We start from the raw sequence: 103,548 nt of genomic DNA on the forward strand, positions 1-103,548 counted from the left end.
TGTGCTTCTGCCTGGGCTGGGGATATTTATAGCAGGGTTTGCAATCAGGAAATTGGGCTCAGGTGTGTCCAGGCCCATGTGCCAATTGGCTGCAGCACAGACTGGAGAGTCACTTAAAGCAATATTCTACTTAGTTTTAACATGGAGGTTATTTGGCACCACCATGACCACCATGAAAACCAGAATATAAACTACTCACCAAGAGTGGATGCATCTTTGAAGTTTGATGAGTTTATAGCATTTGGATTTTTACTTCCTATTCCCATTCCCATTCATTTTTGTGAAATGAATGTGCGAATGAAGTTGGAGTTTTGTGTAGACGTGAATTGGGAATATCTGGTAAGCATTTGTTTGTTGCACAACACTGTATTGTCTGCTAGAAGTGCTGGTTAGCTAGCCAGCTACTCCGCTAACATCAGATGACGTTGTCGCGATCCGCTTTTTATTTCTCCTCACAAGAAGCGCTTCAGGCAGCGCTTTTTCCACACAAAAAAACGCTATGTGTGAACGCAGCCTAATCAAGGTTACATTAGAACACCTGTGAAGCGGAGTGATACGTATAGTAAAAAGTCCCAGTGCTGTTATACTGTATATCAGCACTCATGGAATGCCTCTTGTTCAATCAAATTACTCGACCGGAACTGTTGTTACAAATTACATAAGTGTTGCAGTTTCTGTCACCCTCTAGTGGTCAGAAAATCGCTTAGTACAGCTTTAACTGCAGTATAACTGTCAAGTGAAAAAAAATTCAGCCATCTGGATTACAACAAGCTTATATAAAGAAAAACAGCCTCCAAAAAAAAGGTCTCATGCCATATATTACAACACAAACATGAATTCCCACAGCACTCACAGACTTCATGCACCTAGTGAATACAATTTATCTATATACAAATAAGCCTATCTTAGCCAAATGATCTCTTTTTTTAAAAATCCTAAGGCATTGCCATTTTGTCAAAGTATTCAGCACTGCTTGTCTCTGAGCACTGGGAATGTTTTTACATCCTCCCACTGTTTTTTTTTTTTGTTGTGGTTGTTGTTTTTTTCATTTTTAGCCGGCCATGGACCAGGCAATTATGTGAAATTGATGAAATGGAAAAACACTTTCAACAACCATCTGATTACAGGCTATTAGCTAATTGGTGCTGAAGACTATTCTGGGTGACATTACGGGGTAGATCAACGGATGAGCATTAAAAACATGACTGCATGTATGTTGACTCTTGGTTCCATATTACCCTTAATTGGATGACTTGGATGAGTCATACAGTACGGCTACTCAACCATAAATGGCAGAAAGTGGAGCGTTCAGTGAAAGGCCATTAAAGAAGCAGGGGGTCGTGACAGGGCATTCAATGTGAAAATCAAGGCATAAAAATATAGAAACACTCAAGATGTATGTCATGGAGTGATTCATATGACGTTATAGCAAAGCAAAATCAACATGGGATTTTGCCGTTCAGCTTATGCACTAAATCAATTCCTCTTTACCCAAGTGTTTTAATGACAGAACATTTAGATAGTGGTCTTCACAAGGAGCATCAACATTTGGTCAGCTTTATGAACAGTTACAGGACAAATTTGATGAGGGGTGAAGTGCACAGCAGTGGCAAAAGCAGTTCTCTGAATAGTGAAGCAAAAAAAAGGATATAAGTATGATTTTCAGCAAAAAGACAGGGAGTGGATAGGGGAGGATGGAAAGTGTAACAATTGGGGAACTATCTGTGATCTGTCTATCTGTCTGATAAAGACAAGAACAGAGCACAAAGATCTGGTAAATACATAAACACTGCTGGGGCCTCAGTGTTAGGGACAACAGAATATGCATTATATTCAATTATTGAATTCTTATTCAATTTCTGAGTGATCATTTGGTTTGTACTGTTAAGATGACAGACAGAAGTTCTTGGAATGTTGTCATGGAAATAAACATTGACAAGGAACAAAAGAAAAAAGTTGTGTTGAGTATTTCTCTTCCGGGTCAGCCGTAACGGCAGCCACCATGGGACTACAGGGGTCAGTAGGGGGCAAGGAATCAATTAATATAAAAATTAAGGTTTGTTTGTTTTTTTTATCTCCCAATAAATTACTTACAACTAGGAGATGATTACCAAATCCCAAGGTATCAACAAGGGTTAATCAAGTACTAATATTTAAGAAAGTTTAGGAGGACTTAAGGGGAAGTTTCATTTTTTTTACAAAACAATAGCAGTGAACTAGCAAGTACATAAGTAAATCTTTATTTAAATAGTGCATTTCAAAACCAAGGTAACAAATAGTTTATCTTGCAAACATAGCAGTCAGAGTCAAAAGAAACAAGAAACAAACACGAAACCTACAGACAATATTCCAAGGTTTGACCTGCCGTTAGAGAACTGTATTGTATTAAACTGAATCAATCAACTAAATTGTGACTCCAAGAATGAAAACACAGTCCAAATCTTCACCATACAGGTTACCAAAAGTATCAGGGTCACTCAAAGTTTTGACTATGCATGATAAAGTATTCATTTCCAACATTAATCAAAATTGCATAGCATGCATGTTATGGGTGACAAAGGAGAATACCTTCAGATACACCAGGATTTACCCTTTCTAGCCATTCCAATTCTATAGTTAGGACCTTTTTTTACCATTTCTTTTTTATATGTACAACAGAAAGTGCAATAGTTGGCTATTTGCAGTAATATTGTGGAGTTAAAATAAAAAAGTCTTCATTTCATACCCCTTGGATGATCGGTACTTAGAATCACTAAGTGCACTAAATGTACAGGAATTTGTCTTGGTCGGTGCACCTGCGGTGCTTTAACATGTTTGTGTTACACCGCTTTTGTTGGCTGCAGGCGGACGCACATGAAACCAAATGAAACTGACATCATCTTATTCCCTGCTCTCCCAGCCAAGCACCACCACAAAAAAACAATGAATTGAAAAGATGAGTTTTCAGCGTAGATGGGGAGTGACTCAAGTGGTCTACTCCAGTCAGTACAGCAGTTTTACTCCTCATCTCCCTTCATAGGCTGAAAACTCATCTGTTCAAGGGCTACCTCATGTCACCCTCTCCTCGCCGAATCACATCCCCTCTCCTATATTTTTTTTTTCTTGGGCAGGCTTTATAAGATGCCTTTGTATAAAATGCAAATGTTTATAAAAACATACATACACGTGTATTTGGTTATAGCTCAGTAACACATCCTTCTTTCATTGTAAGAAAGAAGATGACCTCCTAAACTCTAATCTTAAAAACACACCAAACATGTTTCCTTGCATAAAGTTCATTTAGAAGTTATTCACAGACATAGGAAAAATAAAACACAGAGAACACAGAAAAAAAACATTACACAAAAACAGAACACCAATAAGCAGATAAAACTTGTTCTATAGCCAAACTAAACTCTCCATTATGTCACATGGTCCCCATCCCATACTGTTAACATGAATAGTGGCCACATATGCATATTATTATGAAGCTAACTAGCAAAATAAAGGAATCACTTGAGTAAATGAGGGATACAAAGTATATTGAAGAGGTGTGGTCCCTAGGATAATTCAGCAATTAACATCCCATCATGGTTAGGGTCACAGAGTAGACCCACCAGCCTAATATTTTGGCTACCATGAGTCTAAGAAGAGACCAGTGACTTTGAGAGAGAGCTGATAGTTGGGTCAACTTGCTGATGTGGCCAAGATAACGTGGGCCTGGAAGTCTGAGGGAAAGACATCGACAACTAGGAGCAGCTGTGGACCGAAGCAACTCTGGACACTACAACTCTATGGTTTCATTCTTGCATGACTCCAGTGATTCCAATTTGACTGAGCGCTTTGCCACAAATAATGCAGCTGAAATCTGAATTTCTTGTTATGCACACTGCAACTGTATGGTTTGTCTCCTGTATGAACTCTCATGTGATTAATAAGAACTGCTGAAACTCTTTCCACAATCCGTGCAAACTCCTTCCCGCAAACACTGCAACAGCAGGATTTCACTCCAGTATGAGAATTCATGTGACTCTTTAAATGCGATCGCTGAATAAATCCTTTACCGCAAACACTGCAACTGAATCGTTTTTTGCCCGCGTGAATCATCTCCTGGGCTGTCAGGTTGCGTTTAAGGCTGAATTTCCTGTTGCAGACACTGCAGCTGTATGGTTTTTCCCCCCGTGTGAATTCTTGAATGCTTAACGAGATCCGACCTTGTCGTGAAGCTCTGTCCACACTCTACAGCTGTGTCCTCTCTCCACTGTGTGTGTTTTCATGTGGGCCCTCATATTTCCAACCTGACTGAATCCCCTGCCACAAACTCTGCAGCTGTATGGCCTTCCTCCTGTGTGGATTCTCAGGTGGGCATCTTTATTCCAGCTAGAGCTGAACTCTTTACTGCAGAAACTGCATTTGTACAGTTTGCCGTTTGCTTTTTTGTGGGACTTCAGGTGATGCACCAGACTCTCCGTGAGTTCAACGTGCTTTGCACACACTCCACAGACACATGGCTTATCTTTGGCATGTGTTTTCACATGCCAAAGATAAGCCATGAACTTGGCATAGTAGCCCACAACATAGCCTAAGTAGCCTAACTGCAAATGTTACATTTTGTGTCCAGAAATAGACCAACAATATCTGCTGGACACTCAGTGCAGTAGCCAAAGGTTTAACATATTGCTTTGGTGTTTTTTCCTTTCAAACCGCCTGCTCATTATTGTAATTGTGACAAATTACTGTATCTTGGAAATGTTTTTGCATTTAGGCTAGATGCAAATGTGATTGGTCAAAATTGTTATTAATGGCACTTATCATGATGCTGTAATGATATATTGTTGTCACTGAGCTCCTGGAATATTGCCAATGTGGTATAAAACCTGTGTGATAAATTATCTAAGGCTGCCATCAGTAATAATCAGTGTAATTTTTGACATTTTTGTTACTGTTGTGTTGGAGTTGGCTATCACAGGGAAATCCTTTATGAAAAGCTACAGGTGGTTTAAATGCAAACAGTATTTTATTTGACTCAGAAAATGATTTGAGCAAGGAGTGTGTGCAAGGAGGGAGGTGGGCTTCAAGTTATTTGCGTCCAGGAGGTTAATTTCCTAGTTTTTTTTTGCCAAAGACTTTTGGGACTGTGGCAGGACTGAGGCCAGGAGCACCAGCCAGGATGGGCTGCCAGGATGGGCTGCCAGGATGGCCTTTGTGCCAAACACACAAATAACAGAAATGAGTCAAAACTTTTTAATGCCAGTCATAGAATCTAAAGGTGTCTGTATTTAAGCAAAACTAAATGCTTGGTGGCTGGAGTGTTTGTAGTGGGGCGGGAGCCGGGAGGAAAGACTTCAATAAACTACTCTCAAACAAACACACAAACAAACGAAAGCATAAACAAGTAGCCTCACATAAACAAGGCCAGTGTGTGCACACAGAATTTGTTTCACAAAACAAAAAGGTACGTACAATCTGTGTACAACACAAGCTTTATGTTTAGCTGTAAGACATGTGTCAAAGTTTCTAAACTGCGTCGATCACAGGTGAGGGGTAGCTATAAAGCCAACCTTTACCTACATGTTAGCTTGTTAGTTAGCTAGTTAACATTAGCTAGTATATCGGACAGTATTGGGCCAAATGATGGAGTTTGGTCTAACTAGTCAGTTTCCGCAGACAGGTGTATTGCTTTCTCACTGTTTTGGAGGGCCTAACTTTAGCCAACAGTAGACGCTAACGTTTTAGCAACATTGTTCTGAATGATATTTTCACTTATTGTTGGACAAACAGAAGCCATTTAGGTGATCATAATAATTTCACCTGGAATTGTTAACAGTATCGAGCACAGACCTCTTCTGTGTAACTTTATCTCTAGTGATGGGCAGACTCGAAACATATTCGAAACGCTTCGAAACCTTCAAATCAGACCGCAGATTTTCAATAGGGTTCTGGAGACAAGATGGCCATTGCAAAACATCAGAATCAGAATCAGAATTATTAGATTTATTTTCGCCAGGTACATTTTCACATACTAGGAATTTGACTTGGTGAGGTTGGTGCAGTGCAATATACAGACATTTAGACAGACAAACAAGCAGCAATCAAGCTTTACACGTTGAATTTAAATATAAGAAGTAAAGAAAGAAGAGATTCCTGAAAATATATACAGTATATACAATACAATAAGTGGGGCTTTTTACAAGGGCTCAGTAGTAAGTTGCATTTAGTGTTTGACTAGAGTACGAAATATGAATAGTGTCACTATACAGGGAATACAAATATGATAGAAATGGCTATGTATTTACAGATGTACAACTTGTATGGAATGTGCACAGAGATTCAGTCCAGAGTCAGTGAAAAACGAGGATTGTTTGTAAGCCCCACTGCCATGGGGAAGAACCTGTTGGGGTGTTGTGAGGTTCTGGTCTTGATAGACCGCAGTCTCTTGCCAGAGGGAAGTCTCTCAAAGATGAGATGACCGGGGTGAGAAGGGTCAGCCATGATCTTCTCTGCCCGCTTCCTGGTCCTGGAGGCGTACAGTTCTAGGAGAGAAGGTAGGTTGCAGCCGATCACCTTCTCTGCAGAGTGGATGATCCGCTGCAGCCTGTACTTGTCCTTGGCAGTAGAAGCAGCAAACCAGATGGTGATGGAGGATGTGAGGATTGACTCGATGATGGCTGTGTAGAACTGCACCATCATTTTCTGCGGCAGGTTGAATTTCTTCAGTTGCCGTAGAAAGTACATCCTCTGCTGGGCTTTCCGCATAATGGAACTGATGTTCTGCTCCCACCTGAGGTCCTGGGAAATGATGGTGCCCAGGAATCTGAGTGACTCCACTGTGTTGACTGGGGAGTCAACCAGGATGAGGGGGGTGATTGAGCTGGGCTCTTCCTAAAGTCCACCACCATCTCTACTGTCTTTAAAGCATTGAGCTTCAGGTTGTTTTGGCTGCACCATGATGCCAACTGATCAACCTCCCATCTGTAAGCAGACTGATCACCATTAGAGATTAAGCCAATGAGGATCGTGTCGTCTGCAAATTTCAGGAGTTTGACACAGTCATGCGCAGAGGTGCAGCTGTTGGTGTAGAGGGAGAAGAGCAGAGGAGAGAGTACACAGCCTTGTGGGGCGCCAGTGCTGCTGATCTGGGCATCTGAGATGTGCTTCCCCATCCTCACGTGCTGCTTCCTGTTTGTCAGGAAGTCAGTGATCCACCTGCAGGTGGAGTTGGGCACGCTGAGCTGAGAGAGTTTGATTTTGTGTTCCCACAACCATTTCTGTGATGATTTTGATGTATGTTTGGGGTCGTTGTCTGGTTGAAAGGTCCTTCCACGGCCAAGTCTCAACCTCCTGGCAGAGGCAACCAGGTTTTGGGCTAAAATATCTTGATACTTAGTGGAATTCATTATGCCATCGATTAGGGCTGCACGATATATCGTTTCAGCATCGTCATCGCAATGTGCGCATGCGCAATAGTCACATCGCAGGATGTGCGATGTCAAGTAAGGCAAATTAACTCAAACACGTCATGCTACAACTTTTTTGCTGCTTGATACAAAAGGAAACCTCGCACCGTTCTCATTTTCCATGACTAATCTACAAGAGAAGTCTGTCTGATATAACATAATTTACTCCGATTTAAGGGTTTGTTATAAGAGTAGCGTATGTTACCTTTCCAGCTTTCGCGGCTCCGAACCGTGGTTGGGAAGCCTCTGGTGTTGTGCTAGCCTATTTTAGCTTAGCCTGGCTCGTAGCTGGTAACAAGCTTTTTACTAAGAGTCCGGACCGACTCTGCAGTGGAGAACTGGCACTTTATTTCGGTACAGCAGGGAACATAATGCACGGCCTCTCGGTGACGTTCTAAGCTCTTTTCCCGCTAACTATGGTAACTTTACTCACTTAGCATCCTGCAACTCACTCTGGCTGCGGCTAAAAACACACTCACTTCCTACTACGTCACCCGCGCAGGTTACCCACAAGGCCACCTTCTTAAAGGGGCAAGGCTTGATAGAGCTATTCACGTCATTTGGTGAAAATTCCTGTATTTTTTCATATCGCAATATATATCGCAGAAAAAAAAATATTGCAATGTCAGTTTTTTCCAATATCGTGCAGCCCTACCATCGATCTTAACAAGATCTGGACCACTAGCAGTAAAACAGCCCCAAAGCATCAAAGATCCTCCACCATATTTCACCGTGGGCATCTGGTGCTTTTCCTTGTATGCAGTCGTCTTTTGTCGCCAAACATGCCGATGGTGTGCATGGCCAAAAAGTTCAATTTTGGTCTCATCTGACCACAACACACAATTTCAATTGTAGTTCCAGTGATGCTTGGCAAAGTTCAGGCGCTTCAGTTTATGGGTTGCACTCAGTAAGGGCTTCTTTCCTGCAACCCTTCCAAAGAGCTTGTTGACATGGAGGAGGCGTCTAACTGTTGATTTTGACACTTGATAACCTCAGCATTCCACTCAACTGTGCAGTTGTGAAACTGTGATCCTTGGGTTCCTCTTTGCCTCCCTCACCATCTTCCTCCCTGTTCATGGGGACAATATGCACATGCGTCCTCTTCCTGGTGAATTTGCAACTGGACCAGATTTCTAAAACTTTTTGGTTATTACCCTGTGCTTAGTGGTATTTTACTATCTGTCTCCTCTGAGTTTAAATCGCTTACATTTTCCACAAAGTGATGGATGACAAATGGATTTTACATGTGTGCAACCTCATATTTTGACCCCAGTGAAACAGGAAATGATGAAAGCTTGTTCTGGATAGAAAGGACCTTCTCATCCCGGATGGAGCGGGAGAAGGCAGCCTGACAGTCCGTGGAGGTCAGAGAGGCGGAGAGCTTATCCTCAACGGCCTTCGTGAGAGAGATGAGAGTCGCTCAAAATGAGTTGAAATACATATTTTCTGAAAAGACACAATTTCCCCACGGAAATCATTCAAGTTTCATCTTATCTCATAAATGTTACTTACTGAAAACAGGGACTGTTGGCTTCAGGTGAGTTGAGCATGATTCGGGCTAAAAACTCAATAACCATCAGTTTCATGCTGATGTTCACCTCCCACATCTGAAACAAGAAATGGGATGCACCATTAAGATTTGAGATATTTACAGGATCAATCTAGTGTCATGTGATAATTTACTCCAAACTGAGTCTTTTCATGATCTTGGTCTTACCAGCGTGAGGAGAGGCTGGACACTTTTATCAAAACTCTCCAGATCAAACCTCCACAATCTTCAAATGGAAAGAAAACAGAAGGTTCATCTTAACTGTTGCTCTATTTTATTCTCATTAGTAACAGACTAGCTTAAAGGAATAGTTCACCCAAAATGAAAATTCAGTCATTATCTACTCACCCCCATGCCAGTAGAAAATCGGGTAAAGTTTGTTAGTCCATACAACAGATGGACAGACAGACAGAGTTAAAAAAAAATAATGTAAAATAACCATAAAATGGCTCCATGCAGCTCTTACAGCAGAATCCAAGTCTCTTGAAGCCAAAAGATCCCAAAGTGACTTGAAAAGACCGACATTTGCACCATTATTTAGCTGAAATCACCACTCTAGCTGTTGATTTAAAAAAACGTCACGTTTGCGTGCACCCCGGCCTCGGTAGGTAAGACTAGCTCAAATTACCAGAAACAAGACTTCCGGTTTGGCCATTTAGCCTTCGAAATAAAAGCGCGAGATTTTAAAATAGAAATACTGTTTTAAAGCAATTATTTTGTATTTAATTGCCAAATTCAATAAGTGAGCACCCATATTAATATTTGATGTTGTAGAAGTGGCAGGAAAGTTGAGACGGACAACTTCTCTCGTTGACTACACCAACTCGTGTGTCATTTATTTTTAACCACAGAGCAAGACAATTTACTTCGCACTCCAAAACACAACATACGTTGCTAGCTGATAGCTGACGTCAAACTCAGAAAACCAGAGAAAAAAGTGGTTCTTACTTGTACTTCATAGTATTTCCACTCCCAGCAGTCTCTCTGTACACCGGTACATTGAACAATACCTTTGAAGGAAATGAGATAATGTCACTCAAAAGCCTCTTATGCTTCATATATACATCAGCTCAAAATCTTTACAATTTAACTGCAATAAATAATGCTCACATACCTTGATGGGTCTATAGATGACCCTTTCTCCTTCAATCCAGTCCATGGATGTTTTGTTACTGGATGACAAATCAACAGTGGAGAAACAACAATCAAACGTACAACCAAACTCACAACTACAGAACAGATGTAAAAGCACTTAAACACAGTTGATACTGGTGGCTGAAATGAACTGAGGGTGTTCAGGGAGAAAGTTTCTGTGGGGGACGGAATGGACTTATTGTTGAGTCATTGGGAATTCAGCTCTATGACAGACAGATTCTGTTTTGGTTCAGCTGTTCAGGCAGAGATGACCAAGGAAAATAATATCAATCATAATAATAATAAATAAGTTGCCTTTACATTTTTTATTTAATCACACAGGAATGTTTTTTTTTTTTTTACAATAAATATGCCGTCATCTACCCGGTCGTCGTAGCGTCTTCATTCAAAATACACAACGCAGAGTGAACCCCGCTACACCTACATTGCCCTAAAACACTGCCAGGTGTATCAGCACTTTTATATCCTTGATACGCACACTGTGTAACATTTTGGTCAACATTGCAGGATTACACAGCCCAAGTAGATGGATAAACACTCTCACATTGTCTACATGGCAACGTCTAATGCTATGGTATTATGCTGCAAGTCTGACTTCAATTCCTGTTGACCGACACGTTGCTTTGTCATCTTCTCCAAAATGTTGCTTGTTGTATCACAAGCTTTAGGTCCAAGATGCACAAGCAACATTTTGAAGCTGTGGAGAAGGGAAGTATTGCTTACAACAGGGACAGGATTGGCAAGCAGGACAAAATCAGTGTAACCACACTGGCTATAGGAGAATAATGAAAAAATACTTACATACTTTACATTTCTTCACAAGTGTTGAGTTGATATATCCATTTTGGATATATATCTGAATTAATCAGGCACTATTTGAAATACATATGTGATTCTGTCTTCAAAAAGTTGACTACTTTATGGAAGCAAATGTCTTAAGATGACTTCATTAATAATCCATGTGAGAATGTGTGTCGTGTGAGAATGTGTCTTTTTTTTTTTTAAATGGTGGATATCTTATTTTGTAATGAAACTCTTCAAATATAGGATATAGGATTACTACTAATAGTATACTACTGCTATTATTATTATGATGATGATTAATATTATTATTAGTAGTAGGCCTAGTAGTAGTAGCAGCAGCAGCAGTAGTAGTAGTTGTAATAAGAAGAATAAGAATAGTAATCCCTACAAACACACAAAAAAGGTGTATGCGACGTTTAAAATGACGTGCTGGTGACGACACTCTGGAATTTCACTCAGTAGGTTGCTACAATGTTGCATGTGACGTCCCAGCAACGTATAACAACTCTGTGTTAGTATGGATAGCACTATTGGTGTGTACAGAACAACAGAAAACATAAGAGAATATTAAGAGGACCCTCTAGATTCAAAATGGAGTGAAGTAACATAGATAACATTACAACATTAAAATCTCATGTGTATGTCGTTTTGGATAAAAGCGTCTGCCAAATGGAAAATTGGAAATTAGGAAAAAGAGCTTGGCATGGGTGGTATCGTGGCAAACAGCATTTCCTTTGTCCTTGTTAAAAGGCAACTTGGCTCAATCAACTAATATTTGATGACCCAAAAACTAATTAATTATTTATTTATTATAAATATTGTCTTTAAAGGTCATTTTACGCCTATTGCTGTGACACAATTATTTCTACTGGCTGTATAATGCAGCCAATAGCCAGAGTCAAGGCCAGCATGGTTGCTGTATATTGAGGACAGCAAAAAATGCACAAAGAATGATTCAAAAACCAACCACATACCAGGAAATTTGGATTGATGTCTGCTGTGCAAGTTTTCCAACTTGCTATATAATGGGGCCTCCAGTAGTCTGTCAAAGCCAGCAGGACTCAATGATATACAAGACATACTGAATATGTATATTTCTTTCTCACAACCCCTAGAGAGTGACCTGATGGTGACACCACTAAAGGTAGGACAGCCTTCAGAGTTGTCTGGTGTAAGTTTTGTGATTGAGTCCTTGCGGATTTACCTTTTAATTCTTCCATAAATATATTTTTTGTTTTCACATTGTATTTTGTATTAATACACGTTGCAACATATAGCCTACAGTATGCTCGTCAATATGGTTTTTATTTTGAAGGTTTTGACCGGAAGTATGTTTTATTGTGGGCGGTTTTATTTTTTTATTTTTTTTTACAGTCATTGGGTTTGACGCAAAAAATACATGTCAATTCTAAATTTAAGTTAATTACACAAGTAAATAAATAAAAACCTAATGAGGGAGAAGAAAATAAAACTAACTTTACAGTGGCCTCAAGAGGATAGGAGGTTTGGTCTTAAAAACGGCTTTGTGCATGAAGGATTTGACCAGCAGTAAATTACACTGACAAATAACAAATAACACTGACAAATAACATCTTTATTAATATAGAGCCAAAATAATGTAATCTCTCGGTGTGATTCCAACCTCCCTTGACGCCGGTAGTTTTTTTTATTTTGTATTTTATTTTATTTTATTTTTTACTATTTTATTACAACAAGTATACATACAACAACAATATCAACAAGTTCTCAACACTTTGTGTATACAACTTGATCACAATCACACAATTACAAACACGCCACTAAAGGTTAATAACTGACGCCGGTAGGTGAAACAGAAAGCAGTGGGTCAGCATGTCACCATGACGTCATGTGCCAATACAGGAAGTAGCCAAGCAGCTGCTATCCCGCTAGCTAAACAACAATAATGAAGATATGAGTAACGTAGTTAATCAACGAGGCGATTTAAACGAGTTTGCGTGCCATATATACGTGAATTAATGTTGATGCTGCGCGAATCGGTTAAAAAACGAATGTTACCAATATGGCAAAAGCTGTCATGATCATCATTTTATCAGTCATTTTCTTGGCATCGAAGGTAAGTTGAAAGAGGAAATAAGTAAAACTCGGTCGACGTTTGCAAACGGCAGGCCTAATAGCTAGACTTTAAATCGACAAACATGTTATGGCTGCTGTGATTTTTTTTTTTATGTTGTACCCACGGCTTTGAGTACGGGTAGTCAGTTGAAACGTTAGGGTAAAGTAGTTTTACATAACATGCCATATTATATGGGGAAGACGGTAGATACAAGCTGCCAAACTGAAAACACCATTGACGTCAGCGTTCAACTGTTCTGTTTCAAATCTAACTAGTTTATATGGTAACCGACAATGAAATGTCTGCGGTGTAGGAGTGATACAAGTTTATTAATTTCAAGTGAAACAAACGAAAAGAATGATCGATTTTTATCACATAATTTTCACAAGTCTTACATTTCTATGACAGGATACAACTGCTTGCTAGATTTTTCGTTTATGGATGACATTGTTTTGCTGTAAAACATGAAATCAAGTATATTATTCACTTAGTACATGTGTGTAGCTAAAAAATAAAAAACAGCTAATCAGGGACAACGAAAGTCTACTGGAAACTTCAATTATGTCATCTTCGTGGCTTCAAACGACTTGAAATGTGTGACAAGTAATTTCTTATCTGCCATACCAGCTTCCCAGCATCAGCTCTTGTTCACGCACTTAGCACTCATGTAGTCTGATACTTCCACTTTGATCCCACTAGGTTGGGTTAGGTTCAAGTGTTTACTCAAACACTCCATTTTATGTTGACCTTTACAAAATGATATTTGTCTTCCAACAGATAAACTGCCAAGAGGCAATCTTGCACATTTCAAATGGAAGTACAAGTATGGAGTACTGCATTGTTCACAATCGCTCCTGGACCCCCCTGTCAGAGACTCTCGACGCTGCTGTAAGTTGTTCCATTAAGCCTTTGGATAAGCTTTCACAGTCGCCATACTACATCAGCTAATCAATATCAGGGCAGGAAACTAACCCTAAACTAATGGATCCCCATATTCTTCAGCCACTTGCACTGTTTTACCGGCCCATATATGATTTTTAGGATAGAAAAGAACCTCCAGACGTCAGAAAGTGGCAGATGGAGTAGACAAACTTTAGATGAACTTTAATAATCCCTATGGGGAAGTGTGGATCATTGCCACCCACAGCCAAAATGTACAGCCTGTTGGTTGAAGATGTGCCACCCTGATTAATATGTAAACCAAAAGAATTGATGAATGAAGGTGGAACTTATAGGGGGGGTAATGAGGTGACACTAAGGAAGAAAACTAAGGAAAACCCCTAATTGTTACATTTTTAAATCGCCCACTTTTGTCTCTTTACTTTTCCAGGCGCAGTATCCGCTGGTGAATCTGACATCCACTGTGCTGTGTGACACCTCTGGGGTGAGCCCTGAGGTGGTCAGGGGCAAAGCGCTGGTGGTGATGAGAGGGGACTGTGACTTCAGCCAGAAAGCTCTGGTTGCTCAGGGACTTGGGGCTACAGCTTTGCTCATTGCCAGCAACAAAACTTTGGTAGGACATCTACATTTATCTTTACTGTGTTTATGGATTCAGCATGCAGGAATGTGATTTTACAGTTTTTTTTCCTTCAGGATCTCAGGTTTTTGGATACACAACTCGGATTCATTACAGTTTACCACTTTCCTATACCCATTATGTCCTGCTTTTTTGTGTTGCCCTGATCGCAACCCTAATTATAGAGTATTGATCAATTTGCACTGATCTAACATGATAGAGACACAGAGAGAAGTGAGGCGGCTGGGGTGGAGGAAATGCCTCTCCAGCAGAGTAGATTTGGAAATTCCCTTCCAAATATAGATTTTGCAAGGAAACGAAATCTAACTAGATGTCACTCAGTAGAGCGTATACTTCCGCCAACGCTATACAGTTGTCAAGATATGCCAGTTCCACATGTCGGATTTTCACCAAAAGTTAATAATTTCTTCCATGCCCCATTACCAACTTGTTTCACATCAGGAGAGGCACACATTTTCTTGACTGGACCTGAAATGGGACATGAGATCATATACCTATTCAATTTCTATCCACTTTTAAGCATTTTATTTTCACTGATTATCACAACACCACATGGTCAATCAGCTCTATATCTGTTCAGTGGCCATTAGGGCCTCCCTTCTACCACTGGACCAAGTTTTGGAAAATTGTACAGATGGAACAGGGTAAAAACATAAACCCCGTCCAACTCCGTTGGTGGAGGTAATTATCTATTTCTATCAGGATGTTCGCAGTGTCAGCTTTCACTTATTTGTTTGCCTTTGCTGCCCATAGGCTGTAAAATGGTAAGAATTTATGACTTTGTAAAGCTAACAGGTATTAAGAGAAACTGGTAGCATGGCAAGCAAGTTAGCTATACCAATATTAGTACCCAAATGGTGCCCATGGAAAGTGCCATGCATGTAAATGACAGCAGCTACACCACAGGCTAAATATGTAGTTTTTCAGGTCTAACCTAGGTTTTCTTCACCTGGTTCCTCAGATCACTCCAACAGCCAATGAGTCAGAGTATGCCAAGGTCCACATTCCCCTGGCTCTCATGAGGTACAGGGACTTCCTGGATGCACAGCAGGTCAGTCAGCTGTTTCTTTACCTCCTTTGGTGCGGATGATACTACTGAATGTGTTCCAGTGTAGTTCAGCAGAGCATGGTCATGCCACTGCCACTGCTTTGGATAAATACATCCACCAGATGGCATATGTTTGAAGAGTGGCTTCTACATGTTGCATCTACAGTGCTCATGTGTCTTTTTAACAAGGCACTGAACAAGATAAATTCTTAATCTCAAGTCATGGTTGTAACGCTCTCTGTTGCTTTCTGTGTCACAACATGTTGATTGTTTGTTTTAAATGTTTATAATGTATGTTTGTGTCCGCAGGTGTTTGGTGAAGGAATGCAAGGGAAGCTGTATGCTCCGCCTCACTCCAAGATTGATCCAAGCATCATAGTCATGCTACTGATTTCCATTTGCACGGTTGCCTTGGGAGGCTACTGGAGCGGGGCGTGTGAGAGGTGAAATATTGCAGTTGCACATATGTTAGAGGACTCAGCTTAACTCCCTGTTTACAATGACTTCTCCAAACTAACACTATAACAACACTGCTTCTTGTATCACCCACAAATAATCCCAAGAATATGTGCGGATACACTAGACATATGTCAGCATAGTGGATGAGTGTGGGCTTTCCATCAGTTTCACAAACACTGGGCATGAAACGCATAAAAAAAAGCAAATAGATTTCATGTTTTTCTCTTTCTGGCAGAGACCAGTTGAGCAGTGGTGCGGCGGGCGGAGGAAAGGGTGAAAGCAAAGCAGACAGCGGAGACATTTCCCTTTACTCTCCTCTCAAAGTGGTTATCTTTGTAGCCCTGATGTGTGGGATGCTAGTCCTCATGTACTTCTTCTACAATGTCCTTGGTGAGTGGGACCAAAAACTGCTCTCAGATATTCTAAAGGAGTAATCATTTCCGGTGTTTTTCTTGATGTGTTTGTGTCCCTTTTTCCCCCAGTGTACATCATTATCGCCATATTCTGCCTAGCCTCCGCCACAGCGCTGTTTAGCTGTCTGGACGCAGTGATGGACAAGTTGGGGTGTGGCACTGTGAGGTGTGAGCACAACTCTTTAAAAACATAGTTCTACCCACATATATCTTTGTCATAAGTGCAGGGCCAATATAAAATAGCAGATGGTCATATTAGACCCACTCACGGTGTTATCGTTCTACAAAAATTCATTAGAGCATTAATGAACATTAACATTTCAACCTGAATAGATCTTTGTCAGTGCCACCTGATGAACAGCTGCATTAGTAAACATCTTTCTGTAACACATTTTATTCTGAACCCTTTTTCCTGTGTGCTTGGTTACTTTGAAAATGGATATGGCTAAACTTTTGTTGTCTTCTCTCCCTGACCCGAAGTTGCTCTGTAAATAGCTGTGTCTGTTTCCCAGCCAAACAAGACAGCCATTATGGTTACATTGAGAATTGTGGAAGATGTGACTCAAGTTTGTGAACTGCTGTCTTCTAACTCCCAACTTACCATGTCTATCTCTGAATCACACTGTGGTAGGCAAACCTAAACTCTTTTTGTGTGTGTGTTTGTGTCTGTGTCTGTGTCTTTCTCTAGTTTCTCTATCCGAAATTGTACCTTCTCTGTGAGGTCTCTCATACTGGCTGCAGTGTGCATTGCCGTAGCTGTGGTCTGGGGAGTCTACAGGAATGAAGACAGGTACTGTCTGGGCAAACACACACACACACACACACACACACACACACACACACACACACACACACACAAGCATCATCTTTCTGTTTGGCACTCACATGCCAGCACCCCCCCACACAGGGGAATGGCGTGGGTGGCAGAACAGGAAGTGTTGCTTGGTGAAAACTGTCTGGAGTGTTTTAAACACCCAGACCACAGCGGTGCTTTTGCTGTTGCAACACCCAGTTCAGCACTGCCAACCGACTGCTTGGGTGTCTATTTGTGAAAATGAAAAATGTAGGTAGCCAGCTGAGAACCCAACTTACCAAGAAAAGTATTTGTGTGGTATTTTCATGTCCTGCCACCATGGTACATGCTATTTGGGACAGTATGTCCTGATGGTGCCGTCTGTCTGTCTGTGTGTGTTTAGGCACATTCTTGTGAACACAATAACTCAAGAACAATACATGATAGAAACTTCATTCTTACACCACAGGTTCCCCTTATAGAGTCAATGACCTGATTAGATTTTGGAGTACCCTGCTGCATAAATTTGCATATTAATGAGGAAAAACAGATTTTCTTGAAGCTACTATAACTCCTCAATGCTGTAAGATATGGAGTTGATATTAATACCACTTGTTATGTGAAGTATGTATGTTGACATAGAGATATTTGCTAATTAATGCATTCATTAGCTTAATTAATGACCTCATGTGCATTGCTGGTTATGTTTAATATATCATGGTGATTATGGCGGCCATTGGACTTTAGGCAGCTCAGTTTCCTCTTGTTATTCATAGAGGTCGGTCAGTGCAGCGTAGACAGAACTTGTTTATCCTCTTATGAACCTATTCAGACAATTTAGTCTGTGTTTGTGAATATGAAGTCTTTCCCAAAGCTACAAACATGGGAGGCAAGAGTCTCCTGCTGATGACATTAAGAGGCAAATCCTCAAGCTGCTCTACAGACAGTGAATAGGAGGTGGATTTTGTGGACTTTGTGGATGTAAAACCTCAAATAAATATTCACTGAGCATGCAGAGTTCGTTTCATATTGATTCTCAGTGATTCAGCTCTAGGCTTTGTCTCATGTTTATCAGCAGAAGGTTTCCTTTAGCAAAACATTATTACTGATCATGTGGGAGACTTGTTGCACCTCCTTCCTATATCCTCCTTACTGTATATAGTACAAATACATTCTTATTACACATTTATATAATTAATTAATACTAAAATACTAGCTTGAATTTATTTGATAATGGCAGGATGATCAGATCAGATGATGCTCCAGTTTAAAAACAATCTCAAGTACTGATCTAAAAATTATCGAGCCTACACAATGAGGTTTGTTCGTTTTTTTTTTTCGATTGTGGTCCTGATATACTGAGATTGTTTTTGTTTTGTACTTGTAGATGGATCTGGATCTTGCAGGACCTCCTCGGCATTGCCTTCTGCCTCAACTTCATGAAGACCATCTCACTGTCCAATTTCAAGGTACCTTTAAACTGACACCTGATGCTTCACAATTCCTCTCCCCCTCTCCCCCCATGTCTTCCTCCCATCTTCTCCCTCTTGCTCCAACATGCTTTATTGCTGAAGTGAAAGAAAAATATCCTCAGCTCTTATATCCTATCACAGAACTTGATCCATTGTCATTCACAAGATCACAGGAATATTTTGTTACTTGTACATCTATTGTCAGGGTACTTTGGCTCTGACCCTTCTACTTTGTACTGGTTACAATGTTGGTGATCTAGGGATTAGATTAGATTTTACTATTGCGGAATCTCATTCTAAGTTGCTCTGGATAAGAGTGTCAGCTTAATGCTAAAACCCCACTCTAATGCACTAGACTTTGACTAAAGAGTGTCTGAATATGTAAAACATGAGGAATGCTTGTAGTGTGTTACATTTATTTTAGTGTAAATTATTTTCATATAATTTCTATATTTATTTTCTACTGCCCATATTATGTCTTGCACTGTCCCCATCCTTAGTCCGGTTGTCCTTGCATCACCAAGACAAATCCCTGTACATTTACTGTCATGGCAGTTAAAGCGATTCTGATAAAACCCTTGTCAATTAAAATATTTGAAGCCATATACATTTTTTTTCTTAGGTCTGTAATCTACTACTGCTGATATAACTCACTCGTATAACCTGTGCCTTTCTCCATTGCCTCACAGATTTGTGTGATTCTGCTGAGCCTCCTGCTTGTGTACGACGTCTTCTTTGTTTTCATCACTCCTTTCTTCACCAAGGTATGAAATGCTCTAATCCATAACAGAATCAGCGATATTCTGTATTGTCTTTACCCCCTAAGATTACCGGGGCAGAAGGTTGGGGGTTTCACACACTCGACTCTCAATGTTAAAAAGAAGATTACTGTTTTCCTGCCTTTTCCCAACAATATTTCCTCCTTTTCAATTCCTTTGTATCCCAAATTTTAAAGTCATTTTGCAGCCAGGTGACATACAGAGATAAACAAAAGCATGTAATGGAAATGTAATGACGTTGTATATAATATTAAAAACATTGGTGCAAAAAGTATGATATACAAATGGCAATGTACACAACAACTACAGATTAAAACCTATATGCATTGTATATGCTACATGCAACAGTGTTATCTTCATGTATTTCACAGTTCAATTTCTCTATTCTGGTGCTGCAGAAGGATGTATGGTGGTTTTATAGACTGTAGGATATATGATATGAATGCACTGCATGCTCTCACTTTCTCTTTCTCTCTCTCGCTTTCTCTCTCTCTCTCTCTCTCCTCTCTCTCTCTCTCTCTCTCTCTCTCTCTCACAGAATGGAGTGAGCATCATGGTGCAGGTTGCCTTGGGCCCTGATGCATCTGGAGAGAAGGTAAGTCGTCACTCCCCTGCATTGCTTCCTGTGTTAAAGGGGAACTCCACCAACATTGTCTCTTACATTGATATTCTGTAAAAGTGGGTGTTTTCCCAAGTTCATTTTTAAACTGTCTCCATGACCTTTCAGTTGGGATTGTTTAATAAACTCAACAGTCACTTTCCTGTACCTACATTTAACGTTTAGAATTATGAAGAAGTGAAACTAGACGTTTTATATTTGTTGGGTAATATGATTCCCAAGTTTTCTTTGAACCACCACAGGTCTTGTAATTTGATACTATTTTAGGATTGCATTTTCCTTTATCTTTAGTCATCAAAAAACAACCTTGGTTTCTTGGAAAGTACTGGAAAATTGTCTGTTTTTGCAGAATAACAACCTAAAAGCTGATTTTGGTGTAATTCCCCGTCAAGTTTGCACTGGCTTTATTAACAACCTGGCTGATCTGGACTGCTGTGTAGTATTTGCTGTTGATTCCCTGAGCTGACTGATAGACCGATTGACTAACTGTGCGTTGGGGTTGGGTGGGCTCTGTCGTAGACGCAAGGTAACATGGTGGAGGTCCCCGCCGAACCCCAGGCTCCCTCTGAGAAAGTAAGGCCTACCTTGTTACCCATCCACTCCATTTTGTACATCCTCGGGCGGGTGGGGAGGGCTGGGGGGCTGAAGAGGCGTTGGGGTTAGAAAGATTCTCAGGAGGAGGAACTACCTCCAACTTGAAAAATGACGAGGGAAAGTTTTGTGATGTACTTTTCTTTTGTCTTTTATCCTATATAGATACACACAGATCTAGACACTTGCAGCGCTGCCAGTTTGTCTTAATAATTGGTTCATTCTGAACATGTTATAGTCGGTTGACAGCAGACATAATAAAACTCCTAAAAATTGACACAAAATACAGTTGACAGACTAATAAAAATGCCAAATAGGTGTTTAGATTAGACTGACTGAGCATTAAAAAATGCATGCTTTGAATGGGAAACAAACTAATCTACGAGTAGGGGACAGGTGTGTACCCCACTAGCGTTTTTTTCTTGTTTTTGTTGTTGTTTGTTGTCGTGTGTGTATCTATAGTGTTTACTGTAGTTTTCTTTTTCTCTGATATGGGTATCAACCTCCCCTGATAGCCATGTGACAACAGGCACTGAAGCAAGGGAAAGAAACAGTCCAAGTACTTAGACTCTCACATGATTATCAGGAGGGAGCTCATAACCTTTCTCCTGTTTCTTACATGTGTTTGAGAGCTTGTGGGATGTAGTGTTTTGATTGTGTTTCATTTTATTTAGAAGGACCATTTCTACTTTGGCAACTTGATAACTGTTTGTCTTTTCTGTCTTCAGGCCTGTTGTATCTCACACACATTACATGTTGCCTGTAACAAACTGCATATACATACAGTATACTCCTGAGTGTATGTCATTTGTCAGAGGTAACATGTGCTTTGTATGAGGCTAGCGTTTTTAGGGCTTTTCATGGGCATGGATTTCATGGGCATTATCTCCAGTCAAGCTGAATGAGTTTGGGAGTGTGTGTTAGTGTTGTTGCATCATTGTAAAAAAGGATTTGTCCTTCAAGGGATTGTCTGTCTTTTTTCCATCACCAGCACTTGTTACATTGTTGGGGGGAAAAGTTTCTGTATTCACATTCCAATTAACTGAAAAACACGGCATTGGCATTGTTACCATTTCTTCTTGAATCTTATTCTTCTTGAGTGGATACTGCTAGCTGTATGTTTTTCACCATGCAGGTAGAGATACACATAGGTTTCAGTAGGGAATGTTAACAGTTTTAGGATAGCTGAAGCACTTTTTCACCTGAACAGCACTGCGGTTTTCAGCGTCTCTGCTGTCAGATTATCCCTGATTGAGTGAATTTAACACAAAGCACAGTGCGCCATATCGTCGTTTGATGTCATTTTAAGCAAGTGAAAAGGTTTCATTTTTATCAGCGAGAGTTGCCGTTCAAAGCGAAAGTAAATTGAAACCCAGGCAGCATAAACCCAGCTGTCATTCAGTTTCATGTGCTGATATAAACAGTAGCTTTCAAAAGAACAATTTTCTGCTGATTCTAAGGTAGAGATATTGTTTAATTGGGCCCACAAATGAATGTGGCTTAGTTATGCACGTTTCAAACAAACCTCTGTGAACTAATGGTCCATTTGCTTAATAGCAAAACGTGTTATAGCAGCAGCCCAAGAGATTCAGCAGATTCAAATGCTCCATATTGAGGAAACACTGGCTGAAGGAGAAATTTGGATGTGGCAGGTGAAGAAAAGTGACAGACTGAGACTCAAAATGTCACGTTATACAAATGTCAGGGTTTAACTCACCTGCCTGGTTAAATAAGTGTTAAGAAATGGATCTCGGTTGACTCTTCCTGTCCTTCCTCCTCCTCAGCTGCCGGTCGTGATGCGTGTCCCACGGTTCTCAGCCTGGGCTCAGAACCTGTGTGGGATGCAGTTCTCCATTCTGGGCTACGGAGACATCATTGTTCCAGGTGAGCTAAATACTACACCGTCAATGCTAACTTCCACAGTTCAAATACACAGGCGGACTAGGATAGCAAGCAAGACCTCGCTGACAGCAAGGTCAAGATTTGATTTATTTCCTCTGGTTGTTTTCCTCTCAGAGTTTGAGCTTTATGACTAATTGGTTGGTAAATATTTTGAATACAAACAACAGTGGCAGCTGTTGTCCAAGTCCTCACAACAAGGGACATGACACATTTGAACTATATCACAGTTGAACCCTGCTCCTCCTCAGTTCCTCAACTGCATAAAGGCAGTTTTTCAGATTGTTTAGTAAATACTTGGGTACAGACTGAATGCACTCTCATAGAAATGTAGTGTACCCATATGTAGCCTTCACCAGTGAAGCACTTTGTGTTTATGAAACTTGTGTGTGGATGTGTTGGATGCACACACACATAGACTGTCTCTAAACTGTATTGATATTTCAGCATCTTAACCTCAGCAGTCCTGATGTTTTGGCTAATGCCTCTATTAAGGTGGAAAGATGAGAAGAATGGAAGAAAGTAATGCACTGGCATATACTGTATATGTGTATACAGAGAGAGATCAGGCTGTATTGGGTGTGTGTAATTGATGTCACTGGCCAATCGCAATGAGTGAGGAAAGGGTGAAGGTCTATTTGCTAACTAGAGTGTGTGGCTTTCACTTGGCATTTAGAGAGCCCGAATCAATTATGGCCAACTAGAGCAAGGCAAAATGGCTGCACATGTGAACTGTGACACGGAGTAAATTAAATTCTAACGTGATGGAAAACCTCACACTCTGCCTCCTCATTGGTCCAACAGGTCTGCTAGTGGCCTACTGCAGCAAGTTTGATGTGTGGATCAACAGCCCCAAGAAGGTCTACTTCGTCAGCAGCTGCATAGGTAGCTCACAGCACAACTACACCGCTACCGAGTTCATTTACATGCACATCCGTGTCTCATTGTTCAAGATACTCAAATATTGAGTCACCACATGCAAACATCATATCCTGTTTAGAGTCATTTGACTAGGGTTTTATCCTGATGATGAGAAACTGATTAGTGGGAACACTGAGCCAAATGTACATCTTACCCAGTTTACTGTTGTCGTGAGCTCAGGTTCCATGCCAATATTACAATATTGGTGGTATTGTATAGCTCAATGGATAGTGCCTTAAATATATATTGATATTTTTAGAACTTATTTCATGCTGCACATATTCCATAATCTTTTTGGTATACTCTCATATTGTTAATTTTTTTCATTTGCTTTTTTTTCTTCATCTCAATAAACTTTACTGCTGCTATGCTGCACACCCACTTAAAGATATAATTCATATCTTTTCGTACTTTTAATTCATATTTTTCCTAACGTATTCTAGTGTTGAAATTGTTGTTTGCATATGTTTATATGACCCTCTATTGCTATAGTCTTGTTAACACTCGATTTGTCTTGCTATATCCTGCTACTGTTTGCAGCTGCACAGGTCTTAATTCCCCACAGGGATCCTTAAACTCTCATAATATTTTATAATACTGACAGTATGCTTATTGTAAATGCAGACATTCCCTTTGCTGACCACTAGGTGTCCCTGTTCTCTCCCCCCATTCTCATTCCAGTAGTTTACTCACACATCTTCACTGGATTCAAGTTCTATGAGTTTACCAGTATGTGTTGCAAGGTTTAACTTGTCTCTTTCCTTCTGTGTGTGTGTGTGTGTGTGTGTGTGTGTGTGTGTGTGTGTCTCCTGTGTGCCTCTCCTGTGTGCCTCTTCCTGTAGCTTACCTGGTGGGAATGATAGTGACATTTGCTGTGATGCTGTTGTCTGGGATGGGCCAGCCTGCCCTGCTCTACCTGGTGCCCTTCACCCTGATAACCTCCGCCCTGGTGGCTGCGTGCAGGGGGGAGATGAAGCAGTTCTGGGCAGGAACCACCTATGAGGTGAGAGGACCAGGAAGGGGGTTACAGGGATAAAATCCAGGCACAGTTCATCGCTTTGTTTAGTTCAGTCATGTGTGGAAACGATGTGAGCCCAGTTGTGATTGTGAACTTCTAACGAAAAAAACAATTTCTGTCTGCAACAGCCTAAAACCTTAGTGCTGCTGTCTTTAACTCACCGCATGGTCCTCAGCGAGTGCATCAGATGTTTTTCAGCCTCTAAGTCGTCCTAAGATGATGTGGAATAGAATCCTTCATTGCAGTTATTTTTCATGAAAGGTTTATTGCTTGACAGTTATGACTAGGCTTTAAGTTATGTTATGTCATGTCCCGTTTTAGCTGAACACTATGTTACCAATAGCTTTTTCACTCAACTCCCTGCTAGAGGTACCCAGTGGTTTCAGTGGGGAATGTTAACAACCCCCTCAGCACCATTCTCAACACTGACCTGACCTGTACTCAACACAACAACTGTAATCAACATTATAGCTACACTACGCTGACATGGCAGCTGCACTCAAAAAAAAAACAATCTCAAGCAGGGATAGAAACTAACTTTTTTGCCTGTGTCAGTCTAGAAAATCCTTAAATTCACCTGCCACTTTCATTATATAATCTATGTTTTATCTGGGTTTAATCTAGGTATTTAACCTATTACTCTAGGCTTTTAGATTAGAACAGGACCTCCAAATTGCAGCTAGAAGAGAAGAGAAATTTAGCAGCCAGTCAGCAGTCTTAATTTCTCGCCCTGATTTTTTTGTGTGTTCTCATCTCAGAACATACAAATTCTTCAGACGTAGTTGCGTAGGTGTATGAATGTGTGTGTCTGTCCGTGTGTGAGAGAGAGCAGGAATGAGATATGAAATTCTGACCTGACTCATCTTCACCAGGTCTTGGACTCATCCAGGGAGCCTTTGCTGCCAGGTGTGCTTCCCTCCATCCCAGACCTGCCCCTGCGTCTCTCCTGCAGTCCCTACAGTGTTGCTTAATGCAGTGCCTTTTCTTCTCACCAGCTTCTTTTATGCCCTTGTCTTTTTCTGTTGACATTTTAACTCCTGATTTCCAGGGTCAATACCATATTCAAAGTTATGGTGAAAAGAACTCAGGAGAACTGAGTTGTACTGTAAAGTGTGTGCAAACGAAAACCACTTGCAGTCTTCCACATAGCGTTTGGCGTTAATTGACCACTAGGCGTCGCCAGACCATTGAAAATAATCATTCAGTTGCCCTGCATCCCATCGGTCTTGATGAACTTTTCAGTCACGTTCCAAAGTGGACTCCAGAGTTAAAGCCATGGCCCTGGAATACCAGCTCCGTTCACCATTAACTTCATCTCTTTATTTCTGCAGTTTGTTTTATTTGCTGTCTGTTTTGTTGTTCTCTGCTTTCTCCACTCATTCGTCTTTTCCAACCAACCAGAATTAATACTCTTATGACTCCATCCTTCATGCAATTACCAAGATGTTAGTGCTCTCTGCATGCTGTTGCTTAGAGTTAAAGGGTAACTTCGGAATTTTTCAACCTGGACCCTATTTTCCCATCTTTTTGTGTCTAAGTGACTAAAGGGGACAACAATTTTTGAAATTGGTCCAGTATTGAGCGAGATCGCTTCAGCCGGCAGCCGCGAAACGAGCTGCAATGTAATCCGACGGGGCAAATCGCACCGTCAATGTACGTCCACTAAAAGTGCTTGTTTTTGCCACTGACAGGCTCAGATTATTATAAGTGTCTGACAACATTATGGAAAGGACCCTACAGAGAAATGAAACGTTTTTCTTTACCTTTCGCTTGATCCGGTCTGTGTGTAACTTCCTGCAACAACTCAACTCTCGCGAGACTTGGTTACACACAGACCGGATCAAGCGAAAGGTAAAGAAAAACGTTTCATTTCTCTGTAGACTCCTTTCCATAATGTTGTCAGACACGTATAATAACAATCTGAGCCTGTCAGTGGCAAAAACAAGCACTTTTAGTGGACGTACATTGACGGTGCGATTTGCCCCGTCGGATTACATTGCAGCTCGTTTCGCGGCTGCCGGCGATGCGATCTCGCTCAATACTGGACCAATTTCAAAAATTGTTGTCCCCTTTAGTCACTTAGACACAAAAAGATGGGAAAATAGGGTCCAGGTTGAAAAATACCAAAGTTACCCTTTAACCTGGGAGAGCTGTGGAATGAATTTGGGTTATGTTATGCCTGCTGTTTGGCACAAGTGTTTGTAGATTGTCCTGCTCGTCCACTGTTACATAGACATTATAAGTGTGAATTCCATCTAAGACAGTGTATATGTCTGTAATTAGTATTGAATGAACAGGAATATTTCAATGTTTTTGTTTGCTTATCTACTTGTCTTATGTTTTTTTCCTTAGAGGGAAGAGCTGACGGCTCCATAGGAGGAGATAGGTGCTGACTTACACTGATGAGCAAGGAACCAACTGCTGGAGTTTTTTTTTAACAATTGAGTATGAACATTTGCGAGGCAAGGGAAAGTACTTTATTGATCAACAACGATTTTTAGAACAGGATGGGTTCATTTTGACTGACATGAGTGGCTAGGAGGCTATAGTGTTCAGGTGGCCGTAATAAATACTGTGTAGATTGGACAGAGAGATGCTTTAATAGTTTGAAAGGTTTGTTTGTGCCTGAAAATGCAGGGTGTTAAATTCGGTTAGGTTCAGGTTCAGAAAGCTGTAATGATTTTGCCTATACACAATGCCTTGGTGATGATTGCATACAACAAAATGAGAAAGCACTTTATAATACTTAGCTTGGCAGTTATTTTATGGGTGGGGGTGGGGGTCGAGTTATTAATGACTTGTAGCCAGAATATGATAACTTTTTGATAACTGTTTTGGGGTTTCTGTGTAACCTGTTTGTATAATTGAATTGTGATTTCTTTCATTGCCTTATATTAAATGAACAACTTATTTCTGTTTTGATTGTGAGGTTTTTGTATTTTATGCGCATCGTTGTATCATGCCCTATTGAAGCTCCATTATCGCCACAGTCAGACTTGCCCCCACATCCTGTGAGTAACCTTTACCACAGTCCCACCCATCAAGCCTGACGGGTTTGGAAAAATACCCAAATACACTGAATCTTGCTGCACATTTGTAGAGAAGTGGTGATTTGTTGTTTTGTGTGCAAAAAAACAACTCCATAAAGCTATTATAAAAAACTATAAAAGTGAGGTTTTAAAAATGACTAATGGGGGATTATATGTTCTGTGAAGTAGTTAGAGGCCAGATTGAACCAAGCTTTAATCTAAAAATAAAATGGGGCTGATATGACATCCATCTCTGAATAAAAGCCTAGCCATCACACTTTTTTTGGAGAAAGGGCAGAGAATTTGAGTGAAGGGTAGAAAGAGAGTAACCTTTAACAAGTTACAAACAAGAGAAGTGCACTAAGGTTATGGGTGGGGTAAGGCAACATATACTAAATGGGCTTGTGGTCAGGTCAGTATTTGCTTTAGACTCAGGGAGGGAAAATGTCCCTTCATATATGTAAGCCCTTTCATTAAAAGGCCTATACGAGCTTCTCAAGTATTGGAATTATATTATAACTATTATAAATGATCGCTCTGCAGCCCTAGAGGGGCCTTGGATACAGAGCAAAGGGACCTTGACAGAAATTTAAGTGTATTTCCTACCATACAAATTCTCCTTGCTCCCTCTCACTAACTTTTTAAAATGCCAAGTGAAATATGGAGTGGAATTAGGCCCCTCTCTTCCTGAGGAGCGGTCTGGTAGGTTATCAGTGGAGTTTGTCCAACCCAATCTAATGGAAATCACCAGAATATTTCTGTATTATTCCAACAATATACCCATAGGGACTTATAGTTTTGTTGTGATAAGTTAATTGTATTTTATCCTTCTAAAATGTATTATTGGACTACTGCTCTTTTGTTATGGCAGGCCTGTGGAAGAAAGCAGCAGACTGGATGGGGTATAGTAATATTTGAGACTGAATCTATTTTCTTTCATTCCAGACAGTAACCACTCACCCCTCTTGGAATGACTCATTTGTATTTCATCTTCCACTCATTCAGTCCTATAAATAAAATCACATGACGGTTGCGGTCAGTAAAGACAGGCCTACCTTATAGCAACATAAACACACACCTGTAACCGCATCACAGTTCATTTAAATATTAATACGCTAACCGAAAATCACCTGTAATACCGGTACTTGTGTCGCTGAGCAATATGTTTAACTACCCAAGAACTGTTTGGACGAAGAATAACATTAACTTTTTAACTGTTGTTTAATTATTATTTATTGAACCTTCTTTAAAATAACAACGGTGTGTCGTAAAAGCAATGCCACCGAGGTGCTTTGTAATGACATTAGAACAGCAAAACCCCTCATGTCTAGCTGTTCTCCTATCACTGTCTGTTGTACTATCACTGTATCACTGTAAAGCACAGTTCTCTTGGTGTATTACTTCAATAAGAGAGCAAACTAATTGGATTTTTAGTAGTTGTTTGTATGTATTACAAACTAATACAAAACGCACATGTGGTCCATAGCTCCGCCTCGGTCATGTGATTGTGTGCTGGCTGACTCAGCCAGCTCGTCATGCAGCGTCAGTCTGGAGTCGCACAATTATGAAAAAGCAACCTTCCGTTGGAGCTGCAGCCGAAGCAGATTTCTCCAACGTCAACCGGGCTTTCCTTCCAAGGCTAACCGAGAACACCGCCGATAGATGGATAAAAGCCACGACACAGCTCTTCCTGAGTCTCAACGGTGAAGAGAATGGTATGTGATCGCCACGGAATACCTTCCTGTGGTTTTGTATTCTTGTCAAATTGCACTGCTTGATGTGAGGATCGTCGTGACCGATTGGGGGTTTTGAGTGGCAGGTCCCCCCATGCATGCTTCCTGCCTGTCAGACACCCAACCATGATCTGTGTGGCGTGTCTACATTTTTGGGTGACTGTGTGTCTGTCCAGCTAAGATACTGTTACACATATATATAATTAGTAACGTGTGCAAGGTGACACACTGTCTAGCAACAAAACCCAAAAATCACACACTGGTGTAACGTTAGCAGGCTAAATAGCTAGCTTGCTAACGCTAAATGCTAGGCACTTAACCCTGGCTAACTAGCTAGGGTAGCTAGTAGCTGGCTATCTGGTTATGTTAGCAGCTATTTTCGCCAACATTTTAGCCATAAGACAACAAAAACGAAGCCTCTGTCCTCCAGATAGTCTGTCATATTGAATGGGAAGTAGAGTGCAGTTCAGGCCAGCTGACACTTGTTTAGGACACATTTCTGCCAGCTGTCTTAGATGTCGGACAAGACACACGCTGTCATTGCCCGTAACAAGTCAATGCCACCATGGATGGCTGCCAAGTCCATTTAACTGAATGTGAAAGCCTTTTTATTCTGCCAGTGTGTGGAAAGTCAAGTGTTGCTGAAATAGTGTATTCATTTTTTCAGATTTTTCCCTGGCGACATAGACGACTATACGCCCATTCATGGCTATTTGCTGTGTAGGCAGTGCAAAATGTTTTAGGCCTACATATTGCTGGACATTAGTCACAGCGTGAATTGCCAAGTTAAAGGTAGTCGTTTCCCCTCTTCCTCTCTGTGACAAGCATGGGTCCCTCTTTATTTTCCCAGATTTATTGGATGGCACACAGCTGTGAGTGAATGGAGAGAGATGATGGCATGTAGCAAAGGCTGTGAGCCAGATTCAAACCCACAGTGTTGCATGTACATGGTATGTGCCTTAACCTGCTGACCCACCAGAACACCCTGGGCCTGTCTTTGGTCTGCATGCAAAACTGTCTTATTTCCCACAGCAGTGGCCTGAGTCGGTCACATGCGGCAGCTTACCCCTGATGAGGGGCTGAGGGTTGCTGCTGCCCCAGGACTGGACAGAGAGAGCAGAGGGGAACAGGAATATCAGGAAATGCATGATGTGAACTGTTGCTGTTTTACTAAGAATCATTAGATTAGTCAACTGATTTGATTCGGCATTGTTGGGTAATTGTACCAGCCCATGCTAATAGATTATTATTGCAAGTCACAGTTTCTTATGTAATGGCGGATGGTGGAACTGGTGTTCAGCTTGAGCCGAGCCACTCTGTGAGCCACTAGCAAATTGTCTTTGCATCACTGTGTCGCACTCCAGCATAGACTCTTGCATGAAGTGTGTGTGTGCATGTGGCCCGAGCGTGCGTGCATAACTGCATGCGTGTTACCCTTCTGTGTTTTTAAGTGTGTAGAGCGACTCTGCCATGCTTCCCTGAGCTCTCTTATCTCACGCACTAATCTACTCTCACCACACACACACAGGCCCAGTCGAAGATGACTGATAAAGCTTTTCCAATGGCTCTGGACTGGGTAAAAAAAATTCTGTCACAGTCTCAGTTTGTTGACTTTATGAATGGAGCGCTCCCCCCGTCGTTCTCATCCAGCTGACCCCCCACCACTCCCGCTCACCCCCTAGAGCTGTGGTTCCTGGTTTGTGTGGAGCTCAGTCACACGGCTGAACGAGGTGCGTGCCGGACTACCCAAAGAGCACTGGAGGGAATAGTGACTTAAGATATCTCGTATCTCTCATTCTGCTATTATTGTGTAATCTGTTCGGAGAGAGCTTTGTATGTTTATACTTCTATAGTCGTCCCCCTCAGTATTATTTAAGCAGAGAGGTTTAGAAGCAATAATGTGGGACCGTCCCTGCTGCTATCTCCTATCCCATAACTGGTTTACCCTGGGTTTACATAGGCTCACATAACTATGAGTACCAGATGTTAGGGGGGAGAAGGTGTCATGTGCTCTACACACTACTACTGTAGGTTATACAGCTGCCAGGAGGCAAAACTCAGGGTGGCATGCTAGCATTGTACTGGTCCGTGCTGTGGAGCCTGCCAGAGCGGTGTCCAGAGGCACAACTGGGCAAGCTGGAGAGCGATCACACTTTGGTCCCATGACAACATGAACTGACTTTATCTCCCATGTGCCGGCTTGCAGGCATCCAGCCCTACTTAAAGGCTAGCCTATAGTGAAAGGATTGTACTTTATTTAATGAAGTGAACTGTTTTCACTTCAACATTCATATATAGCCTAAGCCTAGTTTGTGTAAATTGTAAGATGTAAAAAGGATTGCAAATGTGTTAGGCCTGTCTGTGTCAAAATAGCTCTTGCTAGTGTGTGAATTATTCTCTGCTAAGGAAACACATGTAAAGGCCTGCTTTGACAGCATTATTTTTAGCACACTTCTTTAGATCAAGTGTTGGACATTGACGTTTTACTACAACAGCTTATTTTTGGCACTGCTTTTATGATACCTTACAGAACAATGCTGACACATTTATTGGTGTTTTATAGCACTCTTGTTCTCTGTCATTAATTGCAGTTGTAAACCGTATGATGGTAACACCAGAGCATACTGTTGACATTGATCAGAGCAATCTATGTTCAGATTTGAGGTGCACAACTTTGATATTGATTAATGGCCAGGCCAAATTTCTCCCAGTAAGAATTGTCACTGCTCAAATAGTTAGATGGGTTATCATTGTTCATACATGGCTTAATAGTCCCATATGTAATTTGTTGGCATAAAGTTCAGAGTTGTTCTATTCCAGACTCTGTGCTCATTTCTTTATGGGACCTGCATGTACCAAGAGAGGTATTAATGTTTGTTCTTACTGCTGTTCCTTTATTTCATTTAGGGCCTATGGTTTGTTCAGCAGCACTCCAGTCCTGCAGGCTTTTTAAGTACTTAAATTAATGGCATTTTTAATTTAATTTTTTAACCTTTTATCTAGGGAAGAGATTTTCCAGGCAGGGATGCTTTTTCAGCACAACCTTGCATCACATAGTTACACACATTCACACCTGGGGGTTGCACTGTACACCTACAGTTTCCCACTGATTTATTTGATTGTAGAGATACACAGGGGAGAGGAAGGAAGGTTATGACATGGAAAAGCAGGTCTAGAGTGGGACTCAGACCTATAACAAGAGCCTTAGCTCACTGTACCATGGAGGATGCCCTACATCTGTATTCATGCTCATAACTGTTCATCCTGATGCCATTGGCTGATTTGTTGTGTTTAAGAAACAAGCCTGTATTAGAAAGTCACACAACTTGACTGTTCCATTGCATTACATGGCTTACAAATATTTTCTATTGAAACCCACATTTTCAAAGCAATTTTTCTCAGAACCCAAACCTTATTTTTGTAGGATATAGAGCAAGCCATAATCTAGTGAAATGTATGGTCTATGTGGGTTACAAACTTAAAGTATTTTACTTAACCCCCATTACACTGCATGGAATTGGAAAGGCTTTGACACCATAACATAACTAGCACCCTTTGATACCAATTTCTGTAAATAAATAAATAAACAGATAAATAATGGACATGCATTTTAATCTTCCCGCTGCATTCCACCTGTGGGTCCCGAGTCCCAGCCCAGTCTTTGAGAACCACTCCTCTCTTTGGCTACTTCTCACACTAAAGTGCTGACCCCATGGCCTCCACTCATTCTAATGTGCAAGCGAATTGCCAAGCCAGATGTTATCTCATCCCTTATTACGTCAGACTGGGCTGGGGGAATGACAGGTTGACTAGCCAGCCTTGTTATATTGTTGGGAATAAAGGACGGGAAAGGAAGAGCTCAGTGGAAGTGGAAGGGCAAGTTCTTCTGAGTCCAGTTGTGTGTGTGTGTGTGTGTGTGTGTGTGTGTGTGTGTGTGTGTGTGCGTGTGTGTTGAGAGTTGAGGCTAAGGTAACTACAAAGATAGTATTTGATCAAATTGGTGTCTGCTCCTAGAAACACATTCACTCATACAACTTGTGTGTAGATGCTCACAAACAGGCGCAAACACACACACACACACCCTATGGTTGCCTGTAAACAACCTTCCTAGCATCATAGATTGTTGATCCAATAGAGATGGAAAGGTGGAGTGTTTTATATCCTACAGGAACAGAACGACCATAAAACTGCATTGCGTTGGAGCTCAGAGAGAGAAACCAGAGAGGAAGAGGGAGGGAGGGAGGAAGTGAGAGAGTGAGTGTGTGTGTTTTTGGCAGGGGCTCTAAAGCGCTGTAGTCTTTTGTTGCCTGACATTCTCAGGTACCATGGTTACAGGTTAGCAGAGCACAGTCCTGTTATAATGTGCTCATTAACACTTTGTTAGATTGCGCTTGATCTAAATGAGAGAAGCTAGTTAGCAAAGGCATTCATCCATAGCCTAGTGAGCTACTGTAGACCTCCCATAAGTCAAAGTGTCTGGTCAGGACAAGGCAATTTCATCCAGAAATTAGGTTCTGGATGTTTGCTTGTGGCACACGACCATTGTCATGTCCTGCCTTGTGACAACGTTTTAGTCAATTGTAAATTAGTTTCTCCATTGAAAGCATACTCAATCTGGACAAAATATCATATTGTTATTGTTTTGACATATGGCAATTTCACTATGATTTGTTAAATATTGTTTGTAGATTTTTACGTACATTTCCTTTTGAAGTGGTTTAAAACACTTTGAATATATCCCCACTACAATGGCAGGCCTAGCCTTTTATTATGGGAACACATTTACCTGTTATACTAGCATAACCATATTGCATTATGTGGTCTCCTATTGGATCTCCCACTGATCACTAATTTCCTTGTATCATATTACTGATTAATTTATTTGTGTTGTGAAATTAAATAACATTAAAATTGCAGCCATTGTGATGTTAATGTATTGCATATTTTTATTATTCATTATTAATATGAATTCAGTACATTGTTCAGCCCTACCCCCAAAGCACAAGAAGGCACTCAAGGACCCCGAAGTAGCCTGAACTTGTCAGATTCAACAAGTTTCCATACCAGTTGGAATTGGAATAGGTGGTACAACATCCAGGCTAAAATGTTGGACATATGAAAATGTTTTTTAGCAAGGTGGGAAACTGCCACCAGCCAGCTGCTACCAAATCATGACTAGTGTAGCTGGTAAGTTGGTATTCTCTATCAGCCACCTTGACAGGTACCATCAGTTGTTTGGAGGTCCCTTTATATTCTAAAAACCTATTTGGCTGGTAAACTTGGGAACCCACCAGTTACTGTGCCCAGTGGATAAAAAGGTTAGTTTCCTGCCCTGCCTTTGCTCTGTCTATCCTGTTGTAAAAAGGGTTCAAAATAATAGAGCCCTCTTGGAAGCGTAAGTGTGGGGCCTACCTGGGGGGTGTGCAGGTTGGGAGAGCTTTTGTGTGTATGAATCACAGTTGGTGGTGTGTCTTCAGTAGACAACTAGTTATATATCATTGAGGCCTCTGCCCATCCGCTAATCCTCTCCCACACCCCCGCCTCCCTCTTCTCTCTTTCTCCCCGGCCTAAGTATAATATCTAGGTTGTCTCAGACACATTCATCAGCCCCCTGAGTGGCTTCTTACAGATTAACAGTGGATGGAGTTTGGAGGCTGCAACCTCATACTGATCACTCAGCTTTTAACTGGGGCCGTTTCTGAATGTACCAGCACTGCTGTAGACTTTGAGACCTGTGTGGAAATCACAAGAAGATCTACAGAGAGGGAGAGAGGGAGAAGAGAGATAGAGAGAGAGAGAAGTATTGTGTGTGTCAGAGAGAGGGAGAAGTATAGTGATTTGTAGCTGATGATCCGGTGGTCAAGAGAGGCTGCGGTGACTGTGGTTTGTCCAGGAGATGCATGAAGGAGCCTTGGCATGTTCCTGTACAAAGCCCTTAAACACGGAGATGAAGAGGAGGACATCCAGGTACATGTTCAATGGCTCATTTTCACTGGTCAAGTGGTAGAATGACCTGTTTGATTGGCTGCTTCTGTAAAACCGCCAGTTGTTGTAGTTGGTCATGGAACTTTGGGTGCTAGTGGGGCTAGAATTCTGGACGCTAGAGATAGAATTCTGGGGACTAGTGATAGATTTCTGGATGCTAGAGATTGAATTCTGGGGACTAGGGATAGAATTCTGGATGCTCTAGATAAAATTCTGGATGCTAGAGATAGAATTCTGGACACTGGGGATGGAAATAATATTGGCCACTATTCCTGTAGGCTAATTCACTTCTGTCTCCATACTATCTCCATTAATCTACATGCAAACTTTGGCTAGTGAGGATCATTTTCCTTTAGCCCCAGCACAAAAGGGCTAACTACAGTCTAGCTGGTTCCTAACATTTCAATCCCTGGTTGTTGTAATACCATTGTTATTGAACTACAGGAATAGTTGGAAGGCTTTGCTGTAAAGTAGGCTACTGTATTGGGTAATCTTCTTGGGTATTGGTGGGGTAGTGTGGAGTGGTTTTCAGGTTTCCCTCTTTGTGCCGGGAAGGATTAATGGCTCTAATCGCTCGTGGGTCCCTCTGAGCTTTATTGGAAGAACAATAAGGCATGAGACATTAATTGAAAATTCTTGTGACAAATCCTTGTTTTGACGAAACCACGATACAGTATGTGATTATTATTATTTATTGCAGCTTAGATTGTTGGCAACCGGCTCTATCTAACATGGCTCCTAAACTGTAGTCATCCTGGTTTTTAGATTTTATTTTTATTTTATTAAGCCGCCTCCTAAACCCTTTGATTTTCATAGACTAAATCCTGGATTAAGAGGTCACTAGCTCCCTTTTGCCATTTTAGGATGTTTGGAGTTCATTATTTACAGAGAAAAACATGCTAACCTTCTGTAGAGCTAAGGTAGACAATGTGCTGCTCTGTGGTTATTTGATATTTCCCCACATTCATTTAACTTGACTAACTTATTTTGTGACACTGTAATGGGTATGTCAGCACTGTTTGCATAAACATATCACTCAATTACTATAGATAAGAGTAGGCTTTTTCTTTAATATCCTCAAGGGGCAATTTGCTTAACGGCTTGGAGTCATCAAAAGCAATCATAATATAACAATAAATACAAACATGAAGAGCATCAACACTGTCAGCTGACCACTGTTCACAATGTGCTACTTTTTGTTCTTTCTTCACAGTCCCAGAAACCCTGGATAGAAAGCACTTTCACCAAGAGGGAATGTGTGTACATACTTCCAGTGTCAAAAGACCCCCACAGGTATGTGTTTGTGTGTTGGCCCCAAGCTTAGACTCGGTGTGCCTTGTGGTGATGGCCATGGTAACAGTGTAATTGTATGGTGTGTGTGTGTGTGTCAAGGTAAGCCCAGATCCTAACCACTACTCTCCAAAGGGTAAATGAGGCTTTTCCCACATGATCTTACTGTTTATGTCTATCACTGTAATTACAGTTTCAAGTGAGAGGCAAGGCCAGTGATGAACAGTTGCATCATATTTTCTTCCAGTACTAGGGATGAGGTTTCTTATTTATTTGTTATTTGGGTTTTATTGCCACAACCCCCCTATTTATTTCTATTGGTGTATACTGAATTCCTGCTTTTGTGCTATTTTTAAGTATATCCCTGTAGTATGAAAATAACATTTTGTGTGTAATATGTAAAGAATTGATGTGAATGTTCTTTTCTCAAGTATAGTAGGATTTCTATGCAGACTTAATGGAATTTGACATATTAGTGCTAGAATTGTATGGATGGCTGTTATTGGCTTGGCGAGCAGCCCAGTCGTTCACAATGTACCACATCTACCTCAAACGTACACACAAAACAGCTCAATTAAAAGTACAATTGGCACAGGCCTTGGTCCAGTTGTGAAGAACTAGGAAAAGAAAAATAATGTTTCTGTTTGTAAAATTCTAGGTGATTTGATATACATATATATATATATATATATATATATATATATATATATATATATATATATATATATATATATATATTTAGTATAACTAAAAACAGAAATGGCAAACGCACACTGAACTAGGAAAAGAAAAATAATGTTTCTGTTTGTAAAATTCTAGGTGATTTGATATTATATATATATATATATATATATATATATATAATATCAAATCACCTAGAATTTATATATATATATATATATATATATATATATATATATATATATATATATATATATATATATATATGTGTATATGTGTGTGTGTGTATATATATATATATATATATATATATATATATATATATATATATATATATATATATGTATATATATATTTTTGTTTGTAGTTATACTTTCAAAAAGATGCATTCTTCTACTTTCTTCTCGTAAACTGGCTTCGATATTTGGTTACTCTTTTCCCTGTGTTTTCTTTTGCATCAATTATTTGCCACTGGCATTTCCCCACTAACTATGGGCCGCTGCTCATAGATGATCCAGAGGTGTTAGTGAATGCAGTCCCATGCAACACCAGGCCAAAGGCCTGGATATGACTGTGATCAAAGCGAGAGTCCACTTAGCAGGTTTCATAACTCTTTCTTGGTTAAAGGCCAATCTGACCAGGCCGGCTGCCCAGTTGACAGATAACCTTCCTAAATGTCCTCAAACAACTTGGCGTTTCCTTCTAGCTTTGGAAAGATCAGCCCTCACGTTGGGCCTGTATTATAACTATCTTAATTGGATAGTTACAAATTCACTTGCGTTTAGTGGGTCTGTATTATATTTTATTTTTATTTTTTTATTAGTGATTGATTATCCAGTTGAATGATGTTGGTGTTGAATTTCTTGCAGATGCCTTCCAGGATGCCAGATCTGCCAACAGCTGGTGCGGTAAGTATTTGTTTGGTCGTCATCCTATTTCACTCTCTATTGCCTGACAGGATTAACCTGAGAAAGTCCCTTCCAGCCTGTTACACCAGCAAAACCTTGCAGGGAAATTCCTTTACAGTGTAACTCCACTGTACAGCAGCACCCCTCCCCAGGAAACAATTAACTTCCAGGCTTTGTGTGTCAGGAGACACATTCTCACCTAAAGTAATTGAATGGAGCTGAGAGAGCGAGAGAAACTGGTGTTGGCCCAAATTTGGCATGTAGTCATAATAACTTGAATAATAACTATATGGAAATTTTCAAAAACCACATTATGCTCTTCAAAAAGTATGGTTAACCTACACCGTAACAAATATGTTGAACCTTGTCATCACAGTTGTTTGTCAGAATAAAGTCTTATACTTTAATTGCTAAGGTATTGTGTAGTGCTTAAGTTTGGGCTTTGGATGTTGTTTGTTTGGGATGTTGATGGTGAAATACTGATCCTGTGGTACAAGTTTATCTACACTTATACTCTGAAAACTAGGGGTTCATCTTGGATTCTTCTGAGATCCAAAAGGAGCCGTTCAGAACCTTAGGATCCCTCACTAGAAAAAAAAAGGTTCCTTGAATAACCCCCGTAGGTTACAGGTTTGTGAAAGTACCTTCATGGGTCATGAAGCTTTTTTTGAAGGGGTTCTTCAAGGAACCTTCTTGGGTTCCCTTATGGTTGCAATCCAAATAAAACCCCAAAGCTTCAACATTTTACTTCATAGAATGTAGACTTTCTTGCCAGATGATTCAACCAGGCAATTTTGTAGAAGTCTAAGAAAAGTTACAAAGTCATTATTACCAGGACCATGACATTGCAAAAATTATTTAACCAGCCAACCAAAATGGTTTCCTCCACCAGGAAGAAAACTTCAATTGACGAAAAATGGCTTATCAACATTGCTGGTGTTTTTTTATTGACGCCTAGAGCTACTGCTAGCTGCAAGTTTATGAGCTTCTTTGTGATTAGAGATACAGATTGGTTTCAGTGAGCAATGCTATCAGTGCTGTTAAAGTGTCTCCGGCTAGCATGGAAACTTTTTTCCCCCACATTGCGACAAGCGCCTGGTGAGAGATAAAAGAGACTAAAATTCAAATGTTATGGCATGGTTTTAATTCCTGTTCCTTGTGCCACGTGTCAGTGTTTTGTTTCTTCCTATTGTGTTTTTCTTGCTTTTTATTATTTTTCTTGTAACACTTATAGATTCGCTTTTAATGGAACATGTTATAAATTTTAAAAAAATATATATATATTGTTAATATTATTGTTATTATAGGATGTGCGGTGTTCTGTTGTTGCTATGTCTCTGCAACATTACCCCTAAGACAAATTGTATATTAATTGTTCTTGCCAAATAAAGTGATTGTGGTTCCCATCCAGGTGCTGCTGCGGCCGGCTGGTGCGGCAGCATGTTGGCTTCACAGCCAGCCTGGCGATGAAGTACTCGGACGTGAAGCTGGGTGAAAACCCCAACCTGTCCCTGCCGGAGCTGGAGGAGTGGTCGGTGGAAAAACACACAGAGGAGAGCCCCACTGACGCCTATGGTGTCGTCAACTTCCAGGGAGGGTCCCACTCCTACAGAGCCAAGGTAGGAGGGGCAAGCTCTCTCTGCTGGAGGGCACATTTTTCAGATTAAAAAAACAGACTTGTAAGTCTTGAGATAACTGCAACCTGGATTGTGGAAAAGGGTGTAACACAATGTTCCAAATGTGTTTTGTACACTGTGTATTAGCTTTGGTCCCATGATGAGACTTTGTTTACTTAATGAGCCCCTTGGGGTAATTCAGTTGGCAGGATTTCTTAGAATACTTGAGAAGTAATCATGAATAACTTTGTGTTGTTTATAATGAAAGCTCAATTGGTATGACTGCAAGACATCCTTAACTAACATTCAGGTTTAATTTGACAAATTATTCAAAATATTTAGAATTATGTTTAATTAATTTCTGGTTACCTGGCTAACTAAATAATACTGTGTGAAATACTCCACCTGTCTGAAAACTAACTACAGATGGTGTAGCCTCAAACTGATGCCCAGTGTTGCACAATGGAATCAAACTTTTAAGCAACAGAATAATAAAAGGAAATCACTTGCTTAAATTTGATGCTAGCCCAGGTCATGAGATTTACAACACTGACTCCTGAGGGGGCCTGTTGACCAGCTTCTAACACCCTTTGTGTCTCTGTGTGTGCGTGCTTGTGTGTGTCTCTGACTGTTTTTCCGAATGTGGGCAGTATGTGCGTTTGTCCCACGACTCGCGGCCGGAGAGCATCCTGCGGCTCATGCTGAAGGAGTGGCAGATGGAGCTTCCCAAGATCCTCATCTCGGTCCACGGAGGAATTCAAAACTTCGAGCTGCATCCACGCCTCAAGCAGGTGGTGGGCAAGGGCCTGATCAAAGCTGCTGTCACCACCGGGGCCTGGATCCTCACTGGAGGGGTCAACACAGGTACGCTAAGCAGATTATCTTAGCTCAGCAGCCTGTGGCTAGTGCAGGGTTCCCACTGGCCATGGACTTCTTGGAATATCAAGGAATATTCCAGACAGGGAAAGTCATGGAATTTGATAAATTGTTTGGGGAAAGTCAGCAAATATCAGTCAATTTCATCAATTCTTCTCCACATCAAGCCCAACTGCAGTGGAAACCAGACTGTTTACCTCTTTACGTTTCTGAGCTGAAAAACAACATGAACAAACCAGGAACAAATTAAATGTTTAGGTCATTGATCTTGTGTGGTAAGTCATGGGGTTTTACATCAGGACTGGTTAGTGTAAAATTGTCTCCACTAGCCAGAAGCATTTAAATGGAGTTAAAAGGAAATGACATAATGGTATAGACATGGCAGCCAAAAAGCCCATACGTTCCATGCCTGCGTCGATACAGATATTGATTGTAGATTCAGTGGAAAGGAGAACACACACACACACACCCCTACACAACCACACAACCACATACAGCCACCACCCAGGCGTAGCTATGCATTGGGGTGGTTACCTCCCACTAAGCTTTCTCTTATCGGCGCGCTGATTTAGCAGAAGTTGTAATGCCAGGCTCTAAGCGTGTCATTTGGCTGTGTGTCACGGCCGAGGTGTGTCTGCCGCCACAGCGCAGTGTCAAGATTGTGCGGTTTGATCATAGTGTTTAAATCATTACTCACAGGGTCAATTACCCAGAGCAGTGATTACCCCTAATGCCTCTCTTGGCCCTGGCCAGTTGGGATGGACTCCTGGCACCCAAATTACTGTAGTCTCCATGGTATTCATTAGCTGAGGATTGTGGTGCACGACTCCATGTAGTCGAGTCCGACCTTTCCCACGGGCAGCATTTGAAACGGGCACATTTTGGTGGCAGAGCCTCTGCTGTCTTAGTCATTCATGTATAAGGAGAGAGCTGTTTCTTCACAACTGTGGTTAATGTGATCTATAGCAACTAGAGCCAATTATTTTTGCTTTTATAAGTCATAAATGTGCATGAAAATGTAACCATTGTGGGATCGATTTCATCTCATTTCAGCTCCAAATCACTAATCAGAATTTGAGTGTTGAAGATTTTTGGAGTGGCAGAGCATTAAAGAGTGATAAAAGCTTGCACTGTTTTGTCTAAAGGGGTGATAACAGCATTTTGTTGGGTGGGCACAGATTAGTGATTGACTCTTGCATCCTTCCTGAAGGTGTGGCGAAGCACGTGGGCGACGCTCTGAAAGAGCACTGTTCCAGATCATCGAAGAAAATTTGCACTATTGGGATTGCTCCCTGGGGAGTCATTGAGAACAGGAACGATCTCATCGGGAGAGACGTAAGACAACCCTCCACCCATCTCACATCTAGTCTCACTTCTCTGTATTACAAAAATATCTGAGTAAATGTTGGTACTTTGAAAGCAAAGGTCTTAAGATACCTGATGCCTTCAATAATATTCAATGTTGAGTCATTGTTTTAATTTTTTTCAAACAGTGAATATTTATATAGGAACAAAACTCGTAATTTCTGTCCTTTCTCCCCTCCTTCCTAACCTCTCCTCCTCTTCTGCTCTTCTACTTTTCTAACCCCCCCTTTCCCACTGCAGGTAATAGCTCCATACCAGACCCTACTGAACCCTCTCAGCAAGCTAAATGTTCTCAACAACCTCCATTCGCATTTCCTCCTGGTGGATGATGGGACGGTGGGCAAGTACGGCGCCGAGGTCAAACTACGGCGGGAGCTGGAGAAGCACATCAACCTCCAGAGAATACACGCACGTAAGACAAACTCTAGTGTAGCTCCGCAAAAAAGGGTAGGGGGGTCTTCTTCTCAGATAGTGTAGTGACATTGTGTGTGTTTGAGATGGCCAAAAACATACAGGCAAATGAAGGCCTCCGTTGCCTGACTGATCTACTAATTACTTCCAAAAGACCAAGCCTTCCTTTGATCACCAATATCCATAATTATATAAAGAACCAGTTTCTGACTTATTTCCAGCCAGCTACTTTGTTTTATATTTGTTTGTTTTTAATGTGATATTTTCTTATCTCCGTATTGATGTTAGGAGCCTTCGAGTTGCGTATCAGAAAGATCAAACTCCACACTTAACATGGTTTTAGTGCCGTGCCAGTGAATCAAATCCACATCAACAGAGCCTCACCTTGTGAAAACAAAAGTGAAACTTAAACTTCTATGTTATGCTTCTTGCATGTCCTTGTGATGGTGTGTGCTAGACAGTAAATTGTCAGTTATCAGAGATTTTTTTAAATTCACAGTGTGCCACCCACAGACTGGCACATTGTCCCTACTCACCAGTTTGAATCGACTGGACACACTGCGCTGACAATTGGCAAGGACAATTACTTTATAGATAACCCACAACAGGCCGTGGTAGATAGAAATTAAATCACAGTTAATATGTGCTGTCTGCTTGCAAGGCAGACAGTCAACTTTTTGTTTAGCTGTTACATATTTTGTTCCAGTTCAGTGGGAAAAGTACGGTAGTTTACATTAACTCTGCTCTTCTGCGAGAGAGAGAGAGGGTTTTATCTACCTACTGTAGTTTACTGCCTTTACTGTATTCATCTACATAATACCTAGGGCTGCATGATTATGGCAAAAATGATAATCTTGGTTATTTCGCTAAATTTTGTGATCACAATTATTAATCACAATTATTTGTCTCAGTTGATAAGAGGGTAACCGTCCAAAAATTTGGTGCCGGTTGTACAATGTGGCTGGTTAAGTTTAGCATTGTTGTAAAAGAATAATAGATTATCTGTTTTATTTCAAAGATTGAAAGGAGAACTGCAATGGAATCCATGTACAAAAAGGTCTTCTTCCTGTAAAACCCTAATGGTCATGGTAGTTTTACAGAATAGCAGAGGTTAACTTGGCCCAACCAAAACTTTGAGTTATGATTTTGCTTTAACTCTCCTGCAAACTCATTCAGTAGCAATCATTGACAGTCAGACCTGGAGCACATAATATTGCTGCTGTACTGCTTGGGGATACCACAAGGGTTAGGGTTAGCGTTAACTGCATATACTCACATAGGTTAAAACGAATACCAAGAATTGCAATACAATGCAAATACTATTTGGCCCAGGTCTTTTACCAGTAATGTATTATGTGATGGATTTTGGGTTGGGTTGAATTTCATCCAGGAAGTGAGGCTTGGAATGACAGGAATCACAGGGACTTTCACGCTCAAACAACCAACAAACTGAATGGTGATTTGGCTCGTACAATTTAAAGTTATTAGAATTCTGTGGCAGCCATCTTGTACCCAAGTGATTTATCATGGCATGCACAAGGACGTACCCTTCCGATGGATTTAAATTTAAAGGTGTAGTCATTGTGCAGTCAGTTTATCTTTGTGAGGCTTACACAGGCAGATAACAACTGTCTGGGCATTATCATCTGAACCTCCCACAAACTGTCACTAGGGTGGGACTCTATTTGATGAATGGGATTTGGCCTTAAAGGAATAATCAAGCCAAATTGTAAGCAGGCTATGTGTGTCCGTACTTGCAGGTATTGGTCAGGGTGTTCCTGTGGTGGCCCTGATCTTTGAGGGGGGTCCCAATGTGATCCTGACTGTGCTGGAGTACCTTCAGGAGAGCCCTCCCGTCCCAGTGGTGGTGTGTGAGGGGACCGGCCGCGCTGCTGACATACTGGCCTACGTCCACAAGCAGACCGAGGAGGGAGGGTAGGACACACACACAAATTTGACTGACGTGGTTGGTGTGCTGAGGCTAAAACTGTCAAAACAAACTGTCAAACAAGCTTGAAATCACTAATGAAAAAATAGAAAGGAAACAAGTGGCAGAGTGGCATGTACTGGCAGTGTTGTAGATAATGGTGTTCTGATAGTCCATCTTGCTCCTCCCATTATTGGTGTGATGGCTGGGTTGTTGGTGGTTCTGTTGATCTATTTATGTCCCAGGATGATTAGTCTTTGAACAACCCAAACGCAACCCAGTCTGTCAAAAACTTTTAAACTAGTTCTGACAGAGTGCAGATAAACATCATCTGCTAACAGACTTCATCAGATTATGAAATTTGTGCAGACTGCTTCAAAAGGTTTCAAGACCCGCCTACAACAACCCAACCCAGGTGGTTTCAGCACATACTTTTGTGAACACCACACAGCTAGTCTTATTGCTTTATTTTGTATGATTTGTAGTTCATTTATTTGTTGGGGTGAGACAGGCCAGTGATGAATATTCAAATGATTGAATGTAGCTGGTGTCTTTATCCTTCCACAGAGGGCTTTGAGGGGCCTGTTTGACGAAGCAAGTTCAACATAGTCAGGGTATCTTTGCGATAGCTGGCTTCACAAAACCTAACAATGGCGATCCTGGCTAACTGGTCACTCTAACTAATCACAGGAAACATGGACAGATCCAGAGCAGTGTATTTAAGATAAAATGAAACTTTATTGATCCCTGTGGGGAAATTAGGTTGTTGCTGCAGCAACGTAAAGTAAAATATTTCAGCAGGGAAAGGAAAATAGAATATAAGTACACATACAGAATGTAAAAATAAGCAATAAAAGTAGAGAAAACAAAATAATAAAACAATTAAAGCTATAAACTAGACTATGAACAGTTATGGGTTTATGCAAACATTATGCTGCCAACAATTTCACCATGTTAAGTAGACTGTAGAAGTGGGAAGTATGCAAGAAATGGGTAACTAGCATTTGTTCCTCTATCAAGAAGAACAAACTATTATATTGAAAATATGAGCAATACAAAAACATTGTAACAGTGAAAAGGAAGTGTTGCTGCTGGCAAGGCTAGAGAGGTTTGCCTGTCATTAAGACACAGTGTTCATACTTTTCACTGATACAGTATTGTGTTGACATATTGAAGCTGTGAAAATATATATATTTTTTTTTCTTAAGATTATTTTTCTGGCAGTTTTGCCTTTTTATTATGATTGTTTTTACAGTAGAGATAGACAGGAAAGATTAGGAGAGAGAGGGGAATGAGATGTGACGAAGGTTCTGGACCGGATTCAAACCCAGGACGTCCCGGTTACATGGTACGCGCCTTGGACCACTAATACACCAGGACGCCCCAAGATTTATATGGAATATGAATCTTATAAGGAATATGGGTGCAATCTATTGCATTAGTCAATCTTGGGAATCATATGACAGAATTTCAGAGCACTTAATATGCGGCAGTAAATTTAATTCATTTATGGTAACTATATATGTAAGCTACGTGCTATTTGATAGAAGCCCTCCTTTGTAGTCAATGTGGGCGAATGGCCTTGAAACACTACAAACGTTTATTATATCTCTGATATAATAAATCATCCAAACTTCCCTTCCTCTTACTACCTGTGCACCCAGTCTACGGGATCCTCTAGGAGTGGTGATGCAATTCTTCCAGAGAGTTTATTGGTGAGGAGGCAGGCTTTTTATACGTTTGGGTCTGATAGCCTGAACATAACCTGCAGCGGAGCATGTTAGGTGTATAACCTAAAATACCATGGCGATATACCCCGCTTACAAGTGAGCCACTGTCGTGAGACCACAAAGCCAGAGTTAAGCCGAAGTAAAGTAACCCACTAATCTCGCTAATTGTTGCAGGTATACGACATCTTACAGCACCTCACATACAGTGCACAGGGACGATGCAAGACATACTGCATACTGTTCTGTGGACAGAACGTTTACATCTTATGCAGCTGATGCTCATATGTTATATACTGTATGCTCATACCTGTGATCTTCCAGTTACACGATCATCTCTAACACCTACAGTCAGTCTGCCTTGAGTAGACTATACGAATCACTCTCTACACCATTCTATAGCTCTGTGTGTGTTTGAGCAGTGTGGCACAGAGTGGGAGTGTGACTATAACCTTGTTGTAATCCTCTATAGAGGTCTTCCTGATGGTGTGGAGGCTGACATCATCGCGACCATCAAGAAAACCTTCAACTTCAGCCACAGCGATGCCATCCATCTCTTCCAGACTCTGATGGAGTGCATGAAGAGCAAAGAACTGGTAAACTTGTGTCCATTCACATTCTGATCACCAGGCTTTCATTCTACCTATAGCATTCAGATTTAGGATTTAGATTTTTCGAAAAAAAACAATCATAAGGGATGCGAGGATCAGAGTCATAGTTGTCTGACAATAGATGTAACAAAATTTCTTGCAACCCTATTTTGACTGTTGACATAATAACATAATATAGAAGTGCTAGGTAACAAAGTGACAGAAATTGGAGCTAAGGAGAAAAGTCTTTTTTTTTTTTTTAGAATAGATAAGGAGGATATATGAGAGGGGCATGTGATTCAGGGGGCGAGTTGGAACCGTAAGCTTATGACAGGCGACAGGGAGGACTTTGCCATCCTGATTAGAGTGGGACGCTTATTCTACCATTTGGGAGACAGGAGGGAGAAGCATTTAGGCCAGAAACCACTAATACCTTTTACATAAGTAAGTTTGGGTAGACCTGGTAGTGGACAGTGAAAATAATCTTCTCTTTCAGGCCCAATCTGTTACAGTGTCCCTCCCCCACTTCACTATCACCTCTCTCTGGGCTTTTACATATAGTTTGAGGTTGTTTGTATTTGTAATGTTTGTACTGGAGTTTGAAAGATCTGTATTTTACGTAATGATGGGCTACGTAAGTTAAATTCTTTTCTGTCTTTTTATCTGTCAAACTCTTCAAGAAGATATGTTAAAATACCCAATGCTTTAGATTAAACATACAAGGTAGAATTCATTTGACCAGCTAGATTCATCAACCAGCATCAGAGGAACAGCTGTGACGTCAAGTCCGGTTTTACCATATTTCTGTTGTTGAATAAAATGTTCAGTCTCATTTCTTTTAGATTTAAGTGAAATCTGCTGCTGTTCCTACTGCTAGTTCATATAAGTTGAAGCCATGATATCACAGACGGTTAAAAAAAATCAGGATGATGTCTGTGGAAAGATAATGATGTATGCTATCCTCTTCCTTGGAAAACAGATCACTGTGTTTCACATCAGCTCAGAGGACCACCAGGACATAGATGTGGCCATTCTGAGGGCATTACTCAAAGGTTAGTAGACGATTTAGCTTAAATCTCTTCATATGCTGCAATGCTATGATTCAAGAGGAGGTTGTTGGCGTCGGAAGGTTCAGATTTTGAGACTTTGTCATGTTTTCATATCGATATAGATATGTTTTGAGAACAGAGTCCCCCCTGTGTGCCCTTCTTTTTGTGTTCCTGAGGAGATCATGTTGCTAGCATTCACAGGGCCTCATTATTCCAACACCAGTCTTTTTTTTTTTTTTTACTGCATGCCTCTGTCCTACCCCTCTTTCTCTCTGCAGTCTGTCTGAGAGAAAGAGACAGATGGGGAGAATTCAAAGAGGACAGGCTGTTAGATATTCGACTACAACAATCCTTACTCTGTTTCCCTTATGTTGTAGTGTTTCTGTATCTGTGCTGTTTTGATACACTCCGATACTCAGCACTGCGTTGGCCGTCCACCCTCCTTCCTGCTACTTCTATTTAGGACAAAAGTCAGGAATGTGTGGGTGACTAACCCACCGCTACTTTTTAAACTGATCGATCTTCTGGAGAAACAAGTTCAGACACTCAAAAGACCACTGAGGATTGTGAGTGAACAAAGCTGAAATTCCTGCACAGGCAAATATTTGTCTGCCAAAGGCGCATTCATCTTAGTGAAACAGTAACTCATCCTCAAAAGGACCCTGGAGGAAACAAAAGCTCTCAACACTTTACAAGACTATTGAATGCTATTTAGAGATCCTCCCACTCCCACTAGGATTGAATTAAGTTATTATTTGGAGTATGCAGTGTGCATACTCCAAGTATATGTAGCACATCCCCTTTTTCATCGGGCAGACTGCCTGGATATTCAGACTATATGAAAGTCAATTTAGTAAACTGGCTGTGATTGACAACTTATCTGACACTATCTGAGTCTAGCCAAATGCCAAGAATTATTTGTGAATCCTGTTTGATTCAGTTCTGTCATCTCCCTTGTTAAAACTGACCAAATTGGACACTACAGTAAACTCTGTGCTGCTCCCCTCTCCCACATGAAACTGACAGACATTCAAACAGTGCGAACACTTTGCACTAACACTGGATGATTGATTCTGTGTACTGCGAATATACTGTACGATCATTTGATTCAGATGGCTGCCATGGAACAATGAGTCAGATTACTATGGAAAAGACCAGTAGTCCAGATAGGGATTATTTTGTAGTCTAATCTGCTGTGTTGCTGTATTAGTGTGTAATTGGCTGTATTACTTCCCTTTGCCCTGGCCCTACTCTAGCAGGACAGAGCCCCCTCTAATCCTGCTGGCTAGCCAACAGGAAATACACCATTAATATGGCTTTATTTGCCTGGGAATTAATATCTGTGTGTGTGTGTGTGTGTGTGTGTGTGTGCGTGTGGGTTGTACCTGGGTGGGTGTGTATTCGCGCGCGCATGTGTGTATGTGTGTTCTTTTCTACTTTCTTCCAGGCACAAATGCGTCTGCCTTCGATCAGCTTGTCCTGACTCTGGCCTGGGACCGCGTGGACATTGCCAAGAATCATGTGTTTGTGTACGGACAGCAGCTCCTGGTACGTCTGTGTGTTTGTTTGTGTGTGCGTCTGTGCGAGCCACAGCTTGCAGGGATGTTTGCTTAGCTTAACATTCGCCCCAAACCTTTAGACTTGCCCAGAATAACCCCAGAATCTCCGCTGCCCAGAATCTGCAGTCCGAAGGGCCAGGGGACCAGACTTGGGCAGGCTGCCATGAACCGTTTGTCTTGACTGTAACATGAACCCGATTGGAGTTGTCTTCATAAGCCGCCCTCAGTGGTTATGTTGATTTTAATATTTGGAACTGCTGGCACTTGTGTGAATGGAAGGGAAGATTATATTTATTTATGTTCTTTTCTTTTTTTGCCTATATTGTTTTGTTTTTGCCATATTTTTTGGTCCTCTCTTTCATCTCCTATCATCTTTCTCTTATTAATAATGATTTGATAGAAAGAAATAATGCTGCGTTATAACTTGATTGTTTTTGTTTGTGTATGTATAGGTTGGCTCTCTGGAGCAGGCGATGCTGGATGCACTAGTGATGGACAGGGTGGACTTTGTCAAGTTGCTTATAGAAAACGGTGTGAGCATGCACCGCTTCCTCACAATCAATCGGCTGGAGGAGCTCTACAACACGGTAACAGTCTATAAACACACACACACACACACACACACACACCTGCCATTGTGTAGGTGAGGTGGGCCAGCCCACTCTGCTTAGATAAACTGTCAGCTTTTCTAAAAGAAGGATGTTTGTTTTGGTTTCAGTGGAGAGTTTTCTGGGGCATGGTTTGGTGTTTCAGAGGCCTTTGCATCTTGCCAAACAGAAAAAATAAATTTTGGGGGAAATGCTGACCAACATATTCAGACACACTTGCAAACACACACAAAAGCACACACATATATGCATGTGCACACGCATACACGCACACAGATGGACACAGAGCTTTGTATGACACTGTAATACACAAATGCAAAGCATGGCAATTCTAGTTTTTAACTCTTGTCTGCCTTTCCTCTATTTTAGAAACAACCTCCCAACAATCCAACTCTCCTCCACCTGGTCCGGGACGTCAAACAGGTAGAGTCAGTCCAATTCAGCATTTCTTCGGTTGATAGCAGGAGATGTCGACCAGAGTTGATTAACTTCCGTTAATCACTCATATCTTTGCTGTAACTTCTTGCAGGGTAACCTGCCCCCAAACTATAAGATCACTTTGATTGATGTGGGTCTGGTCATCGAGTTCCTGATGGGCGGGACTTACAGGTGCAACTACACCAGGAAACGCTTCCGGATCATTTACAACAATCTCCATGGCAACAGTAGGGTAAGTTGAAACTGTTGCAGTTCCTGGAGCCTCCTGGTGGCTCAGCAGGCTCAGGAACAAATCATGTCAGTGTTTCCTGTATAATGTTAACATTAGGGCAGCCTGCCTGTTTAAGATTTATTTTGAGTGCTGACTCAGCACATTTTGGTCAAACAGTGGGTGCTCCTTTGAGCCACACTGTTTTTGTGCTGCCGAAACTGAATAGAGAGGCAAAGTTAGAAACGTAGGATTATTGACATTTCATTTAGCGAGCCCAGTACCTCATTTTTTCAGGCACCGATATCTTTCACTCTGGTATAAGCTAATATGGCTAGCATTAGTTAACTTACTACTGCAGCATTAGCTGACTACTGTACTCTCATCTAATTATCACTAGTAATTATCACATACAGCTCATTACACAAGCCTCCAAAGTAAACTGCCAACTTGTGGGAAACCCTGCATGTACTAGTGTTATTACGGATCTGAATCCAGCTCACAACCTTTGTCACCCCCTTCTTTCTTCATTTTTATCACTCTTCACCCTAAACTAGGGGCAAGTGTATTAGGACATTTGAGAAATTGATAAGTTTAAGATCGATGACAAGACAAACTTGGGACATGACTAAGACCAAGTGTTTTTTGGTATCAAGAGTTATTTTCATCTACAGCGCTGCAACATGGGCACTGACATGGTGATCACTTAAGTAGAAATGCAATGGAAAAAACACATTTAAACACATTTTTGGACAGGTCTTGTTTTTGTATCTAAAAATAGCTACAGTGTGTAATTTCAGACAATTTCAGACACCGTCTTGAACCTTTAATTGTTGTTATTGAATCCATTGTAAGTTATAATTTCATTCAGTGGATGCAAATAAAGCAAATATGAAAATGTATTTCTGTGTCCTGCACAGAGGTCAGGGCGCCATACAGCAGGTCCTGGCTCTCATTTGAGGAAAAGTCATGAGTCTTTTAGCATCCAGGCTGACAAGAAGGAGAAGACCAGGCACAACCACTTCATCAAGACCGCACAGCCATACAAACCCAAGGTAACCTCCCGTAATTCAATTAAAAGGAACAAAGCAGTTAGAAGACTACAACATCCCTCATCTGAAGAGCTAATGCTAAATGGAAAAAAACGACAACGGTAATCATACAGCAGCAACCAGTGTCCGTCTCCTAAACCTCTTCCTCCTTCTCCTCCCTCCTCCTCTCAGCTGGAGTCTTCCGTCGAGCAGAACAAAAAGAGGAGCAAAGAAGAGATCGTGGACATAGACGACCCGGAGACACGGCGGTTCCCCTACCCTTTCAACGAGCTGCTGGTGTGGGCCGTGCTGATGAAGAGGCAGAAGATGTCGCTATTCTTCTGGCAGCACGGCGAGGAGAACATGGCCAAGGCCCTGGTGGCCTGTAAGCTCTGTCGTTCCATGGGCTACGAGGCCAAGAAGAGCGACGTGGTGGACGACACATCGGAGGAGCTCAAGGAGTACTCAAAGTGAGTTGTTCCTTGGCCTTTACAGACATAGATAGGTGGTATTATCACCTACCTGTGCCTCTATGGTATTACTATCACCAGTGTGATCAAGGAGTTCTGAGACGCAAGCTGTAACTCGCCTCTTAGAGAGGCAGGGATGGTAGTTTGAGCAAGTTGGACAATAACACTGTCAGTAAAGACCAAAATGAAATGTGTATACAAACTGAGTCTAAAGTTACACTCATTACACTTAGTCTAATTGGGACAAGAAACAATTTTTTTCTGTATGATCAAAATGGTTGGTTCATCCCAAAATCCCCTTTAAAAAAACTAAAAGTATTAAATGAATGAATATAATTAATACAAAGTGTGGATGTTTTCAAGTGAGTTTGGGACACTGGCGGTGGACCTGCTGGAGCAGTCCTTCAGGCAGGACGAGACCATGGCCATGAAGCTACTGACCTACGAGCTGAAGAACTGGAGCAACTCCACCTGTCTGAAGCTGGCCGTCTCGTCCCACCTGCGGCCCTTCGTGGCTCACACCTGCACCCAGATGCTGCTGTCGGACATGTGGATGGGACGGCTGAACATGCGCAAGAACTCCTGGTACAAGGTGCAGTGTTCCCACCAAGTCTTTTAGTATCAGAAGAGGAATTGTCCCAATATCAGTTCAAGTACTCGTTGAGGTTTGAAAATGCCTCTTATTTGGATATTTACATCATGATATATGGAATAATCGTACTGTCCTATATTTGTCTTGGGTGAACTGCTATAAGGTGCAGCGACATTTCATGACTTCTAGGTCATAGCATATTTTTAACACCTGAACAAGAGCTTTGTAACGGATACATAACTGACATATTGATGAATACGGTTCAAGCTTTGTATCAGCTTTCACTAGGTGTTGATGTCAGAAATGACAGAACTGGAACTATTTGTAGTTTATTGAAAGGAACGTCTAAATAAAAGGAGTAATTTTGCTGCTGGAAACAGGGTTTCCTCTTAGACCTCTTCCCTGCATCGGTTCCCAGTTCCTGTTGCGGTTTAAAAATGGCTCTTATTTGGATACTTATAATATATAAAATAAGTGTACTGTAATTGAATTGCTCTATATTTGTTTGTTTTGGGTGAGCAGTAAGATCAGATGTTTTTACATTAAGGGTTAGGGTTTGCAGCAGTGTGGGAAATTTTTCAGCAGGGCGTAGTTGTATTGTACTAAGCACCATTCAAACCAGCAAATATGTTAATTAGTGGAAGGCCACAAACTTAAGAGATTAATTGTGTATGCATCTATAACCGTAGTTGTAATTTCTAAAAGCCCTCACTGTTCTGACAGTCCTGACAAGAATAGTCAAACTTTGTGCATCTGTAGGGACACTGAAAATGCTTAGAGGTCAGAATTGGGTTTAAGCATTTAATGCTTTAGATGATTTGGTGTATGCAAGTCAAAGGAATGTCCTGAGAAACATAGCAGTACCCACATGCGTGTGTATGTGTTTGTTCCTAGGTGATTCTGAGTATCTTGGTGCCTCCTGCCATCCTACTGTTGGAATATAAATCCAAGGCTGAGATGGCCCACATCCCTCAGAGCCAGGACGACCACCAGATGACCATGGAGGACAGCGAACACAACTTCCAGAGCGTAGCCGACGACATCCAGATGGTTAGATTCACTTTGTCCCTCTCTGTTTCGTCCTTATGATTGTCCACTCTTTTGTTTTCTTTCACTGAAACTGCTAGCTAGTCACTTCTTTTGCTCACATTGTCTATCATTTCTGCTTTTGCACACAGTTACTCTCTCATTGTCATTCTCTGTTAGACACAAGCAGATAATTGCTGTTGTTGCAAGTGGTAATCCATAAATGTATTTTTTTAGCGTCATTCATTTAGTCTTCATTTAGCCTAAATGAAGACTACTGGATGCTGTGTTTACAACAGCGCACATTTGTTTTATTCACATTCTTTACCTCACTCTCTATGGCTTTTTTTCCTCACTCTTCTTTTATTCTCTCTCTCTCTCTCTCTCTCTCTCTCTCTCTCTCTCTCTCTCTCTCTCTCTCTGCATTGTTGCCTGGTGTTGTTTAATTTTAATCTATTAAACCTCTGTGCAGGATGTGTTCAAAGAGGCCAGAGTCCACGACCATGTGGAGGTGAAGAACGAGACAGAGACACACGTTCGCTCCAGGAAGCTGCCCTTAACCAGGAAGATTTATGCCTTTTACCACGCTCCCATTGTCAAGTTCTGGTCCAACACGGTATGCAGAAGATGACAGGAGAGAACACTCACTCATTGGCATTCATACACATGCACACATCCATCCATTCATCAATTTTGTAGCTGCTTATCTGGGTCAGAGTCACAGTGGCAACAGAGCAACCAGAGCAGCCCAGACATCCTTTTTCCCAGCAGCTTCCTCCAGCTCCTCCTGGAAGAAATAGACTCTCTAGTAAAAGAAATCTTATATTTTAGATTCTTTAAAGTAGCCGCCCTTTGCCTTGATGGAAAGGCAAAGGCTTTGGAAAGAAATTCATACATAGGCATCAACTTCACTATTTATATTTGTCTAAAAAACAAATTTCAAGCATTTAAGCATAAGCCTTTAGATCAAAATGGCTTTAAGAGAATGAAAAACATAGTACATTCAATCAGGTGTGTCCAAACTTTCGACTGGTAGTGAAGACGTACACACAGGATTCTACATGCTACTCACTCTCTCTGACACTCGTATCCAGAGAGACTTGGGGAGACAGAGGTAGTTGTATTTAAGCTTAGTGTTAAATAAGTACTCACTTTGACACTCTCGCACACACACACACACACACACACACACACACACTCACAGTCATGTACAGACTCATCTCCTCTCACTCACTCTCATGCATATACATGCATGTAGGCCTGAGGCTGATTCTCAGGAGCTCAGGCGTCGTCATTTAGTCCTGTTGGCAGGGACAGTGTTGTTTTTCAGGCCGCTCAGGACTGAGGCGTGCTGATAGCATCACTGAAACTGCCACCTGGTCTACATAATGTAGACTATGTTGGAGCTTATCTACATCTGCTTTACCTGCCTCCGTCCTGATCTCAACACAGATGTGCTTTTGCTCCAGGCAGAACTCAACAATGACTTACCTCTAACATGGGAGTGTTAATGCCTGATTTTCCAACACTTTACACCTCGCATGTCAAGGTTCAGTAATTTTGACAAAGGTCGACCTCCTCTACGTTGCATCAAGAAACAGGACTTGTCTGGCTGTGTGTGTGTGTGTGTGTGTGTGTGTGTGTATATATATATATTTGTATGTGCCTGACTTGCCTACATGGACATAGATGGACCACGTGACCATTGCGCATTTTCAGACTTTCCCACATTAGGCAGTATGGACGACCCTGTGCTCTGAATGGAATGGAGCCCTTGGTCAAGTCTGGTGAATAAAGATGCTGTTTAAGGCAATGTGGTTCCCAGAGGATTCTCCCTAAGTTATAAAGACACAGTCTAAACGGGTATTTATGCTTCAAAAAAGTGGTTTATTTGGGAGGAAAAGAACTTCTGTTGTTTGCACTTGTTTTTGTATAGAAACAGATCTAAACGCATTGGCAAACATATCAGTTGTACCACAATGATTCTAGCTTAAACTATTTCATGGGTGGTTAAATGAAATTTGCACTTCTTTATGGGCATGTCAATTAGAACATGCGCAAAAACTAGTTTATTGCATGTTTTCCTTCTTTCCAGAAAATCCACTAGCCACGTTTTTTCTGTAAATTGGCCAGTTCACCCACACTACACACATCTATGCAAGGCTGTCCATTCAACTGTCATGAAGGAAAGGTCATTCTTGAACTTTGCCCATTTCCCAGTGATTTGAACCATGCTCAGTTCAAACATCAGTGGACACCTGTTTTGGGTTGGTTGGTTTGTTTGTTTCCGACTTTCTGATGAAGGACTTAGCCAGGAACTGTGAATTTCACTTGAGACGGAGCAGATGAGATTCCTCTCCCACACAGCTCTTGTCCACACAGCTAACCCCCAGCTGAGAGGGTTCAGAGGCCCAGTGGAAATGGGAGGCTATTTTCTTCTAACTCAAAGTGCCATGATGAGGTTCAGTCCCTTTGGAGTGTCTGGGTTGACCTCTTCTAAAAATATGTTAGGATATGAGAGGAAACCCCTCTCTGGGACTGTTTCAAGAACAATTCAGAGTCTCTTCGCCTACATTACACACAGTCTTTGTAGAAATCTGAAAACAAACAAATCCACAATGTGGGCATCTGCTAGAAAATATCTGCAGGTGCACATTTTGTGATCAAATTCAACTTCAAAACTAACTATTTATATTGTTTATATTGACTGTGAATATATGAATGCATGTGAAAATTGAGTTTTCCGGCTTCAGTGAAATGCTTTACATACAATACAGGCAAAGACTCCAGTTGTGTATGAGTCTTCTGGTTGTGTCTCCCTCGGTCAGCTCTTCTACCTGGGCTTCTTGATGTTCTACTCCTACGTTGTCCTGGTGAAAATGCCCGAATGGCCATCTCCTCAAGAGTGGGTGGTCATCCTCTACATCTTCACCTCTGCCATTGAGAAAATCAGAGAGGTATGTAAAGCAGTGGGGTTAGAGGGATGACCGTATACCCTGTTTTAAGCTCCCCAACTAGAGTATTTTGTTAAGTCTACCATTGCTGTGAGTTGATATGGCAGCAAAACATAGACAATAGCGTTAGAGTCCACTTTCTTTCAGTAGAATTTATAGACCTGTTTTAATCTTGTTGCAACTCACTTTTGGGTCCCGACCTAGTCTCTGAAGAGATTATGAGGTGAGACAATTTCATAGGCCCTTTGGGGTTTCTTATTTTTTCAGCTTTTATCATTTGTGGAAATAAACTAAACCTGAACCAAGCCTAAAATATACATCTCCTGTGCACTGACTAATCTCCTTATCCTTTATTCCTCTCCTGTTTTTTTCAGATGTTTATGTCTGAAGCTGGCAAGATAAGTCAAAAGATAAAAGTGTGGTTCGATGACTATTTCAATGTGTCCGACTTTCTGGCCATTGTGACCTTCTTTGTGGGCTTTGGCCTGAGGTTGGGTGGAGGGGATGCCTTCGTCCCCGGGAGGACAGTTTACTGTCTCAATATCATCTTCTGGTACGTGCGACTCCTAGATATCCTGGCTGTCAACCAGCAAGCAGGACCATATGTCATGATGATTGCTAAAATGGTGAGTTCTTTATAATCGGAATGATAATCATAATAATCACCAAGCACAGTTAACAGAGGATTTTTTCTTGGTGACGTTGGTATGGAGAATATTGACTTTCATGCTTAAGAGTGTTCTTGAAAATGTCTTGGTTGTTATTTGATAGATGTTTAATAGAACTGCTTTTGCTGTGACAGTACGTTCACATTGCAAGTGACAAAGCTACTGGAAATAAGTTATTTTCAGTGAGAGTTGGTGACACAGACCTACATGCGCGTGTGACATATAGCACCGTGTGATGGCCATGCAACGCTACAAATCAAAGTTGAGCTGACTGTGACTTTTTTCCCGCTCCAATGACGCGATGAAGTGTCAACCAATCTTAATAGTGAAAAAGCTGTTTCATTATTTTCCATCCCCCTTGTCCTGAAGGTGCTCTCGGCTCTCGATCCATGTTTACACAATGCAAGGAAATAAAACGCATTGAAATTTATAGACCTACATATCCCTTAAAAATATGAAAAGTAGTGTGAGACTTGGCAATGTTGCGGCTGGTTACACTTGCCTGTTTTGTAGCTTTGTCGCACGTAATCTGAACGTACCATGAGAGCGGTGTTGCTATTTTTTGTGCATTCACAAAATGCTCATATTAATATTGATTTGAACATTCGCATTTAGACAGCATTATCCATCTACATGCTGTTACCAGGTATTGTAATCCACTACATTATCCTAGGTGGTCCCATCAGTTTTAGAACTATCAGAAGTTTTAGAATTACCATTATCATGTTTAGCATTTAATATGGTTCCCACTGTGCTCCATGTTGTGTTTTTTTTTTTAAAAGCTTTATTATAAGCTTTAAAGAGATGGCCCACCTTGAACAGAATTCACATAATTTGTGTTCACTAATATTGGATGAAATGTCTAAGATCATAGGGTAATACATGAATTCTGTCGATTTGTCTCTTTAAAGTGACACTAGATTTAAGTAGAACATTTTCGATTTCCCATCATGCACACCTTCATAGAAGTTCAGGAGTAGTCAACCCTCCAGCATGATCTGCCCTGGGGATCTATCATCGCAGGCATTTCCCAACTCTCATTATCAATAATTGCAAACAAACAGGAAAAAATTACTTCCTGAAAAGTTAGATCAGATCAAATAATAAAATACGATTACCTGGGTCTAATTTTACTTATTCGAAAGTGTGTTTAAAAAGTAAAATTTTGGGGTGAGAGAAAGCAAAAGTGAGAGTGGGTCCCCAGAGCAGAGGTTTGTACACTAAAAAAAACAGAAATGTCCTACACAACTTAAGTAGCGCTAACCACATCAGACTTATGCTTAACTCAGTATGTGTGACCTCTCTTCCAGGTGGCCAACATGTTTTATATTGTGGTAATAATGGCTATAGTCCTGCTGAGCTATGGCGTGCCCAGGAAAGCCATTCTTTACCCACATGAGGAGCCCAGCTGGACGCTGGCCAAAGATGTGGTCTTCCAACCGTACTGGATGATGTACGGGGAAGTGTATGCCTATGAAATCGACGGTAAGGACGATGAGGATGGTAGGGGAGATTACGAGGGTAAGGACAGTTTTATTCAAAGCTTCTCTAGCATGGTAGCTGATTGTCACTCAAAAAAAGCACTGGAAATCAAACCCACGACGGCCTAATTATCGTGCCCCTCACCGCCCCCTTTCACACACACACAAGCAGCCAGCGCTTGTCTCTTTGGAGAGGACAGGGCTTTTTGCTCCACCGCAGCATTGACTGCCTCGACTCTGCTGTAAGTGGTTGGGATTAAAGGACCGCGATTAAGTGATCATCAGTTGAGTCGGGAGCATTTGAAGCTTAGTTGGAACAAAACACCTGGCTGTGCTCCATAACCTGAGTTGGCATCCTGAGGTTTCACACACTGTTGTAATTCATCACATGGATTATCATTGTTATGAGCTTAGCCCAGCAAGGGAGAGAGGGGGAAATTGTCAGATGGCAGATCCACTTAATAGAGATACTGTTAAATAAAATGGAGCATTACAATTTAAAACATTGAATACTCAAGGATTCCATTTTAGCTCAAACATTCTAAATGTTCTTCTGAGCAAATCCCAGTTGCACTGAGTTAAGTCAAACCTCACAAGTGTGCAACTGCATAGTACCGATAATGGAGCTGCTTTAATATGATAGATTCTGTACGTACCTTTTTTTTTTTATATATCAACACCATACTATCCATCTTAACAGCTAATTTCTAGTTACTAATTTTCTAGTAAAAGTGTCTGGGTTCCTCTATGAATGTGTCTGTTCATATTTTGGGTCAGTCTGTAAAAGCCGTGATACTCGGGCAATATAAAAACCAATACAGGCGGACAATTCTACCAACAGCTGAAGCCAATTTAATTTTACTAATGTGCCTCATTCCACATTATGTAATCCACATTACATTTGACCAATTTGACGATGTCTACCTCTGCTGAAGGCAGTATTGTTCGTCTCTGTTGTCTTAAAATGAATCCTTACATCTTTGCCAGAGTGAACCCCGAAGCTCCACGTCAGATTGGAATCCACACAGGGTAGAAAACTATTGGTGGATTGTGTATCTGTACAATATACTGATGTAGATATCATCAGTATTCGTTAGTGTCTTGGAGACTGTATGTGCGCACCTATGTGTGTGTATCTTAATTGGTATCTTCTCTCCACAGTGTGTGCCAATAACAGTGAAAATGCAGTAAAGTCCCTGTGTGCGGCAGGAGTGTGGCTAACTCCTCTCCTACAAGCAGTCTACCTCTTTGTACAGTATATACTAATGGTCAACCTCCTCATCGCCTTCTTCAAGTAAGAGCACAGTTCATACTGCTGGAATGGTTGTAAACCATGTGGTGCGGTAGTTTTTTAACTTTTCTTTCTGTGTGGACCCAAATATTGCAACAAAGGAGAAAAAAAATGTGCAAACAAAGGGAGCAGAGGTGTTTTTCAATGGGTGGTAAGTCTAGAGGGAAGAGCAGGCACAACACTCTCCATTCAAACCTACTGTACTTTTATTATGCTATTAAAAATTTGATGATGATTTGATCAAAGCAATTTTTTTTTCATGCCACAGCAAAAGAATCAAATTGATTTTATGGGCTGTTTAGGCTAATATAACAGAATTCATCATGGTTTTAGGCTGCAATCATCCAGTGTTTTAATCTGCCTGTCTTGTGCTGCAGGTATTTGGAAAGGCTATATCAACATAACTAGAGGCTCCAATTTACAATAAGGAAAATTCCTTAGTGAGAAATACTCCACTGTTAAAGCCAACAATGTTTCCAGAATAATTTGGGAACCCATGACAGCCTTGCCAATGCTCAGCTTTGGGTCCTGGTTTTGAAAACCACTGGTAAAGTGGACTGACATGCGCTTATATAAAGGCTTCACAGAGCTAATGTGGCAGGCGCAGTTTGGACAGTGGTTGTCTGATGCACCACTGCTGCATGCAGACAATTGTGACTTCTGGAAGGGTCACGAGCAAGTATTTTTGAGAGTGTGCACTGCATCTTTACAGAGCTACCATTTTTATACCATATGATACTGGAAAAAATTCACACTATATCAAAAAATTGAGAGGCACAAGTGTGAAACCTGAGCTTAGCTTCAGTTGAGAGCATTTTCAAATGTTTTTACAGATCCTACAACTTAATTTCATTCTTTTCTTTCATTCTCCTATATTTTGCAATTAAATGTGTCATCTTTGACAATGGTCATTTCAGTTCTCTCTCTGTTTTCCAGCAATGTGTATCTCCAAGTGAAGTCGATCTCTAACCTGGTGTGGAAGTACCAGCGCTACCACTTCATCATGGCCTACCACGAGAAGCCTGTCCTCCCTCCCCCCTTCATCTTCCTCTGCCATGTCTACTCTCTCTTCTACTGCATGTGCAGGAAGAGGAAGAAGGAGAACACCTACGGACCAAGTATGCGTAGAAAACCGTGTATTTTTAACATTAACAAAATATTTCCAGTAGGTCGGTTTGGTTCCAGGGACTTAATGGTCTACATGTGGGGGAACAATACTTTTTGTTCATTAGTTAGAGCTGATCTGCAAATGTCTCTCTTTTATTGTTCTCTGCCATTTAGAACAAACTTATTTTTCAACAAGACACTGTTGCTAATAGAATATCTCCAGCAGTGTCTCTGATTTTTGTTGACACATGCACTTATATATGTGTACATATTTGTGTAACTCTTCTTTGATCCCCTCTCCTTCAGAGCTGTTTCTGACGGAGGAAGACCAAAAGAAGCTACATGATTTTGAGGAGCAGTGTGTGGAGACATACTTCCACGAAAAGGATGACCAGTTTCACTCGGGGAGCGAGGAGCGCATACGCCTTACCTCAGACAGGTGGGTCTCTCATTGCCCTCCCTAGAAGCAAGGTGCAAAGTGCTATCAAGAAGCAAACATTAACATGCAGCATTTAAAATCAGCCACATTAAATGATTACAGAGTACTGCATTACCTTAAATGAATACAGCTCAAATGGACACATCAGACATTTTCAAAATGAGGTGCTGAACATGCCATGCTAGTAGTCAGTTATTTCAGTAGTTATTTACATTTTCATTTTAAGAATTGTAATGATGCTTAAAATATAGCAGGTTATAGAGACTGAGCTGAGCTGTGGACAACTGATGCTACTCTCTACTCTGTCATTACTCAGGGTTGAGACCATGTGTGTCCAGCTAAAGGAGGTTGGGAACAAGGTCAACTTTATCAAGCGCTCTTTGCACACCCTGGACTCCCAGATCGGGCACCTCCAGGACCTCTCAGCTCTGACTGTGGACACTCTGAAGGCCCTTACTGCCCAGAGGGCATCGGAGGCCAGCAAGGTCCACAATCAGATCACCCGGGAACTCAGCCTGTCCAAGAACGTGGTGCCCAGCCTCGCCCCTGTGCCAACAGACACTGGCCCCCATTCCAAACCTTCTGTGCTGGGCAAACGTAGTGTGGGAGCGTACTTCGGCTCCTCTTTTCCCCAGGCGGGGGCCAACATGGCGGATTCTCTTTTTGGGATGGGTGCAGGAGGAGGGGCCGGGCCGGAGAGTAGCCGGAGATTGGGGCTCGGGCCAGGGATAGGACCGGGGCTGGACCCTAACTTTAACCCGGCGTTGAGTCCAGAGAGGAGGGGGTTGGTCGGGCTAGGGCACTTTGCTGCAGAGGCTGGCTCCTCGGGCAGCGCCGGCGCCAGTGCCTTCGTCCCCAGTGCCGTGGCCGTGTCCCCTCCGGAGCTGCGCCTCCGAGGCCACTCTTTCACCCAGAGGCAGCTGACCCGTCCACAGGAGCCGGGCCTCTCCGACTCCCCCGCCAGCCTGCCCAACGTGCCCTCTCCCGGGGCTCAGTTCTACGTCAGCAGCACCCCCTCCCAGCCCAGTGGCTCCAGCCACCCAGAACTCGCACTAGCTGGGCTTTACCAACACCCCATGCAGCCAGACAGCACCACTGTAGAGTTTGGGGCATTTGTGGGTAAGTATAAGAATGAGGGTGAGCCTGATGTTGATGAGGAGAAAAAAGACGAGGATGGAAACTGTGTGTGTGTGTATCCTACTGTTGTCATTGTTTCCAAGAGTTCGGGCTCTGCTCGCCCCGCCTGCTTGCCTGCTTGCACTGCGAAGCCTAAGAGCGCAGAGGGGTTAGAAAGGGGAGAGAGGGAGAGGGAAGTGAGTAGGGGGTACGTGAACGAGGCATTCTGCGACGATGAGGGCAGGACCGGCTCTCTGAGTAGACGGGGTAGAGACACTGAAGTCCCATTGGCTCCTGAGGCTGCCTGTCAGATGGCTTCATCACCGCAGGGTGACGGCCACAAAAACAGCCCCCTACCAGGTTGCGCCCTCGCCCCTGCTGTGGCACCCAGGAGGCCCGGCAGACGAAGGAGCAGAGAAGGGAGTGTGTCAGGACCAGCGGCCCCTCCAAAGGCCTCCCATTGGGGGCAGACTGGGTCAGAAGTCTCCCTAAACGGCAGGAACACAGCAAGAGGGCCAAACACGACCAGAGGTTTGAGTTTGAGTCTGAGCCGAAGTACAGGGCTGCGTCTGCTGGGTGCTCGGGCCTCACCCACATCAGGGTCCCAATGGACCTTTCTGCTTTCTCTGGTCTCTGTCTCTCTTCTTCTCTCTGGACCTTTTGTCTGGGTGTTTTGTTTATTCTATTGGTTCTGAGGTTTACAAGTATGATGTGACTGGGGCATGAGTGATTGATTGACTGGTTGAAGTTAAGGATTTGTTCAACAGGTGGAGGTGAAGAGATGAGTTTCTGAATCAAATGACTGAATTGTGATTATTTTGCCATTCTGGTGTCTAATGTAAGCAAATCAGACAAATACAATGCATTTGTGTTATGTGTTCCACAATTTCTTCAGATTTTATAAGGGGAGAAGTAAGTAAATCTGGGTCAAATAGTATTTGCAAATAATTCTTGGTATTTGTTTTCATCTGCTTTGCTACCAGATGGGTGGGGTATTGTTATATAAAGAAAACAAGAAGTACCAGAAAGACAGGAAATGCATAACAAATTTCAACCATTTTCCTGAGATTGTGATTGACATTGTGCCTGACTCTTATCTAAATTGTCCTGATGCTGCAAAACCCCTCCTAATTTGGTACTCTAACCAGGGTAAAACAAACGCTAAGAATTTATTGCAAATACTAATTTAACCAGATTTGGAAGTAAGAAAGTAAATTGATGTTTCTCCACATATTTTCCACATTTCTTGCATGGAAAAAAAAATCGTAAACATGAGCTATACTATGGTCATCCTTCATCCTTAAATCACCTGGATGTCTCCGGTGGCCTGACGGTGTATTCTTGGTTCACTTAGGACATAAAGACAGTCTGGACCTCCAGCACTCCTCACCCAAAGAGATCTCCACCTCCAGCAGGCAGCACAGCCCAGCCACACGCAGCAGACAGCAGGTGTGTCCGTCAGTTATTTTTATATCTGGAGACTTTATAGTGTGGACCATTTTATTTTTTCATTTATCCAGGTCAGTCTCATTGAGATCAAAGATCTTTTCACAATAAATATTTGTTCAAAGTACGTCCCCATCGTGATATTTGCCTTTTTATGAACAAAGCCGATCACCCATCCCAACCCTTGTTTAAAGCTCCACTAGGCAACTTTGCATGTTGGCAATGGCGCCCCCAAATGGCAGCAAGAGGTAACTGAAAAATTTGAACTTCAATACCTAGAAATCATGTAATGCTATGTCGGTACACAGCACACTCATGTTTGCCAACCCGGCCGGTCAGTGATCATTTTATACCAGAGGACATCAAAGGGACAAGAGAGGCAAAAGATCTAATGTTGGCGGGTCCAACTGCTGCTCACTGCTGTTTAGGAGGCAGTTTGTATTTCACTCTTAAATTTTGATTCATCACTTTCTTTTCTGCAAGCAGAGAAGTGACCATATCCAACACCAGAATTTCATTTGGGCAAATAAGGTGAATCTGCAGGGTCTCAAACTGGGCGGGATAGGACGCTCCTCTCTATTGCAGCCCCACTTTATGATTTAGACTGATAAGATGGGTGTATTTTTACAGAAATATCTTGCCAAGTGAATCTTTAAGAAACATTGGCTTAAATTGTGCCACATTCACCATGAATCAACGTTTAGGAACGTTGTTTACCTTCTCACACCTTCCTGTGTGTCTGTCTGTGTCTCCGTCTGTCTTCCGCGGCCACAGGGTCAGCCTGAGGGTCACGGCCACATCAGGACCGTCAACTCGTACGCCGGCTTCACGGAGTTTGACAGGAGCCCGGCCTTCCTCCATCCTGACTCCAGTAAGCTTACACAAATACATGAATAACACTACGAAAATATCTGCTAAGAAAGACCTGTATCTGTTCATTTCAAAATCAGTTATTGCATTAATTTTGTATTGATGAGGGATTTTCCAAGTACTTCATTTTCATATAAGAACATCCTGCTTGGAGTCCCAAGCCAGGGATTGGGAAAGCCTGTCCCAAGCAGTGCTGTTAATGTTATATTACTGCTATTAGTTGTTATATGTTGAATCATCCTTAATTACATTCATTGCTAATTATTTTAATTATTTAATTATTATTTGATCGTTTTTTTTGTGTCTCTGTAGCTCTGACTAAGAAGGAGAGGAGCAGAGTGTCAGCTGAAGACATCCTCATCCATGAGGACCCCAGGGCTGCAGTACTGGTGAGAATTGCGTGTGTGAGTGTGCACACATATATGTGTGTGTGTGTGTGTTTTCATACACACACATACATACTGTATGTGTGTACACTTCAGAATCACACTTAAGAGCACTTAAGAAAATTATACACTTAAGAAACACAACTCTGTACTGTTTAACTCTAACTCTAATTTAATGTTCCTCATTTCTGTCATTTTTTGACAACTTTTCATTTCTCCACCAGGAGAGAGTTCAGGTCAAGTCAGCCCAAGCCAGCAGCCTGTAAGTATCCTCTCCTGGCCAACAACACATGCACACACACACACACACACACACAAACCACACTGCTTCAAACCAAATACACAACACACAAATCCCTTATCTTTATGGGAACTCCTAGAAAGAAGGGGGAACTAGACTGATGTGTTTCGCGAGGCTGTTGCAGTTGATGACTGCTCTTTTTTTTTTTTCACTTAGACAATGCAAACACACTCACACACATTCATGCACACACTTGCGCACACAGTGTAAATACTTAACATAAGTCATAACACCTTACCCAGCCTCTTACGTTGATGTGAACTAGATGGATTTGTATTTCATCTTATGCGTTTTGCTAGGTTGTTTAAGCTAATGTCTGTTGTGTTTTCTCTCTCTCAGACGAGCTCCTGGGGATGACGCTCTGAATGGTAGGAATTGTAGTTTCACTGAAATGCCTCTGCCCACATGGTTTAGTATTGTCAGACCCTCTGTCTGGATCGACTAGTCCAGCAGCATCACCTGCATACTGCTATCTGATTCACCTTTGATCATCCCCATCTTTGCATCTTGTGTGTGCATGTGTGTGACAATGCTCCAGTGGTATCCTGCAGAAAGTCAGCATCTCCAAAGACTGTGGTTTGACTTTAGCGACATCATTAAATACATTGTTATGGAAGACAATCTCAGGTGTCCATTACAGCAAATAAAATAGGGGAGCTAGTTATGGGATTTCAGGAATATTATGGAATTTGGTTTATTCTAGACAAGGAAAGTCAAGGAGTGTGATACATTCTCTGAGGAAGTCAGGAAATATCCAGAAAGGTCACACTTTATTTGGATAGTCCAGTACTGATAACTAAAATGTGTTACTAAAAAGTCTGAGTTTCAGGTGATGCGAAAGTATGAAAAGTAGTCTATAGATATTAAATGTCTGGGTTAGAGTTAATCTTGGATTTGGGTTTAGGTTTAAAAATGGGGTGAGGATTACACACTGAATGTCACCTGATAGTTGAGTATTAACATTGAACTATCCAAATAACGTGTTACCTCAGGAAACAAGTGGGTCACTTCACAGGAATGCACAGAAGAATGTACTTTACAACTCGTTTCACACATTTATTGCATTAGATGCTGAATGGTCGGAAGCGCTCTGACTTAACAGAAAGTCATGGAATCTTGCATCAGGGCCACAGTGGGAACCCTGCGATCAGATGTATGTATTTGTGTTGGTTCAGTCATGTGTTGCTGGATGACGGCTTCATGGTTCTCTCCTCCTGTGCTTACAGCTGCAGCTTGTCTCTACACCGCACGACATGCCCACCTGGGAGCCAGGAAGGACTGTGAGTAACGCAGACCGCACCACCGACTCAGAGACATCTATCAGTATTGTATTGTCAAGACCCCAGTAGTTCACAATGTTTCCTCACACAGAGACCAATGAGCTAATGTTACTAAGAAACCAGACCTGGGTGAAGTAATATTCACAAATATTTTTATGGTCTATTTTAGATAGATGGATAGATGGTGGTTTTCACACATAGGAGAATACAAAAGTTGATGAATTAAATACATGCAGGAGTATATAAAAGTCAATTTCATATACTGTATATATCTGTAATTAACAGCTTGACAATAATAATTATTTGTAACTACTATTTGACCCAGGTCTATCTAAACAATAATTTTGTTCTGAGTTTTTTTTGCCTAGTAACAAAAATTTCTTCCAGGAAATAAAACTGATGCATTAAAGGATATACACTCACCGGCCACTTCATTAGGTACACCTTACTAATACTGGGTAGGTATCAGCTTTCAGCTCAGTGTCAACCGGCTACCAAAGTGACATCTGCCTCAAGGTTCGACATGTTGCATTCTGAGATGCTTTTCTGCTCACCACAGTTGTAAAGAGGTTATCTGAGTTACTGTTGCCTTTCTATCAGCTCGAACCAGTCTGGCCATTCTCCTCTGACCTCTGCCATCAACAAGGCATTTCCGCCCAGAGAACTGCCGCTCACTGGATATTTTCTCTTTTTCGGACCATTCTCTGTAAACCCTAGAGACTGTTGTGCGTGAAAATCCCAGGAGATCAGCAGTTTCTGAATTACTCAAACCAGCCCGTCTGGCACCAACAACCATGCCACGTTCAAAGTCACTTAAATCACCTTTCTTCCCCATTCTGATGCTTGGTTTGAACTTCAGCAGATCGTCTTGACCGTGTCTACATGCCTAAATGCATTGAGTTGCTGCCACGTGATTGGCTGATTAGATATTTGTGTTAACAAGCAGTTGAACAGATGCACCTAATGAAGTGGCCGGTGAGTGTATATCTGGTATCCATAGATCAGCCCAGTAGCTTGTATATTAGACCTTATTACTTTGTTCTCATGTGCGCTGTGCTGAATTGACTTGGTTGTAATGTAGGAGTCCAGAGACCTCTACTGGTTGATGGTGTAATAGCTCAGGATGTTGGCTACTCATCTGAATTAATGTGTCTAAATGATTGTCAATGACACATTCATCAGCTGTTATCAAATAATTGTGTAGACGGTATTACAGAAAGGTTAATGGCCAACCTCTTTGTTTCCTTCTGTAGCCATTGGCTCCCCTTTTAAGCCCATGGAAAACTACCAGTATTCAGGTGAGATTTGGATTCTTCCAAACTGTTATCTAGACTGTAGGGTGGAAGGGTGCACAGTTAATATAATTGTATATAACTTCCAGGACTAATAATTGTAGAATATTGGCAATATTGAAACATTTTACCTCATTTAGAATGCCAGCTATAGTAGAAAATTGTCAATAAGTTGACACAAAAGTGTATTAAAAAAATATTTTGTTTCTCATATAATCATGATCACAGCATCCAGCAATTCAGGATTATCACTTTATCCAAAATCATGCAACCCTGCAAAGTAGTTTTGCCCCTGTTAACTCTCCTGCTAGAGTTGTGTGTTGACCTGTGTGTGTGTGTGTGTGTGTGTGTGTGTGTGTGTGTGTGTGTGTGTGTCTCCTGTAGCTGTGGAGCGCAACAACTTGATGCGGCTGTCCCAGAGTATCCCCTTCACCCCTGTGCCCCCTAGAGGTAAGACTGGGTTATATTTGCATATTGACATGTCAGGTCAGGTGAAAGTACCTCCGTCTCTGTGCCAGTTAGAGAATGAGGAAGTTAGGAGCCAGATAAGACGGATGGTTTTTACATTGTTTTCCTCCACCCACACTTCCTCATGCTTGCACCACACCCACACCACAGCTGTTGTTGAATCAAGCTTAGATGCCATTGTGTTGTTTTTGCGACAGCCTTGTTGGTTTCACAATCCTGGTTCATGTCTCAGTAAGAGTGATTGCCCAAAAGATTTGGATGTTTTTGCAGTGGCGATCATGTTACCACCGCAGTGCTGCTCTGACTCTGATGTTTCACTTATTGCAAGTCATTCAGGGAAATGACATCTGCTGAATGCCTTCAAATGTAAATGCTGGTGAGTCAGTGCCAGCTTATCTTTAGAATAATAAGCATCTCATCGTGGCATAATCATTACTATATATTTACAACCACCAACACTGTAAGTGGACAGCAACATGGCACCTGTCGTACAACTTTGCATTTTAAGGAGAGTTATTATTATAGAGAATTATTTTCTTTACACAGACAAAGAAGGAAGGGAGACATGGGAGAGACGGCAGGATTCAATCTTAGGCCAGCAAATGTACAGTTGATTCCAGAGCCGTTATTCTATTCTATCACACCCATAGTACAATTTTACCAAATTGTATCAGTGGATCGAACTCACACCTGCCCCGTTGTGTGTGTGTGTGTGTGTGTATTGTTTCAGGAGAGCCAGTGACTGTGTACCGTCTTGAGGAGAGCTCCCCCAACACCATCAACAACAGCATGTCTTCCTGGGCCCAGCGGGGCCTGTGTGCCAAAATAGAGTTTCTCAGCAAGGAGGAGATGGGCGGGGGGCTGAGACGGGCCCTCAAGGTGCTCTGCACTTGGTCAGAGTACGACATCCTAAAGCCGGGGCACCTGTACATAGTCAAGTCCTTCCTTCCGGAGGTGGTCCAAACCTGGCAGAGCATCTACAAGGAGGACACTGTGCTGCACCTTTGTCTCAGGGTAGGGAACACACACACACACAAACACACACACACACACACACACACACCACCCCGCCGTAGGCCACACTTTCTTCAGAATTTCACTTACCAATACACAGGATCTGATCCCTGATTGAACTATATTGTCTGCAGCGCTTTGAAAGCACGGCACACGTTTGTTCAAGCTGAAATATTTTGAATGATCAACATCTGGCAGGCTTAACACCAGAACACGCTCACTTGTCAGCACTCGCAGTAAAAGCGTTGCAGTGCTTGCTAAGGAGAAAAAGAGGTTGTTGGTCAGGCTGTTGCACAAGAGGAAGGTTACTGCTAACGGTGCTTGCCGCTTTGGGGATGGGTGACTGTATGGTTTGTGAAAAAGCATGGGGAAGGAGTAAGAACTGTGGCAAAAGTAAACACAAATAAACCACAAAAATGCCATAGCAACTCAATTTGTGAAGAAGTTTTAATAAGCCTTTATTTTAGCAGTGTTTCAGTTGCTCTCTTGTCAAGCCTTCACCCACCCCCTTCCTACGCTCACAGTATGTCACATTCCTTTATCAGGGTAGTGACACTGACATGAAAAGACCTCATCAGTAGATTGAAATTGAAATGCAAACCCTATCATAGCACTGTTTGACCGGTGTCTGTCTGTCGTTTCAGGAAATTCAACAGCAGCGAGCTGCTCAGAAGCTGACATTTGCCTTCAACCAAATCAGGCCGAAGACGATCCCTTATTCACCGAGGTAAAGACACACATGGCACAATGCAGTGGATCTGTGGAGGGTGGTGTGCAGCCTCTGCTCTCATGGTTTTTGGAGACACAATTCCTGTTCATTTCTGATAGGAGATAACTGTTTTCATGTGTTTGTGTGTGTGTGTGCCTGATTATAACCCTGCATATTGCTTGTTGACTATCACAATGTAAACCACTGGCCATTTCCAGCATATATGTATATGTGTCATTCCACTTCATTCAAGCTCCAGTTTTTCCGTTCCGTTTTGAACTAGCTTAAAAGACACTCTCCCACAGATATTTTCCAGTGGTGTTGCAACACGTCTGCTGCTTTCAAACTGTGCATGTCAAATGCTGAAAAGTGACTGCCACCATCCAGGCACTGACACACTGATTTAGGCTTACACAGTATTTCTAACGTGACGTGACGTTTAGCCTCTTATTCTGCAAAAGAACATCTTGTCTTCAAATTTCTTGAGATTTTTTTCTGGAGTCAGGAGCTTGTTATCCTACGACATTGTCTTGTCAAATTACCTGAGACAACTGAAGGAACACTTTATGGACAGTCATGCTCACAAATCTATATTAAACATTTCCTTTTTTCATAATTATAAATACATGATATAGGTACAAGAAAACAATCGTCTACCAGTTTTCCTTTCAATCAGTTCGAGCAATGCAATTTTAAGTCAAAGAATTGTATTTTCTTTAAGGTTGAGGTTTCGTAACTCTCAAGGCTCCTAAAACAACAGAAGAGACACCTTGGGACACTCTTGTCAGAATTGCCCTTTTTGAGCCAGTCCCTTCTGCCTGTGCAGGTTCCTGGAGGTGTTCCTGCTGTACTGTCACTCTGCCGGCCAGTGGTTCGCCATCGAGGAGTGCATCACCGGAGAGTTCAGGAAGTTCAACAACAACAACGGAGACGAGATCGTCCCCACCAACCTGCTGGAGGAGACCATGCTGGCCTTCAGCCACTGGACCTACGAGTACACCCGCGGAGAGCTGCTGGTGCTCGACCTGCAAGGTACAAACGGCCCGCTGGACCCACTGTCATGAGATGAGATGAGATGAGATGATATCTTAGTGTCAGAGAACGTGCCACAGCACAGAATAACTTTAAACACCAAGTACAATAAATCATAGGAACAGGAATGTGTCCTGGTGAAACTGGTGCAGCAACAACTTGACAACTTAGTTTCACATTACATGTTGACACAAGGAACAAGGACACTCAACAGGACTTTGAATGCATTTAAATAGTCAACAAATATCTTGATTGGCCTTTTTGTTTTTTATTATTTAGTCATTGTGAAGTTCACTTGGTGGTGTAATCTCAGCAGTGCTCCAGGATTAGTGCTACTAAATTTCAGGTATTCTAAAACTATAGGTTGGACTCATAATGGGTTGTAAGCCTGTTTCCTTTCTCTGGTTATAATTGATTATATTAGATGAATTGACCTCCTCAACTACCACTACACCACAGTCCAAGCCTTGTACATATGGCAGAGGTAAATTTGTGCTGTTGCAGTGGTTAATGTCTTTGATTATGTACAGAAGCTGAAATGTCCTGTCTGTCTGTCTGTCTGTCTGTCTGTCTGTCTGTCTGCCTCTCTGTCTGTCTGTCTGTCTGTCTGTCTGTCTGTCTGTCTGTCTGTCTGTCTGTCTGCCTCTCCGTCTGTCTGTCTGCCTCTCTGTCTGTCTGTCTGCCTCTCTGTCTGTCTGTCTGTCTGTCTGTCTGTCTGTCTGTCTGTCTGTCTGCCTCTCTGTCTGTCTGTCTGCCTCTCTGTCTGCCTCTCTGTCTGTCTGTCTGTCTGTCTGCCTCTCTGTCTGTCTGTCTGTCTGTCTGTCTGTCTGTCTGTCTGCCTGCCTGCCTGTCTGTCTGTCTGTCTGTCTGTCTGTCTGTCTGTCTGCCTGCCTGTCTGTCTGTCTGTCTGTCTGCCTCTCTGTCTGCCTGTCTGTCTGTCTGTCTGTCTGTCTGCCTGTCTGTCTGCCTGTCTGCCTGTCTGCAGGTGTTGGGGAGATCCTGACAGATCCATCTGTTATAAAGAGTGGTGAGAAGGGGTAAGTGCCCTCTGAAGTTCTCACACAAGCCAGCATCTCTTTTTCTGCTTCTTGCATCTTGATATTCCATCAGATCCAGCTTTACCGGCCACTTTGTTGCTAGTAATGTGCTACTGAATAACTATGTTGTTGGTCCTGCAGATCATATGATATGATATTTGGACCTGCCAACCTGGGGGACGACGCCATTAGGAACTTTCGCGCCAAGCACCACTGCAACTCCTGCTGTCGGAAACTCAAACTTCCTGGTAAGGGATCTTCTACAGTTGCTGTTCAGCTAGCTTATTCCTAAACGGATTTACTAATTTGTGCAGGTGACATATAAAAATCCAAGGCACCTATCATAAACATCTTAGCACAACATCTCACCTCAAAACAAATGAGAGAAAGAGACAAAAGTACAAACACAATTAATACAAGATAATGAAGATTCTGTTGTGTAACACCATCTAGGTTTGCGCCTGACACCGTCTACTTCTGCGTTTCTCATTTTCCAGATCTGAAGCGGAATGACTACACGCCAGATAAGGTGACGTTCCCACAAGAAGACCCCCACGACCCAGGGGGCGGGGTCAGGGAGTCCCGCCAATCAATGAGGCTGATGCTGTGATTGGTTTAAAGCGAGAGAGAGAGGGGCTGGGGTCGGGGTGAGGTGGAGCGGCGCACTGTTATGATCTATTTAGTCAAAGCCACGGACAAGGAAGATGTGCAAACGCCACAACCAATCAACTGGAAGAATCACGCCCGTGTTTCCATGGAAACCAATGCATGCCGACTGTGTTACGTTTTTGTTGGTCCCGCCAAATGCTGTGTCAAACACAAATCAACTACCATGACCTTTTTTTAATAAGTAAACGGGGGGAAAAAAAGTTTTAAAGATATTTTTTACAAGTTTATATGTTATGAGTATATTATATATGAAAATGGCTATCAACAGGTACAATATCACTGCGGAGGGTCTAGTATTTATTATGAAGTTTGAGAAGTTGCCTTGTTTAAAAAAAAAAAACAAAAAAAAAACCCAGAACAATTCTAAGTGCATTGTACGTCTCTGTTACAGCAGCTTCAGAGGAAAGCTGCTGAGATTCACATTGCAAGACTCTTTGCAGTATGTCACCAGATCATTTTTATAAATGTATAAAGACTTGTATCACAACTTTTTCTTTTGTTTCATACTTAATGAAAGATATACATGAATTTGAAAATCTTGTAAAATATGGGCAGATTGCAATGCAACTTTTACAGAACAATGTATGTAATTTTATTGTATTGAACTCTCAAAATGTGTCCACCAAAAATTGCTGATAGTTTTTAATGTTACAAAGGTACTATTGCTATATCTTTGTCATCAACTATTGTATGAGCAAATTACAATCTAGTGTATCTTATAGATACTGTTATCTGGCACGAGCTGAACAGATTAAAATATTTTATGCAGGGGAACTGAGAAACTAAGGGTATTACTGTATACATTTTGTACCGTATATCATTTTAAACTAATAAAATGTTAAAAAGTTTCTGTTCTTCTGTCTTCAGCACCCTCGTTCGCACAGTCCAGCAAGAATTACCTATCTACATTTGAAGAGTTTCATTCCAAATTGCTTTTATTCATCATGGAAAACTTTTGCTACCTGAAATTCATGAGTCTATATTTTAAACACATGGATGATACCATCCTCCAAAACAAAGTCATGTTGTAAGCAAAGGTGTTAAGATGACACATAACTAATAGTAACCCATACTGTAATGCAAGCAGACATTTTTTAAGAGATGGGGTCGATTTTTATTTATTTTCACAAGTGGTGGATATCTCATCCTTCACTGTTGCCAACGTATCAAGGCTTTAGTCTATAGAGCACTGAAATAGTATTTGACCTTGTGTACAATAAGCCAAAATTCTTGACTGTATGCCTACGATAGCAGACAGTGGGCCTGGTGTCCGAGAAGAGGCCCCCAGATTCCTCAGTTGGGCAGCAGCTGCTGGTGTATTGATACACATACAGAAAAACCTCTGTTCGTCTGAGACACGCGGCCTCCGACCAATCTGATCGACTGCTCATCTGGATCATCCACAGTCAGTTTGTGAATTAGGCCTACTGTATTTTCCCAACACAACCCCATCTGCTTTATTATAATGTGATGATTGCATTGAAAGCCTGGGGCGATATATCTCTCACATCTCTAAAACTAGAACTGTTTCTGGGATCAGTCTGTAAGTTCAGCAGCAGGGATGGAGTGGAGGGTAAACCCACCTGAAGTCACTTTACCCTCCATTTTAGCTGACCTACATCTCCATGACTTAAATTTGCACCTTTTTTATATGTCACCTTTTCATTTCCCACCTCATCACTGGTCAGAACTGGGCAAAATGGCCTTATGTATCCTGCTCCCACTGCATGGAAATCACTGCAAAATGATTTGAAACCGGTCTCTCTTGTTGAGTTTTGAGGACTACACCCTCTCATAATTATGACTTAGTATCTCATAATTATCACTTAATATCTCATAATTATGACTTAGTATCTCATAATTATGACTTAGGGTCTCATAATTATGAGATAAAGATCTTATAATTATGACTTAGTATCTCATAATTATGACTTAGGGTCTCATAATTATGAGATCTTTATCTCATTATGAGATCCTAAGTCACAATTACGAGATCTTTATCTCGTAATTATGAGATACTAAGTCATAATTCTGAGATACGGAAGTCATAATTACGAGAAACCATCTCCGATTTTTTTTTTTTTCTTTGGTGAATGCAATACGCTTCCGTACTTCTGAGCACTTTGTTGGGAGTTTTGGCTTTGCACTCACCAGTTTTGTGACTTTGAGTGCATTATGCATTTGTTACATGTCTGTTTGCAACTTTTATGTTTGTTATAATGCTGGCCAGGTCTGCCAAGAAAAAAAAATTCTCAATGGAAATACCAGGTTAAATTAACGATGAATCTAACTAATACTGAAATGATAGCCTACTATTAATCGAATAAAAGAAGTCACTGCAGATAATAATGCTGTGTCATGCTGTAGACAGACCTGTTTGTCCACCCACTGGGTGTGGTTTACCTGGAAAATATGGTCCTCCTAATTATGACTCAGTTGAGGCAGTTTGTTCAGCTCGAGCTTCTGGTCAGTCACAACATTTATCAGCTGCTTGCTTAGAAGCAATACAACTGCAAAACCATGACTGTTGTTGTCCACGTTGAATATTGGTGAGTATTTGATTTCACTAATTCAATTTAATTTTAACATCTAATAGGCTACTGTAGCTTATTGTTAACCGATACCGACACATTACTTCGGAATATGTTTCAGGCTGCAGAAACTTAGTAAAACATACCCAGACAACTGGCGAAAAAACGTAATAACTATAGCCTACATGTAGGCTAATCACATTGATATGAAATATATTTTGGACACAGGTAATAGCCTGCCCCTGCCTAAATGCGCTGCTAACAACGTAAATGAAGTTAACTGAAGTTTCCCGATTCGTAGCTTTTTATTCGCAGTTTGATGTGCTGTTAGGGAATGACTCGATTTTTTCGAACATGCTTTTAATTTAAACGAAAAGCTGGGAATGTTTTTGTGCCACTGGTACTAAAACATGTTTATTGATGGAAACCAATATATTTTTAAACTATCCACTGTTCCGCCATGTAGACCATCTACTGTCCACCAGCACAGGGTGCAGCCTGGCCCAAATGGGTTTTCCTCCTCGAAATGGATGTCAAAAAAGGCTCACGAGCTTATTCAGGCCAGCTTCTCATGGGTTAAATTATCCTGGGCCACACATGCTCTAGACTATGGGATGTTGACTCTCTGATGATGCTGTTTTTGCGCCTGGCCAAAAGCAGTTTTTATAGTCTAATCAACAGCTAAAACTCGAGCCTTTCTTTCTTTTTCTTTCCATTTTGCATGAATCATAACCAGAGAAAACATTCCAATAGATGATCTGCCTCACCCACTGCTTCCTCAGCGGCCTGCTGGTTCTGGTTTGCCTGGTCATTTGTTTATGTTTGGCTTGAGATTTTTGATGGAGGCTGATCTTTTTTCAACCACAAGCTTAACAAACTTTGTTTTCTTTTCTCCTCTGCTAGCTTGTTAGTTTCCGTCTAAAGCAGGGCATTAAAGTAAAATTCCAGCAGGTCCAGTCACACCAGTCACACAAATCTCCCACATAGCAAAGGTTCAGACTATACAATTGTCTATATGTTTATGATTAACAGGCTTACATGGTTACTGTATGACATAAAACATAGGCTAAGTGAAACCAACTAGGTAGCCTATATTTCAACAACTAATCTTTTTTTATTATTATTATTGTTAATGTTTAATGTAGCCTACTTCGTTGAGTCTATGCAGAAGTGCAGTTTTTAATTGTAGTAAAATAGTAGGCTAAAACAAAAATATTAAAACGAATAGGGTCTTTTTCCTGAAAAATAAGTGGCATCTTTTCTGACTGGTTCTCTGCTTTGATTAATGTATTCACGCATTAAAATGATAACTAAAGTGTATATATTTTGGAGAACTGAGATCCCATAAAGATGAAGACATAAATCAGTTTAAACGAATGAGAAAATGCCCCAATTTTACAGGGTTGCAATTTTACAAATTGCATATTGGGGCTTTAACCCCTCCCTAGAATAGAAGTCCTTCAGGTCTTTCCCTCTTCTCCCTTTATTTCACCCATTCAGTGGAAGAAATTAGCCTTTTTTCCCTGACAGTATTTTTCACCTTGACAAAATGGAGTCAGTGCAGAGGTCAGCTCTGAACAGTATTAACTTTTATGTTTCAGTTTTCGTCTGTCTGCTCTCTCGCCTCAGCGCAACACTGCTGTCTCTGCAGCAGCCGCCCTGCCGCAGGCGTGGCATGATTGGCTGTGCTGCGCTAAGTTATTTACATAAACGCACGTGATTGGCCAGTGCGCTGCAGTGGGCGGGCCCTCGCTACTAATGGCAGACTCCTGCCTGCTGCTGACAGCTCGCTCACGCAGGCGCGATCAGAAGAAGCACGCGCCCGTGTCTCTCTGCATGTAATAAAATAATAAATGTCCAATATATGCATTTCAAAGCATGATAAACAGGAGGTGTGGCGTGAGTGCGTGTGATTAGTCCGTTGCGTATGGAAAGCGTTGCGTGAGTCCCACGCGGCTCAGTGCGTGAGAACTGGCAGTTGGCCACCAAACTGTTGTCCTTGAGAATCTCCTCACGGCTTTCTGTTCAATATTAGAGAAATAAGTTTCAAAGGGCCAGTCAATATGTGTAGCGGGCTGTTTCTCACTCATCTTGTTGTGTGTCTTCTTGTTTACAGTAGCGGATGAGGCCACGGCAGTTACTTCCAGGAGCTGTCCTCTGCCATAAAGCGGAGCGTTCCTGATGCGCAGGTGTCGGGCACCAAGGGGCGGCGCAGTAAGCTCACATGTCCTCAACACCTACATCAGGCTACATACACACTATATTTAGGAATGTAGTGGAGGTTAAACCTATGGAGTGAATTGTGTTTCAGTATTCAGAAATAACAATAAGATACAGATAATAAACTATTATATTTTTCACCATCCACAAATATTTGAAAAAAAATCCCACAGGTTTTCACAAAAGTTACCAAATTTTTTTTTTTTTTTTTTAAAGATGTGTTAATATTTTTAGAAGCAACATATTTTCAGAGCCAACAATGTCATAGAAATTGTTGAAATGGCATCTGTCCACGTACATAAGTGAAACCAAAGTCTCAAAAATCCACAAATTAACACAAGCCATGCCACAAACATAATTTGATTCACAAATGCAGATTCAACAAGAACTGGAGTGTAATGTCATATATGTCCCATGCTGTATATTCAAGTCCCATTAAGCTGTGGTGAAGGGACCTGGTGCCCATTCTCTCAGAGTGAACCTGTTTTATTGCAAACATAGGCTTTATGTTGAGACACACATTAAGAGACATGTTACCATCTTGCATTATTGTTGTTGCATTTTTACAATCATTGCCTTATTTCCGCCCCACAGACAGCTTTGAGGTGACAGTAAACGGTCAGCTGATCTACTCCAAGCTGCAGAAGGGGAGTTTTCCCAATGTTGAACAGGTTAGTCACTGTGACGCTTATGCTGTGTTCATTAAAAAAAATAAAAAATAAACTTTATACGTTTATAATTGGGGTTTTTTTTCACTATTTGAAAACAGTGATTAATAGAATTAAGTCCTTGGTTGTCAAAGTGGTCGCACTTTTACAGACTGAGTCCAGATCCAGACAGACTTTTCCCAAAATGGATATGTATAGTTTTGGAAATGAACTCTTAAATTCCAAACCTCTAACATTTTATCAGCTGTAGTATCGTTTGCATCTCAAGTAAGAATATGTACATCTTTGCATTACATTCTATGCAATGTCTGGATGTATTACATGTAGTCATATGTAGGATTCCATGTAGTACAAAAACTTGTAGTACTCACGCAGTACTTCCCATAAGAGATATTATTTTACATAGTGGTGGGTGGGGTCATTTTGGTTTGGGTTCCACATCCACACCCTGTTTTAGTTTCAGTTTTTAGTTTTACATACAGTATCTATATGTGTTTCCTTGATCAGTCCTTACTTGTGGTGGCAGATTTGTAGCTGCACTGGCCTGTCATTCATGCAGGGAAATACAGGGGAAACACTGGGATTTACCACCTCTGTGTTTAAGCTCTCAACCACTCTGGTTATTGACTTCATTAGACACACATTAGACTACAACACCTGTCCTCAGGACTTTGACATGCTTTTATGTCCCGCATAAGGCTAAACAGGTCACTGAATTACATCATTGGCAATATAGGGGAAAGAAATCCTTTCTACCTCTCTCCTCAGCTCTTACTTCCTTTCCTAGCTCCTCTCTATCATAGGGTTAGAGTTAGATCATGAGCACTTGGGTCACAGGAATATTCCCATCTGACATGATAGCTCTGACCCTTGCACTCCTCGTAATGATGGTGGCCCAGGAATTAAAATGTATTCTGCTGCACTCATTGTAAGTCACAAGAGCATCAACTAAATGCTTAAAATGTAAAATTAAATTACTATGTGAGGTCTCTCTCTGTTACGCTGAGACAAAACATCAATGCTCCCTAGTCTTTTATTAACATTTTGGCCTCAGTCTCTCCATCAGGAATACACATGTGAAGGAAAAGGAGAGTGTACACTATATGTGAAGAGTTAAATTCCAAAATGAGATATAAATCATTTGAAAAATGTCATACCTACTCGTAAAAAGTGATTGCTGGCATGATAGTAAAGCTCACTATTAGATGTTATAGAAGTTATTTGCTATCTTACAAAACAGTAACATTTTAGAGGATTGTGAACGACTACAAAGCGACTATATACCACACCCAAGGACACCTGAATGACACATTTATCCCTACACACAAAGTAGATCCTCATTGGGATGCAGAAAGAAACAAAACCTGTTTACTTTTTTTGTTCTCTCTCTCATGTGACCAGGTGGTGGCGCAGGTGAAGGCGATCAGCCTTGGAGGAAAGGTGTAGAAAAGAAGGGAGGATGCAATTTCCACCAGCGGAGGGGAGACCGAAACCAAGGCTGTATTCACACCGCAACAGAAAAAAAATGATTTCTCTTTGAAATCAGAGCTCTTTGTGGCTCAAACCTGATCTTCTCATATTTGCTCTTACAAAGAAAAAAATAAATTCCATGTGGTTTCTCCATGTTTAGATAAATAGTATACTTTCTATACATACAAATACACGCACATAAAGTGTTTTCCATCATAGACGAACATCAGGCTATTTGGTCCTCGTTGACAGCCATGAGAAGATCAGAGCTGCACCACAAACCAGATTATTCTTTTCCGTGTGAATATAGCCAAAGACAGGACGATGATGCGAGCAGCTCCTGGGAGCCGGGCGCTGATCCACCTTCTGTTCATGAATGTACACATTTAAAATGTGGAGTGTGTGCACGATGCAAGCCTAGAAGTGTTTCAGCTGACTGCTACCTGAGGAACTGCTCTCATCACGTCTGTCTGGCCGTATTCAAAAAAATACAGGCCCTTTCTTTACTTACTTATCAAACATAGAGCTACTTTGTACTCATACCTAACATAAACTATATACACTTCTTCTCCCAATATATAGGGATATACAGTATATATATAACGCATTGGGCTATGCAGTTTATGAGTCTAGGTGCCTCACTGTTCCTATTGATAAATGACACATTTGATAAATGTTAACACAATGACAAATTTTTAACAAGTATTTCAGTGGACATGCAACTTAAACCTAAACTGGATATTATATTATATATATATTGTATTTGAAAACAAACATTTTAAGTATTGGCATTTTTCTATCATAGTCACATACTGTTGATGTAACCAATTTGTAATCAATTTGTAACTATTTCCAAGAGACGCAATAAAATATGATTGCCGAACTAACGATCTGTTCATTTCCCACCAAGTTGATTTTCACAAGTAGTTAGTTGACTGATGAGTGTCAGTCTGGTTGGCAGTCAGATTTATTTCTCTGTAGGACACAATGAGCAGCTGGCAGCGCCGGCTGGCTGACAGACAGATACCATCGTCCGCCTCGTCACAGATCAGAGCGACCTGCGATGTCAAACGTCCTGTCCTGTTTCCACAAGATCTAATCAAATCATATCAGAGAAATCACGATGGCATGGAAATAGCTTCCCATCAATTACGCAGACAAATGAAACGGGCTTATCACTCATGCATCCGGGGCTTTTTTTTTTATTATATGGCCCTCCACAAGTTTATGAATGGAGCACGATGCATCCTAAAATCTGACCTAACTTCAGTGGCACTTTGACAGGACACATGGCTGTTAATGGACACACTGGCTGATGTGGGGATCAAGTAACAGCAGTGCCTCTCTACGCTCAAGGCCACCTTCCATCACATCTCCACCATCCTGGGTAAAGAAGGGAAGAGGAGTCCTGTCCTGTTGCACGTTGCTGTAACTAATACTACTGTTGTTGCGTTGTTTAATCCTGGAGTCAGAGAGTTTCTCATGTTCAGGTTCAAACCCTTTTCTCCCTCTGCCTGTTCCTTTGACAGGCGCAACTAGGAGGTCAGAGATGAGGGAGGTTGGATAGATGTTTTTATTGGGAGGGGGGGGCTATAGAAGGAGTCCGATCAGCGAGGATGTCACATAGACTCCCATTATCAGTCCAGAAACCCCATCTGGAATTTGAGAAACCCCAGCCATGCTGATCCCCGGTCCACCAGCTGCTGTGCGTCCCATACACCATCAGAAAAAGCTGAACCCAGACCACAGAGGCCTAGCTAGCCTCCCTCTCCCTAAGCGCATCAATCAGCTTACAGAATAAGACAAAACAGGCTATTGTGGCTCTGAACGTCCAGGATGGTTCGTTAAGCCGTCAGATTGAGTGGTGAAATGGTTAAAGGGAGGCTGCCGTCACTGGGGTCCGGAGAAGACACAGTAATCTCCATAATCCATAAGATAAACAGATAGCGACGATAACTGGCATTTGAATGTGTCTGTTTGTGATGCTCTGCTGGTGGGAAAAAAAGTCAACAGGAAACAGATAAGCCGCATCAAAAGCAGGCATGGTTCTCTATTTTACAAAACGGTGTGAACTTTAATGTTGTGGGTGTATGAGAGAGAGACTATATGTGTGTGTGTGGGTGTGTGTGTGTGGGTGTTGAAACTACCCCATGCACTGTGGGAAATGAGGTCAGTTTCACTGCTCTAAGAAATGGCAAAGGCCAACACATGGGCTCTTTGTCTGCATATGGGGAGTCAGACAGTTCCAGGCACAATGGCCTCACTGCAGCATCACAGCTACACACACACATGCACACTCACACACACTCACACACACACACACACATATACACACACACACAAAGCTCCCCATTTGTGATGGACACGTTTGTAATGGGATCTCTTGTTCTTTTATTCCTTAATTGGTTTAATATCTCTTGTTTATCTTATATTCCTTTGCTTGTTGACAAACACGTCTCCCCATACACACAATGTATTTGTGTATATGATTGTCTATGACAGATCACTGATTACTTGATTAAAACCATAATCAGTAACCAGTGGAATATGAATATTGATTACTTTCAATTACGTTTGGATTACTTTACCACAATCCATAGAATGTGCAGATAAATATTTTATTTTAAAATATAAAAAAATTCATCTAGAGATTTTAAAAAATATTTGATTCCAATCTACAGACTGTAATTTGAACAGTCTTATTATCGTCATGTACAAGTAGGCCTATCATACAGTTTATAGTCTCAGTCTTGATGCCATTATACCCCTCAAACATGTTTCTGAACAGTATAGCCTACTTTGCAATATACAGTACAGTAACAGATGACAGTTACATTTTGTGGTGTTTTTTGTGTAATCTCATGGTGTACTCCCTGCTGCAATCCCCCACAAACATGGAATTCACTGGAACCAAGAACAAAAACAGGAAGTAGACAAAGTACTGAAGATTTTTTTTTTTTTAAATCAATAATCTTTTGTCAGCTTGGAATTTCAATGTTCTGTCTACATTTGGAGTGCTTTTCAGACATTGAGTGTTAAAATTTTGATATCCCATAGACAGGCTGAGAAATTAACACCAGCCAAACGGTAATGGCTGATAAATTAATCTATTCTACCAGCTACTTCGAGAGATAACCAACCATCATTTGGAGGTTTGATTATATTCTAAAAAACACAATTGGCTATGGAAAAACAGTGAAGGTGGCTGGATGGGAAAGTTTAGAATGTAGTAGCCACTGTGGCCTGTAGACAAAATGTGAGTTCATCGCAAAACTAATAAAATCTTATTAATTTGTATTCATTTTACCCAATTAACCATTTTCGAAAGTTACCTTCAGCCATACTGGAAGGCGTGCTTGCAGGACTATATCATAAATAACCAAAATGTCAGGTAGAGCCTTGATCCAAGTTCACGTTGTGTCACTGGGTTCATCCTGTGAGCATCTCATTGACTACAGGACTGGAGGCATCGACTCATCAACCGATTTCATGTGAAAGATTGTGTAACAAGGTGTGTGTGCCTTGTGAAGAGGATGGGTGTGTTTCTGTAGATGGCGTGCTGATTAATTGTGTTGGGTCAACAGACGGTAGAGACAAAGGGAGCCGATGTGACTCCACCACCCAGAGCTCGCTCTCATGGGCTTTTTGATGTGATGATGAACTGCAACAGGGCGATCCGGTAGAGTAACTTTGGGATTGTGTAGTCCATCCTTTTGGCTGGGTGGCAATAAATGTGGCAAACGAAAAATCTAGATGATCCAGTCTGTAAATGTGCCATAATTTCGTCAACCAAGGACTTGGGTTATGTACTAACCTTTAAAAAGTACTATCATGTGTTCTCTTCTTTTGTGCAATCAATGACAAGGTGACACTTTTTTCAAATGGTGGATATCTCATTTTGGATCCCAACTCTACATATATAAAAGCAAAGTAAAAGCACTATTTCTATCAATAGTAGTATAATTTCAATCCTGATTCTTTAAAAATCTGTTGCTACTCACTTGTGCCTTATAGGATGCCGTTTATTACTGGAATTGACTGTAGTGCTAATAGTATAATGGTCTGATCTTAGACTGCAGCTGCTGTACTCATAAAGGCTGTTGTGTAACTGGAGCGGTGTGATGCTCCGAGGAACAGCGAGCACAGAGACAGACAGACAGCGGAGTCCCCATCCTCATTTCTAATTTATAACAACATGTCTGCAGATGAAGGGAGGGGGAATGGTGTGCACTACACATTCCATATGTAATTTGATTATTAGAAATACTATAAGGGACATTTGAGAGAAATGAGTCAGAGGCACAGAAGATGCCTGCTAAGTGGAAGTTTTGGGGGATACAGGAAGTTAGAAAAGGTGATGTCAACATGTTGGTAGTTTAAATAAAAACAAAAACAAAACAAAAACCACCCTTAGAGGGTAGCCATCTCACTGAACTTCATTCAGTCACAAGAATCAAGAACTCCATGATTGGATCTTTTTTTATTAAAAAACAGTGACATAAATAAATAGAACAAAACAATGTAAAAATATAATGCTTAGAAGAGAGATCTGTTGGGGGAATTGCCATAGCAACGGTTTGTTCTAATAGCAAAGAGTTTAAATTCGGATTGGTCCCTGGTTTGTCAGACTGATTTCACAACATATCATAGCACCGTTGTCTGGTCGTCTTCACTGCTTCCTACAGATGCACAGCTCTGGTGACCATGTAAATCACAGACATTTCACATGAATGTAGGACAGACTAGAGAAAACAATGAAACAATTGAATTAGCTGTGGATCAATTAGAAAATGGCCACTGCTTACAGTTTCATTTCATATAAATATAATATATTAATTTATACGTTTTACACTAGCATGGCTCTATATCACATACACAGCTCAGGTAAACACGTGAAGTAAAGGCAGCCGACGAAATTAAAACAAAATCAAAAACAATAGGCGCTAGAAAACTGAAATGCAATGTTTTGTAGCTGCACAGCCGAAAATAGAAAACTTTGACAGCAAGGTGGTTCTGTGTGGGAACCTGTGCTTTAATAATGAACCTGTCTGAGAAAGATATGCAAACCGATATCGCTTACTCCATCGTTTCTGAAGGCATTGAGATCATTTTTACAATCTTAAGGAGCAAGTGACAAATGTCAGTATTAAATGTGTGGGGTTGGAGTATGTGCAAACATTCAGCTGATGATTTTAAAATTACAACCCTGAATTCAACAGAGATTAAACTTGCTTTGAAGTGATGCTGTTAGAATAAATGAATCAAATGTCTACTTAATCGTGCGAAATGACATGGAGAAGGTGGATGAGAATGAGTGAAGGATGAAGGCGGCTAGCTAGCGCACCAGGAGGAAGGTCAGTCCGGCGATGCCCACCCCGGCAGCAGCAAACAGAGCCGTCTTCATGGACGAGTCTTGGTTCACCTCTCTGGCACTGCGGGAGAACTTACAGAACCCCTCCTACAGGAGACAACACAGAAAAAAAAATGTTCAAACCAGGGCAGAAACTTCATTTTTGGTCCACCAGCCACAGTGGATGGCAATTTCCAAAATTCAATGCCTGGCAGAGTAGACCAACTTAGCAGCCACAGTGACGATGCCAGCGTTTAGCCGGTGACTGGTGGTAATGACACAGGTTCAGACTGGAAAATGTCACTGTCACTCACAAGCTTGGGTTTGTCCACAAACACGGAAAACAATTTAGCCAAACTCTGGAGGTACTACTGGTATCTTACACTGTATAAGTTTAAGCCATTCTCAAATATCCTGACAATATAGCAATTCTTTAAAGTAAAAGGTAAAAGTAAAAAGGTAAAGTACCAGCTTATTATAATTATTATTACTGGAAATTGTGCCAGTTTGTCCAAAGATTATAAACAAATGACAAATGTTAACTGATTATAATAATACTTGTCCATTTTAGGTATGACCTGGCTCATGACTTGGCTACAAAGGCTAGATTATAGAAGTCTGACGCAGTTCAGCTCCTCCAACAGCTGTATTTCCCTCTCATGTTTTCGGCCTGAAACCACACAGTCAACCAGTGAGAGCACCTGTTCTTTGCCCCAGGTGCTCGCTGCCTTACAGCCACTTGTTTTTCTAGTCATACGAGGATAACTCTCAATTTGGGTAATGCCAAATTCAAAGCACTGAAGCTTTGACTGTTACTACAAAGTCCATCTGGCGGAGCTGGTTAGATGTCTGTTGGAACCAGCTGCCAGTTGAAGAAAGGAGGGGTGTGTGTTTATGTGGGTCTTTGGGAGGGGAGCCAGGGCGAGCCCATTCACAAAAGCAGACCTTCAGCTGTAGTCGTGTTCTTGGTTAGGCATGCTGTGTCCTGGGGCCTTAGTGCGGCTATTCAGAGCCATCATAACTAGCCCATGTAAAGTTTCAGTAAACTACAATTAGAATAAGTCACACAAAGCAGGTTTAAAATTAACTTTGCTCTTTTGATTTCCAGTGGATGAGTAATCTTTACAGACCAATACAGTCACACAACACAGCCTTTGTCTTACCCTTACAAATCACAAACTGCATCTCTCTGATAATCTAGAGGCCAGCATTGTTTGATCAGGGCCCTTTATAGAAAAGCTGTGTGGTTTGGTTTAGGCGTCCACGCTGCCTTGTTGTAGCATACATTCCTCAGATTCTTGGCTAATGCCACTCTACAATTCCTATAATCACGGCAGCCACATGAGACGTCTGAATGCTCCTCTCGTCAACAGAGTAGGAGAATAAGATTGCAATACAGGATATATGCAGACTTTTAGATGCAAAGGCTGCATCACAACTAAGCGCAGACAGTGCTGCAAGCCACACTTACATATAGATCTTAATATACCCAAGGAGTGGAATCGGATCCCATCAGACTAGGTGGTTTTCAACATAAGACGTTTAGGAAAATCAGTTTCAGTTTCAATTCTTACTGGGATTTTTTACACCTGTTTAAGTCTGGCTTGGTGCCGGACACAATCTAAATGCCTCTGTTATCTGCACTGGACTTTTCCCTAATTATACTCATGTAACCTGTGCTTCTTTGTGTTTTTCGGTCGACTCTTCTAATTTCAACACCTGTTTGTTTGTATGTTTGAGTAAATCAGTCCATTCAGAAGCAGTGATTAAACTAAAGCCCATCTTTCTTTGAGCTTAAATCAATTTTGAAGCAGTGATGGTGTGAGACCTACCCAGCCGTCATTCTCCAGCAGCCAGTCTCTCTTCTCCTCTCCCAGGTAATCGGCTATGGTCTCTGCCAGTCCCCTGCAGTTACCGGGCCCCTGTCCCAGTTCCTGCCCCTTCCCGGGGTCCAGCCCCGGCTTCGTGCCCTCCTGCTCCCTCAGCTGTCTGGCCAGCACCCCAGTGAAGGTGAAGAGGGACACCACCCTCCCCCAGTTCAACTGTCCGTCTCCCACCAGCTCCTCCATCACCTTCCTGAGGCTGGAGCAGGGGTCCGGCCCGCACTGCCGCAGGAAGGTCTGAGCGAGGGAGTGGAAGCGAGCGTGGTGCTGTGTCTCCATGTCCTGGGCCAGGCGCCTCATGGCAGCGGCTGACTCGCTGGGAGGTGGAGGGGCTGGCCGTGGGCTTGTGCTGCAGAGGGACAGGTAATCCTCTACCAGAGCCAGGGTCTCTTTCCACAGCCAACACGACATTTTCTATCAGGAGAAAAGAAAAAAAAAAAAAACAATTAACATGTCATGGAGCTTACTTGACAAGCAGCAACCATTAAGGGTTAAGTTACTGAGTTTCAATGCTGAATAAGCAAGACTAGATATGACTTTAAATAAAGGTGGACTCTACCTCCAATCAACACAGTGCAATTACTGCTCAGCACAAGCTAGCTAATGGTTATACAACCTAGTTTCATAAATTCAGATAACACTGGAAATGGTATTCCTCCAGTAACCTTAGCCAATTCCAGTTAGCCATTTATTTTTTTTTAGGTTCAAACGTTAGCATATTTTTCGTACTTCGGTGGCGGTTGAGGATCTGTTTTCTGTTAGCGTCAGCCAGCTGTCAAAGAAATACCCACTTAGTGAGGTAGCTAAGCTAACGTTAACCATCCTTGTTGAGGGTTAGCGAGCTAACGTAGCGTTGAAATAAACGGCAACGAAATAGCTCGTTAGCTTTCGGCAATACAAGATGGATAATGTTAAAAGCTACCATTAATTAACAGCATACCAAACTGACATAAACAGCAATATAGCTTGTTAGTAACCGAACGCTAATTATTCATTTATTTTAGCTTGTAACTAGTGAACTTGCAGCTGGCTAGCTAGCTGCATTTCCTTTGCTAACCGTTGGATCTGTCATCAATGCAATGGAGGTCTGGGACACAAAGGACCACATACAGGCAGCGATGAGCTAAAATAGGTGAGGGACATCGAAGCCTTTAGCACTGTTTTTAACACATAGTATTAACACCTATGCATGGCTAAGGTTATATACTGCTGATTGGACCTAGAACAAAAGTCGTAAAACAGCTATTTCTGTGTGTAAATGAGACAAAAGCTCACCCTCCCAGCGATATCAGACTGCTCTCTGCACATACAGACGGCGGAAGGACAACCTCGTAGTAGCAGACTACGCAGAATTCACTCCTTCCCTTCAGCCTGGCCATATAAGCTCTGACTCCGCCTCCGTCTGTCTCTGCCGCAAAAAAACCCAACAAAACCCCCTCACTATTCCTGTGCAAGTGGAAAGCAGAAGATGACTACACCAACAAAATAAACTAAATTAAAACGTAATCTTCTTTGTCAATTTTTTATCATCATCATCATCATCATCATCATCATCAAGCTCGTCACCCACATGTTTGTTTGTCTTGAATAGTTTACGTTGAATAAGGAAACAATCATGAGAACAGACAAAAGCAAATTTCCAGAAAACTCGTTGCTATGAATTATTTCTTGCAATGACTTGACTTGGTATGTGTGGGTTTAAAGTAAATGTAATCACATGATAAAATTGTGGTTACAGTGAAAGCTGTCTTGATCTGTGGATAACAAGGAAATGTATATATACAATATTTATAGGCTATTATTATATAATATTGTATATAATATTATTATATTATTTATATGATGATGATTTGATGATTTGATCAAATCGTGATTTGATGATGATATATGATGATTTTCACTAATGATCTTTTTGCCAAGATCATTGGTGAAAATACAAACAGTGCACGTACACTTTTTACTACTGTTGATGGACTGATAAATCCTCCAGCATCAATTGCCCCAGAGCTTCTTTCTATTGCTAAATGTAATGAATCTGCCGCCTTTTTCAGTGATAGGATTGTGAGTATCAGACAAACTATCAGTGCTTCCATGTCTAACAGGAAGGTTATGCCTCCATTTCCTTCACGCATAAATAATGTAAGTAATAGGCTATGGCAAATTTTACTGCTATTGACTACACAACACTTGAGAACACTATACAACAGCTTAAGTCGTCCAACTGCTGCCTCGACACTCTGCCCACAAGCTTTTTTAAAAATGTCTTTAGCTGTTTGGCGAATGAGCTATTGCAAATTGTTAACAGCGCTCTTTTGTCTGGTGTTTTCCCAAATGCTTTGAAAACTGCTGTTATTAAGCCTCTGTTAAAGAAGAGTTGCCTGGATGCCTCTGTGATAAGTAATTACAGACCTATTTCCAATCTCCCTTTTATTAGTAAGATCCTGGAAAAAATTGTCTTCAACCAGCTCAACAACTATTTAATTTCAAATGCTCACTTTGACCATTTCCAATCCGGATTTAGACCCCATCATAGTACTGAGACAGCCCTTATTAGAGTTGTGAATGATCTTCGTATAAGCACAGATTCAGGCAAGCTTTCTACCCTTGTACTTCTGGATCTTAGTGCTGCATTTGACACTGTTGATCACACAATATTATTAGATAGACTAGAAAATTGGGGTGGACTCTCTGGCCCAGTCTTAAATTGGTTCAAGACCTACCTGCAAGGCGGGAACTACTTTGTGTCTATCTGTGACTTTGTCTCTGAAAGGGTCAGTATGACATGTGGAGTTCCACAGGGCTCAATCCTTGGCCCTCTTTTATTCAACCTCTACATTCAACCTCTACACATACTAGTGGAACACTAGGACATATCATACAGAAAAATAGCATTCACTACCACAATTATGCAGATGACACTCAGCTCTATATATCTCTTTCTTCAAGTGACTTTGGTCCTGTAGATTCTCTGATTCAGTGTATTGAGGAAATTAATGACTGGATGTGCCAAAACTTTCTTCAGCTAAATAAAGACAAAACGGAGGTAATTATCTTTGATACTAAGGAAAAGAGGCAGACAATTAGGGCTCAGCAAGGAAATCTGGGTTTGGCCCTGGCCCGAGTTCTCTCTGCGTGGAGTTTGCACATTCTCCCCGTGTTCGCGTGGGTTTCCTCCCACAGTCCAAAGATGTGCAGGTTAGGTAAATTGATCAAGCCAAACTGAGTGGAAGTGTGAATGTGAGAGTGACGTCTGATCTGCCCCAGTTTTTTCCTTACGACAAATAGGAAGTAAGAGTCCCGCCTCTTGCTACGTATAGGACCTTTTCTGTCCTATAAGGGTGTCATTCTTACCTTCCTCCTCACAAAATCATCCACTAGTTCATCAAAGTCTAGCTGTCTGACAAGGTCTGATTCTATAGACTGAAGTGACAATGAGCTATAAGCATTATTTTCTTTATGCCGTTTTCTCAAGAGTATGATTTTTTCATGATCTTAAGAAAAGGAAAAATAACGATAATGCTAGCTAGCTATTAGCAAGCTGGCAATTAGCAAACCAAGTGTTAAACCTTCTATGCCTGCCTGTTGTGTCATTTTTAAGCATAATTTTTATTTATAGGAACAAACCAGCTGACGTCATGGAGTGACCAGAGGGCATTTTATAACAGGAGTGCATAAAAATGATCCAAAATAAAAAATGAAGACTCCATACCTTTTTATTTCTATTCTTTGTCTCGTTGCCTTGCACTATGAAGACACACACCCCCACTTATATATCATTAAATTCTGCTTGATCTCCGGTAAAGAGTATGTGCCAAGGTGTCGGGGGGCCCTAGGGGTCAGCTTGCGCTGTATGTGCCGAGGTGTCGGGGGGCCCTAGGGGTCAGCTTGCGCTGTATGTGCCGAGGGCCCTGGTGTTCAACATCCTTTGGCAGTATCGGGCCGCGGGCCTGAGGCTTCAGAGGCCCCTGGCAGTCCGAGGCCCTGGGGCACTGGCCCGGTCCATAATCCAGCCTTGACTGCATTAGCTTCCAGTGTGCCATAGAATTGATTTTAAAATTCTGCTGCTTGTCTACTGTATAAAGCGCTAAATGGCTTAGCTCCAAAATACATTTCTGACCTGCTCTTAGGATATGAGCCACCCAGACCTCTGAGGTCATCTGGGACCGGTCTGTTAGTTGTTCCCAGAGTGAAAACTAAATCAGGTGAAGCTGCTTTTAGTAATTATGCTCCCAATTACTGGAATAAACTTCCAGAAGCACTGAGATGTGCTCCCACTGTCAGCTCTTTTAAAAGTCGGCTCAAAACATTCCTTTTCTCTGTGGCCTTCCGCTAAATCATCTGTATGTAGATGTAACAGGTGTTATCTTTATTTATTTCGTTTATTTCTTTTATTTATGTTTTACCTATTTTATACAAAATTATTCATCAATTGGTATCACGAACAGGATCCCAACAGGAGTCTAGAGGAACTCTGGTGAGTAGTTCCTCAAACCTGTATTGAGAATTGAAGGATTTCTTGAAGTTTATAATTGTAATTGTTTAGATGATCTGTGTATTGTTCTAAAGGAACATTTACAAGTCCTATAAGGGCTGTGGGGCCTGCCTATGCGGTGGGGTAAGACCACTGGAAAGACTCTAGGCTCCTTCGAAGAATCCTTCAAGATCTCATCTAAATTGATTTCCTTTTGAGAAGAAAAATTGAAGTTATAGCCTACTGGCTGACCAGAGGTGTCACCAGTGTGAGAGTGACTACTCAATATCTTTCTTTCTTTCATTTTTAATGTCATTTTATGTATTTTTTTCTGTTTTATGTGGAGCACATTGTATTTGCCTTGTGTATGAAATAAAGTTTGCCTTGCCTTGCCTTGCCTTGCCTTACCTGGCCTATATAATGCGATTGTAAGAGGTGTGTCTATAGGCTATAGACACACCTCTTACGATCACATTCTGAACAAAATTCATATACAAATGGTTTACTGCCAGATGTAAAGGCTCACAAAATGTGCATAATACTCTAATGCTCTTGGGGGAAATTGAGTCTGAACTTCATTCATTTAGGCTCTTTACTAAGTCTTATGTTTTGTGCAATATCATCAATAACAGCAGTGTTAAAACAATAATATAAAAGGAGTAATCAAGGTAACAATTTGGGTTTAGTAATATAATATCCAGTTGGGTGAGCCAAGTAAGTGTATGTGTGTGTGTGTGTGTGTGTGTGTGTGTGTGTGTGTGTGTGTGTGTGTGTGTGTGTGTGTGTGTGTGTAAGGTAAATTACACTCTCCTGTAAGTATTGTGGGTTAGAGCCAGAGCCAGCCATTCCTAACTGGCATTACCCCTGAAAAAATAACTGTAATCACACTTTTAGCAATGTATCTTCAGTTGATTGCAGTTAATTCATTTATGTAAATATCCTTTTGTTAAACTAAAGCAAGGTTCACAGCAGGTGTGGGGTGGGCTGAGGTGTGGTACAACAAACAACTTCATTAAACCTAAATTTAATACTCTCACACATATTCCCTCCAGGTTAATTTATTTTGGCTCTTGTCCACCATGTATTTGCATCTGCCATAATATCACACTTTGGTCTTCATGGGACACATCCAAACACACAATAGCTTGGCGTAGCTGTGGATTTGCATGTCTCGCCACAGCTCTGAGGAGGCTGAGAACCAGTGATCTTAGGATTTACAGTTACAGTCACCACCCAGCGCTGGCTGGCAGTCCCAGGACCCTGCCACCACCCTGCTGCTCTCAGGGCGCGTGTATGGCAGAGATACGGTCTAGAGATCAACATGAGGAAGTGAAATGCACAGAGAAGTGAGTGGAGGTGAAAGCAAAACATTGTAATGTGGTGTGTCATGGCATATTTTGGGTACTTTTTCATAATGAGTGTCATTGGAGATGCCACTTTCTATTGGTGCTAATCTTTCTCAATTCCCCTTCCTCAGTCCCTTCTCTCTTTCTGTCTTCCGCTCCACTGCACCCTCTTCTCTGTCTTGGCATTTCCCTGTCTTTCTCTCACTGTTCCCATCCCCTGTCTTCAGTGATGTAAGGAAAACGGTTTGTAAATTATGACCTTCAGTCGGTGATCACCATTGGGCAAACAACCACTAAGAGAGAAAATATATACTGTATATATTTACAGAAAAGCATCAAGTTATTTATTTTTTCCTATTCCGTTTTTTCCTATATCCTATATCATACAATATATGTATGACTTGTATAGCTTACATCAGTTTGATACTATTTACTCTGATGTATACAATGAATTTACATCATAAAGATTGGAAAAACTACCCAAAAAAGTTGGGTAAACTGGGTTTCTGTGGGTTTACCCCCCACTACATCGCTACCTCTCTCTCTCTCTCTCTCTCTCTCACTAATTAATGGATTACTCAAACTCAGGAATATGATCTCATTAGTTTTAGTTGTCTTTGGATCTGCAGCATTTCAGCCATGGCCTGTTGGAATAAATAAAGTATAGGCAAAGGAGGGGAGGCGTGAAATGTGTAATTCCAGGAACAGAGAATTTAGAAATATGACCCATGTTTGGTCTGTGGTTTTGCTGATTATGCATTCATACAGTTACATGTATTGTACTCGGTAAAGTCTTGGTGTCGATGGAACATCAGTTTCCACTCTCATTCAAGTTTCCCTTCTGTCTAAGCATGTGATTTTTTTAGGTTCAATGAATTTTAATCTTTGTACAAAAAAACCCTACATTATCCCTTGGGCATTTCGTCACAGACACGAAAATCATGTGATAATTGAGGGGACTTACGCCAACAGAATTAGACAAAGAAAGACAACTAGAAGCATCATGTCAGCAGGGATGTAGCGGAGGGTAAACCCACCGAAACCCAGTTTACCCACCGTTTATTTTCAGAATAGAGTTTACTCTCCTTTTGATCCTGACATAAATCTTTATGATTTTTGAATCTTTATGGTGATAATAAGTAGTATCCTACTGAAGATAGGGTCTTTTAAGGAAGAAAAAACATGAATGAATGCTTTTCTGAAAATATAATTGATTATTGTTTATATTTTAGTTGTTTGCCTCATAGTGATCGCTGACTGGAAGTTGTATAGTTTACCCACCTCTTCAACTACATCACTGTGTGGTAGCCTATATATAAATGTGTTGAGCTCCATTGAAGAACAAGTTCCATTTAAGAACACAGACCATGACATCATCACAGAGAGAGAGGAAGTGTGCAACAGAAACCACAGAGATCAACTTCACACTGCAGCAAAAGTGGGCAAATGGGCAAAATAATAAAGGGTTTTATTTCAAAATGAAACATATCAATTAAAACAACATATTATCTCAAATTTATGACTCAGGACAATCCCATCTATCAAAATAATATTCTTCAGTGAGTTTTATTTTTATGTCAACACTTATATAAGGCTAAGCTTATTTTTATGTATTTATTTACTTTTTTGGTGGTTGATATCATGTATATATTTGATATATACACATATATTTTGGAGTGAAACTCTTCAAATGATATTACTCTGCTAGAGAAGTGGGAATAAGCGGAAAAAGATTGATAGATTGTAAACTGAATCTTAACATCTATTTTGTGTTTTTTCTTTCATTATGGCAACCATGTCATATAAGACCTTTTCAGCTGTCAGCAGATGGTAAAATGTAAGAGTTAATAACTTTGTAATAGGCATAAAGACAGGCTGATAGCATTGCTCTGATCATCAATCTGATCATCTGAAAAACAAATTTCACCAGTGAACCACAAAAAACTAAAAGATTTCCTGTCACAGTCCCAACTGTCATGGGTTATTTAAAAGAGCGACAGGAGTGTGTTTTGGATGTGGTGACGTATGCTGAAGGAACAGTGTGTTTTAGTTGAATAAGAGATGCTGTTTGTATTCCCAGGCCCTTATCACTTAGAGGAAAGTCCACAGTGGAAGCAACAAGGATGATGTTGTCATTCATGTAGAGATGGACGCCTCACCGATACACACAGGTCAGACAAATGGCATGTACACACACACACACACACACAGGTACACAACACCTATTCTGGTAATAAACTATGAACACACACATACACGACGCTCACATCATCATACACGTGGCAGGTCATCATCGGTGTTCATGCCTGTCGCCATAGTGCAGTAATAATATAAAATAAGGTTCATAAATACACTCAACACTGGCAGGATGCTCTCAGGGAGATACAGTGATGATGTGGATGAGGAGGGCTGATCTTTGACGACAGTTAAAAAAAAATATGTCAGAAACACAAAAACAAATCAATACTGCTTTGAGGACAGAGATTTTGAATATTGGACAAACACCAATGTAACACAGGTTCATAAACTCTAGTATTACATAATGGGATCTACTTAACCTCAAGAGCTGGACAACATCTTTACTACTGAACATGTACTTTGGATGTTAGTACATTTCATATCAAATGGTTTTGCTTTCATTTTTGAATGAATAACTCTTATTGTTAGCACAGGCTAGAAACCTGCTACTCCACCAGGGTGTTTGTACTTAAAGGGTAACTTTGGTATTTTTCAACCTGGACCCTATTTTCCCATCTTTTTGTGTCTAAGTGACTAAAGGGGACAACAATTTTTGAAATTGGTCCAGTATTGAGCGAGATCGCTTCAGCCGGCAGCCGCGAAACGAGCTGCAATGTAATCCGACGGGGCAAATCACACCGTCAATGTACGTCCACTAAAAGTTCTTGTTTTTGCCACTGACAGGCTCAGATTGTTATTATAAGTGTCTGACAACATTATGGAAAGGACCCTACAGAGAAATGAAACGTTTTTCTTTTACCTTTCGCTTGATCCGGTCTGTGTGTAACCAAGTCTCGCTCAAGTCTCGCGAGAGTTGAGTTGTTGCAGGAAGTTACACACAGACCGGATCAAGCGAAAGGTAAAAGAAAAACGTTTCATTTCTCTGTAGGGTCCTTTCCATAATGTTGTCAGACACTTATAATAACAATCTGGCTGAAGTGATCTCGCTCAATACTGGACCAATTTCAAATAGTCACTTAGACACAAAAAGAGGAAAATAGGGTCCAGGTTGAAAAATACAGAAGTTACCCTTTAAGTCAATTAAAGGATTTGTATACATCCTGCACCACTCCTGTCTCCCAAACAAGTACCTACATACTTCGAATAGGAGGGACACTTTGAAAGCCCTGCTGAAGAACTGATCCTGTGCAGCGCCCCCTGGTGGGCAGTAAGTGTAACTAAACAAGTGTAATTGAAGTACATACAGTACAAGGCTGAGTCAGCCCACATATTTTATAACGTTTCGAAAATCCAGGATACCCAAAGAGTTTTCCTTTGGATATCTTACTAAGAATATATTTTCAATGTTTTTAAAACGGCAACGTAAAGGCAATATATGTATACTTCATTCCTTCACTGTGTTGCTCAAAGATAATTCCTCAAGGAAACACGCCAGGCTTCAAACCCTCCAGTCAGTCTAATAAACCACAAGGCCACATTAATAGAATCAGTGTGTTTCAGGCTATTTACATTTCTCCCATTCACAGAATAGGAGGAACACACATTTCAGCCGTTGGGAATTGGATCTAGGTCAATCTTGATTCGTTGAACGCGGTCTGTGTAGCAGTTAAAAAGGGAGTGTTTACTTAATTTCTGACATCCAACTGTATTTGTTCATGGAGAGACACGTCCAAGTTGCTTTTATCTGTTTTGGCAAATAAATAACCAGGTTTTAGTTACAGCCCCACCTGCTGCACCGTGCATATGAGGCCACCAACATGTAGACTACCAGAGAACAGAAGAGAAGACACATTACGGAAACAATGAAACATAATACAAAAAGCAAAAAAACATTACTTCAAATATTATTTATTTTTCTTACAAGGACTTGACTTGGGATGACGTTTAAAGAAATCTGAAAAAAGGAAAATCTGTGGTTACATTGAAAGTTGCCTTGCTTTCTTTGGATAATCGGGACATAACCTATGACAGAGTGGCAGAGCGGTGATAACAGCATGTGGGCCTACTTCTCTGGACAGATGTGCCGGTCACACTGTTTGTCTTCTAATAACAGTCTTCAGGGGAGAGTGAGCAGTAGAGGTGGCAGTGGAGTAATGTACATAATGTACAAGACAATCAGCAACATTGTCCACAGGTCTACATTACAGAGGGGTGGCTGAATGCTAGTGGTCATCTGGGCTCTTTACACTGGCTATTATTATGCACCATATCATCAATAACACTTATTCTAACATAATAATACAATATCAGCTATCAATAACAAAGTTTAGGAATATAAACTTGATGAACAACTGTCTGTTCAAATTAATACTTTCCCTGTGATACTGGTGTCAAACCTACATTGTTAGGATATAATGACTTAGGTGAGCTAGGTTTTTGTGCTTCTGTGTGTGTGTGTGTGTGTGTATGTCAGACTGAAGGGTGGTATGAACACACTCCTGCAGTAGTGCTAATTTCAGCCAGGGATGTTCTGCGTTGGCAGTCACAGTATTCTGGTGCCATCTTGGACCCAAATCCTCGGCTCTGGATCACAACGGTGCTGTGAGCTCTAAGCCCAAATCTGCATGAGAGATGAAGAGAGCAGACAGCGTGAAGCAGGAGAATCATGAGGATGAAAACTGCAGCTGCAATGTTGTATGTAGCACCATGTATTTAAGCATGAGTTAGCACCTACGCCTCAACAAAAGCCTGGAGAACAAAAACCTGTAGCCCCAACAGCCTCAACATACCTTCCTTATATGAAAAAGCAAATGTATGTAAAGAAAACACATTTTCGCCATTAAAACACAGCTAGCTGCATCATTTGGTCACCTCGTCTCAAAACTTTTTAGACTCTGTCCATACTTCATCCAATCACAGGAGAGTAGCCCAACCTAACTCACTGGAGAGCAATTATCAGACCATTCTCTAAGCATATTCTAATTCATCCTTAACATTGATTTAATTGATCCAAACATATATTCTCATTGGCCTATTTGAACAAAAATGGTTTAAATCTTAACCTTTTTAAATCCTAACTTTTTTACTCAAAATTTGAACAGTTCTACACAGTACAAGTGCCTCAAAAGCTCAAAAAAGCTCAAATCAATTTAGTAAATCCAGCATTGGCTGCACAATCCTCTTAATTTTAAGAGTGAAACCGTTTTTGAGTGACATTTAATTATATATATATATTTATTTCTTATATACCCAAGGAGGAAGGCATCATATCAGAACCTGTTTTTGCTTGTACCTACATCATATATTGTCAAGATGGATTTACACTGATTTACACTGGACTGAAGATGTGTCAGTCAGTACAAATGAATAACCGGGACAAGCTGAAGCTGTCTTGTCTAGTTAAAACCCCGCTCACCCGTAGGGTGTTGTCCCAGGAGGCCGAGCAGAGCGCCGTGCCGTCAGGTGACACTCTGACGGTGCTGACGCGGTTCTCATGGCCAAACAGGATGGAGACACGAGTCCCCTTCAACACGTCCCATACATTTATGGTGTAGTCATTGTAGCCGCCGAAAAGCAGCCGCCCTGGAGGTGGGAGAAGGCAAGAGAGAGAGGAAACATGAGAGGAGGGGAGGGGAATATTGGAATAAAGGAAAGCAGGGACAAAGGAGTGGTTGACATTGTACGATACTGTCCAATATTGCTAAAAATGTTCTCAGTGTCTTGAAGAATCCTTGGATTAAGTATTTCATACACATGGGAGACAATGACAACTGTCCAAACCGTCACGTGTTTTTCCAAGTTCACAGTTTCAGAGACACAAGAGGTCACAGAATCCTTAGAGCAGTGTGCTTTATCTGAATAACAAGTTCAGCTTTTCCTGGGCCCTCAGTCAAGTCAAAATGATTTATTTGATACCATACATTTGATATGATGACGTTTGCTTCACAAACACCTTACCGCTCAGAGAGAAGTCCACACTGGAAGCACCGAAGATGATGCTGTCCTTCTGGTAGACGGCCACCTCGCGGTCGGCCCGCAGGTCAAACAGACGGCACTGAGACACACAAACACACACAATATATGGGCATGCATACAAGAAAGCATACACACACATGCATATATGCACACACACACACAAGTTACATTTAAGACAATATTAAAATTAAAATTATTATTAAAATCAGCTCAATTTCTCAACTGGCAGAAGATGTTTTGAGGTCAATAAAGTGATAATATGTTGACATTGGTAATGTCTGGTAATGATTTGGTAATGTTTTTCTATGGTTGGCACTTGGTGGCTTGCAGGACCAAATGATTTCAACAAGCTATGTTCAGGGCCCTTGAATGACATTTCTACAAACTTATTTCCCTTAAAGTGACAGATTTTCTGCTGACAGAATACCAGTGCAGAAACTTTTCTATAACAATGTGTCTTGTTAAGGAAAATGACTAAAGCCTAGAGTTCAAAAATATCAAGGAATCCCATGAGGGAAGGCTGCGATCTTTGACCCCTGCCACCAAATTACGATAGCAAAATCGTTCAGAGTGAATCAATGAAATCAATATTACTTTTTGCACGCAGGCATGAACCTTTGAAAAACAATGTAATGATCTCTGTTGATGCACTGGAAACATATTGACACGACCAGCAGACACATCATCACCATCAGATAAGCAGGTCAGCTGGAGGAACAGTATGAAGTGACTCACTGTGGCGTCGTCAGAGCCAGAGGCAAACGCATCTCCACTTGGGTAGTACCTGAATCAGTCAAAACAAAAACAGGTTTTCTCTGTTATCTGTTCTCTGTTTAGATTTTTATCAATTTAACAATCAGATCAGATGCAAAGTTCATTTATTAGCCGGGTTTTTAGCCTCTGGGCCTGATAAAGGTCAAACAGAACAAACAAACAAAAGCTGCATTTGATCTAAGTGCACTGAAGTCCTTTCTTCATTAAAAATGTTTAGAGAAATGTGTGGGTAACATACTTAGTTTCATTACGTATTCTTTATTTTTTTGGATCCCCATTAGTAGTGTTCTTCCTCTTTGGGTGAAAATCATAAATAGCAGTTTTTACATGTCGTCTCTGTCATAAATGATTTCTTTTTAAAGGGGAAGAAGAGAAACGTGGTGAGCCTGGTGGTTTATCACGAGAACCGGACTCACTTTACACAGTTGATGTCAGAGTCGTGGGTCTCGAAGGACTGGACGTTCTGCCCAGAGCGCATGTCCCACACGTTGGCCTTCTTATCACAGCCCTGATAACACACACACACACGCACAAACACATTAGGAAGGATACTCAAACAGAGACAATAATGCAGCATGAACAGTATGATAAATACACACACACTCACCCCAGAGACGAAGGTGTTTCCAGTCTCAGATGGGGCGAGGTCCAGGGACAAAACATCAGCTGTGTGACCGTGGAAACTCTGCAGCAGCTGCCCGCTCTCCACATCCCACAAGGCACATGTGCCATCACCGCTTGATGTCAGGAGCTAACAAACACACACACACGCCCACACACACACACACACATACATGGGTGCATACACAGAACGCATACACGCACACAAAAACACAAACACACAAATAGAAACACATGAAAGATATGAAACCATAAAGCTCTTTTCAACCCAGCTCACATTATTTTTGGGGGATTTTTTTTAAAGACTCAGACTCACACAGTGGCTTGTGAAGAAGAGGGCAAAGTTACACAGCCAGTGTAAGCACTTTAAATTCTGTACAGTTCACTTAAGACAAATATTAAAGAGTCTCTTTAAAAACATACTAGTACCCTTGTTATCTGGGAATCCCCCATAACCAGCCCTAATGCACTCATGCACTGAAGAGACCAGTCAACTATATAGGAACGGGATGAGGCACTTATGATGCCGCTCTCTGCTGGTGGACAGGAGGAAGAGCAGGTCACAGAGGGACAATAAAAAGGTCCGTACATATTCTACTGGAAACTCCTGTCTGGTTGGGCTTAGGGGTCGAACCGGCTGACTGAACGAGGCTGAATCTTGTTTGAAAAGGCACTGTGTGTTGGATCCTGATGGATCCTGATGGATCCTGGGATCATCAGCATCAGGGGTTTCAAAGACTATGTCAGGGCACAGAGGTGGGCCATGGAAAGATCTATATTTTGTTATATACGCCTACACAATGCATGAAAAATCTAGTTTGGTTCACGATTTTTATTTGTAGAAATTTAGGTTGCTTCTGAATTCTATTTTCAGACCCAAATGTTTGAAATACTCCACACAAAGAAAGAACCTTCTTCTCCTTCTTTACATGGACACGGATCTGTCTCACCACACCGACTGAGAACCAGATGTCTGAAACAAGCTGTCTGTAGATGCAGTAACTCTGCTTCCTGTATTGATTCTAGGTGCCATAAAGGTCTAATGAAAACTCCTGACAGTCTGTTTTTCCTTTTAACAGAGTGCAGAGATAGAGAGCTGCAGTAGATCTCTACTCTATCATATGGCTAATGGCACTATGATCGTTGTTTATGTATACACACACAAACACACACACATACAAGGCAGACGCACGTACTCAGTCACGCTCACATACACACAAATAAAAAGCCAAAGGGCAGCACCTCCACTGACAGAGAGAACTCACGCTCGCATGTATGTGACGTGCAAACACACACACACGCACACAAAATGTCAGCAACTCCACTGATGACAACACATTATGGGAGACACGTTCAGGCGTCAGTGAGCGCTGCTGGCTGGTGCATTAGAGCTTGTCTGTTGATGACCTCGGGCACAGACACACACCATATCCTCCCTGGGCTGAGAGGCAGCTCCAGTTTCTATATGGATGTAATTATCAGTAAGCCACACCTATTAACACCCGATATTGTCGTTCTCTACTGATTTTGCTCATGAACTCAAATATTATCTTGTCAAATAAAGTCACCACCCAGCCCAGCAAACATTTTGACTTTGAATAGATGTTGATACTAAGGCCTGCACCGACATTGAAATATATGTAAATATGGTGGCAAAGTAAAAGATGAGACGACATCCGTATTCATCTGTAGCGGATACCTGCATCGTTTTATGAAATTGGGATCTATACATCTTACTAATATCAACACACAACTGTTTTCCGAAGCTGTTTTAATCTGAAGTTTTACCATGCCATAAAACAATAGAATGTAATAATATAATAATGTGTTGTTTGGGTTGCTGTTGCACCCTGCCACCTCCTTCATATCGCCGTACGTTCAATACTTGCTTGGAGTCCATTAGATAGATAACACAGTGATCCCCCATCTAAACTCTTTGCCCGCTACCATGTGAGAATGCCTCATGACCCACTTTTGCGTCACGACCGTCATGAGCTGAAAAACACTGCTGCTCTTGAATGTTGCTACCAGTTGGCCACACACAGTCAAACACACAGATGAGTGTATGAGCCAGATACTGGCAGCAACACAGTGACTGCGGGTCGTTCTGCCTCTCCTGGTAGATTTTTAGGCCGGTTGAATATGTGCTGCCAGCTGCCCTTTGGAACTGGTCTTTCTGGTATTTCTACAGTAAAAATGAACGGTAAACACTTTCTGAAGCCACTGCGTGATAAAGACCTCTGCGCTTCAAGGCCTGTTTTACTGGCATAAAGGCAGCTGTGCGTGCCAGTGTGTCCATGCCTGTGTCATGTGCATGTATGTGTTTGTTTTGCGCGAGTGAGATAGAAAATGTGTGTGTGTGTGTGTCTATGCGTTAAATGCTCTGCCCTCAGGTCAGTGTGCTCCACTCTTTCCTAGATAAAGGCCACTCAGTGTCTATTAATACACCCAGAATGGAGGACCATCACTCTCCCTCCTCTTCTCCTCTCTCCCCCCTCCTCCCCCCTGCCATCCATCTCACCTCTCTTCCTCCTCCTCCTCTTCCCCCAATTCTGCTCCTCTGCCTTGCTTAGAGCCAGACTGTAGTAAATTATTAAAGCTCAATATCTCACTCCATTCCAGTCCTGTCCTCCTTTTCTCTGATTTCCTGTCCCCTTCCTTCGTTCTTTCCTCTCTCCGGTATTTAACTCGTTGCGGCCCAAAAGGATGCCGACTCATAATCCTCTGACACAGCCAAAGAAAGATGGACTGTAACGCCTAATGGTTATTTCATCTTTTAAAGCAAGATCAGAAACTATAGAAGCTGCGGATTGTTTATTATAAAAATGTAAAA

General features: G+C 41.3%; 4 protein-coding genes and 1 long non-coding RNA gene across 8 annotated transcripts in view; 3 read left to right on the top strand and 2 right to left on the bottom strand.

Moving 5' to 3' along the window:
* Positions 1-12,825: 12,825 nt before the first annotated feature.
* On the top strand, positions 12,826-27,505 carry sppl2a (signal peptide peptidase like 2A). 3 transcript variants are annotated; one of them, XM_071911054.2, is made up of 17 exons: positions 12,826-13,039; positions 13,817-13,927; positions 14,370-14,552; positions 15,538-15,627; positions 15,934-16,067; positions 16,319-16,473; positions 16,566-16,662; positions 17,185-17,286; positions 18,677-18,758; positions 19,451-19,525; positions 20,079-20,135; positions 20,679-20,732; positions 22,535-22,634; positions 23,454-23,534; positions 24,413-24,573; positions 25,461-25,494; positions 26,941-27,505. In XM_071911054.2, exons 1-17 carry the CDS (start codon positions 12,986-12,988, stop codon positions 26,979-26,981), a joined length of 1,611 nt encoding a protein of 536 aa, XP_071767155.1. In that variant the 5' UTR covers positions 12,826-12,985; the 3' UTR covers positions 26,982-27,505. The 3 variants fall into 3 exon arrangements, with proteins under 3 accessions (XP_071767155.1, XP_071767156.1, XP_071767157.1); XM_071911055.2 differs by lacking the exon at positions 25,461-25,494; XM_071911056.2 differs by lacking the exon at positions 20,679-20,732.
* Positions 27,506-29,182: 1,677 nt separating this feature from the next.
* trpm7 (transient receptor potential cation channel, subfamily M, member 7) lies at positions 29,183-74,115 on the top strand. 2 transcript variants are annotated; one of them, XM_078283895.1, is made up of 40 exons: positions 29,183-29,332; positions 36,549-36,628; positions 38,176-38,214; positions 39,626-39,833; positions 40,481-40,694; positions 41,917-42,041; positions 42,312-42,483; positions 44,243-44,417; positions 46,609-46,732; positions 47,706-47,778; positions 49,223-49,323; positions 49,787-49,921; positions 50,312-50,365; positions 50,472-50,612; positions 51,509-51,643; positions 51,812-52,089; positions 52,453-52,681; positions 53,576-53,731; positions 54,180-54,323; positions 56,536-56,664; positions 57,036-57,287; positions 58,640-58,814; positions 59,972-60,104; positions 61,038-61,219; positions 61,515-61,647; positions 61,964-62,766; positions 64,118-64,212; positions 64,984-65,080; positions 65,392-65,468; positions 65,690-65,727; positions 66,106-66,134; positions 66,993-67,046; positions 68,300-68,344; positions 68,723-68,788; positions 69,537-69,820; positions 70,465-70,547; positions 71,356-71,561; positions 72,547-72,598; positions 72,740-72,846; positions 73,096-74,115. In XM_078283895.1, exons 1-40 carry the CDS (start codon positions 29,330-29,332, stop codon positions 73,206-73,208), a joined length of 5,739 nt encoding a protein of 1,912 aa, XP_078140021.1. In that variant the 5' UTR covers positions 29,183-29,329; the 3' UTR covers positions 73,209-74,115. The 2 variants fall into 2 exon arrangements, with proteins under 2 accessions (XP_078140021.1, XP_071767161.2); XM_071911060.2 differs by lacking the exons at positions 66,993-67,046; positions 68,300-68,344; positions 68,723-68,788; ... (4 more) ...; positions 72,740-72,846; positions 73,096-74,115 and adding an exon at positions 66,835-66,915.
* A 1,590-nt stretch (positions 74,116-75,705) lies between these two features.
* LOC139920950 (uncharacterized) lies at positions 75,706-81,039 on the top strand. Its single transcript, XR_011785071.2, has 4 exons — positions 75,706-75,816; positions 77,915-78,012; positions 78,613-78,689; positions 80,088-81,039. It is a non-coding gene; the product is annotated as an uncharacterized LOC139920950 (long non-coding RNA).
* A 3,588-nt stretch (positions 81,040-84,627) lies between these two features.
* On the bottom strand, positions 84,628-88,749 carry bcl2l10 (BCL2 like 10). The gene is made up of 3 exons (XM_071911063.2): positions 88,665-88,749; positions 87,339-87,803; positions 84,628-85,614 (listed from the first exon to the last, which is right to left on the bottom strand). Exons 1-3 carry the CDS (start codon positions 88,695-88,697, stop codon positions 85,492-85,494), a joined length of 621 nt encoding a protein of 206 aa, XP_071767164.1. The 5' UTR covers positions 88,698-88,749; the 3' UTR covers positions 84,628-85,491.
* An 8,522-nt stretch (positions 88,750-97,271) lies between these two features.
* Positions 97,272-103,548, bottom strand: part of gnb5b (guanine nucleotide binding protein (G protein), beta 5b) — a 9,820-nt gene continuing 3,543 nt past the window's right edge. Inside the window, exons 6-11 of the mRNA XM_071911062.2 lie at positions 100,702-100,845; positions 100,511-100,602; positions 100,056-100,104; positions 99,303-99,399; positions 98,761-98,927; positions 97,272-97,965 (exon numbers count right to left, since the gene is read on the bottom strand). Of these exons, the coding sequence (XP_071767163.2) occupies positions 97,954-97,965; positions 98,761-98,927; positions 99,303-99,399; positions 100,056-100,104; positions 100,511-100,602; positions 100,702-100,845 (561 nt within the window). The 3' untranslated portion in view covers positions 97,272-97,953. The remainder of the gene's footprint in view (positions 97,966-98,760; positions 98,928-99,302; positions 99,400-100,055; positions 100,105-100,510; positions 100,603-100,701; positions 100,846-103,548) is intronic.

Source organism: Centroberyx gerrardi, chromosome 1 (genome assembly GCF_048128805.1).
Source record: "Centroberyx gerrardi isolate f3 chromosome 1, fCenGer3.hap1.cur.20231027, whole genome shotgun sequence".
Lineage (NCBI taxonomy): Eukaryota > Metazoa > Chordata > Actinopteri > Beryciformes > Berycidae > Centroberyx > Centroberyx gerrardi.

Coding starts and splice junctions, on each gene's coding strand:
- sppl2a (XM_071911054.2), top strand. CDS start 12,986: ATGGCAAAAGCTGTCATGATCATCATTTTATCAGTCATTTTCTTGGCA. Junction 20,733..22,534: donor CCCAGGCTCCCTCTGAGAAA/GTAAGGCCTACC, acceptor CCTCCTCCTCAG/CTGCCGGTCGTGATGCGTGT. Junction 24,574..25,460: donor GGGCAGGAACCACCTATGAG/GTGAGAGGACCA, acceptor CATCTTCACCAG/GTCTTGGACTCATCCAGGGA.
- bcl2l10 (XM_071911063.2), bottom strand. CDS start 88,697: ATGTGCAGAGAGCAGTCTGATATCGCTGGGAGG. Junction 87,804..88,664: donor AGTCTGATATCGCTGGGAGG/GTGAGCTTTTGT, acceptor TTCTCCTGATAG/AAAATGTCGTGTTGGCTGTG. Junction 85,615..87,338: donor TGCTGGAGAATGACGGCTGG/GTAGGTCTCACA, acceptor TGTCTCCTGTAG/GAGGGGTTCTGTAAGTTCTC.
- trpm7 (XM_078283895.1), top strand. Junction 50,366..50,471: donor TGGTCCGGGACGTCAAACAG/GTAGAGTCAGTC, acceptor AACTTCTTGCAG/GGTAACCTGCCCCCAAACTA. Junction 56,665..57,035: donor CCATTGAGAAAATCAGAGAG/GTATGTAAAGCA, acceptor TGTTTTTTTCAG/ATGTTTATGTCTGAAGCTGG.